This window comes from Sturnira hondurensis, unplaced genomic scaffold (assembly GCF_014824575.4).
Source record: "Sturnira hondurensis isolate 20B ecotype Veracruz unplaced genomic scaffold, ASM1482457v3 Scaffold0014384, whole genome shotgun sequence".
Lineage (NCBI taxonomy): Eukaryota > Metazoa > Chordata > Mammalia > Chiroptera > Phyllostomidae > Sturnira > Sturnira hondurensis.
In genome coordinates, this window is record NW_028087015.1 from 3,746,637 (window position 1) to 3,868,532 (window position 121,896).

The 121,896-nt window shown below is 41.9% G+C and overlaps 1 protein-coding gene across 2 annotated transcripts; it reads right to left on the minus strand.

Annotated features, from left to right (window-relative positions):
* Positions 1–28,006: 28,006 nt before the first annotated feature.
* RGS7BP (regulator of G protein signaling 7 binding protein) lies at positions 28,007–111,204 on the minus strand. 2 transcript variants are annotated; one of them, XM_037062873.1, is made up of 6 exons: positions 110,425–111,204; positions 109,342–109,508; positions 57,048–57,178; positions 42,863–43,010; positions 39,837–39,907; positions 28,007–29,736 (listed from the first exon to the last, which is right to left on the minus strand). In XM_037062873.1, exons 1-6 carry the CDS (start codon positions 110,587–110,589, stop codon positions 29,645–29,647), a joined length of 774 nt encoding a protein of 257 aa, XP_036918768.1. In that variant the 5' UTR covers positions 110,590–111,204; the 3' UTR covers positions 28,007–29,644. The 2 variants fall into 2 exon arrangements, with proteins under 2 accessions (XP_036918768.1, XP_036918767.1); XM_037062872.1 differs by lacking the exon at positions 110,425–111,204 and adding an exon at positions 109,964–110,249.
* Positions 111,205–121,896: the final 10,692 nt, after the last annotated feature.

Genomic DNA, 121,896 nt, shown 5'->3' on the forward strand with positions numbered 1-121,896 from the left:
TCTTCACATCAAGGAAGTCAATCCGCTGTGACATGCCCAGCCTAATTCAGAGGTCGGATTTTAGAATGACTTTATAAGCTCCAAAAATATACAAATAGGAGTATATATATTATACTCTTATATATGTATATATATATATATATAATNTCCTCCTCCTCTATGTCCTACTGATTTTCTGTGTTCCGTCTCAAATGCCCACCTTTGTCCAGTGTCTCCTGACCTGCTCTTAGTCAGCAACCACTTCTTCCTGCCCTGAGCCCGCTGAAACACGTACAGTTTGAGGAGTTCTTACAAAATGTTTACTCCACAGAATTTCAAGAGTGTTAGTGGCCACATGGAATTCTTCACATCAAGGAAGTCAATCCACTGTGACATGCCCAGCCTAATTCAGAGGTCGGATTTTAGAATGACTTTATAAGCTCCAAAAATATACAAATAGGAGTATATATATTATACTCTTATATATGTATATATATATATATATAATACTTATATAGCATGTACTGTGTGCAAATTCTTCGCTCATATTAACCCCTCTAATCTTCCTTGTGGCCCTAGGAGATCAGCACTGCTCTTGTTCTCACTTTACAGGTGAGATGACTGGGAAACAGAGATGCCAGACGGCCTCTCAAAGGAAACAGCAAAGCCGAGATTGAACCCGAGCCACCGGCCCTGAACTGGCAAGCCACACTGCCTGTTGTATACATTTTAAAACCCTGGTTTGCAAATTCTATTTTTCTCCCAACAAAACACCTTAAGAACTGACATGGAAAGCTCAGAAGAGCAGACAAAATGAGATCAGGAAAACATATTTCTTCCCTCTGTCCTGGGTGGCCTCTGATTCTGTAAATCCTCGAGCTCTTGGTCTTCTTCCAACAGGCTGACAGGGTCCAGAGGGGAGAGGGGAGAGAATCATAGGGGAAAAGGGGAGGGACTCCCATGAACAAGTATAAAGGACACATGGACAATAACTAAGGGTGGGGGGTGGAAATGGGAGGGGAGCCTGGGGCGGGGGGCGGGCAGGGTTGGGACTATAAGACAGAAAGCTGTACTTGAACAAGAATTAAATTTAAAAAATTATTTTTAAAAAAGGGTCTGGGCCTTCGCTCTACGCATTGCTGCCCCACATCGCCATTCAAAGGTCATAAACATTTGTCGGGTACTGGAGAGAATCCCAGGTCCTCAAGGTAATCATTCTAGCCTATTTATGATGTACAGTAAGGCAGATATATGCCCACTCAGTCACTGTCTCTTGAAGAACCTTCTTTATCAGTAAATAGGGAACTGAGCAAATTTGAAAGTTGCCTGCCCTCTCTGAGTTTACCAATTAGTCTATTTTAATATTTGTCTGTGATGGATAAAACTGATCTGTATCCTGACTGTAATCGTTTGTATGTCTTCTCATTTTCCTTACTGGATTGAAAAACTAAAAGGCAAGACCGAATCTTTGTCTCCCCTATATTACCTTGCATAGTGCCTTGTCCCCTAAAGACTCATTGAATTGGACTAAGTATATTACATGCGTGTTGCATCTGATAAGGTTTGAACAGGAAATAGGAGAGAAAGCAAGAAGGCAAAGAATCAAGAGAGGAATGGAAGAAATTTAAAGAAGGGACTATTTGCAAAGTGTGGGCTAAGGAAAGGTGGTGAAGCGTGTAGGGGCTAGAAAGAGCAGGAGGCTGTCACCTCCTTGGGGTCTGAAGGGACAAGGAGGGGGAGTGCCTGCTGGAATCTGGCAAGAGCTAAAGCTGTAGGAGAAAGGCTGCCCAGCAAGGGCTGTGAACTTGGGTGTTGGGGCGGGGCAGGGGTGCACAACCATTGTCACACTCTAACTTAGCAGAGAGATAGGGAGAGAGAAAGAGTCGATGGAGCAAATACCCAGACTTCTTCCTCTTCCTATAATCAGATCTCCTGGAAGGGCCTTCCAATAGCTGAGCCACCTGAAAGCCCACAGACATGGAGAATACACAGCAGACTACGGAGCGAGGTTCACTGATTCACTCAACACCTGTTGATTGCTTAGTAGGTATAAATCACGGGACTCAGTGATGTGAAAAAACAAATATAGAAACAGTACAATTCCTATGAAAAGTGGTTACTCACATTTTGAAAATGATTTGCAATGGGTTGCATTAAAAAAGCTTTTACTTGTTGAAAAGTGGACAGGTGCAGTGGGGGTAGGAGTCAGTCACACCAGAGAAGCCAAGGGGGCACAGGGACCCAGGGCGGGGACTCCCACCCTCCCACTCCCTTCCTCTCTTTCTTAGTGGTGCACACCAAGCTTTGAATGTTTTAAGTGTTCCCAGTAAGCTTGAAATGAAAAGTGGCAATTGGATCTTTCCCCCTCCTCACCATCATTCCTACTTCTTAGAAGAAGTTTGTTTAATTCTGGTTATAATCTCCATATCTCTAAAAATACACTTATATTGAAATTTGGTTGATCAACCGTAGACACCATGAACTTACTTCAGGAAAATAGCCCCAGAGAAAAGACCTCCATTAAATTATGGCCACAAGCGCCTAGCCTACATGGTCTGCCCAGTCACCCAGGGTGAAGGTCACCAGCTATGAAACTCCACCCGGCTCTGCAGAGCCACCAACCAGCTCCTCTGCCTCTCACGCTTTTTAAAAATTTAAGTTTAGTTTGTTTCAAAGTAATATATGAATGATGATATATGAACAGATTAAAAACTTATTAGTATTACAACACTTACAATAAAAAAAATAGACCTTGTTCCCTATCCTATTCTATCTTCATTTTTCTCTCCACAAAAGTACTATTTTCAAATCTTTTAGCTGTTTCTTCTGATATTTATCTCTATATTTCTAAATATATAATGATCACATTTTAACTTATGTATACATAAAAATATTCATAGTAGTTGTATAGATAGCATCATGCTTTAAAAATCTTTAACCTTTGCTTTTTGAAAAAGCCTTTATTTCATTTGCTTTTTAATTCCAATTTCTCCATACCTCTGGATGACATTCCCAGGTGAAAATTCAATACTATAGAGATTAACCAATTGCAATAAGACATAAAAAAGGTATATTTATGCTCACAAGTATTTACTAGATATAGTCTTGAGATATGCATAAACTATATTAACAAATTGATTTCAAGTTTATTTCAGAAAATCTAAGAAACTTACTATTTAAAGATATATTTGTATGTGAGCCATTTTCCAAAAATTATTTTGTTTCTTGTTTCCTGTTCATTAGTATTATATGCCTTATTCATTCTACATGATGTCCTATTTACTCTAAAAATATCCTTGTATTCAATTTATGACCTAGTTTGACATGAAGATCATTTCTTTCTGTATTTTCTTGTCTTTCATTCTGTAAGGTTTTACTCTATTAAGAGTAATACTCAGTTTCTGTCTCTATTATCTCATTTGGACCCTAGATTTATTTCCCCCCAGAAATATCTGTATGTGGTAGATGTGTATGCTTTGTTCAGCAAAATTGTAGGAAGACTATTATGTTCCCAAGTTGTTTTTCAAAGAACCAATTCAGTCCCATTTTTGAATACCATCATTTCCCATCATTATAAAAATCTTTCTGAAAGCATTCTTCCTGCTAAACGATTTGATATGGTGTCTATTTTGAGCCTATGAACAAGCAGAATTATTTCTAAATCATAGCAAAGCGTTTAAGGTACAGCTGAAAGTTCGTCCAACTCTGTAAGCATTTATTAGAGTGGATGTAGATGTCCTCTTCACGGGACCACTGCTGAAGTATGAGATACAGCATCTGAATTCAAGTTTATGGTGTTTGGAGCAACGCGTACATAAAAGAAGTATAATTTTAGTTGTTTTAGTTTTTTACATACATAGGACATGTATGGAGTTTGAGAGCCAGATGAATAGGCAAGCAGTGGAAAGATCAGTATGGGCTGGGGTAGTTGATGGAAGGTTTTGTGTGGTTACTGGGATCAGAGAGCCTTAAAAATGGAGCAGGTCGTATGCAGGGGAGGGCAGTGGAGAACAAGAGACAGTACTTTGGCAGAAGTGAGCTGTGATATCTGGGAGATGTCGGAAGCACTGACTTGTTTGCACTGAGTTGGAGCAGAGGGAGCTAGAATGGAACCTATTAGGTAGGAAGGGCTGTCTTTCAACATTGTGGAGTATGATGTTGGGATGATTTTTATTGTAAGGAGGTCTTGCTAGAGATGTGATGGGGACAATCAAGTCTCAACTTAGGCAATGTAGTTAGAAAAAATGTTGCATACCATGCACCAACAGAGGTGTGCCATGAGAAAGAATTCTCTGTGGTTTGGAACCACGAAGTGGTTTGAAGTGGGGAAGATTACCTCAAAGTGAGTGCAAGATATATGTTTTCACATCATTAGTGCCAGCTGTTTCAGGGTTGCTTGTATCATTCCATCCTCCCTTCCTCCTCCCTCCTCCCGTTTTCTCCCTTTTTCCTCTGATCATGCCTGGAGAGGTTCTGGAAAGGCTAGAGCTGTATTTGGGGAGCCACCCCCACCAGATTTGTCACTAGTCATGCATGGTTCATTAGATTTCATGTTTATGCCAAAATGGTGAAGCTTCAGGTGCCAATATAGAAGCAATAGAAATGTATCTTAAAGTGCAATATTTTCAACTAGTGCAAAATTTATGTTACTAAGACAATATACAATCAAAATAAACATCATGGAAGTGGGTTTGTGTGTGTGTGTGTATTTTCTTACCAGGAGTCTGAAACAGATCCATTCACTGAACAGCAGTTTATCAAAAGATCAGTTTGCTGAAAAACCATTTTGCTGAGTGCCAGTTTACCGAATCATGATTTATGGACTAGCAATTAGCTGATTGATTACTTCATCAAAAGACCTATTTGCTGAATTATCAATACACTAAAAACTTTATTCCAGTAACTACTATAGCAGAGTGGAATATTTACTCATTCTGTCCATAAAAGTGCAATGAAACTGTGGCTATTTTATCTTCCAACAGTTCGTTCCACCTTCCTCAGGAACACTCCCCCCTGCCCCCAAACTGCTAATCTCTTTGTTAGTGTGGGCCAAGGGCACTTAAACTAAGGATTCATCATTATATTCTGATTTCAAATGTTTCCTTTCAGTCTATGCCTTTTCACTAAACATTTATTCTTGCTCAGTTCTTCACTCTCCACCTCGTCCCCAGCAAAGATGGCTTCTGGGACTGTGGCCTTATGTGTTCTTGTGGAGGGGCAGGGGAGGAGAGTGCTCTGATCTGTGAGTGGATCCTTGTGCTTCTGCAGAAATAATGTCACCTATCCATCTTGTCCCTAACCTCTCTGCTGGCTCACATTGCTGAACTTGTGGTTTAATCTCTTTCGGAGGACTCTAGTTTCTTAGCTCAGACCCACCTGGGCTGTTGTTGCTGCTGCGTATCCCCACTAAGATCTGGCTGTGAATCCTATTTGGGTTTTCCCCTGGGTTATGGTCCTGGAGGCAAGGCTCTCACTGTAGGATGACCCCCAAAAGCTTATCACCTAGCAATATCAACTCATGTGTGTCTACCAGAGGCCACATGGGAGCTACTAGTAACTTTCCACATCACCAGAAACTGAGGAAGACGAGGCTGCCCTCCCCCAAGACCATGCAATTTCGAAACCCTTCCAATTCTACTCTAAAGCAGCTGCCTTGAGTTTTTAAGGGGCTGTGCATGTAGTTGTGCCCTCTGGCACTGAGCGAAGCAAGTGTCCTTAGGCACCTCTATGAAATCTGCATCTTTCTTTTCAGCCTATCTTCTCTGGGATATCAGCCTAGATCAGAAACTAGACAGCAAACATCTCAAGTCTTCCTTGCTCACTACTTCTGTCCTTTTCTCTTCTCCATAATCTCCTAGAGCCTGAAAGGGTCCCAACTGCCATCCCTTCCCTTCTATCATGTCCTTCTTCCTGGGAAGGGGGTTTCTCAATCTCCTCCTCCTTTCTTCGGGCTATAAAGACACTATAGCTTCCTGCCTGAGAATTTAATTTACTGGGGAGAAGAAAGAAAACTTTAACCTCTGAGAGACTCAACATTGTCTTTATTTTCCCAGGGGCACGTTAATTTTCCCATGTCCATAATTTAAAGGATAACGAAAGACAGACCATTTGTGTATCACACATTCAACACTGATGAAGTGTGTAAGTGTGTGAAATATGAGAGAGCTAGGTTTTGCTTTATGTCATGTTAGAGTAGAGGCAAGTAGAGAAATGTTCCTTTCCTTTCAGACCATCTTTCAGCTCCTGTACTTTGCTGCCCTCTCTCAAATAGCTGCCTCTGCATAGCATATTAAAACTTCAAGAAATTCAATCCAAACTGAGATTACGTGGCATCACAGTGGATAGTGATGCCAAATGGGTTGAAATGGTGAATCTGGAATCAAAAGGAGTAACTCCAAAGATTATGTCCTATCTAGGAAACAGCAGAAAATACTTTGCCCCCAAATAAAACACAACACTGAATTAAATTGTATAAATGTTTATCAAATAGTATTAAGCGTGGGGCAGTGTGCAGGACAGCACTAGGCCGGGCTTCCACGGAACCGTTGGAGTGCAGTCAGGTAACTGGAAGGCAAGGTGATCCAGAGTGCTCATCACCCACTGTCCTGGTTTGCTTGGGATTCGGGGGTGTTCCAGGATGTGGAGCTCTCAGTGCTAAAACCGCTAAACTCCCAAGTAAACCAGGATGATTTGATCTCCCTCCGTAGGGAAACTCAGCTCCAAATTCTACGATTTTAATCCCAAACTTCAGATGGATTATAATAGTCCCTGAAAGTTCTAGTCAAGATGGTGGCATAGATAAAGGCAGTTCACAGAACCTCCCACAACCACGTCAAAATTACAACTGAATTACAGAGCAACTGTCATTCATAACCACCCGAAATTTAGCTGAGCAGAAGCCCTACAGATAAGGATATAAAGATGAAGCCCCTCTGAGACTGATAGGAGAGGCGGAGGCCGGAATGGGCATGTCCCGCAGCCATGTGTGGTGGCTAAAAATCAGGAGGGATATCTTCGCTGCACAGGTGCCCCTTGTCCCAGCCCTACATCAGAGACTCCAGCCCAAGTTTCTGGTGCCAGGAAGAGAAGTCCCCGTAACGTATGCCTGTAAAAACCAGTGGGGATTGTGGCTGAGCAATATGGAGAGCTTCTGAAGTACGAGGTGTTTCTCTTAAAGGACCCCCACACACTTACTTGAATTTACTCACTCTGAGCTCCAGCACTGGGGCACCTGAATTGTCTGGCTTCAGGAACAATGCTGGAGGGACAGGCGTATTGGTGAAGGTCATTGCTCCTTTTCTGAGCATTTTCCCAGCTGAGCCTCCACCAGGTTCTGAGTCTCCATTACTCTCACTAATACTGTTAGCCCCACCCTGAGGATTCCCTGAGACCCCACCCATACCAGCTTGTGAGCCCACCCAAGCCATTTCTAGTGTTTTTTTTTTTTTTCCATACAAATGGGCTTTCTTGCCTCAGGCTTTGGACTTGACTAAAATTTCTCAAACAAATAAGAACTGATATCTGCATGCCCCATGCCTCTCACTAAAGGGCTCCAGGCCGGGCTCTAATGGCAGCTGGCCTTGGTTGGCAGCTTGGCCTCTCCTGAACACCTCCAAGCCCAGAACAAGCAGCAGTCATCTGCACTTCTCTGTAGCTCACACTGGGTGGCCCCAGACAGGGCACAGGCAGTAGCTGACCTTCTACTGCCTCAGAGGCCCCAGAGCCAGGCACCCAGTGGACAGCTGTAGACCACACTGGGTTACAACCCTACCACCTCCATGAGTGACACACTCCAGGGGCAGACTCGGCGAGCACCAAAGCCCCACTGGAGCAAGTTCTTCTTCCTACGTGGGCTCCCACACAGTAGTTCCTCCTGTGTAGTTGCAGCCAGTCCGCGAAGTCGATAGGCCTGGGGGTCAACCACTCCCAGTGCCATGCCAACAGCAATCAAGGCTCAGCTACAATGAGACAGTGCCCACAGCCCACACAGCGGGTACACCTGGGGCATCCAGCTCTAGTGACTGGGGAGGCTCACCCCTGGCCCTATGGAACACCTACTACATAAGGCCACTCTACCACGTGTGGGAGATAGACGGGCTCTACTTAAAAAATAGAAATAAACACAGGGAAGCAGCTGAAACGAGGCAAAGAAACAGGTCCCAAATGAAAGAACAGGAGAAATCTCCAGAAAAAGAACTAAATGAAATGGAAGCAAATGAACTATTAGATAGAATTCAAAACAATGGTTATAAGGATGCTCAAGGAACTTAGTGAGAACTTCAACAGCATGAAAGATGGCAAGGAAATCATAAAAAAGAACCAATCCGAAATGAAGGATACACTAATTGAAATGAAGAAAAAACGAACTGAAATGAAGAATAAATTATAGGGAATCTACAGTAGAGTAGATGAAATAGAGAATCAAATCAGCAATTTGCAATTTTAAGGAAGCAGAAAATACCTAATCATAACAGTAAAAACAAAAAAACTGCCCCTCAATGAGAATAGTGTAAAGAGCCTCTGGGATGATTTCAAGCATACCACCATTCATGTCATGGGGGTGCTGGAAGGAAATAGATTGAACAAGAATTGAAAACCTATTTGAAAAAGTAATGATGGAAAAGTTTCCTTAACCTGGTGAAGGAAATAAACAAGGAAGCACAGAGAGTCCTGCCTGAGATGAACCCAAAGAGGCCCACACCAAGACACATCATCATTAAAATGCCAATGGTTAAACGCAAAGAGAGAGAAAAAGCAGCAAGAGAAAAGCAGTTACTACAAGCAAGCTCCCGTTAGACTGTCAGCTGATTTAACAATAGCAACGTTGTAGGCCAGGAGGGATTGGCATGGAATACTCAGAGTGATGAAAAGCAGGGACCTACAACCAAGGTTACTCTACCCAGCAAAGCTAGCATTTACACACATGAAGAACTTCCCAGACAAGAATAAGCTAAAGGAGTTCATCACTACCAAACCAGTATTACACGAAATGTTAAAGGAGCTTCTTTAAGAAGAAAAATATGTAAATAATAAATAGCCATTAAAAATGAATTTTTCGGTGACAACTGGGATGGACCTAAGGTATATCATGTTAAATAAAATAAGTCATCAAAGAAAGAGAAATAACATAGGATTTCACTTATATGTGGGATTTAATGAAAATATAAAGGGACAAAGAAAACATAAACAGATTTGTAGATATAGAGAACGGACTGATGGTTGGCAGAGAGGAGGTGGTTTGGAGGACTGAGTGAAAAAGGTGAATGGATTGAGAAGTACAGATTGGTAGTTAACAAAATATTCATGGGGATGTAAAGTACAACATAAGAAATATAGTCAATAAATTGTAATCACTATATATGATGCCAGGTGGGTACTAGAATGTCAGGTGAAACACTTTGTGAAGTATAGAATTGTCTGACTACATTGCTGTACAACTGAAAATATTATTTAAAATTTTTTTAAAGTTAAAAAATAATAATAACTGCTGATATTTTAAATAATTTATGAACCTATATTTATAAGCAGAAGTGTGCTGGAGTTCTGGTTTGGAAAACTGGTTCTGCTGCTTTACTAGCTGAGTGATCTTCATCATAATTAATCTCTGAACTTCATGATATAAACGAAAATAACCATCATAAAGTTTTGCAGTGAAGATTAAGTGAAATCATGCATGTGATTGTTTTGCATATTTTAAAGCAGATGTGTAATATTGCTTATTTGTAGTCATGTTACTGTGGCAATAGTAGAACAATGAAAAACAAAAATTCTATGTTTTTTCCAATCTCTCATGATGTTTTCCCCTCAGCATGTTTTGTAATTTACCAGTTAAAAATGTTTGAAGCTATAGCGGTGCACAAAGTATCATTGTACTGCCATCTTTGGGACACATCTTGAACTACATGCTTGTGTAGTTCAAATAAATTGTTTTTTAAAAGCAATGTAGTTGTTTGAAATGTAGCAGCAACAGTGATTATGGTCACCGGTGTACAGCCCGAAGGCTTTTTAGCTACTAAATCAATCATAAGGAATTGAGTCAACAATGACTAAGACCTGTCACAGAGGTATGAATATGGATGAGGCTGGTCTCCTGGAATGATTAGCTGTTAAAGCTGGAAGCAACATTAGAAGTCAGTCCTTGCAGATGGCTTCCTGTCTGCTGCCCCTGAACTCGACTGGGATTTAGCAACAGGAAGAGTGTTAGACTTCAGCTCTGGGAGGCGCCCAGGAAGAGTCAATCTCTGGCACAAGGGAGAGATAGCAGACATCCAAGCCGTTCATGTATGTATCATTTATGTATCTATATGCAAATGAATGGATGAATGAATGAATGAATGAATGAATGAAGTTGCCGTGGCAGGGCCTATTCATTACCGACCCTGGCTCTGGGTTGACGGTGGAAATCAGAGAATCAGGCTTAGAGCCTCTCATCCTAGGAAAACGAGTGCTAGCAGAAGGGGAACTTTGTGGCAGTGATGGGAATTTTTAAAAAAATCTTGAACTAGTGGTGATCCCACATTGGTGCATATAAACAGGCAAAGTTGTCAAGCAGTACACATAAGGCTTGTACATTTTTACTTCATGGGACTTGAGGCTGAATAAGATGCTGTTAAAAATCTCCTTTCCTCTCCTTCAACCTTTCCACCAGTTAGAATTCCATTTGGGTTTCCTAGCTCCTCTTTTACACGATTCTGGTGGGGTAATGGTAGGGCTTAGGTCATCCTGTGCTATTTTACAGTTTTAGGAAGCAGGAAGGAGGTAGGAAGTATCCCAAGATGACCTGCCTCCACTCTGTAACTTTACTCAGGAGTCAAGTAGTGGCAACTGTTTCAAATGTCACAAAGAACGTCCCCACCTACTCCTTGCCTACGGATGAATGGAGCTGGAGAAAAAACACAGCTGTGCTAATTTAGTCTCAAATTACATTTAACACCACAAATCTCCAGTCACTTCTCTGCAGATCCTTGCAATCCTATTATGTTGCGTGCATAGATTTGCTTTCCTACTTCCTAAGATTCTTTCATACCTAACTCTTTCTCTCTTCAAACCATCCAGAGAGCCTCTTGGCTCAGACCTTGTTTCGTACTGGGGGGTGGAGGGCTGGGATGGGAGTAAATGATAGAAAACTGTACTTGAACAACAATTAAAATAATTTTTTTTCAAAAAAAAGAAAGAAAGAAAACAGAGACAATCGGAGGAACACTGCCTGGTCTTGGGGCCATCCCGTCCATCAGACGACCCGCACTTGTACTCCAGCCCTGTGTTCCTGTCTTAATGCATCAGTGGTAATTGATGGATGCTACATGCAGAATTTTAAAAATCCTGGTGCCCAAATACCACTCCTAGAGATTCTGAATTGTTTCATCTGGTAGGGGACACTTTTTCTAAATTCCCAAGGGATTCTAATATGTGAGTATAATTTAGAACCAAGAATTTAGGGTGTCTGAGCTCCTGGAAGTAGGCAGCTCTTCTGCTTATAGAGTGGACCTTACTCCCTTCCCAGTCCTCAAAACCTTGTTCCTTCACTTACCTGCACATTTCCCTGCATGGTCATTTTTTCTCTCTCTGCTAGATAATGTCCATCAGTATACAAACACACTCTAGTAACTTCTGTCTTAGGCATGGTCTCTCCTTGACTCCACCCTCCTCTCTTGCTGCCTCCCTTACAGCAAACTCAGTAGGCTGTCTCTCCATCCTATAACTTCCAACTTTTTCATTAGCCTCTTTTGTCTTTATCATTCAACATTGAAATAATCTGTGTCATACATATTGTCAAGCCAAATGACTGAATTGTAGCTTTGTCTTTGGCTACTTTTCAGCCACATTTAGCAAGATTGGTTTTTCTTGGACACCCTTTCATCAGGTGATAGAGCCCCCAGTCTTACATGGGCCATCTTCCATTTAAGATGAGCTTGAAAACCAGAATCTTTGACCTACAGTCAAGTGCTCTCCACTATCACATGCTGCCTCCCTATGAGGTCTTTTCTGTGGGCCACATCTTCAAGATTCTAGTTCAGAAATAATTTAGTTAATGATTGCACGTTAATCCACTTCCACTTTGTAGATGGTACAAGGAAATGAAAACAAAAACTCCCCTAAGGACTTGAAATTGAAGTTGCCCTCTAAGAGTTATTGTATTAGCTCATAATAAATTGCAGCACAGAATGTAGTGTCAGCTTAATGAGGCAGAATTGTCTCCAGGTCTGCCAGACCCAATTATGATTTAATTGAAGGTATTACTATTTATAAAGGAGGATGTATCAATCAGAGATGAGGTCGGTCATCCTATGCTTAAGAAAATGAATTGCAGAAGCCAAGTGTTAGCAGAGCCTAGCCACACCTGTCCTGGAGGAAGATGGCCTGAACCTGCTCCGGGGGGCCGAAATACTCCTTTTTCTGGATGTGGGTCGATCAGGTTGTTTCAGGCTGATGGTCTTGGATATTCAAATTACAGTCAGCGTCCTGAACTTGGACTCTATTATCACAGCATAACTATCTGCCTGTAATTTTATTTTCCACAAAGCATTATTGCAGGAAGAAAACAACTTGATCAGAAAACATAAATATCTATTAACATTGGCAATTGCATTTCTCATTACAAATTAATCAGTTGGCATTCTGGTGTACGCATCAGTTTTTGTGGACTCCATGTGATCCTCAGTCTGTTAGTGTGATTCTCCAGAGACTCTGCTGGCCAATCGGGCTTTGAAGTTATAACACGGACACCTGGAACCCCAGGTGGAGGTCAGTTTAGCAAGGGAAGGAGGGAGACTTTCTGAAGTTGTCTGTGTCAGGTCTAATATACCTACAGTATAATACACTCTTGTTTTGGGTGAATATTCCTGAATTTTGACAGATCATACATAATCTTATAACAACCACAATCAGGAAACAGAACACTTCCTTCACCCCCAAAGTCCCCTCATGCCCTTTCATAAGCCCGTTGCCTCCCTTTCCCCCGAAACACTGAAATCTTTTCGTCTCTGTACTTTTGCTTTTTCCAGAATGCCATATAAAGAGGATCATTTAGCACATAGCCATTTAAGTCTGGCTTCTTTCACTTAGATGTATTTGAGATTCATCTGTATTGCTGCATGTATCATTGTCCCTTTTTATTCTGAGAAATATTCACTGTACAGATGTATAATGATCTGTTTACTCGGCAGTTGAGGGACACTCATTTCCAGCTTTTGGCCCTTAGAGAATAGAGACAATATTATAAGCACTCACATACAAACTCTTGAATTAACATGCTTTCACTTCTCCTGGGTAAATACTTTGGAATGCGATTGATGGGATGGTAAGTGTGTCATTTAACTTGATAAGAAACTGCCACACTGTTCTCCAGAGTGGCATGGAGTTCCAGGTGTTCCAGTCCTTGGAAGCACTATGTGTTGCCATGGTTGTGCTCCCCCCCACCGACTTCTAACAGGTGTGTAAAGTTATCCCACTGTGGTTTTATTTTGCATTTTCCCAATGACTAATTATGTTGAGCATTTTGTACACGTTTAGTAGCTGTCTCTATATCTTTTTGAAGGAAATGGTTGTTCAATCTTTTGTCTGTTTTTCTTGGTGTTTTGTTTTCTTTTTAAACTTCAAGAGTTCTTCATATATTTTGGGTTTCAACCTTTCATCAGATATGTATTTTACAAACACTTTCTCTCAGTCTGTTACTTGACTTTTTTTCAAAGAGCAGAAGGAGTTATTAAAGTTGATGGATTTCAATGCATCAGTGTTTTTTCCAGGGTTTGTACTTTTCATGTCATAGCTAAAAATCCTTGCCTAACCCAAGTCATAAATATTTTCATCTATCTTTTTCTAGAAGTTTTAGAGTTTTAGATCTATAGTTTTAGATTTAATAGTTTTATAGTATAGATTTACACTTGAGTTTTTAATTTCTTTGAGTATATTTAGAACTATGTTTTCTCCAGTGTGGGTTTCTGAATCACTTGTTTGATGATAGTTTTTCTCTTTCTGTTGTAAGCAATCCTCAGCATCTGCTGAGCCTTGTTCATCTGTTTATGGTTAAGAATGAGCAGTTAGGCTGACTGTGTGTGGGAGTTGTTGACTAATGGCTTCATTCTACAATGGTAAATACATGAGGCACGCAGCACAGGCCCTGTCTTTAGAATTTTGTGGCATAATTGCCTTTGAACTATTTAACTGGTTGCCCTTCATCACTGTGCCGATTTTTGGTAGAACTCTTCATTTTCATGACCATGCTGTTACATTTTCTTGAAGCAAAGCTACTTTAGGTTCAGTAAGCATCTAGTCTGTCACTGAATCCAGTTTGATATTTTCTATGCCCCTTAGCTCTTACTTAAAGATGGTTCCCTGCTATTTAACAAGTCATACAACCTTCTTAGCTTGATGACAGTCTCACCATCGCAATATGCAGCAAAATTAAAGTTTCACCTTGGTCAAAATTTGGAGAGGTATGCAGATGCACCATTGATCTAGAAACTCAAGGGTATGTATAAATCTCTTTCAACTTTGTGAGAAAATAATATACAGGGGAAGTAATTTATGAATTGAGTGAGAAGTAGGGAAACTATTGGGTTGGCCATGAAATCTGTCGGGTTTTATTTTTCTGTAAGATGGCTCTAGTAGTGCTGAGTTGTTTTCAACTTCATTTGAAACAATTTTGTTAGATGGTATCATGGCAGCTGTCATATCAGGGTCCATTTAAAAAAAACTTACCAGGATTTTTTGTGGCGAATTTTTGTGTAGCCATTTTAATATTGAAAATGGAGATAATATACAGCATTTTCAGCATATTATGCTTTATTATTTCAAGAAAGGTAAAAATGCACCTGAGATGTGTAAAAAGATTTGTGCAGTGTGTGGAGAAGGTGCTGTGACTGATCAAACAGGTCAGAAGTGGTTTGAGAAGTTTCGTGCTGGAGACGCCTCCCTGGGTGATGCTCCACAGTCGGGCAGACCAGGTGAAGTTGATAGCGATCAAATCCAGACGTTAACTGAGAACAATCAACGTTATACTATGTGGGAGATAGATTTTGCATACTCCAAGTATCCAAATCACTCAAGTTATTGATGAAAATGGAAACTGTGTATTTTATTGTATGGAAAAAAACTACGTGAACTTTTTGGCCAACCCTAATCTAACTATAGTGGGCTGTGGAGGAGGCCAAAGGGGCAAGCCTGGGCAGTCAGGTATCACAAGCAGGGTTCTGAACACTTGGGGCAATATGAACGCCGACTCCACCTGCTCCCTACCTTGGAGTGGGTACTTCTCTTCTCATCCATATGGAGGATCAGTTCTGATACGGATAAGGAACAAAATGGAACACTCGGAGATATACAGTGCACTCTGTTAGGAGAGTCGGGGATTTTTAAAAAATGGAATTAGATTTGAATAAATTCTCCATTGAAAGCTATCCTGCATGCTGTAGCTAATTCTTTATTTCCTCTCTTCCCCCTCAGATACCTACTGCAGCAACTGGCTTTGTGATGGCTTTTCCTTAGGCACATTATTCCGCCTTCCTGGTGAGGTGACTGGAAGCACAGTGACCCGGAGTTGCACAGAATGAGAAGTAAGCGGACGTCGGCAGACATCGGTAGTCATGCAGGAGCTAAAAATAAAGCTCATATCTCATGAAGCCAGACTCAGAGCACGCTCCGCTTTGTTAGTGACCTACATTGTGTGATATAATGGGAACGCTCACCCTGTGAACTTGTGTGGCAATCTACTCAGGTAGAAGTTCCTTTTGCAGAGTGGGTATCTAACAGGGGAGGCCCAGGCACCATAAAACAGTAGCTCTATAATGATATTTTTTGACATCTGTATTAATTCATTGCTTTTGGGTTATTTTCACCTAATGCATATTGATGAAGACAGAGCTTAAAGAACTTAGAATATAGTTAAACCTCTAAGGCAGTCTCAGCCTCACTGTTGCTGGGAGGACAATAATTGTCGATTAAGCAGTTAAACGCTATGCGGAAAGGCAAGGGTAGAGATGTCATTGTTTTGTTGATTGAAAAGATACCCATGTGTTTGACACACCAGATGGCCAGAAAGTAATATTAATGGGGTATTCATTCAAAATAGGTATTCAGGGATGACTAAGCACTTTTCTGGGCTCTGGGGAAATATCAGTGATCAAAAACAGGCAGTAAACCCTGCCCACATGGAGCTTATAGTCTATTGTAGGGGGAGATAAGTAAAAAATATGTAAATGTGGCCATATGTTAGAATCTGATAAGCTCTCCAGAAGAAAATAAATCAAGGAAGGGAGCTGGGGAAGGCTAAGCCTCCTGTTTTAATTAGAATGATCATGTGAGCCCTCCGTGGAGGGTGACTATCAGGGATGCTATAGGTATCACCTTTTTGGGGCCAGTGCACCTCCCTCCAGTTGCCACTGATGGTCCAGAGTGAACACCATTGGCTGTGAGCGACCTGTGTGATACTATGTAACCCTGGGTCACTATGTTTTGGTCATGCGTCTTTAAGAGGCTACTCTGCACAGTACCCTTCCCTGGTGGCTGATGAATACTAGGGTAAGCAGCTGGTCTCCTTGCTTCAAGGGGGCACAATTAGGCAGTTTGGTTCATACTCCAGACCCTCTCTCTCTTATACCTGATGGCCTAGATTTTACCTGAGATAACATCTTTGTCCCATGCCTTCCATTTTTTCCTATCCTGCTTCCTTCTCTCTCTTGCACGTTTTCCCCAAAGAGCAATCCTTAAAAATATATATTACATGCACACAAACCCTTTTCCTAGGATCTGTTCTATGAAAACTACCCTAAGACATTGGACACTAAAAGTAGTCCCAGGAAGCTGATTCTAAGGATGGGATTACTCCGCAGACAGATGGCAGAGAGGTTTCTAGCCCTGTTGGTAGGTGGAGCCCCGGGCCCTGGGATGTTGTAGCAGTGCAGTTGCTGAGACAGTGCCCTCCGGTGAATTCAGATGCTATGTCGTGTGAACAGGATGCACTGGCTCGTGGGATATGTCTGGCATGGGAGAACTAGCAATTAGGAGGGCTGTGGAACTACATGGTCTCTGATGAAAGAAAATGACAGGCCCAGGGCACTCAGTGAGCAATTTAAAGCAATATGTGAGCCCCAGTGGGCCTTTTGGGAAGAACTCAAAGAGACACTCATCTCCCGTAGCTGGAGGCAGACATATCTGAAAACCAGGCATTAGACTTACTTGTAAGAGTGGCAGAGTTTCAGAACAGGCTGAATTCTCAGTGCCAGAGATCTGGAAAGGGAACATCTGGGTGTTTTCATGTGAGTATATTGATTCCCCAGATTGTCCTGAACCCTTTGGTCCTGAAGACAGACACCTACTCTGTGGAGGATAAAGTCTCTATCATCCCTCTTTAAAGATGATGCAGATACCTCAAATGAGATGATGCCAGTCTTCCTCAAGGTCTGCCTCCATTTTCTTGTCTAGCTTCAAATCAATGACTAGGGTCAGATGTTCAGTGAGCAAGTGCTAGGCTTAGGAAGGGAGGTGATGGATTATATGCAAAGGAGCTGACTCCTGTGTACCAGCAGAAACTAGGAGAGCATGCCTAGGAGTGGGTCAGAAGGCTGCGGGATCCAGGGGTGACAGAATGTGCAAGATGCAAGTAAAGACACTTTTCCATGACACGGTGTTTAACACACTGGTAAGGGCTCTGTAGGATGGTTCTAATATATACTTGGAAACTTGGAAAAAATGATGGTAACATTAAATAAAATTGACATACTTTATTGGAAAAATTAGCAGAGTGTAGAAGGAAGGATTTGGTGGAATGGATTCACTATGAGACTGGTAAACCAACCAGCTAATTCTTTTCCTTGGGAAGATTCAGGGAACACTTTATTTTACAAGGCAATGAGGAATGCACTAATGAGGAGAACAGCAGCATCAATACAGAGCTGGGTGGTGTCCAACCTTTATAGGCCAGGGCTGATTGTGTTGAATAGATGCTGTTATTGAACTGGGCTCCTAGTAGCAATGGGGCTGATGGGATCCTGGATTTGTGAAGGCCGGCTGAGAGTCCCTAACCATTACAAGCATGGCGGGCATAGTTCCTGTAATGGGCAGAAAGATCAGAATCAGAGCAGGCAGACCTGCAGGTATCTTTGGAGATGGCTAATAATGGTGATCAAGGTATTTCTAGGGATAAGGCAAGTAGGTAGGATATTACTTAACATATAGAATTTGACGAGATCAAAAATGGATGAGCAGGAGGCTGACATGTGCTTCCCCAAAGGAAAGTGACAATCTCTTATCCAGTTTCCAGATCTGAGACAATTATCCAGACTGAGCTTGTCTACTGAAGGGAAGGTCGCGTGGGCATTAAGATGGTGGCAAGATTGCAAAGTTTATACAGCAGTGATTCTTTTAGTCCTTTCCCAAAGGGTCCTATAGCCATTTGTCTAGGTAACAAACAATGCACAGAGGAGAATAGCTAGATCTTTCAAGGGATTCATATAAAGGGTGTGAGCTGACATTGATACCCAGGGACCCAACATCTATTAGGGGAGAACAAATGGAGGTAAGGTCACAGATGGAGTCCTAACCCAGATCTTGCTCACAGTGGGTCAGCTGTGTCCATTAACCTGCCAGGTAAGCATCTCTATAGTTCCCAAACATATAGGTTTACAGGCCTGCTTAGCAGTTGGCAATACTAGCACATTGATTTCTTGATATTTAGGGGAAGAGCTACTGTAGGAAAGGTTGAGTGAAAGTTCCCATGACTTTCTGCCATCTTCACCAAGACAGTTGATGGAGAACATTATGACAAATCAAGGCTAATGAGAGATATTCATTGGTGGTGGCTCTCATCATATCCCTTATTTAATTCACCAGTTTGGCTCCTTCAAAAACTGGATGGATCATGGCGGGTGAAGTGCTCTGTCACATGCTTTCCCAAGAATGTGGTGTCTTTACTAGAACTGACTAATACAGCCTCAGGTATGTGTCATAAGACTTTCATGCAGCTCCAAAGGTCTCTACTAATTGTGCTTTACTAGACAGGAAACCACACAAGAAGTCTGAAAAGGATCAGGATTTAGAGATGCTGTGGGTCCGTGACAAGAGTTGCTAGTTATAGCTTCCCCGCAACAAATTCACTATCCTTAAGGGCCCCCAGCAGAGGTTTTACTGGGGGCAGGTGGAGAGGAATCCCTCCAAATCCAGAATGAGTTTTTATCAACCAGCAAGTGCATAGGCACTATTACAGATTATGCCAGATTGTTATGGGCTTTTATCTAGCAATGAGAACACAGAGAACAGAACTTTACGTATTCACTGTACAATATTATTATTAGCAGCTATGTACCTGGGTTCCTGCCCAACTCCATGTCCTCAGATGACCTTTTGGACCCAATATTCTCTACCACCAGGAGACCTCACATGTCTATAGCACTTTATGTTCTCACTGTATAATGTTTATTTTAATCATTGAGTGTCTGGGTACCTGGCATTTAGCATAACTCCATGTCCTTAGGAGACCTTTTGAAACTAGGCTTCTCTCTCCCTAGAAGAACTCACCATACCTCACAGCAGACTAGCCAGATCCTTTTGATTTGAGCATTCAGAGGACCTCACATTTTGTCCACTACGTTAATGATATTGTGTTCCCTGGACCTTGCTAACATGAAGTGGTGCGCATTCCACATGCCTTGGTAAGACACACAGACTGAAGAGGATGGGAAGTAAGCCTTACAGAGATTCAAAGATCTGCAACAGCTCTGGCTGGTGTGGCTCAGTGGGAGGGACATTGGTTCACTTTCCAGTTGGGGCACATGCCTGGGAGGCATGCCAGGTCCCCAGTTGGGGGTCTGCAGGAGGCAACCGATCCTTGGTTCTCTCACACACTGGTGTTTCCCTCTTTCTCCCTCCCTTCCATTCTCTCTCAAAAATAAATAAAATTTCTTTTTCTTTTCAAATAAGTCCTGATACATCAGTGAAGTATTCAGTAGTCCAATGGTCTGGGGGATGCTGGGTCATCCCTTCCAGAGGAAAAGCCAGGTACTGCCCCTGGCATCCCCTATCGCTTGGATAGCCTCTCCAGGTTTTGGAGGCAGCACATGTCACAGGTGGGGTAGAGCTCTGCTTTATTGTTGAGTCAGTGCTAGTTTTAAGTGGGTCCCAGAGCAATAAACAGGCTCTGCAGCAGCTCTAGGTCTCAGCCTAAACAGCCCTGCTACTTGCGCCTTACCTTCTGGCAGAGCCCATGTTACTAGCAGTGTCTGGGCATAAAAGGATGCAGTGGAGACTCTGGCAAAGCCCAATGAGGGAGTCATGGAGCGGACCCTTAGCATTCTGAAGCAAGGCCATGCCATCCGAAGCAGAGGGTAATATTCCATTTGAAAAGCTGCTCCTGGCAGAGATGGGGGCTCTGAATGAGTCCAACAGCATTGGCTTCTGGAATAATGCCCCCTAAAGATGTTCACACCCACATTCCTGGATTCTGTAAATATGCTATTGTACTTGGCAAAAGGAAATTCACAGATCTGATTATATCAAGAATCTAGAGGTGGGAAAATTATCCTGGAGAGAGGCAGAAAGGCCAGGGTCCAGGAAGGGTATGTGATGAGGGAAGTAGAAGTCAGAGACACAGGAAGTGAGTGAGAGAGGGACAGGGTGGTGGGGGAGAGGGAGAGACAGCCAGAGAGCTAAAGACACTGTGTTGCTGGCTGGAAGACAGAAGGTGTCATGAGTGGAGGAATGCAGGAAGCCTCTGAGGCTAGAAAAATAAAGGAAATAGATTCTCCCCCAGAGCATCCAGAAACAACACGAGCCTGCTGACGCCTTGATTTTAGGCCAGCTTCTGAAACTGATTTTTAACCTCTAGAAATGGAAGGGATCAATTTGTGTTGTTTTAAGTCACTAACAGCAGCAGCAATAAGAAACTAATGCAGACTTTTCTCACCAGGATGAATTTATTTACACCCACTGCTAAATGCCCATTTCATTGGCAACAGAGATTGATGCTGCACCCTTGATTCAACACCGTTGCTTGGGGAGAACAAGCTGCTTCTTGGAGACAAGTCGACTGTTTCCAGCCTGGCTAGGATTCACCTGCTTCCTGGATATGGGTTTGCCATTACCAGCCACCTGCAGGGCTTCAGGCAGCACCAGTATCCACAGACTCACAGAGTGTCTGATCTACAGACATGGAATCCACATTACACTAAGACCAAGGGCCCCACTTTATAGCAAGGGAGGTGCATTAGTGAAAACACAATTCTGGGATCTGCTCTTCCTACACATACTCCACCAAGCAGAGGTGCCATCCCAAGAGAATGGTGCCGTGGCCTCTTAAAGGAGCAGACACTTTGCCACATTGGGTGCTAACCTTCAGAATTCGCTATACTCCTTAAATCAGTGAATGGTTCCAGTCAATGGTTCTGAGTCACCAACACACAGACATGTGGGTTCAAAAATCAAGAAGTAAGTAGGAATGATCCCAGTGATCTACTCAGGAATTTGTGCTTAAAAAAAAAGATTTTTTTTAAAGATTTTATTTATTTATTTATCTTTAGAAGGGAAAGGAGAGAGGGAGAGAAACATCAATGTATGGTTGCCTTTGGTGTGTCCCCTGCTGGGAGTTGGCCTGCAGGGAACTGGCCTGCAACCCAGGCATGTGCCCTGACTGGAAACCGAACCTCGATCCTCTGGTTTGCAGGCCTGTGCTCAATCCACTGAGCTACACCAGCCAGGGCTAAAAAAAAGATTTTATATATTTATTTTGAGAGAGAAGGGAATGGAGGGAGAATGAGAGGGAGAGAAACATCAATGCGTGGTTGCCTCTTATGTGCCCCCAACCAGGGACCTGGCCTACAACCCAGGCATGTGTCCTGACTGGGAATCAAACCAGTAACTCTTTGGTGCACAGGCCAGCACTCAGTCCCCTGGGCCACACCAGCCAGGGCAGGGATCTGTGCTTCTTATCTGGGGGCCTAGAATCCATGTGTCCTATGTCCAACAGCAAAGGAACTAAGAGTCCCACTAAACTTGAAGCTGCCACTGCTACCTGGTCACTTTAGGTTCCTTGTGCCAAAAAAACAAAAACCAAAAAACTAGTAGACACATGAAAGTTACCAAGTGACAGAGGCTATGAGTCCTGACCATCATGAGGAGGGAGTTACACAACATAATGAAGGCACAGAAGAATACACTTGGCACTCAGATGGCCCATCGTGCTACCTCTTGGTCTGCTCATGCTCAAGTTTAACTGTAAATGGGCAAGTACAGCAGCCACAATCTACTAGAGGCATGGTAACCAGGGTCTCTGGCCACTCAGACATCGAAACTCACAAGTGCCAGTGTAGGATGAAGGGGATTGAGAATGGGCTATTAGAAAGGGATGTGATGAGTGTCAGCTACATAGTCGTGGGACCAACTGCAAAGTGGGGGCTGTGGTTTGTCCCGTATCCCTCTTTCTGTGTATGTGAATTGTGACCCCAGAATCCAGAAGCTATACATGGACGGAATAAGTTCATGTGAGAAGCTAGTGGACCAGGGCAGAGCTAGGAGTGACCTGGGGTAGGTGCTCAGGCTTGTTCGGCTGCCCTCTCAGCTGCTGTGAAGGTTGGCTGCTAATGGCCGTGTGTATTCTTTTACATCTTGCTTTCTTGCATTCAACACGACTATGGTGTAATTGTTTTATCTGGCTATATACAGCTGTAATGGAGTTCATTTCTCTTTACTGTTCTATAGTGTTCAAGTTTATCAATATAACACACTTTTCTTTTCCATTCTTCTGTTGGCAGATCTTCGAGTTGTTCACGGCGTTTGTCTATTACAAATAATGCCAGTATGGGTGTTCTTTTCACTTGTCCTTGAGTTCACACACGCATATCATTCTGTTGGGCCGCTACCTGAGAGTGAGAGTATTGGGTCACATGGTGCACATACATTCTCCAGCAGTAGTGGTAAACAGTTTCCCAAAGGGGTTTGTGTTCTGTTAGGAACTATTTCACAGCTCTGTGGGGTACAGAGACATTCTCCTGTATTACCCTCAGGAAGCTTCATTGCTTTGTTATCATTTACCTTAATCAAGGTCAATAATCAACTTGGAACGAGGCAAGAGAGAAGTTTAATTTGTTCCATATGCAAACCAATTGACCATTTGATTTTAAACCACTACTTATTTAAAAGATTTCCCTTTGTCTACTGTTCTGTGCACAGTATCATGTCATGTTTCATTTGTTGTATTTTTCTCATAAAAGAGCTTTGGTGCTAAACAAGAGATTAGACCATTATTAGGATTTTGTGATATTGATATTACCTTGATTTTACTCTGAGGAAACTGGAGCTCACAGATATTAGTTCATTTAGTGAACAGTTTCTTCTGCACAGAGGTTCACATTATTAATGCCTTCAATAAGACAGAAGTTAATTAATTTATTTGGCAGACAACAGGCTGAAGACAGGTGACCCAGGTCTGCGAAGGCACTTCTGCCATCTTCATGCAGTGTCTATTTCTGGCCCCAGGACAACTGTCTCAGCTCCACCCTTACGCTGTCATTGCAGGCTAGTTGGAGGGGAGGAAGAGCATGAAAATGCGTGCCCCTTCGTTTAGGAACGTAACCTGGAAATTGCACAATTTCACTCATATCCTATTGGCCAAAATTCAGACATATGACTACACCCACAACCCAGGGAGCCTGGGAAATGGAGTCTTTGCTTCAGGTGGCCAGTGTCTCACTGAAATTTGGGGTCTCCATTACTAAAGGAAAAAAGGTGATGGTGGGTACTGGAACTGCTGGCCATAGCCACGTACTTAGCTGCAGAATATCCACGATTCAGACAAAAGTCTGGGTAAGTCCCAGCTGTACCGCACACACCTCGACAACTAACTGGATCTCAGAGTGGGACTTCTGGAAAACTCCCTGGGATGCACTTTTGTCTGAGTTTAATTCCTAGGCGTCTCTCCACATGTGTCTATAATTTTCTTTTATTGGAACATAAAATTATTTAACTCAATGCATTTTGTTGTAGCTATCAGGAAAACCGAACTAAATTTAGAGAACAGTGTTACTGTGAGTGAAAAAGTTTCCAAAACTTGTTTTAACCCTGCCTCCACTGGCTTTACTTTTACTTCTTTCTTTCTCTCTTACCTTTTCCCCTCCTTTCCTCTCACTTCCTCCTTCCCCCTCTCTTTCCTTACGTCTTTGTCCTTCTCCCCTCCCCTCCCCATGCTCTCCTCTTCTCTCTCCTGGTCCTGGACTGGGGAGGATGAGGGGATGAGGGCAAGTGGTACAGAAAAATGTCTCTTTCACTTTTTCATTATTTTTAAAACTTTTATTAGTAGTTTTTATTACACAAGTAATACATATTCATTGTAGAAAAATTAGAAAACACAGAAAAGCAAAAAGAAAAAATAATCACCCATAATCCCACTATCCATAAATAACTACTATTAACATTTAATGTATGTCCTTCTAGCTTTCTTATGCATATATATACATACATAGATATATTTATATATAATTTTCTTTTTACAAATATTGCATCATACTATACATACTGTTTTATGACATGTGTTTTTTATTTAATATATATTGTGAACATTGCTGTTTATTCCCTGAAAAATTACACAGATACTACATGCTCATTGTGGAAAATTCAAAAATTACAGATATGCCAAAAGAAAATGTAAGTGCTCCAAATCTCACCTCCCAGAGAGAAATGATGTTAACATTTTAGCAAATGTCCTTTTAGACTCTTTAATGCACACCTGAATATGTATATTTTAAAAATGGAATAACACTATAGATTTCTTCTATAACTTTCTTTTTTCACTTAACAATATAGCTTATTCATTTCCATACATATACATATAGTGCTTATTCTTACTTGGTACATGGTATCTACTGAAAGGATATACCACATTTAACCACCCCTATACTGTAGGCTTATTTATATTTACCTTTCCTCCAAATGTTGCTGCACTAAACATCCTTTTTGCATATATTTCTTGAAAAATGAATGAATGTACCTTAGTTCCTATTTTCTGACCTTTTCGAGAAGAATCTCCCTAAAGTGGAATTACTTGGCATACATATGAAATATATTGCCAAAATGTTTTCTGGAGAGGTTGACTCGGTTTAGTCTTGTTGACTCTGTAGGAGAATATTCATCTCTACACTTCCTTTAGTCCTTGGGCACTTTAATTCTTTCTACAATTTGCCTTTCAGATACACAAAAAGGAATATATTATAATTTGCATTTTTGATTACTAGTATATTCAAATGGTTTCATATTTATTATTAGTGCATTATTTAAATTTATGGTACATTGCCAATTTGTGACCTTGTCTCAATTTTTCTGCTGGAAAGTTTGATTTTTTTTTGAGTCATAAGTGTCTTTTTTTTCTAGAAATTTATTCATTCAATAAACATATTTTTAGGGTTTGCTTTGCGTCTAGCACTGTTAGGTGTTGAAGAGATAACAGTAAACAAAGTAGAAATGGTTGCTGCCTCCTTGAGCTTCCAGTTTAATGGATAAAGGCAATTAAATAAGCAGTGATAAAAAAAGTGGGGTAAGAAGAGGATGAAATGGGAACATGTGTCTGGGTAGGGGGTTGTGGATTGTGGAAACTTCCCAAAGTCGTGGGGTTTAAACTCTTGTCATGTCCTAGAGGTCTAAACTTTTCTTTACATACAGTTCAAATTTTGTTTTTTTTTTAAAATCTGGTTTATTTTTTATCATATAGCAGTTTTGCATTTTAATTTGTCAGATCCATCCATCTCTTCCCTTGTGGTTTCTTTCTTTAGTGTCACGCTTAGAAAGGCTTTTTCGTCCACACAAAAATTGCATAAATCCTCATTAGTACTGTCTGCTCATCCTTTCATATCTTTATTGATGTGTTTTAACATTCAAATATTTACTGCACCTACAACCTATTTTGATGAAAGTTGTGAGGCACACATATAATATTTCTCCCCCAAAATGGCTCACCAGATGTCACAATATAATTTACTTAACAATCCCACATTTTCTCGCAGATTTGAAATGTCATGTTTATAGGGTACTCAATTCTTCTATGTCCTTCGGTTTATTTCTGGACTTTATATTTAATTCTAATGATTTATTTTGAACCAATAGCATTACTGCTCTATTTCATCCTGTCTATAGTCACCTGAAAGTTGAGCATTTGCTGACTTCCTAGTATGCAAAGAAATGATAGACATTGCTTAGGTATCTGTGTGGGGTGGCAAATGAGTGTGGATGGTATCCCTCATCCTTTCAACTCTGAGATTTCCAGAGCCTGAAATGCCTATGGGATCATTGTTAATCTGGTCCATTTTTTTGCTTCCTAAAATTAATTAGATCCTTTTTCTACTTGGTATTTGTTTTCCCCTCACTGTAAAGCTCAACTTCCAGTAGGTGGCAGTATTGCCAAACAGTTGAGCATCCCCACGTCGCAGGAAGCACAGGAACAAAACGACCTGGCTGGATTTCAGAGTCTCCCCAGAGCTTTCATTAGAGGAGGCGTCTGGGCTGTGCTCCTTCTGACTTCTTCTCTGTACTCTAGGACAAGGGCACAGCCAGAAGTGTGCAGTGAATCTGTTCCTAGATGTGTGCAAAGTGACACCTTGGCCTTATGGGCATTTCTGTCCAAACCTCATCCAAAAGTGCCTTTGGACCCCGCCACTGACTGATACAAAGCCTAAAAATGTAGTTTTACATAATGTGATTGTGGTGGCATTTTGGTGATTTTTCTTTTCTTTATACTTAGTGGTATTTTCCAGATCTCCTACAAAGAACATGAATTGCCTCTGTAATCTTAAAAAAAAAAGTCAACATGGGGTATTGAAAACATGGCGGTAAAGTGGATGATTGTGTGCCAGAAAAGGTTCACATCCTTTTGTTTTTCAAGTATGTGCGTACATGCAACAAACTGGGTTCAGTGCTCTCTCCTTACCCCTAGAGATCAGCTTAGTGTTATTGCTAATCTTATAGCACGTTACCGGCAGGAAGCTGAGACAGTAGAACTCTATCTCATGGAGCTACACCTGAGAAAGTCCTTTGGTTGGGAGAGGAGAGTGCGGTCAATTCCTAAGAGATGCACTGGCATATCTAGCAGCTGAATTACCTGTTGCAACCACTCGCCAGTGTAGGTTATCAGGTCTTTGAGCACTAAATTTAATTTTAGGACCTGCTACTGAAAAAAGATCTATAAATCTTGGAGTGTGTCTAAGGGAACTACAAAACTGATCAAAGGCTGGGAAACAGGCACTATGCATAAAAGATAAAGTGGCTGAATTTGTTTACCTTGCATACAGAAAGCCTAGCTAGGGAATTAGACAAATTCCCATCTCCATGAAATGCTACTGTGATCCTCCCAAGCACGGAGGTGAGACCTGAATTGATTAACAGTCTTCAGTTGTACAAAGGACAGTTGCACAGAAGCTAAGTGTTACTTTTACGCTGAGACTAAGGCTAGAGTGAACACAAATTAACTGAGCAGAAGTGATTTAGGCCAAGCATTTAGAAGACCGTGCTGAACACCAAGGTTGGACTTACCAGCTAATAACTTTGAATTAGTAGGAACCATAATGAAGCTAAGGGTTTTGTATGGTAGAAAGATGGGGGTGGGGAGAGACGGGAGTGGGAATGTACCAAACTGGGCTACTTCGGAATCTCTAAAACAGTGGACCTGAAGTTCATTTATCTCAGAAGATAAAAATAAACCACATTCAGGAAAAGATATTAAGCCTTAACCAAACTTGATTTATGAAAATCAGGATTTACGGACCAGATAAATCTGGGAATAGTTGCCTGCTCTGCAAGGGACTTTCACCTGAAGACTCTTTTAAATAGCATATTACCACAACTGTTTTTGCAAGTATTTGATTTAGAACATGATGATTTTCTCATGCAATTTTCAAGGGTACTTCTTCACATTAAGTCAGGCATAGCTATAATCATGCATCAATTACCCTTCATTGGAACACAACTCGGGGCTCTAAGAATGAGGATGAAAATACACTGGTATGATCTCAATAGAGACCTACATAGCCTTTTGAGATTTCTTCCAACTCTTTAATCCTTTCACATCACTTTCAATCAAAAGCAGCTAGCAGACAATTCCAAGGATAATTGCCACAACATTAGATATTAGGTTGAACTATATGAAATTGCTACTTCTTAGGTCAAAACAGTCAAATACCAGCACTTTCAGATAATTCAACCTAATACAATAATTATTCCAGTAACTCGTCTGCACCTGTCTTTATCTTCATTAAAGTTAAAAGCTTTAATATACTTCATTTTCAGGTCAAAATATTGATGGACATGTAATAGCCCATGCACATAAGTAGGAAGAAATTATAGGGTTGGGATTAAAGATGATTTTTGAATAAATAACTTGTAGGCATCTAGCTCACCCTTTTATTACACTAGACACTGATGCCTCTTGTCTGACTTCAGGATTTTTCAGACTACGAAAAAAGAAAAGAAGTCCAAAGGCCTGATCTGTCACCCCATGGGAAATTCTGTCTGGGAAATGGGCCAAAGGAAGAGCCTGGAGAGATCTACCAAAATTTGTACCTTGTGACTAGTTTAGAGGAGGAAGGTCACAACAAAGCTGTGAGCAGAGAAACGTGGTGCCTGGCTTCCTCCATTCCAAAATAACAGTATTGCTTCACGTGGCCTGCTTTCAAGAATCTAACTCATAAGGTAAGACACGAAGTACACGTTGGAAAAGTCACATCTGTATAGTCACCTAAAATGAGACAAGCTCAGCTGAACTAAAAAGATTTTATTAACAATGTAAAATGTTAAGTATTTGTATGATCTGAGCTAATTCCAGCATGCCCTAAAAGAGTTAACACTATGCTGATGTGCAGACTTCATGCTTCAGATTTCAGTTAGAACAAAATGTGATAATATTCAAATTTTACATTTGAGGGCAGTTGTATATGTTACTACACCATTTCCTAACTGGAGTACTTCATTCTCCAAGAAGCTGAAAAAGACACAATTGGATCAAAAGGAAATGAGTTGCCCATATGCATTGAATGAAGGTATTAGGATTATTGTGTATTTACAAAATTTAAATACTTTTCATATATGGTTTTTCTTGCATTATAAATTAAGATATTTTTTCAGTTGAAGCTCTTAGATTCTGACAGAATGGAAGACTAAATGTAAATGAAAGCAAAGAAAGCAATAGGTGAGGTGGTATGTTTGCTTATAATATTATTTCTAATGATATTGATAGACTGGATTTTTAACACAGTTTTGTAGTTTGAAACAGATTTCTATGTCAAAAGACTTCTTCCATATATGATAAATTGTTAACATAAGATCAGTGAGAGCTATAGATATACTATTATACATGAAATAAGTTTTCTCTGTATGATACATTTTTAAAAACCTTTAAATAATTTAAAAATCATAATTCTTGCATCTGTCATGGTATGGTTTGGAGCAGACATGCACAATGTTGGCTTTAAAAATCCTTTGAAAAACAGCCTACATTTTGAATCTGTTTTTTTTTTCCCTTGACAGCAGCTCCTTTCAAATGTAAAATCATTTCCAAGGACAGAGAGTGGCAGATAAAAGTAATAATGAAGCATAGAAAACATAGTCAAAACCCAATAACTGTGGTTCAGCTGTCTGGAGGTCCTTGGCTTCTGTGATTTTTTTCCAGTCTCCCCTGGGGTGGGTTTCCAGGAGGAATTGTCTAGCTGGAGACGAGACAACATAGCCCAAAGAACCTTCTCTTCCGTCTTCTCACCAGCGGGTAGGAAGTTAGATTTAGAAGGCTGCTATCATCTGTGACAGGACAAAGCACATATGAGTGAGGTACAGACATAACCTTCTTTTATAAATTAGCTTTAACCCCCTCCCCCACCCTCTGAATCAAGGTTTCTTAACCTTAATCACTCCTGACATTTTGGACCAGATAGTTCTGTGTTGTTGGGGGCTGTCCGGGCATTTGTAGGATGTTTAGCAGCAGCAGCAGCAGCCTCTGCTCACTAGATGCCAAAAGCAGCTCCCCCACCAGCTGTGGTGACCAAAAATATCCCCAGATATGGCCAAGTACTCTTCGGGGAAGGGGCAAACAGCCCACAGTTGAGAATCACTGCTTAGAATGAAATTTCAACTGTTTAGATCTCATCGTTCAGTTGGGAGAAGCATAGATTCTTAGACAGAGCCCTGGAGGAAGTTTGGCTTCTTTTATAAACTTGCCTCAGCTATTTACTAGCTCTGTGACTTTGAACATGCAAGTTAAACTCACCAAGCTCTAGTCTGTCCATCTGTAAAATAGGGTTTAATATTCCTTAGGTGAGGATTAAATGAAAAACATTTAGCTTGGGTAGATACCTTGATGCCTAGTGGAGAGGAAGCACTTAGTAAATAGAGCTATTACTAATTGTTTCCCTTTATACAGGACAATTTCCTTGCCTCCATTTACCTCCTTCATGCCTTAGGAAGAAGTTTCAATTATTCCTTGTTTAGTCTGTCCTTGGCACTATCTATAGATATTTGTAATAAGGGTAAGAGAAGATGGCCAGCTGTTGAATTCATAAAGTTTGGTTTGAAATTTTTAGCATGATGATAAGTAGAGGAATAAATAAGCCCTTAAGCCAAATCTAGTTTAATGGGCTGGGTTTCTAGGAACTAGTGCAGTCCATAGGCAGGGTGGATAGAAATATCCTGTTGAGCAGAACCAACCAGTGTGCATCCCAGAGGCTTGAGAAGGACCACAGAGACAAGTTTTGTCATTGCCAACTGGCACAGGGCTGGAGTGTGGACAGACTGGAGCTAGGGGCAACCCCTTGGCTGGTTCGTTTTGACAACTGCTGTGGACCTACGGTCTTCCAGGATGGGTAGCACCACCCTGCCAGAGCAGAGCTCAGGGGCTCTCTCCTTTCTCCACCCTAACCTGGACCAGAGGGGACGTTGGGAAAGAGCCCAGAATCAGGAGTTTGACGAAGCAATGAAAAAGGTGAAGAGTGTGCCCCACCTCAAGAACATGGTTTGTAGATGAGGATTAGTTTTTGTTGATTACTGAGCCTAGACATTCCGGAAACTGTCAAGAACAAAAACAAGTCCTGACTTTCTGGTCCTCTTACGTAAATGTGTCGTCCAAATGCCTAGGCCTTTCCTCCTCTTCTCCAAAGGTTCTCATGTGTCATACTTTGAAGTGAACTAGCATCACCCACCAAGTTAACAGTGTTCCTTGAAGCGGTATACACTACATCATACGTTTAGATGGAACTACAATAGCAAGTTGGAGCCAGGGAAGAAAAGAGGTGCCTTAGCGGAGCACATCAAATTAACCAAACACACTCCACACTTCCAGCCTCCACAGATGAAAATCCTCTCTTAAAACTCACATTCTGCCCTGGCTGGCATGGCTCGGTAGATTGAGTGCCAGCCTGTGAACCAAAGCATTGCTGGTTCGATTCCCAGTCAGGGCACATGCCTGGGTTGCAGGCCAGGTCCCCAGTAGGGGGCATGCAAAAGGCAACCATGCATTGATGTTTCTCTCCCTCTCTTTCTGCCCCCCTTCCTCTCTGTCTAAACATAAAGAAATAAAATCTTAAAAAAATACCCTCACATTCTGCTAACATGGAGGAGAAAAGAATTCTCTTCATCCTTTCCTTAGTGAAAAATAATTCACTATGCTCTGGGTGTCAACACTTTGAGAGCTAAAAATAGGGCATCTCTGTTTTATAATTAAAGTTGTCTTAGGAAGGTAGAAGAGGCTAAAGGGTGGGCAAATGGTGATGGAAGGAGACTTGACGTGGGGTGGTGAGCACACAGCACAGTATACAGATGATGTATTGTAGAATCGTATACCTGAAACCTATATAATTTTATCAACCCATGTAATCCCAATAAGTTCAATAAAAAAGTAAAAAACTCCTAAAAGTTAATAAATAAATTTGCCCCCCAAAAGTTAAGACATTAAAAACTATGTCAGATAGTATATATATGAGCCTGATTTCTCAGGCTACTATCTTAGCAATGAGTCACAGTATGCTTTGGAACAGAAAGATAACTCACTTTCTCACCATTCTATGGACTCTTACTTTTTTAACCACCAAGCGAGCAATGAACTTAACCTAACTGGATATGGCAAAGATAAAGCAGACTCTGAAGGGTAAAGAATTTTACCTTTCAGTATTTCTTTGGATACTGGCAACATTTCCTGAAACTCAAGTTCATCCAAAATTGAATGCTTCCTTGGAACAGAATTACCAAAACTATAAAGATATATATATGAAAATCTTTGTATTTTTATTTCTTTAAGGTGTGGAAAATCTATTTTTTCAAATCTATTTGGCAAGTCTATATACAAATTCAAAATCCCTGAATTTGTATATATCCTTCCTTTGCTCCAAACATTAAAGAGTTTGGGGAATGATCTAACTGGTATTTGTACATATTATAAAATGTAGTTCTGATGTGTATGGTTCACACTACAAGAGGAAATGTCTCCTACGATGCTGTATTTACAAAGAGAGTGTACATGCGGTTGCTGTGGTATGTGTTTGCTGTGGTGGTATATTTGTTCTTGTTCTCTCTTTTTATGTATTGAAAGCATGTAGGCATTGCACACAGATATCAATAGATTTGTATCAAGACTGACAGTTGTCAGAGGTGAGGGGGTTTGGGGACTGGGTGAGAAGGGTGGGGGATTAAGCAGTACAAACTGGTGGTCACAAAATGGTCACAGAGACGTAGAGTATAGCAGAGGAATATACACAATAATATTGTGATAAATATGTATTAGGCCAGGTGCTTATTTAAGGCAGTGAGGGGACCACTCCGTGAAGTACCTGATTTTCCAGCTGCTTTGCTGTACCTCTGACACCAATATAGAAATATACTGAATGTAAACTATAACTGAAAAATAAAAAAGACTGACCCTTGTGTCTGTGCACTCATTATGGTGATCAGAAACCCTTTGCTACTGAAATTCTCTTCACTCTGTCTTCTTTTCCTATATGTTCTTTACTGGTGAGTGCTGGGTGCACACCCGCGTGCATACGGAGCACCCACAAGTGAATAGGAAGTGTTAGGACTGATGAATAAGTGCTGGGGTGTCAGCAAAGGGAAGGCTCCTGTTCAGGATGACAGGTGAGGTGGGGCGTCTTTGCTGAGCACTTTGGTGGCTCCTTTGCCCAGAGCTTGTCCGATTATCACCTAGGGCAGAGGTGACAGAAAAGCTCTCAAGGTCTTGGCAGGCACTCAGGGCAGCTTTCTCCACCCCAGGAAGCCGGCACCTGCAGAAGGGCTGACATTCACGGAGCAGTAAGTATGCCTGGATGGTCTGAAGTGACTGAAGTCCAAGGAAAGATGTCTTTCCACATTGATTAAAATCCTGTCTGTCTGAAGTGATGGGTTGCCAAGAGAATGTGAGCAAAATGGACTGTTTCCCCACTCATTCTAAACTTTCTGGGCTACTTCACCTGACCTTGTTGAGACATGTTTGATTTTTATTGCAGATGTTTGAGACTTCAGCAGTAACACTGCCAGAGAGACACAAGCACAGTGCTAGGGGAATTCCGAGGGGAGTTCTCTCCCAAGTGGAGGAGAAGGAAGAAGATATTTGTGAATCCGAGGAGGTCTTGGTATTCATGGTGGGCTGCTGGGGTGAGGGGGACTTGGACATTTGGTGAAACAGGGGGTTAGGTGTTCTAGATGGAGAGAACAAGGCAGGCAAAGGCAGCCTGAATGTGGGTCCAGATCAACAGTACAGCCTGGCTGGAATGAAGGGTATATGAAAGAAGAGGTAGTACAAAACAGAACTACTAAGAATTCCCTGAATATGGCCGCACCTGCCCCTGCCTCCCCGCCTTTACAGATACCAGTTCTTTTTCCAAGGAAATGCCCCCCCCCCCCTTCCTTAAGATCAGCTTAAGCATTTTCCCCTGCATAGTCTTTTCGGATTGCTTCATGCTTCTGCATTCCTTCATGCTTCCAAATGTCCCAGCCCTTGCCACAATCTCTGCTTCTAATCCTGTCTCCGCCCCCCACCCTATAAGCAACTTTTCATACAATTCTTCATCAGTTTACCCTTTCTGCCCCAGCTCCTCATTTCCCACTCACCTCTTAACCCCCCTTAACTAGGCTTCCAGGCCCAGAATTCCAAGTCAGCTGCTTCTGCCAACATCACCAGTGATCATCTTGTTGCCAAATCCTGCAGACACTTTCAGTTCTTACTTAGCTGAGCTACCCTGCAACTTCCTTTATGTATTTCATAAGGCACTCCAGGTTTCCTTCTCAGTCCCTTTCGTAAACTGCTCCTTTCTCCTAAGACCTTCAGTTTTGGTCTTCCAGGACTCTTTGCTATGCACATTCTCCTCGGGGGGCCTTAACCATTCTTAGGGCTTCAGTTACCATTGTGCTGATGATGTTTAAATCTGTATTCCCAGTGCCCCCAGTGTACTGGTCTCAACTCACAGAAGACCTGTACATCCACTCTTAACCACGGGGCTCCGGAATTGTTCTTGGAGCCCCCATGTCCAAAACTTCAATTGTCTTCTGTCTCTGCTGCTCCTCTTCTGTTCCCTCTAATTTTGTGAATGACTCTATCACTCACTGTGCTTTCCAAGTCTGAACTTGGGTTTCACCCTTGGTTCTGCCCATCTAATTGGTTGCATCCCTCTTCTCCTTGATAAATCCCTCCAATGGCTTTGGGATAAAGTCCAAACCTTTTAGCATGGCTCACAAGGACCTTAATGATATAGGCCCACCCACCTCCCAAGGCTCTTTTCTAACCATGTTCCCAGCACAGGAAGTGATCCTAGTTCATCAGAATGCCCCACCCTTTCATCTCCCCAAATGCCTTCACATATCCAGGATCTCCTGCCTAGATTGTATTTTTTCCATCTTTTTCTTTGGCTAACTCTGACTCATCCTAAGAGATCTCAGCTCAGATACTTTCCAAAAAGAAATTCTCAATATCTCCACTTCCCCCAAATCTGGCTACGTGAGAATACAATATGCACTCACAGCAATCGGTGTCTATGTCATAGTTGTATTATAAGCACTAGTGTCCTTGTCTTTCCAATTGTGTGTGTGTCGGTTATTTCCAGAATTCACATGCTCTACCCTGAAGACTCCATCACGATTTCTGTGACAGGAGGCATACATCATTAGAAAAAAACTTCTCAGGTGTTTCCTCATTCAATCTGTTCTGTGTTCTGGATAGCATCTAAGGGGAGAGACATCCCCATCACCCAACACAGCACTGGACACCTCACAGGTGCTCATCACACGTTGGATGATGTGGGGATATTGGATACTAGGGTGAGAAGCTTGTTCCCCCCTCAGTAGACAATGAGCAGGCATTTAACGTTGAGTTGGAGCTCAGCGTAATCAGGGTAATGCATTAAGAGCCTCACGTGTGATCAGTGCTGTGTGACCAGACCTGCATCAGACCACAGGAGAGAAGGATTACATATGTCAAGATGAATCCTGGACAAAAGGTTGCAGAGATTACTAAGGATATGGGTCTAACAGTAAAACTGCCCTGAGCAATATTCAGGCACTGACTTGAAGCACAAAGTTTTTATATGAGGCCCCAGGGAAAAGACCTACAAGGTCATCTCCAGGCTTGTAGGTAGCGTAGTATCCTAGTATTCTCAGCCAGATATCAAACTCTTCTGCCTGATAGAGTTAGGCTGGTTCTGGATATGGAGGTTCAGATGGGAGTGGATCGGGGCTGTGAGTCTGGGAAACTGCTCCTAGACCCAGTTTAGACTGGAGTAGGGCTGTCCACAGAAGGGGACCCATTCTGGAACACATCAAATTCCCGACTGATCCATTTCTGACTTACTGTAATGCTTGGTAGCAACAACAAAATTCTAGGCAAGAGTGAATGTACCAACACACGCAGAGCATTCATTAAGTCAGAATTTGAGAAAAGGTGAAACTGTCTTTCAGGCTTAATTTATTTCTACCAACTTGTTTTGTCTGATTACAACATGCACTCAGAAGACACTCGTCCTTCACTTTCCAATCTCCTTTCAGCCTTTGTCAGTAACCTTGTGGGCTCCCCACAGGTGTTTCCATTTGTAATCCGTGTGACACAGCCAGACTATCATAATTAATGAAGCTCCCGACAGCACTGTCACTGACCCTGAATGTAGAACAGAGGAGTCGCTGAAGCAGTGAGAGAACAGTGGGCTGGGAGCCAGGAGGTCTGGACACTGTCTGGAGGAACGAGGGTGGCTCACTGTTTTTTTAATGCACCTCCTTGCCTCCGCTTTTTAACTAGAACGGTGGGAAAGGAAGGCCCTGTCTAAAATGAAGGCCTCGGCCACTAATCATCAGAATTCCTGCTCTTGCCCACTTTCCTTTATTTGCCACTGAAATCAATTTAAAGTCACCTGTTAAGTCAAGTTTTGGTTGTGGTAGGAAGGGGAGGAGATCTGATTAAATCTCCAAAGGCGGAGACCGCCGCTGGGCAGTTCCTGACCAGAGGGCGGGGTGGAGCCCTGAGAACCGAGGGCCGAGGTTTGGGGAGAGGCCCCCCAGCGCCTGCCCCGCAGAATTTTCACGTGGCCAATGTCTGAATAAGGAAAAATGGGACAAGAAGCAGCATCTTTTCCCTTCTTTCTCTCTGCTTCACACACACACACATAAATGAAATAAGGAGAGAAAGAAAATAAAAAGACAGAAAGAAAACATGTCTTTCTGTAATGGTTTCATCCAGTTAGCATTGTTTTCACCACGAGGCCCTACGGAGAAGAACTGGAATACGCTTTTCTGCATGGCACCCCAGACCATCTCCAGCACGTGTTAACTTAGACCTGTGTCGTACACGAACCACCCGGACAGAATTCCAGGAAGGTCCGGGGGAAGTCCCTGCGGTTGAGCTCAGCACAAGCGGCCAGGGAGGGGAATCTCGCCCATTTGTTCATTGACGTGGCACCATGTGCATTTGCTAAAAAATGTCCCCAGCTCCAGAGACCTGCTCTCCTACCCTCTGGCCTTCTTAGACCCTTGTCCAGACACACCCCTCTTCTTCACCGGTCAGCTCACGGTGACACGATGGCGTGCGTGCCCACCGCACACGTAGAGAACCGAGATGCATCTTCACATGATAAGGGTTCCTATTTCTCCCACAAATGAAGAAACCTGACTTATCCACAAGACTTCGCCTCAATTTCTCTTTATTATTATTTTAAAATCCTACTGCGTCGCTGCCTCCTAAAGAAGTCCTTGCCTCTTGTAGCTTTTGCCTTTTACTTCCCCAAACAGATTCAGGGTTCATGTCCTGGGTATCATTTAATTACTATTATTATATTTAAAATCAGCCCTGGCTGGCGTGGCTCAGCAGACTGAGTGCCCAACTGCAAAGGAAAGGGTCACGGGTTCAATTCCTAGTGAGGGCACATGTCTGGGTTGCGGGCCAGGTCCCCAGTGGGGGGCGCACAAGAGGCAACTATGCATTGATGTTTCCCTCCCTCTCTGTCTCCCTCCTTCCCCTCTCTAAAAATAAATAAAATCTTAAAAAATAAAATAAAATTATTTTTGTTTATAAAAACAATATAAAGTTACAAAATATATTTTACTTTTTATGATTATAAACAATGTCCTAAGTAAAATGAAATTTTTCCCCCATTAATGCACGGTTTAAAAACTGTGGAGGAATTTTCCCTGAAAGTAGAGGGGCTCGTGGGATGGGCTGGTTTAGAAGAGGGGCTCCGTGGCACACAGGGAAGTCCGACTGGGGCACCCTGGGCGGTCACCCTCCTGGGCAGCCGAACATGACGTACAGGCAGAGGCCCAGGTGCTGTTGATGGCGGTAGGCTTGCCAAACACATTAGGAAGCAGAGGACAGCTGCAGACACGAACCCCAGATCCAGAGTCTTGGGGTCCATGCTCTAAATGGCAGGACACCACATATACAGGCAGTGGCAGCAGGAATTGTTCTTTCCCATGATGGTTTGGCGTCTTCCTGAGTTGAGCTGGGTGGGCCAGCCAGTAGATAATAGCAACAATCATAATTGCAGCAACAATAAAGCATTTGTTGAATGTTTGCTCTCTGTAAGGTTGCTGATATATGACATGCATTCCATCATTCAAGCCTCATAAGCACTCTCTTTGAGTTACCTGATACACCGCCTCGCCTGCCTCTTATTTTCTGACACCACATCCATCCCAACTGGCTCAAGCCACACTACTCCTCGGCCTCTTTGCCTGGTGTTCTCATTTCCACCTCTCCACCTTCTGCCACGCTGCTCCCTGAGCCAACAGGCACTGCATCTTCGATGCCAAATCCTCTCCCTCCCAGCTCAGAGGCAGGCCGTACCCGGTGCGCCCTCCCACCCAGGCTTTGCTCAGTGAAAACACAGGAGTTTTTTTCTTACCTTTAAAAATCCTTTCCCTGCCCTCTAGTTACCACTCCCTGAAGCAGATGCTACACTCAAGGCTGTTCTGGCCACGAATGCTTAGTGAGAGTGGTTATTACTGTCCTTTGTACACGGCTCCCCCCACTGGGGACCAGACCCTGGGGCTGCCGAGTTGGGTGCAGATTTAACACTGTTTACGGCCGGTCTTGCTCTACTATCCCCCAGGCATTGCTCTGGGTACTGGAGAGACGATAATTAATAGAAGGATAATTAATAAAAGCTTACGGCCATCTCTCGCAGCCTTTCTCTTTCCGTGTTAGAGTGCATTCTCCTGCACTCTCCTGTGATTTATAATAAATATATATTTGCTCTTTCTCCTAAAACCCTCAGAACTGCCTAATTGCTGAGAGCTATAAAGGCATCTCGTATGTTATGAGGTGACTTTTGGAAAGCACCTAAGAATGGGGGCTGGTTGGAACCTTGCCTCCCAACCCATGACCTCCTGGGAGAGAAGAAAGGATGGAGATTGATTTCAATAAACTGATGACCAATGACTTAATTAATCGTGCCTGTAATAAAGCCTCCATAAAAACCCAAAAGGACAGAGTTCCCAGAACTTTCAGGTTGGTGAACATGGGGCGATTTGGGGAGAACGGCACATTTGGAGATGGAAGCTCCGTGCCTGTTCCCCGCCCCTTGTCTTATGTATCTTGCCTATCTGGCTATTCCTGAGTTATATCCTTTTATAATAAACCAGGGATCTTGCTAGTGAGTGTTTTCTCTGAGTTCCTTGAGTCATTCTAGCAATCTAATCAAACCCACGAAGGGAGTCCTTGGAACCTCCAATCTATAGCCTGCTGGTCCGAAGCACAGGTGACAACCCTGAAATTACCACTGTCCTCCAAAGCATGTGTGGGGGAGGGGCAGTCTTTGGGACAGGGCCCTTAACTTGTGGGATCTGACTTTATATCAGGAGGTATCAGAGTTCAGTTGAATTGTAGGACGCTCAGCCGGCACCCGAGAGTTGTTTGGTGGTACGGAAACCGCATCCCAGGTGGGTGCGGAATCACTGCGGCACACTATAAGTTCTCAATACATGTTAATTATTACTATTACCTCTTTAGCTAATTAAATGTCTAGAAGGCAGAGATCTTCCTTTGGAAGTATTCTTGAGTCTCCTCCACTAGGATGTCAACTTCTTAAAGGCAAGGGGCAAACCTTCAAACCTTTCGTGTTTGCCATACTTGGCACAGCTCAGGCCGTGAGTAAATGCTCTTGACTGACAGGGCCAGAGGAGAAAGTGTCTGTTTTAAGGTCAGGGTATATGTGGGCTATCCTCAGGCAAAACTGTGTTCACCTGAGAGATTCCATTCTCATTATCATATATAATATCATGTATAATATATATATTTTTTAGGAAAGGCAAATGTATACTTGGTGCTTTCTGTTGTTTGTGCAAAAAACCAAAACTTGCTTTAATTTCTCTAGAAACAAGTCCCAAGGTTTTCATGTTAAGAAAAAACATCATTTATCTCAAAAAGAAATGACATGACTTACCTTGATTTTTCAGTGGTAAAGGCATAGTTTCCCTGAGTTTGCTTAAAAGGTTTTTCATTTCTCGCATGTCTCTGTAAAATTGATCAAAAGGAAAAAACCGTCAGCTGTAAATTTTTGAAATGCCATCTCAAACAATCTGTTCCATGAGACAACTGAAGGACAAGAGTCTGTGCTTAATAATACTAGCCCTGATTTGCAACAGGCAAAAATCGAATCTGTTTTACTGTAATAACGAAAAGAAATCTGAGCTGGGCTGGCCCTGGGGGGAAGAGCACCACCCTGGCGGACGTGGACGGCCCGCTGGAGGCGCCGCCCTCGTCTCTGCCGACAGTTGGCCCTGGCGGAGATCAGAGAGAGCCTCCAGTCCTGAGGGCAGGACTTCAGATTTCCATGAGGAGGTGAAGGACACACAACTAGAGTGGTGGGGTTACCCTGGGCAAAGCTGAGGCCCGGTGACGGTCAGACGGTTGTTGTGGGTGTGTAGGTCCACTCGCTCTTGTCTCTCTTTACCACGATGGGAATTCTGTGTGACACAGATGTTAAGAATCCCCGAGGGCCAACACTTATTAAACTGATTCGGAATGATGGGAGAGTATGACAAATTCCACAACTGTCAGGGAAGAGCTCTTCACAGTGGGTGGAACGGAGAAAGAGAGACTGGGCGCAGGGTGCGGATGGGTCTTCCTCTAGACACGGGTATGCACGTCCGACACTGCATCCGTGTCCACCCTCATCCCAGAGCACAGCTGGGCACGAAGCCCCTGGGCTGTAGAGTGGGAAGCCGTCATCTCAGTGGCAGGAGGCAACGGGACTTCTCAAATCTTTGGGACAGGGCGTTCTCCACCCGTTCCACAATGGTTGTCCAGGGGGGTCAGCACTCCTGGGATCCCAAGATATGCTGGCAGATTTCATTTAAAAAAGCAAAAATCAGATATATCTTTTAGTTAACTCTAGAATAGTCAAGAAATATCAGGCACCCAGGGTTTAAGAAAATTTGGGGGCAGGGTGGATAATCATAAAACTGAGAATATTCTATCTATGTTCCTTCTGCTATTTGAGGAAACAGAGATATCATATAATTTTAGGTTTGAAATCACTCACTCCGTTTCATAAAGCACAACTGTTTTGTTGAGGATAGTATGAGGACCACTTGTCTTAGGAGGCAGAAACCCTGTGGGGTCCCTCCTTAAGTATTGACTAGTACGTGACAGGGAGGGGACAGCAGCCTTGTGGATCTGTATAAACACACCTGTAAAAAGTGCAAAACACTTTCCACCTCAGGTGTCCGTGGGGTACTGCGTGTTGATTGGCCCCAAAGGGTATTTCTAGAGAGAGAAGTGGGGGAGAGGGAGACGGAGGACAGGGCCCTCCACCCAGGCACCTTCTGTTTTCCCGTAAAATCCCCAACAGTAGACGGAGTGGGTGGGTGGGGGGCAGGCACGAGGCGGGACAGGGCTAGTCACCCAGTATGCGACAGTGAGGCCTGGTCTCCTCCGAGGGCAGCAGTTCTCAGCCTTGGCGGCTGCACGAGAGAACCACCTGATGCCGAGCCCTACTCCACAAAAGCCTGATTCGGCTGGTTTATGGTGGCGCTCAGTCACCAAAGTTTTTAAGAAGTCCTCCTGGTGGTTTTGATGTAACGCCCAGTTTGAGAGACACTGGTCTCTTAGGGCAGAGAGACAGGGGAACTGAGGAAGCCACCCTCCCAGACAGGTCTGTGTGCCTGCTTCTCTCAGTCATTCCCGCCTCCAACAGCCCGAATCCAGGCTTTCGGGCAGAACCAAAACACTGCCAGTGCCATGGGCTACACTCTCCCGTTCTTATTGCCAGCCATAGCTTGCTTTCTGCAAGCTCACAGGGCTTGGATATAGCATTTCTGCCAGGCTTCTGAAAAGGAAAAAAGGCTTTGCTGTTGGATTATGCCCTGACCGCGGTACTCGGGCAGATGTTTCTTCCTGGGAATAGAGCAAAGCATTTTCCATTTTATAAATTAAGATAAATCACTCCCTCATCATTTGTCTATAGTTCTATCAGACTGTGCCAAACAGCTTTATTGTTTGAATGTTGGATTTCCAAGCTTATACAAAATCCAAGTTTTATTAATAGCACATAATTACCACATGCTTCAATTTTCTATAAACACAGAAATTCGGTAATTAGCTTTAGAATTATATTACAATCTGAAAGTAGAACCACAATGGCTATAAATGCCCTCGTGTGTTACTTTTCTAAAAATAAAAAAAATAAAATGTTCATTATCTTGTCAGTGACTCAAACCCCACTCACAGAGCACTCAGTGGAATTGCGCAGCATTCATTCATCCGCTTTGTGCCGGCGCTGGGGGCATGAGTAGCAAAGGACAAGACATCATCAGTGCGAAGACCAATAAACAAGGACCTGTCTTTCTGCCTTAGAGAGTGGAAATTTTAGCATCCAGATGAAACACAGCACTGACTATTATGTTATCATTGCACCCTTTCCTCAAGTGAACCAGAATCACTGTAGAATCTCTTCTCCCCGGGAAGAAACGCAGCAGCAGCAGAGCAACTGCTTGCTAAGGCAAATGCATTAACTTGATTTGACCACTAGAGGGAAGCCAGCTACATTCTGAGAGAATAAGAAAAGGGAGTCTTGCAAAAAGCTGTTTGTGAACTAGACTGAATGCTCAGCCCCTGACTGGCAACTAAACAGGCCATTCCATACATCTAAAATCGGAGAATCTATGGGAGACATCTTGGCGCGATTCGGGGACGCGGCCCACTGAGTGGGCTGTGACGTGTGTAGAGCATTTCGCTTCCATGGCAATGCAATACGGTGGAGTGGGATGAGCCCTGGCCCGGGAGCCTGCCTCCACCGGAGTTTCTGCCACCTTTCCATTGCAGGATTTGGACCCCTTCCCTTCCCTTGAGTCAGTATTCTAAGAGCTCTGTTTCTGGCTCTGAAAGAGAACATCTTGACTTTCTGTGGTCCCGAGGAGTTTGAAGCAGAGGAGGAGTGGTAGTTATTTAGGGCGACTTCCCACTTACCTTTCAGTATTCTCAATGTCTGTGGAAACCTGCCAGGAATGTTGCTGAGTATCTACGGGGGAAGAAGAGGAGTCCTCTAGAGCAGGCGTTTCAGCGCTCTCCTCAATCTTGCAATCCAGACTGTTGGTTCCCCCACCAGGCTCCTTTCCTAAGGGGCAGGGAGGTGGAGATGGGGGTGGGGATATTGGGAAAGAGAAGATAAGAAATGACAAATGCAGTTATATACCTAAGACGTCATTACAAAGCTTGGCTATGCTTTGAATCAAGTGCTCTATTAACACAAATTTCTGAACACTAAACTAATTAATATATATATAATAATAAGTGTGTGTGTGGTATGCTTTCACAACATTCTGGGAAAGACAGTTTGTGGTGGATGCAATTTGAAGATTAAGATAAAAGCAAAGGTCCTGTCTTTGATGGAGTATTGGTGCTTTGTTAGTTAGATCGGGTTAGCTTCGGAGGGGGGACTCAGCCTGTGAAATCAGGCTGCTTTTTGTTCCTCAGATTCAGGGGCAGGTGAGAGGCCTGAGCACAGGCGACAACCAGCAGGAAGCATGGGAGCTCCCGTGGGTCTCACTGATTCTGACACTGGCTCTTTCGGCCGGAGGGAAGCAGCAGAGATTGTGGACCTGCCTTCCATTTCCTTGGCTCTCCAACCTCCTGAGGTGTCTCCTTCTCTGAGGAATGAGCCCAGCCTCAAGAGCCAGGCTTACTCTGCTAAGACCATAAAGTGCCATCAACTAAGGGGCCCTGTACTGGGGAGCCGTTCACAGTAACACGCTGCCGATCCACTAAGATTTACTGTGCCTGATCTCAAGTGAATAAATCAACTCTGTGGAATCTAATCTCCAAGTTGGTTCAGCCATAATTTATATGAAAGTAAGTGGAAATTATATTCTGGGGACCAAGTATCCTCTGTTAATGTCTATTTCTGCCTTGAACATTTACATACTCAAAGGTGGATATTTTGACCATTGGGATGGCCTGCATGGCTGGAGAACTGGGTTTTGAACCTGCCTTTGTCATTCATTCATTCATTCACTCACTCACTCATTCAGCCATTCACTTGCAAATCTTTTTGAGTGTCAGCTAAATATCAGGTGTTGGTCTTGAAGTTAGAGATACAAAAGTGAAAGAAAGACATACCCTTTTTTCCCCTTTTAATCCTCACCTGAGGATCTGTTTATTGATTTGAGAGAGAGAGAGGAAGGGTGGGGGACAGTGATGTGAGAGAGAAACATTAGTTGCCTCCAGTCCATGCCCTGGGGACCAAATCCACAACCTAGGTGTGGATTCCCAACCATGTGCCCTGGCTAGGAATGGAACCTGCAAGCCTTTGGTGTATAGGATGAGACTAACAAACTGAGCCACCCAGCCAGGGCGAAAGACAGTCTTTATCTTATGGAGTGTAAAGTGCTGGAGATAGACAGTATGGAAAATTATAAAAATAATTACAAAGCTGTTGTATAATATTGTGTAGTCTGAAAAAGAGGAGTAAGTATATTGCTTTTTTTTTACTTTTGCATCCAATTTTGTTTGTATTATGTAGATACAGCTCTAGACTATTTAGAAAATTGTTACAGCCCATATCCTTAAATATTTATGAGATGGCAGCTAGACCAGGTTAGTTTCCCTAATCCTGGTGGGATTGTTTTTGCATGTTTTTAAAAAAACAAAACAAATAAACAGAAAATTAAAAAAAAAACTTATGCAGAGGATGGCTGTTCACTGTAAAATCTAACCGGAAGCTTTTCCTTTAGGCTCTTGATCTGAAGGTAACTAGCAAAAACCTCACCTCCATAATTTGAAAACCATGTGGTAGCTACACAAGCAGAAAGAGACAAGCAATTAAGTGGTAATTAACTGCACACCATTCATCAGCGTATAGTAGAAATGAACCTCTGAATATTCAGCCAAAGCACACACACAAATTCACTGATGAGAAGTTTTGATCATATTATGTATACTTTATGCACATTGATCCCAGGTAATGGAATTGCTTTTCCAATTTTATGGCATGCTGTTGGGTGGAAATTAATTAAGCACATGCTTTAGCACATTACCACTTCACAGTTGGAGGGCATTGACCTCTTAAAAGCATTGGCATTGTGCTTCCTGAGAGTGCAGCCAATGCAGTCTGCTTGCCTGCCACCCACCTCTGGGCAGCATGGGCCTCAGGGGGATGTGAACCTGAGCAAGGGCTCCTGAGGTCTGAGACAGGGACAAGAGCGGGGGTCCCCCAAAGCACTCTCTGCTTTTCAAAACTGTGAAGGATTGGGCTGTTTGAAAGCACACACAGCTCCTGTTATACTCCTGTGGGGTCGAAATGCCTTGGAGAATGGAGTAGGGTTTGGACAGCAAAGAAGATACACACAGATGGAATTCTCTGCTCTGTGGGCTTTACCTGGCTTTGGGGTCACAACGGCCCCTGTCCTGTGGCCAGGACAGCAGAGCTCAAAGATTTTATTCCGAAGGGGGGCGGGGTGGACACAGTGTACCGTTCTTTCTTGGAGTCCTCTCTCTATCTTCCTCAAGTACACACCTTTTACAACAAAGGCATCAATAGAACACTATCCATAAGCACTTTGTTTACAGTTACTGCCTATAATACTTCTACTTATAGAAGTCATTTATATAAGCTATTTGTATAGCTTTTTCAAAGTAAAATGACGATTCACGTATTCTTGAAACAAGCCCGTGAGCTTGTAACAGCAAGGAATAGCCTCCCTTTCCCCTTTTCTCGGCCCAGGTCTACGGATGCGGATGAACAAGAATGAAAACCTCAGATGTCAGACTTGCAGTTTAGTGCCTATGTCAGCTCCCAAACTCTCTGAAATTTTTAGAATATGATCTTTACATTTCTGAGTTATGAAATGACTCCTAAATATGTCTAGGGATAGGTTCTTTTTATAGTAATCATTTTTTGGCATTTGATTGGCATTTGAAATTTATTTTTTCTCAATTTTTTTATTTTGAAAATTAGTAAACCTACAGCAAACTTGCAAGAATAATACAGTAGACACTCAGGTGTTCTAGTTTCACCAAATGTTAATGTTTAGCCATATTTTCTTCTATCATTCAGTCTCATATACGTGTGTGTATTGTATACAGGTTTCATATGTATTATATTGTTCATATATATTTTTATCAATATATTATATTGATCACATGTAATTTTAGTGTAAAATTATATATAGTATATAATATATAATATATTATATAAAATTATATGTTATATATAATTTTATTATATATGATATAATATAATTATATATTATAAAATTATATATTATATATAATTTTTTGATGAACGCTTTCAGAATAAGTTGCAGACATTAATGACACTTTATCCTTATTACTTCAATATTATTTCCTAAGGAAACAAAGATTTTTCTTACATCATCTATAAATAATTATTGCATCAAAAAATCTTTAATTAAATATGATTCGATGCAATATGAATATTTAATAGCCAATATTAAAATTTTCACGTGTTCCAATAATATCCTTGATTTATTTTTTATTTTTTAAAAGATTTTATTTATTTATTTTTAGAGAGAGGAGAAGGGAGGAAGAAAGAAAGGGAGAGAATCATTGTTCCATTCACCCCCAACCAAGGACCAGCCTGCAACCCTGTCACATGCCCTTAACTGGAATCTAGCCAGCAACCTGTCAGTTCACAGGCCAGTGCTCAATCCACTGAGCCACACCAGCCGGAGTTACAGTGTTTTTTCAATCAAGGGATCCAGATACAGATAATGGACTATGTTTAATTGTTTTCTTCCTTTATTTTCCCTTTATTTAGAACAGCCTTGTCTTTTTTTTGTCGTTCACATCATCAGTATTTTTGAAGGAAGAATCCAGGCCAGCTGTTTTATAGAATGTCTTTCAAATTAGATTTGTCTGGTTTTCACATGTCTAGATTAAGAGTAAGTCTTTTAGCAAGAATATTATAGAGGTGATAGTTTATCCTTCTTAGTGCGTTATGTCAGACAGCACATGCATCAGTTTGTCCCATTATTAATGATGTCAGTTAAGTATTATGAATTGCTTGGGAAAGGTGGTTTCTACCAGCTTTTACCATTGTAGGTATACCCTCTTCTCTCTTTCTTTTTAAAGATTTTATTTATTTATTTTTAGAGAGAGGAGAATGGAAGGAGAAAGGGAGGGAGAGAAACATCAATGTGTGGTTGCCTCTCACATGGCCCCATCTGGGGACCTGGCCCACAATCTAGGCATGTGCCCTGACTGGGAATCGAACTGACAACCCTTCGGTTTGCAGGCCAGTGCTTAATCCACTGAGCCACATCAACCAGGACCCCTTTTCTTGTTTTAATTAAGCAATCTATGGAGAAATTCATTGATGTGCTATAGTCTTTTCAAGGTAAACCTTTCTTTAGGCTTGAGCATTTGTTTCTACTTTTCTTGGTTATTTACTCTCCATTCTCTCTGTTCCTTCAGATCCCTGCTTCATATTGGAGTCTCTGGGTAGTTTCTTAACTATGCCCCATAGTCCATAGTTATTTGGGGGCCAAATTCTGGGAGGATAACTTGACTTGGTCTTTCAGTTAACTATTTTAGGTTCTCAGTGTTTCTATTATAAAAATTAAGAACTTCAAAGGGCCTGAGATTTTCCTCTGTTCATAGTTTTGATGGATATTGGACAAGGACATGAGACTCCTAGGTCAGAAACAAAGAGACTTTATTACTCACACAATGATAGTAGCCAGAGTATCAACATTTATGTTGGTTCTTGAATCCTAATTCCTACAGAGGCATAAACATAGATCTTATCTGTACACAGGGGGCTGTGTGACAGAAGAGGAACCCTGAGCTTTGCAGTTCTGAGGTTTAGAGACATGCCTGCCCTTTGTTCTAGAGGGAAACATTTTCATTACACCGAGTAGTAAGCATGCCTCTCTCTGGAGGGAGACACTGTCTCTATTTCCACTTCAAAATTTCGTCTTCGAGTATCAGCTGCTTATTCATTGCACTTGGCATTTCCTTTTCAGGGTGTTGTTTTTTCTTACAAGTCAAGTCAGTGTTGGATATCTATTCAGATCTCTGTTCACCTATCATTCTGATTAAATATTCTTGTTCCGGTTGTTATGGGGAAGGAGAAGGATGTGTGACTGGACAAGATGTGTATAAAGTTTACCTTTTGGGTGCTTTAAAAGAAAAGAACTTTAAATTTTACATTTCCACTACAGTGTGCCTTCAATATTATTCTCTATTAGGTTCAGGTGTCTAACCACACCATAGTGGTTAGACAATCATACATTTTACAAAGTGCCACCTGACATTCCCGGTGCCCACATGACTCCACACATAGTTATTACAGCCCAATGACTATTTTGGAACTCCCAGTTTGTACTTTTTAATGCCTTCACTCAGCCTCCCAACACCCCTCCCCTCCAGCAACCATCAGTCTGTTCTCTGTGTCTATAGGTCTGTTTCAATTTTGTTTATTAATTTTGTTCTTTAGATTCCATATATAAGTGAAATCATACGATACTGCCTTTCTCTGGGTTCTTCTCATCAGCCTGTTTTGGGGGCCCCATGCCTGCCGAGTTTTCTCTTTAAAACTCCTACCCCAGTGAGATAATACTGAGTAACTTCTCCTGGGAAAAACGCTCGAGTCATGCCCTTCCTTTCCTTTTCTTCCACAGCTGTCCTTAGGCTCCTGCTCTGCTAGGCCGCCCCGTCCTCACACTCCCACCAGGAGTCTTCCTGGGGCGCGCAATGCCGCTCTTTTTTTGCTCAGCTTGGGGCAGCCTAGCTTCCTTCCCCCCAAAAAACAACTTCAGACTTTAATTTCCCTGACAGCAGTTCCCATTGCCTGTGATTTGCATTTGTGGATTCCAAGTTTGAAGTATAGCTGAAATGGATTTCATTTTCGCAGTAATTTTCCCCCGGCATGAATTTCATTTGTTTCTTCCTGAGTTACTTGTGAAGCTATGGTTCCCTCTGTTTATTTTTATCTTCCAATCCGATCCCAATTCCTTTCTAGCTTTGAGAAATTCCTCAAAAGTTCACTCAGTTAAAGTCATCCTTTACTTGGCTTGTTCTCCAGGGGCATGGGAGGTGGCTGGTTCTGTGTTTGCCAACCTCTAGTTTCTGTGCCTCTTACAAATAGGAGGGCTCATGTGGCAGAGTCACGGCCAGTGAATTCCAAGCAGCAGTGATGTATGTCGTTCCCAGACTGGCTCCTAAAAATCCTCCCATAGGATACCCTGTGCTTTCTTTGCTTCCTCGGACCGCTGAACAGATGTGGAGAGCAGAAAGAGCAAGACTGGCCCCCACTTCAGCTCTGGCCCTGGGCTCTGCCATGGACAAATAACGGACCCTTCTGGCTCTAGTCCATCGATATTTTGGCGTTGTTTCATGCAGCAGTTGCCCTACCCTGACAAGTATGAGAACTAATAGGGATTTATTCTTTTCATTATATCTTTTTCTGTTACTTCAACAGATTCTCAGTAAGAAGGAAAATACTGTATGCATGATATTAGTCCAACATCTCTGGGCAAATTTTGCTCCAATTATACTCCTCTTCTGACAACAGATACAGAATGAAAGCAACTCACTCACTTGTTCAATAATTATTATTTAAGAATTTACTCTGCTCCAGGCACTGCGCTAAATACTGGGAATGCGATGGCGAATACACGCAAGGTGATCAAATCCAGAGGATGACAGACAGGAAACCAGGCAATTATCCCTCGGTGTAACACATGCTACAATCTGCGCCATGGAAATGCTTGGGGAACACATTGGGTGGGCCCGCCTTGAGTGTGGTTGGGCAGAGTATGGTGTGAGGGGCAGGGGAGGGGCTGTGCCCGTGAGGGATGAGGCTGGAGAGCATAATGGGTCATAGCTCATAGATGTTCTTCTGAGCTACATTAAGGAATCAGCAGAGAAGGCCCCCCAAACCTGGACATTGGCCAGTTTGAGTCCTTCCATAACTTCTCCTTTTTGACCTGGTGTTCTTAGGATGGAACTCCTGTTCTCTAATATCAGATGGGCTCTCAGGAAAGGGGGTCAACCTGCCTCCAGATGGTATCTTCAAGCTAATGTTTTACTTCACCCAAGAAAGTGAATGTGCATTTAAAATTAGTTCGCTTATTATGAAATGAAAAACTGTGTCCCCTGAAAAATCAATTTCAGGCCTCAGCGAACAAATATTTTGCTCAGATAGGGAACGTAGGTAACGGAGAAGGGGAGCCTTCAGAGCACCTTGAAATCACACTGAGCCTCCTTCGACACTGTTTAGAACTAGGACATCAAACAGCTGGCCACTTTTCTCGGGGCCTTGCAAAGCTTTCTGCCCTCAGCTCCTTTGGGATTTCCATGTATTTTTAGCCTGTTTTTGGATAATATAATAGGCATGTTTGAGGAAATGTTAAGGGAAACCACCCATGAAGCACATACCAGTTTAGAAGGCTGGCTATTCTTACATTCCTGAGAAATGTTCAGTTGTTTCAGGGGAACAAAAACACATCTGACCTCGGGGCAGACTTCCGAGCACCACAGAGCACCCTCAGCCTCGGAGGTCCTAGGTGCTGGCCCTGGGGGGTGGGCTGGGATCAGTTATTTAGAGGGGAGGTCTTCTTTAATACTCCACTCCAGAGGCCTCTTCCCTTCTCCTGATCTCTCGTTCGTCCCGTCCTCTTTCTTCTCTGGTACCTCGGTTCCTTGTTGCTTTCCTGCCTGTCTTCAGCCTACCAGTGACAATGGGAAGTGCTGTCATAGGCAGTGTCGCTTTTGGAGGCACTGAGTGTGCCTCTAGTGCCCAGCAAGGTCAGTTTTATTCACTTATGTAAATTTGTGCAGGAATCAAAACAAAATGAATCAGTCTTCTCTGAGCTGATAATGTGTCTGTGCACTACCATTTCTTTGATGGCAGGGGCACATTTCCTGTGTCCTTTGCACTCCTGATACATTATCTGCTATGATACTATGCGCAGGGAAGGCCTTCAGTAGAGTTTCATACTGACTGTGAACAACAAAATGAATATGGCTTACATGAGACGCCCGGAAGCTTATCCAGACAGTTATTTTCACTGTCATGCATTCTCCTAACTGGTAGGTGCTTTTTAATTCCATGCACTGTGAAAAAAGCTGGGGAAATGTAGGCTGTTTGTTAAGTAATCCACTTTTACTCTCCCATTTCTAAAAATCATGTCACTGAAATAGAAATAAGTTACAGTAATTCAGTTGTTTCTCTGTATGAAGAAATAGTTTCAAATGCTTTTCTATACTGTGGCAAGAAGTTATTCTCAGCATCGTGAAATACGCAGTGGAAAGTAGTCATTACACCATACACAGAGCCCCATTCTTGCCCCAAACTGGGAAATAAACCCATGCCAGTTTAGGAGAGATACAGAGTCATCCTCTCTCTTCCAGTGCCTTAGTCCTACTCTGTGATCCTTATGCTAGAACAGTGGACAAGATGGATTTACTCTATGATTCATGAATTTCAGCTTTCCCATAGTGGGTGTCTAAGGCCATGATCCTCTTGGATTACATGAATGGTGCATTTCATTTTACTTTAATAAATATAATCATTTCTTAAAATTAAACTTCTTTACCCAAAGTAAAATATTTTATACATCATTAAATGATCTATGAAATTAACTTTCCCTCCTGTCTTAAAAGTTACTCCCTGAACTTTGTGTTATTCTGGTAAGGAATTAAGTACAGTGGATTTTATCCATGAAACATGGTATTTTTGAAGTGTGCACACTAATCATCAAGGCAAATCTGTGGATACAATTCAATCATCACACTTCTATCGGTATTCATTTCTTCATTTGACGTGATCTCTTGCCCTTCCCTAAGGTAGCTTAGTGGGAAACGGACTGATGTAAAGGCACAACCACAAACTTTGCAATGGGAGCGATGTGCTGTGTGACCTTGGGACGGTCACCTCTTTCAGCATCAGGCTCTTCATCTGTAAAATGGGGGAAATGATACTTAGGGATAAAATGAGATAATACATGTAAAGTACCTGACAAGTAGAAGTGTGTAATCAGTGGAAACTATTATCATTCCTTTGCTTCTGCTGCTCAGTTGACATCTACTTTGACAAAAGGTGGTGACCATGGTGTTGGACTAACTGTTTGGCATATGAAGACATGGAGATAAAACAGTGATAGATAGTTTTAGATCATGCTTAGATTCTAGAAGCTGGTTGTGCTTATTATCTTTAAGCAGTGTGAGTGTGTTCTGGTCTTGGGTCCTTTGCATTAGATACCAATGCTTATGTAGTCATTTCCTCTTGTCACTCAAATCTCAGATTAACTGCTAGGTCCTCAGAGAGTCTGACCATCTCCTCTAGAGCACCCAGTCACTCTCACATCTCCCACTCTATTTTCATTATTGACATAGCACTTATTACTATTTGGGAGTTTTTGAACATTAAAAACCCATTTCTTTGCACTAGACCATGCAGTCCACAACAACGTGGATCTCTTTAGCTGATCACCGCCCCGACAGTAGTGCCTTACATATGCCAGGTCCTCAGTAAATATTTGTTCAAAGAATGAAGAATGCATGTTTCCACTCAGAACTTGAACCACAGTCTATTTTAAGATCTAGTCTGCTCCATTTCTTCTAACCTACTGTTTTAGTGTCAACTGCCTCATTGCATTGGAAAATAATAAGGTCTTTACTTGTGTGTATATTCCATTCCTGTCTTCACATTACTTGTTTCTTTTATTGGTGTGGGTCATTTCCTTTTCTTAACATGGGGCTGAATGCACTGCAGTCTTTACTGCTCACAGTCTGCTCCTTGTCTCGAGTCCATCCTGTTTGTTGCTGGAGAGCGGTTCATTAATTTCTCCTCAGAGCCTCTTGAGCTCTCAGCTCCCACGGGGTTTTGATTTAAGGTTTTTCAACTTTCAACACTTTTCTATTCTTTCCCTTTTGTAAGTACATTTCCCCTTGCATATTTTTATCTCTGTATTTATCCTGGTGACACATGTCAAGGAGATAGCCTCTTATTTGAGGGGGGGGGAGATGGGAAAATGATACACCCTCCAAGGACCTAAAGACAATTTTGCTGGGAGCTACAGCTGAGGGGCCGAGCAGAGTGAGAGACAGCCACCAACCAGTGAGGTGAGATGAAAACAAAGATGGAAAGAGAAAGGTCATAGGGAAGGGAGCTGCACTGGAGTGGCCTGTCACTTGTGCTTCTTTCAGAATGGGAATGATGCTAAAACTGACTGAATGGAGAGAGAATGTGGAAGAGGAAAGCCAGGACCACAAGAGCAGGATCATTTAGTTCCCTTAGAAACCTGGTTCCGCTGCCTGCCAACGGCGTGAATGAAACCTGCAATCTCATTTCATCTGGTGGCAGGAAACAGGCATTAATGGTCAATGTGAAACATGGACTAAGTTATGGGAAAAGACTTCCTCCCAACCTAACTGCGAAAAAGTGAGAGCAACTGTTTTTCACTATAAATGTAGGAAATAGACTTTGTCAAGTAATGGTCCAATCTGCAACTTGAAGTGTTAGAATATGAAACTACAAAACATCTAAAATTATTCCCTTCTGTCGTCTCCTTGAAACAAACACAGTTTTTCAGAACCACACTGTGTATGGGGGTAACTCAATAGCCTTTATTAAATGTGGATTTTTCCTCACATTTCAGTAATTTAATTTAATTTTGTTGCCCATAAAAAAAGAAAATCACTTTAGTACCGCTCTTCTTCATTTTTTTGGCAATAGCATGATGTTGTTAAGTATAAAAGATTTCCAAGTAATAGATTGTACCCATCAAACTTATGAGACAGCAAAAATTCAGGAGCATTGTATATGCAAAAAGGTATGCAGCTCCACTAAAGATATTGTTAAGGACTAAGGAAAATTGTAATTTGCTTAATTGGGAGAGAAGGACAATCTTCATTACTAAATTCATGCTCACTGCAGAAACCTGAAAATAATTCGAAGCTTGCATTTTCCAGAAAGAAACCATACTCTTTGCATCTGCAGTGACCTTGTGCGCCCTCCAAAAAGTAAACTCATCACTACTCAGTGCAAAAGCAAAACTAAATGTGATATACAATGCTTGTGGGACCTCTGGTGACAGCCAGGGAGGCGATTGGAAATAAAAATAACTGTGAAACAATTTGGTTTCAGTATTTAATCTCAAAGAAAAATTGACCAGAGACTCTTATTGAGCCCTGCTTAATGACTCAATTACAATTCTTTTTCTTTCCTTGATGGGAAAGAAATACTAAAGGAGAGGGGAATGGCTAACCTGTAAGAGAAGTTAACCTAAAAGTTATCAAAACATCAGTTTTTATAATAGCATTAAAAGAAGCATACCAGAAAAGGATTCTAAGCAGAAAGAAATTTCAAGGGTTACAGGCTGGAACTAGTTACTATTCTCCTGAGACTCTAAGAACTATTTGGTTTCCATCTCCCTCTCTCCCTCTCTCCCTCTCTGTCTCTCCCCCATCCCCCTCCTCTCTGAACATAGAAGGCAAAGGGATAAGTCTGTAACAATATAGGTTAGAACTGGTGGTGGCCTAAGAGAACACATGGACAAAAGATTGAGAGTTGTTTAGAAAAGCTAACAAGCAACATGAATTGTAAATTACTAAATTTGGGGTTTGAGGCAGTAGAATTTAAGGATGACTAATAATACATTGCAGTTGGATATATATATATTTATATATATGTTTATATATATATGTTTATATATATATATATAAATATATATATATATGTTTAATCAATGAGTGAGAAAAGAAAGGTTTATGATTTGGGCACTGGGTGATTGGTGGTACATTGATTTCTTGTAGGACTTAATGAGGCCATCTAGATAGGCCCCTTCCCTAGCCTAAGGGATGATACTGTATCAGATGTATTCTTTTTAGAGTTGTATATAAACTGGGCACTGGAGGAGGGGACAGGGAGTAGGGATTACTATTTTTAAAAGAAGAGGAAGGGAAAGAAGCAGGTCCGATCCTGACAATGAAGACAGAGGGCACTGAAGACCAAATGTGCTGATCAGAGAAGAGATGACACGTTTATTTGTGTGCTGGAGATCAAATACATTAAGGAAGAAATCTGTAGGAGGGAACCCTTTTACTTTTAAACAGAGCTAGTAGGCAAGTGTTTTCTTTTCAAAAGTCAATGGTGTCCTGACTGGTGTGGCTCAGTGGGTTGGGTGTCGTCCCTCAAACTGAAGTCGCCAGTTTGATTCCTGGTCAGGGCACATGCCTGGGTTGTGGGCTAGGTCCGCAGATAGGGGTGCGCAAGAGGCAGCCAATTGATGTTTCTCTCACACATCCATGTTTCTTTCCCTCTCTTTTCCCCTCTCTCTAAAAATAAATAAATAAAAATATTTTTAAAAAGCCAATGGTGAAAAGACAACAAGCGGGAGTGATGGCAGAAGGAGACCAACTTCCAACTTCTCAGGTGGCAAACTGAGAAGGGAGAGTGGGCGTGAGAGGGAGCCAACCAGGCCTGGAGGCCATGTCGTCAGCAAGGGGGATTCTAGGGGCAGCACGGGGCACTGCAGGCACCGCCAAGCAGACCCAGAGGGGAAAACTACCACACCCAGGTTTAAAAAAGATGAGAATTCTGTACTCTGTCAGTGTGTCTGTGTGAACACGTGTGTGTGTGTCAGAGAGAGAGAGAGACAGAGACAGGAACAAAAGGGGGAGAACAACTGAAGACACTGGGCCATGACCACTGTTCGGAGGTCATCAGTGTGCCTGATACTCCATTTTCTGATCAGGCTTCAGGGCTGCCAAGAGCTAATCTCTCCACAGGTTCACTTGTCTTAGTAACAGAAGTAAAGATAGAAACACTTAGGAGGTCAGCCTTTAGGATGCAGAGGACAATAAATAATATTCATATATGGAGAAAGTGTTCTCTCCTTGGAGCAAGTGTAATCCTGGTGTCAGTCCTGCTGTGTGCACGCGTAGGCATGTGCACAAGACTTGAATTATATTAAGCACATCATCGTGTCATTTAGTTCCCCCCAAATTGCATGCTTATTTGACTTCAAATCTCTACTTTGTTTCTTCACCTGAAATGCCTTTTTCCTTCCCGACCTGAACCCTCTCTTCACAACCCAGCTCAAGTCCCACCCTTTCTACAAGATTTTCCCTGAGTGTTAGTTTATTGACCTTTTCTGTCTCTAAAGTTCACTCATAGGCAAGTATTTCATTCAGCATACCGTTTATTCTCCTGAGCTCAAGCACAAAATGTTTGCATTCAGGAGATTCCCAGTAAATTATAGTTGGATGAATTAGTGAAGAAAATATAGGTTCAGCCCTTCAGTATCGGAACTTCTGGTTTCCTCCCTGCATTCACTCCATTCCGCCCTCTCACATTACGTAATAGCCACTGGTTGGATGGGGCTGACCCTCTGCTAGCCTAAACTAGTCCGTATAATTCCATCTTTCTGGCTACAGTGATTGGTTCAAGTGTAGACCCAAGATCTGACCTGGTCCAATCAGAATGAAGCCTAGGGTGTTTGCTAGTGGGGTGAAGTTTTGTCTTATTATGGATCCTATGATGTGCAGGAGTTATTGTGGGAACTATTGAAATCAGTTCGCTAATGTAGGGAAAGGCAGCTTAAGAGTTAAGCCAGGGGAGGGCAGAGTGTCACTGAGAATGGGGTCAGTAGTCTGATCAAAGCATTCGGAAGCCACTGCCACTGCTGGAGGCTTCAGTCATTTCAGCCAATATACTCCCTTAATAGTTTAAGCCTGGTAATGAGATTTGCCTAGTACTAATATGCCTCCCTACTGTTTGTTGAGTTTTCCCTATTTTTAAATTATTGGAATACAATATGTAATTCATCTTCTTGCAACCTAATTCATTTACAATAGTAGCAGGAACCTTGGATAGCATTTACTAGCCTAGTAAGATCATTATATATTTTTGATGCTCACGCTGATTCTAACCAAAGTCATGTTCAAAAGTGGTAAAATAATAAATTGAGAACTATTTCTACCACAATCTCTGTTCAAGATCAGTGTTCTTATGCACTTAGAATTGATCTTGACTTTTTAAAATTAATTTATATGAAACATTTCTGGAACATTTATATCCATTCTAATTGTGTGTAGATAAACATATGGTGCATATAGGTGCTTTGCAAAAGATAAGCTTTTGTTGAACATTTCTCAGGCTTTAGGGGGATATATTAAGTGTAGATACCTTTCCGGTGAAACTGAAGAGACCCCAGCAGGCATATGGATTTCAGCATCTCTGTTGTGTACATTTCTAAGCAGCACTGCAGCTGGATATAAAGCCGACAGATTTCTGGATGGATCTCACCATCTTCCGGCCTGCAAGAGAATAAGAGAAAAGCTGTGAACGTTCTCAGGATTTCTCTCATCAGCCATTTGCCTTCGCTCTCAGAGGCAAAAATGCTCAACAAAGCCTCCTTAAAGCTTTGCATCTAAAATTCAGCACTTCCTGCTTTCAAACCAGTGACCAATGTCATAGTTCTTACATAAGTGTCTTTCTGAATAACAGCTCTTATTTTTTTCCTCTTTCAGCTACAGAATTCTACTGGGAGCTTAAAATCATAAATGTTTTAAGTAATTGAAAATATGAGATATTTTCAATTTCACTGTTGGAACAAATTCCAAAATATGTTTGAACCATAAAAATATCCTAAACTGCAAGGAGAGATTAAAAGCTCTTATTTCCAGAGAAACAAATGAAGAGCTATCCAATGGTCAGTGATGAGATTGTTCTTTAATATTAAGACCCTTGCATAATACGATGAGAGAGCTAAGATATAAGTTATTTTTATTAAGGGCTTTTGTGCCAGTCTAAAGGATATTCCCTTATTGTTTGCTATGATTAATTTATGAGAGGCCAAATGTTTTTAATGAAAACATAAAAATTTTATAAAAAGGAGAAAAGTAATAAAACAACTTATAATTATGCTTAACAATCTATGCTAAATAAACCCTCAAGTTATATTTTAAAATCCTTGAGCCTTTATTAACTATGATAAAACATATAAATGTGAATATGATAAAATAGGGAGTGATCACCTTTATATTTTGATTAAGAAGAGAGGAGTGAGTTGTCAATAAAACTCTGTTATGTGCAAGTAAATTAGCATGTGTTGAATAAAGCAAACTAAACAAAAGGGATAAAGTTTGGAGACAGATTTGAAATGGAAGAAACCAAAGTGGACTCTGTCAACCGACCTAATGTGTTCTCTCTAGTTCTGTCCCCATTCATTTAAAGCGCAGTGAAGTCTGATTAAATCATGCAAAGTTTACATTGGATTCCTCTGTAAAGTGGGTCAGGGGCAAAACGTCTGAGGTGATTATTGGGGAAAAATGGAGGCTTCAGTGATTAAGTTCTGGAATCACAGTCAAAAGAATTTGTATTTATGCAGCACTTTACAAGGACAGTTTGCATTTTCGATACTTATTTAGTAGTTGAGCCAGAGTGTGCAAACCACATGGCTTATATAACACAAAGAAATGCACAGTGATGTGCAGTCACCCTATGTCTTTCCTGTGTCGGAAAGAACAAAGCGTTTCAAAAGGACTTATTGCAGAATGTGACTTTACCTGAAATATATAAAAAAAAACTACCTTATTTCTCATCTGTGTCTCATGGGTGCAGCCCTAGGCCAACACTGGAAGCAAGTATATCTTGGGTGAAAGTTCCCAAATTTTCTCTCACAGCTTCCTCCCATAGGTGCCTTCCAGCCTCAAGCTGTTCCCCCACATTCCTCCACCACACACGAACTGCGTCTCATTATTTCATATCATCTCAGCCTTTCAAAATGCCTCTGATTCTGTGTCATTCCCTCACGGCCCTGCTGGGCCCTGAAGGGATAATGGGCATTAATGGTTTGTGTAATGAAAAGTCATTCCTGCACCTTACCTGCTAATACATTGATTTTCAAAGAAAAAATTGAAGATCGTGCCTCCTCTCAAAGACGGGTTAGAGGAAAAATATTTTAAGGCAGGGAGGTCTTTTCTGTGGTGCTTTATCATCCCAATCCTAGCTGCCTATTGTCACCTATGTATAACATTGGCCCTGGAGGCTCATATGCAAAATTTTTAAAACCCTATAATAAATTTGTTGTCTGAATTGTACATTTGATCCATGGGACAAGTATCCAGTACAGTATCATTTGAAGGCATGGATTATTCTTATTTTCAGAAGTATAAAGTATGTGCCTAGTGGCTTAGTTCCAAAAATATGCAAACCTCATATATAGATGACATTTTACCTAATTTAAAGAAATGGCTACCGTATTAACGCATCTTCAGAGCCAGTATGTTTTGTTTATTATTTTATAGCTGGACATAGAGAGACAAAGCGATGTATTAAGTTCTTCTGTTAAAAGGCAAATCAAAATAGAGATTACAATGCCCCATTCATAACATTTCCCCGGGGGCTGTCTCCCTAATGCCTCTGTGACCAACGGTGATTCCAAAAACCGTGGAACCATTTCACCCTAACTATTATGGGAAGGAACTAAACAGGTGCCACCGGAAATAGAATCTGCCAGACAAAAATTAATTGATGCTAAAGTTGCATTATAAATTTCCTGCTTAAAAAACTTCATACACACACTCATAGATTAGCTTTTGCTATCTTGGAAAGCCGAGGTATGGAGAAAGAGGGGAGCTAGTTAAAGAGCAGAGGAAAATTTATCTTCCATGTCAGCATTTCATGAGGCCTTGAGCAGGTTACATTAGCCTCAAGACTTGCATATTTTGTTTCTCCCGTTTAGAGCACTAAGCTGCATTACTAATTACTAAAGATTCACTAAAAGACAAATTGTCAGATGGGTTAGAATATGTCTAATGTTACAAGCAGTGAACTGAAATACATTTTTTGAGAAGCATTAAGAGCGTTTAGGTTATTTTCATCACAAATGAGCAAGGGTCAGAGCAGGGACAATGGAGGAGAAGCCAGAAAACAGTAGCATTTACGTTAAAATAAAATTAGGCCTAAGGACTTCCTCCAGGAACTGGCAGTAACTTAACTTGGAGGTAACTGTGCCGCATATTCCTCAGGCTCACTCTGCCATGATTCACTCTGCTTGAGGTTTAGGTCTGTGAGACTCACTCTGAGGTGAGTGATGCTCGCTCAATCCATTCAAGGACATTTTATGACTTAGTGACTAGGTTGTGATTATTTTTTTAAAAATTCTTATTTATTCATTTTTGGAGAGAGGGGAAGAGAAGGAGAAAGAGAGGGAGAGAAACATCAATGTGTGGTTGCCTCTCACGTGCCCATACTGGGGACTGGGCCCACAACCCAGGCATGTGCCCCGACTGGGAATTGAACAGGTGAACCCCTTTGGTTCGCAGCCTCTGCTCAATCCACTGAGCTACACCAGCCAGGGCTGATTATTTTTTCATGAGCTTAAGTGAAGAGCTAAACTGATCATTTTGATTATTTTGAAAGCCTTAGTAATTATAGGAAAACATCCTAAAAATGAACTTCAACAATAGTTTAGTGATTTAGAGCTCAAGTTGAATGCAAAAACATTGAAAATAACTGCTAAATTCTGAAATTTTCAATCAACTCCTTAAGGATGAGAATTAGGACTTAACATCTTAATCATCTGGCATCTGAACTGAGACAGTAATGGGTATGCGTGTGAACACCCCGTAAACCATCCCTTGAGAATGGCAATATACAAATAGACTGGATATTCTCATTTTGCAAATCCAAATATTGAGGATGATGTAGAGCAACAGAGACTCTCATGTGGTGCTGGCAAGGCTTAAATTGGTACAATTCCTGTAACAATAGTTCTGGAAGTTTCCTATAAAAACTAAACATACTCCTGCCCTATGACCTGGCAATTCCTTTTCTAGGTAATTACCCAAGAGAAATAAAAACCTTTACCAAAAGATCTCTATAGGAGTATTCACAGTAGTTTTATTTAGAATAACCCAAAACTGGAAATAGGCCAGGTATCTGTCAAGAGGAAAGTGGAAAAAAAATTAGCGTCTTCCTACAATAGAGTAATACTGAACAGTTCAAAAGAATGAACTCCTGATACACGAAATAACATGGATGAATCTCAAAAACAGGATCTGGGGCAAGAAAATCCTTAACACAAAAGTGTAAATTCTGTAGGACACCATTTATATGAAGTTTTAGGATAGATAGAACTAATTGATAGTAATCAATAGTGGGAGGGGATTGACTGGGAAGAGGCCTGAGGGGAGGGAACTTCCTGGGCCGAGGGCAATACTCTATAGAGAGAGCTTTGAGTTACATGAGTGTGCATATTTAGCAAAACTTATTGAGTGGTGCACCGAAGATTTGTGCATGTGATTATACATAAATTTTACTTAAGGAAGAGAACCATACACAAATATGGAACCCTAGCTAATGATATGCACACTGACCTGTTTAGGAGTTAAGTTTACTGATGTCTGCAACTTCAGAAAACTAAAGTGGATCAGCAGGTTGGAACAGGGAGGAAAAGACAAACGGATATGTGGTAAAGCAAATGTAATAAAATGTTAATTGTAGAATCTAGGTGATGGGTATCTTTTCGATGTCCAAGGATTTACATTTCTCAAAATAAGTTCATGGCATAAATTGAACAAAACAACCGAGAAGCTTTATGACTAGCGAGGTCAAGTTCAAGAGTGAACACCCTGGGGATTTCAGTTATGAAATGCATTGGCCCTGCATCTGCTCTTTTGCCCAATTTGCCAGACTTTGGTGTTCTGTGCAGCTGCCAACAGCATTTTAAAAACCAGCAAAGTGTGTGTTGTTTTGAAAGTCTGTCCTACAATAATGGTTTATATATTTAGTTGAAGGCAGCCAGACATATTAAAAGGAATATGGGTTCTGGAGTCAGAAAACTTAGCTCTAAATATAGACTTTACTGCTTAGAATTGTGATTTTGGGAAAACCACTTTAACTTCTCTGGAACTCAGCTTCCTGAGCTGTGAAATAGGGATAACGACTATTCGAGACTGAAGTTCCTCAAGGTTGCTGCAAGGATCCAATGGGACCGTGTGAGGGGAAACAAGGAAAAACTGTGGAGGTCAGTTAGAGGTTGGCTGCAATCCATTTTCATGCATCAAGGCCGTGTTTACTTAGCTTTACGATTGCATAGCGTCTTTAGTTTAAAAATTATCTGCTATTCTGTAATATTTTTTATTTGCTTACTGCTCCCAAATATGGACGTTGGTTGAATAAACATGCGATTAGGCTGAGAAAAATAGGTGTGACCCCACTGACAGCCACTCAGCCTTTCACAGATGTTGGTGATGACACAAACACTGGGGTTTGTCAGCTAGCAGAGACGCAGAGACGGAAGCCAGAGCTCTTTTTTTTTAAAAATCCTCACCCGAGGACATACTGATTTGAGAGAGAGGGAGAGAAACCTCAATGTGAGAGAGAGACATTGATCAGTTGCCTCTTGCAAGCGGCACCCTAACAGGGGACTGAGTCCACAATCCAAGTATGCGCCCTGACTAGGAATCAAACCCGTGACCCTTTTGTCTACAGTTCAATGCTCCAACCAACTGAGCCACATCAGTCAGGGTGGAAACCAGAACTCCTGTTGCAGCAAATGTTGCTAAGTTTTTCTTTTCCCTATCAGTTCTGTTGTTGGCTATTAAGCAAAATGGCAAGGAAAAATTCAGGAAGCCAAATGCGATGAGTGAAGGGGATGATATCCTTTGCTTTATTTTTTTCAGAGCAAATAGCTAAAAGGAAAGGGATTCAATAATTTACCCAGGGATTTTGATCTCCAGGATACCTCTTCTAATACCATCTGTGGTTTCCTCTCAAATGGGTTCCACTTATAAGTACATACCCTAATTCTGTGCTGGATTCAGGGCCAGCACTAGAGCCTAGCCTTAACATGCCTTCCTCGAGGTAGACTTTGCAAGGTGGCCCCGTGACTGTACGTAACCAACAGATAATCAGAGGACAGGGAGGGCACAGATGTGTGTACGTGTGTGTATGTGACCCCACTATTATTTTAGGTTTTACATTTTTAAAAGTAATTATAGGGTCTATCCAAGTTCGTAACCACAGCACAGAAGCTAGATACCTACTAAATGACTATACTATTTTATACCAAAATAAGCAGTGCATTAAAAATAGAAATCTAGTTAGTCAGAAGAATTGGAAACAGGACATTTTTCAAGGCACCTATAGATATAACAGTTGAGACTCCCTATGTTTCTATTTTTCTCATAATCTTCTTCTAGTGAGTTTGTATGAAAGTTGTGTTTCAGGTCACAGCAAGTTTGGTTCCCCCAGGGGCCTCCGAAGAAGTCACTGCAGTAAATCCCCTGCCTTTACGCCCTTTGTGGGAACATTCGACCATGTGACTTCCTCCCCACGGAACACCAGACAGGACCAAACTCTGCCCTGGACCAGTTCGGGTTCAGTCAGAAACAAAAGGACTTTTAACAGCAAAGTGAAACCAGAAGTAACTTGGGGCCCTTTATGCCAAGCAAGCGGGTTCAGAGGGGCCAGCACCTTTTATGATGGAGGCCCACGGTATTTATGGCCTTCATCTTCCCATTCCTGTTGTTTTGCTCTCTAGCAGGACCTTTGACACGACCCCCTCACCCAGTTGGGAGAGTTGATAAATAATGTGTAGCACTATCAAACAGCTAGTTTATTTTTTCCATTTAAAGAGTAAAAACTATATTTAAACACTTAAAAGAATCAATAGCCATCAGTTTTCTAACACTGTGATACTTACAATGAATTAAGACTAAAATATGACTGTTGAATTGTAAATCATCTTTTATTTATCTTAAAGGTTACTGATTAAGGCATTCCTGTGGAGAATCGGGAATAGGTGGTCACTTCTCTAGCAATTCTGAGATTTCTGGAAATTTCTCAGGGCATCAGAGGTTGACAGTTCACGAGCTGCTCGTCAGAATTTCTTTTTCTTGGTGCTTGCGACTCATGTTTACTGGTCAGGAGAAAAGGAACATTTTCATGTAAGATACTATTTCTTCAATCTCCAAAATATCTTTCTTCCTGTGTGTTGGCCTTTTCCCTCATCTTTATATCCATGTTTTTCTCTTTCCGATGGAGTGATATGGAGTCTGCAAACAGCTCATCAGGTCCTGCTCTACCGGGGGTTGTGATTTTCACAGCGAGCAGAGGCCTGTGGCTGACGGAGCCTGAGTCTTGGATTCTTTAATCTCGGCCGGAATGACAATCAGCACCATGGGCTGCATGGGTGGAGCAGAGCCCTTTCCCGCTGACTATAGCCAGGATCAGCCTGTGTTTAAATACGTGTGTGTGTATGTATTTCTATTAAAGAAGCATGTATCTGTTTCCATGTTTTAATCTGGAAAATATTTTTTGCATCTAACGTCAAGATTGTCAACCTCTGATGTTTATTATTTGTGCCTGATTCCACTGATCTTTAAAGGTCAATTATCATTCAATTATCATGGGATACACTGGAAAGAATTCAACTCATTTATTTTCATTATATTCGAAGTCTGAGTCATTACTTGCAGCATGTAGTTCATTCCTGCTTTTATCCACTGGGATTTTAGGGCTCAATATATTGAACTGTTGGTTTAGCTAAATGGTATTTAGCCCTTCATTCTTAATTATGTCATTAAGTTAGGCAATGCCGTATTTCTCTTTAGTGAGAGCTATAGGCTTCATCAATATTGCCGAAACAATGACAGTTTTAAAATAACCTGAGATAACTGGGCTGACCAAATTGAACTCGCTCAATTAACCCAAAAGAGAGTTTTTGACAAAAAAAAATTTCCTCCTCTCCTCCAACTGTAAAGGCACAAACTGTTCATCAACACTTAAAAAATTAATTATGACGTATCCATTGGGTAGTTACAGAATAACTGATTGTCAAAGCCATCACAGCTGAATTGCCAATGGCTCCCTCTTACATGTGCGAGACTGTTCATCGACAGCAGGGACAAAAGACCAGGAGGATACAAAAGAATGGCCAACACAGGCCTGAAATTCTATTTTCTAGATTCACGGAGGTAGTTAAGCAGAAGGGCTCTTTGGGCAGGGTTTAGGGTTAGGGTAGAAAATTGGCCTCTGTTTATCATGCTAATAACAATAGGGAACACAGAGAGCTTTGCTGCTTCTGGTTTAGCTCTGTGGTTCATTCTTTAGTTTCTATGAAGCACTTACAGAAGATTTTAGAACTTTGTCAGTGTTTTTCAGTTTACTTTTTCATCTTCAGACTCATACCCAGCATTAGAGGTTCTCTAAATTTTATATCTAATAGATCATGTGGTGTTATTCTGTCTTTCTACTGGTATGCAATGAAAATCTGTGTTTTTTGCATAACTATAAAGATGACACTTCATGCCAATGTGGGAGTGTGCATTTTTAGACAGATGTAAGAGTTATGTTCTACAAAAAGAGAAAAGCTTTTATGCAAACAGAACAAGCCAGTATTCATATACGTGGAAAATATCATATTTCACCATGAGTTTTTTTCACTGACTATAGAATCCTTAAGGCCAGCAGGTTTACCTTGTTTATCTTTATGACCAGCAACACTTAACAGATTGTCTGGTATATAGCAGGTTCTCAATTAACTGGTTCCTAGTATGGCTTTAAAAAGTAGTACCTATGTGATATGAGGAGTTGGAAGGCTGGGATTACACTTTACCATTAGAGATGGGTTTCTTAAAAGAGTTTCTTTTCTTGTAACCCTCTTTTTTCCCCTTAAGTAATGCATATTGACAGTATACTTTATGTGGGAAAAGATGACATACTAATACTAGAGGTATCCATTATTAAGCTTTTGGTATATTTCCTTCCAGATTAATATCCCCAAGTGCGGAACATTTGATGCATTATTTCTGTTTCCCAAGCACTTAGCAGAGCGTCTGGCTCATTGCAGGCTCTCAATCCATATTTGTTGAAATGAATCAAACAATGTTCAAGGCTGACCACATGATAGATGCACTGTTCTCAAAGGGGCAAGGCTGCTGATCTCAGTGTATTCAAGTCAGTGAAAAAGCAACAGCAATCTGATTACAGGAGGAGGAGAGCCCACTGTCCTGCAGTACTTGATATTTTCTCAAAGAAAGAATAAATATTAACATAAGGGCTACCTTCCAGTCCCTACAATGAAGCATAAATGGCCTAGTGTTAAACAGCTCCAGGTTAATTACATTCTGATTTCATGACTTATGACATGTGACCTTAGGCAACTTTCTTAACCATTTAGTGCCTCAAATACTGCACTAAAATAATATTAGCTACTTCATAGCATTATGAAAAGATTTAAGTGAAATAATATATGGGAGCTATATGGGCGTAACAAACACTAATGAACGGCAAAGTATTCCAGGAAGGCAATTCCGCATATTACATCTAGACATGCTTCTACCTTTGTTACAGGCTTTATTCCTATTTAACTATTAATCCACCAAGTATTTATCGATTTTCTGCTGTTCACAAAGGGTGAATTTGGAAAAGAAAAGAAAGAAGTGTTACTTGTTCTGGAATTCTTTTGTAAGAATTCACGCAAACTCCCATTATTATCCCATGGTGTTTTTACTTGATGATAACATGTTGTAAAGTCTCCTTTAAGACACATTCATTTTTCTTAATAGGGATAGAAAACATAGAGTCTTTTATTCCTTCTTTGATATGGTATCCTTTCACTGCCTTTGAGTTTTCAACTAAATGGCTCCACCGTGGAGAGCTACATGTAATTTTTTCTTTCTTCCTTAATCATGAAGTATAATGTACCACTAAGTGAAACAGAGTGAGAGGACTTGGCACCTCTGCCCATTGTTAAGATCAAGAACAGAAATAGCTCTTCCAGGCAGACGGACATACGGGCAGGAGGAGACAATGATTAACAAATGTTTAGGTCAGTCTCTCCAACAGAAGCATTACTTTTGATGTTCAAAGTAGCATGAATTATGTAAGATCATTAGTCCTTTGCTATGGGGAAAAAGGTTAATGAACTTACTGACAAAGGGCTTGAGGGTAGACACCGGCTTTACCATTTCTGGGCCTCTGATTCAGCAGTGGCAAAATCCCGCAGAACTGACATTTACTGGCAGTTTACTGGGTGCCAGAGACCGTGCTAAGTAAGCACTTACACATCATTTAATTCTCATGAAGTAGTTACTGTCTTTATCTTTAATTTGCAGATTGAATAATAATTACTGAATAATTATTTTTCCTACTTTTTCTTTGTGAAGCCCATAAATTATTTTGGCTTAAAAGTTGGCCCTACTTTTAGTTCCTTCACTTTTCTGTAATAAATGTATGATGATAATTTCTGTCTAGCTCACGCAAAGGGAGTGTAGGTGTGCATATAACACAGGAGGCACACCTGGCTGGCATAGGCTGGTATATTTGGGGGGCTGGGGGAAATTGCCAGGCAGAGCAATGGGAACGGGAAAAGGCATGGCAAGGACTGGGCATAGAGTCCCCTTCCAGTTCCCTGCCTCCTTCGCTCTATGCACAAAAATGAGTGCACTGAGGGGAAGGGGGAAGGTGTCATTGATGCCACTCATGGGACATAATTATTGTGTCCTTGTCCAAGAGGCAAAAGCATCCAGGGTGCAATGGAGAGGACTCTTTTTGACCATTTTACCAAGAATGTGAGAGCTCCCTGCACCAATGGAAAAACAAGCACTGCAAATTATTTCAAAGCATTTTAGAAGTGAGCAGTGAGATAAATATACAGGGGTGGGCAAAAGTAGGTTATAGTTATTTGTGGGGAAGATAATACAATAATTAAATAATAATGCAAGAAGAAAGTCTGTGTTTCGAGTACTCCCCATGGCAAGCCTCCTCTTGCCCATCCCTGTATTAATGCAAAGATGGCGTTGTTGGTGCCCGACGGCTCGGCTGGATGTAGAGCATAAGACTTCTTCAATGTTAGACACGTGGTCTGAAGCATTGTATATCATGTGTCCCTATCAACAAAAAAATTAAACACGCCCTCTTAAAATACAACATGCATTTGTTGATAAATTTTTCTTATACAATAATACTAACATGTTGAGTATGTTAAAAATGTACAAAGAGAGAAATTAGAAAAGAAGACTATAAAACACAAAGTTATAGTATTTTCTTTCAGATCTTCTCGCACACACATCACTTTGAAGCCCACAGGCTTAGTCTGGAGGTTCTCAAACTTGAACGTGCTTTAGAATCACTTAAAAGGCCACGGTGCTGGGCTCCATCCCTAGAGTTTCTAATTCAGTGGGTCTGGGCTGGAGCCTGATCGTCTGATTCCTAATAAGTTCCCACCTGATTCAGGAACCATCCTTTGAGAGGCAGTGGGTTCGCCCACTACAGCCATACCCCTTAGGGAGGGCATCTAGCGTCTGCAGGAAAGAAGCAGAGTGTAGCCACGCCAGTGGTAAGGCTGGCAGTTCCAGCAGATGACCCTATAGAGTGCCTTCAAATCACAACCCACAGCCATAGAGCTAAATCCATTAAACAAAAGAGTAGCTTCAGTAAACATTCAAGTACATTCCAGGCACATAGAGGAAAAAATATTTTCAGATGACATTCAGGATACGCATGAGGGAAATCTCAGTAAACAGATCGAAGCCCACACCTTAGCTCAAACTTCAGCAGATGGAAGAGACCATGGGAGGCCCCAGGACATCAGTGATAATGCACCCGCGTGGCAGGCACCCCGCCTCCCACTACACAGAAGCCAAGCTTCGCTTGGCAGATTCTTCTGAGAGGCCTCCTGGAGGGTGTGCATTCAAGTTGCAAATCCTATTTGGTTTGCACTCCAGGTTTGGCTGGGCAAGGTTTCATCCCTATTTTTTAAACATCTTGTTTTAAAAGTTTTGCTTCGTTCTGTCCTCCTTTCATTTTCTGTCCTTGACCCCATGCTGCAACACTCCATATGATCCGACATCCCATTGCAAATCAAAGGCAACGCAGCAACTTTACAAATTAGTACATGAGTTCACAAACAGCCCCACGTAGGGAGATGACTGGAAAGCAGTGCTGTGCTGGGCAAGGGCAAGAACAATAAACGCAGAGGCTCTCTGCCTTTGCTGTGAACAAATCATCTACAGGGGCACTCAGTGGGAAGCACGTGGGAAAGGCAGAGAATGCACACAGCACGTTCCAGCTCACAGTGCTGAAATTCCTGAGATACCCAACAGACACCCAGTTAAACCGCCTGAACGATGTAAGGCTGCGGCATCCCTGGGGCCTGCAGTCTCAGTGAAAAACTGTAAAGGCAGCTGCTGTCTGTCCTTGTTAAGGGTAAAGATGCTGGCTGTACTCTCTGGACCTGCCGCAGAAAGTGCTTGTACCAGGGGTAGGGGTCATCGTGTAGCAGAGTGTAATAGGGAAATTGGAAAAGTAGATCCAGGCAGGAAATGGAAACAAGAGAAAGAAGCCTGGCTGACAATATGACAGAGGAAAGGGGCTAATGGGGCAAGGGGTGGGGGGTGGTGCAAATCGGCTTGGGTGCACGTGGGAACTTTACTGCATTTCACCCATCGAAGGTCACACGTGTGGGCTGCTAGTGCTACAGAGAAACAGCAGACAGCTTTTTCCTTCCCAAGGACTTAGGTGGACAGGAATTAATTTCTATTTAATTTTTACGCAACAATTTCTGTCTTGGTTTTGTTTTTGTTTTAAACCAGTCGGTCCCATATTTTAAACAATCTCGTTCATTTCCTAAGTGGACTACTTAGACTAGAGTGTACTTAAGGTACATTTCCAAACACGAATGTGTGGCGTCTCCAAGAGTTACGCACAGAAATTCATTTCCATCTCCTGTTAATTATGAAATGCAGTTTCTACTGCAATTTAAACATGTCATGTAATTAAAGATACAAATCTTGAAATGTTTTTCTTCTCTCACCACTCTGTCCTTGCATACACACACAGAGAGATATTTTTTTTAGGTCAAGCACACAGTGTTCTACCAGAAAGGAATAATGTCAAATAACAATAATAGCAGGGATAAAGAAAAATAATCACTCAGTCTACTTGGAGCCAAGAGGAAGACTTAGAAAACAAAGAGTAAGAAGTTGTAGGGCAATTTTCCCAAACATAGAGCAATATTATATTTGTTCTTTGAAAATGATACAATAGCATTATGTCAATATTAAAATCATTTTAGATGAAAAGCAAATTACTCCTAAATCCCACATTTTAATGTATCTAAGATAGCTTTCATGACAGATTTTCCAAGCTTTGATCACTTCAATGTTTACTTTCAATTAAAATTATTGTAGGCCAATTTTGTGTTCTCCTTTAAAAAAAACTGATGCCTTTATCACAGACATTTTTCCATTTTAAATAATTTCAATATGATAATGTGGGAAAAGATCTAACAGGAAACTCACAAAAAAGGAAACATGAAAGGATAATAAACACATGACAAGATACTCAACCTCATTAATAGTGAGGAAAATGCACATTTAGATCAGTGAGGCAGATCGTTTCACACGCATTGGATTAGACAAATAAAAGTCTGAAAACACCACGTGTTTAAGAGGAGCTGGAGCAATGTGCCCGCGGGAAGGTCAACGGATTCAACCACTGAAGACCAGTCGGAAGCACCGAGGGCCAGGGGAGTTGTGCATATCCATCCTCCCCTCGACTGTGCTCCACGTCTGTCCTCTGGAGCAGCGCTGTTCACTGGAGCTTCCTGTGAGATGGAGACAGCCCCTGCGCTGAGCAGTGTGGGGGCCGATAGCTGCATGGAGCTATTGAGCAGTTGAAATAGGCTAACGTAACCAAGGAGCTAAATTTTTTATTTTAACTCTGTGAATGTAAATGTCAATGCCTGTGGCAATATATAAGTATACCAATTTTACCATCGAATTACCTGGAATGATGTAATCATTTTTGGCATTTTGCTAATTTACAATGTATAAAGTACTGTATATTGTTTTACCAATGTGGCTTTTCAACTATTAACAGAATTGAATATTTTCCCTCAAGTTTATTGATTCCAGTTGTGTATCTATAGACTTTGTTCATTTTCAGCTAAATTTTTTTTTGCTATACATCACAGGCAATATGAGGGGGGTGCCGAAAACCACCCCCAGAATTATCTTCTGGAGGGTAGATCCCACGTAGTGCAGGCTTCCCCCGCTAGGTTCTAGGAACCCATCTGTATCAGTGTACCAGCTGGTGGTATTATGAGAGGCTGTGTTTGGCTTCAGTGCATTTTTTTTTAAGACTCTTCCAACACATTTGCCCATTTCATGCTGGGTGATTTACTAGCACACCTGCGCACACCATGCTCAGTGGTCAGAAGTTTTTGACCAAAAACACAATGACCCCAGTGCCCCACTGCCCTATTCACCCAATCTTGCCCCAAGTGACATTTTTTATTTCCTCAGATGAAAATAGGCCTCAAAAGGAAACATTTTGCTGATTTGGAAGAGGTGAAACCAAAAAAACAGCAAAAGCACTAAAAGGCAGTCACAATCGATGAGTTCTAAAAATGTTTTAAGCAGTAGAAAAAAAGATACATAGGTGTATTGCATCAAATGGATGGTGTTTTGAAGATGACTGAAGTTTAAACATGCAAGAATAAATGCACATATTTTTATAAATAAATTCTATTTTGGGGGTACCTTCTCATATTTTTCTTTTTTCTGGCAATAAATACTACCAATTCTATATACTGTTCAATTTCTTCCTAATTTGTATCTCCTAGAACGTCGGTACAATTTTTTCCATTTTATTTTTCAATAAGCGTTAAAATATTTCTTCATTTTTACTTCAAGTTTCTCATCTGAAGGTGAAAACAACTTTACTTAAGGTTAACAGTTACAAATGTGGAAAAAATAAACTACTATTAAAACAAGAGAAAGATGCAAATGCTGAATTACACTGAGTAAAGCAGACAAACACATCAACTATGAAGACTTCATTCAGTTCAGAAGGAAACAGCCCATTAAGAGGTGGAGGAAAGTTTATTACTCATTCACTGAATGCCTGTTGTCTGTTTATTCCGTTGTCATCTGGCCTGGACCTTCATTACGGAGAAACCTGCTTTCAGTTCAACCGTAGTCCCTCTGGAGGTAATGTCTTGTCTTTCCGGTCACTTTTAAGCTCTTCCTGTTGCCGGGGTGTCCTGTGGTATCATTCTGTTCTCCGTATTTCTCCTCTCTGAAGCTCTTACTAGAAATATGTTGGACTTTCTCATTCTAGTCTTTATGTCTTCTTACCCTTTTTAAAAATATTTTCTGCCCTGGCTGGTGTAGCTCAGTGGATTGAGCGCGGGCCTGCGACTCAGACGATCGCGGTTCGATTCCCAGTCAGGGCACATGCCTGGGTTGCAGGCCAGTTCCCTGCAGGCCAATTCCCAGCAGGGGATGCACGAAGGGCAACCATACATTGTTGTTTCTCTCCCTCTCTCCTTCCCTTCCCCTCTAAAGATAAATAAATAAAATCTTTAAAAAAAATATTTTCTATACTTTTGTCTGTTCCATTTTTGGCATTTTCCTTAGACCTAGCTTCCAGTTTACTTTTTTTTTAGCTGCATATAATACATTCATTGTTTTTTTATAGGGATTATATATATTTTTTATTTCTAGAATTTCTTTGAGTTCTCCTCCAAGTATACTTGGTCTTTCTACGTTGTCTCTGTTGTCTCCTGTTTTTAATTCTTCTTTTGTGTCTTTAATAATTTACGATACACGCTAGGTCATTATGAGGTAAAGCTATTAACTGGAGCTCTTGGAGACTTCAATCCTGTTGTTTATTTGGAATGTTCATGCTCACCTTTGCTAGGCTTTTTTCTAAGTGTTTTACAATTTAAGCTCGAGGTCTCATTCATCAGGACTTTCTCTGTAAATTCCTGAAAAATATTGCTTTTGGCATTACACAACAATGGCAGTGTAAGGTATAGTTAAAATTTCTTGCCCTGGCTGGTGTAGCTCAGTGGATTGAGCACAGGCCTGTGAAGCAAGGGGTCACTGGTTCAATTCCCAGTCAGGGCACATGCCTGGGTTGCAGGCCAGTTCCCAGCAGGGGACACATGAGAGGCAAACACACATTGATGTTTCTCCCCCACTCTTTCTCCTTCCCTTCCCCTCTCTCTAAAAAAATAATTAATTAATTAATTAATTAATTAAAAAACTTCTTAGTAGGTTGAGTCACGTAAACATTCTAGTTATCTCCTTGTGCTGGAGCTGCGTTTTCTGCAGACCACTTCTTACTAAATGTGTAGTCCTTTTAGTGTCTTGGTTTGTATCAGAATTCCAACAGCAGACAAATGAAACAGTCAAAGAGCATTTACTTTAACAGGGATTGATTGCAAAGTTATATGTGATCTCAAGACACTAAAGGATGAGTGGAGAGGGAGGCTGTTGGGACCTGAAAAGAGAAAGCATTGTACAGTGCAGGCCTCCTTGGGTACAACAGTGACTGCTGGTTATGGGACATCGCCACTTCAAAGGGACCTCATAGGGAGGGAGGCAGAAGAATAAATACCCTGACCTCACTTTTCTCAATCCCTCCAAACTACGGCCAAAGTTCCTAGTTGACCTAGCTCAGCTGGAAGCTACAGGACAAGGGGGCCTAGTGGTATAGGGTGGAGAAGGGCAAAGACTGGATCTGCAGGGTAAGAACAGGCTTGACTTTTTGCGACCACCTCATTTATACATCAGTATACATTTAAAAAAGTGTTTGTCATATCTTGTACAACGTATCTGTCTTGTATGTTTAGAGCTCTCTAACTCAATGTACTGCCAGAAATAGAAGACACGAGACTCTCTGATGAAGATATTATTCACATTTTAAAGGTGAAGAAATGGAGTCTGGGTTACTTTCTCAGGGGTCACAGAGGCTGAGATGGGAACATTGACTCTGAAGTCCAGGCTTTTTCTATTGCACTAAACATTTAATGCAGGCATGCTGTGGTAGCTACTTTTTCAAAAGGAAGAAAGGGGGGATGGAAGAGAGGGAGGGAGGAAGGAAAAAGGAAGGGAGGGAGGGAGGAAGAAAAGTAGGAAGGGTGGAGGGGGTAGCAGTGGGGTTAACTGTACAATTCCAAAAAAATAAAGACATATAGGTGAAAAATAACAATACTAGAGATTTAGTAATATAGAGCTACATGAAGCAGCGCAGGTTGCAAGTGTGGATTGATATGGACATTGATTCTTCCATGGAAGCCATGGTTAAGGGAGGAAAAAGGAAAATCGTAATCATTTGCTTTCCTCTTCACAATATAAATAAAAATATCCTGATTTCAGATTATCTGAGCATTCACAGCTGTACCATGATCATGTGACTTTAAAACAGAATCAAGAACCTCCAACTAGATAAATTGGCCAACAGACACCATTGATGGGGGGAAAGCAACATTTAAAAGTCTAGAAAACCCTCAATTTAAATTCACACCCATTAGGAGATGATGTAGAATACAGAGAAGAAATTCTCATTGCACATCCCCTGCCCCCTGCCTTGCAATCACCATACTATTATCCATGTCCATGAGCTTTTTTCATTTTGTTTTTTTTTTTTTTTTGCTTTAAAGCAAAGGAAAATTCTGCTTTTTTGAGAGATTAGGGCAAAAGCAAAAACAAAGAAAAAGAAACTCCGAGGATGCAATAACATATATCCTATTTGAAAGGGCAAATAATCAAGAAAGGTAGGTAATATAGTCCAAAAACTAGATGAATTTTGCGAAGCTATTTAGAAAATATCATTGACTTTGGAAGCAATAATTGGTAGAAGATAAAGGAGTAAAAAGTTAAGAAAAATAAGACTTTTCCTAATGTGCACATTTTGAACTATGGTTTTGCAAACTGTTATTTAGGGGCAATCTTCTCTAGACTGTTCACCGTAGAACGCACTGTCAACCTTGTGGGATCATCAAAGGACATACCCTATTGAGTATTAGAGGCGTTTGCTATAGTGCATGCTTCGAAAGGAAACAGAATGAGTTCTGGAGATAAGAGATGAAGAGATGGTTTAATTTTTCAAAAATATATGACAAAAGTACATATGCAGATTCTAATAAATGAGTAAAGGTCAAGCTTGTAAGGAGTTGGTACACTGAACTGGTACTGTTTTGGGTACTTTGGTAAACTTAATGTGAGCATATCAGTGAACAAACATATTTTAAAAAAAGAAACTGTGAGCCAGGTGATACCTAATTGGAACAATACAATTTTTTTTCTTGCCCTGGCTGGTGTGGCTCAGTGCTGGCCTGGGATCCAAAGCATCACAGGTTTCATCCCACCAGGGCACGTGCCTGGGTTGCAGGCCAGGTCCCCAGTAGAGGGTGGGTGAGAGGCAACCACACATTGATATTTCTGTCTCTCTCTTTAAATTTTTTTTTCTTAAAATTTAAAAGGTAAAAGATTTTAGATGAACTCTAAAGAGTAGTATACTAATATGTAATGACTAATTAATTCAGTATTAACAACCACTTAACACATAGAAAGTTGCAATACTTCACCAAAGTGCAGCAAAAACACACTATATTATGCTCACTTTAAAAAGACCAGAAGCTGCCAGAAAAAGTCCCTTTGGTCTTATCAGCCAAGTGCTAATCTGAAATACATTTTCTGAATACTTGATGTCTCAAAATGAATTGCAGCACACACTATGGTTCTGATGTAAGCTGACTCCCACAAAACTCCTTAAGACAGTGTGTTCTATAGAGTGACCTTTTTTATTCTAAGACTGTGTTGGCAGAAGGGGCACATTCTGGAACTGGGGTGACACATACATGGAAAGCCCAATATGGAGCTTATGTGGTAATGACTAGGGTTTCAACAAAATAAAATATCAGTTCAGTGAGCATTGAATTTGGGGAATTGTTGCTATAATTGTATTCTGATTTAATGATGTCAGGAAATACTATTTCACAGTTTTAGACCACTTCATTTTTAATATACTTAAAAGTGCATTTGTTTCACAAAAGGAGGAATGCTCTGTTACAAACTGAATGTCTGTGTCCACCCCCGCAAATCCATATGTTGAACTCCTAACCCCCAAGGTCACGGCCCTGGAAGATGAGGCCTTTGGGAGCTTATTAGGGTTAGTTGAAGTCATGAGGGCAGGATCCTCTGATGGGATTAGTGCCCTTATTGGAAGAGTCACCAGAGAACTTGTTCTGTCTGTCTCTCTGCATGTAAGGATACAGTGAGAATGGAACCGTATGCAAGGCAGCACAAGGGTCCTCACCGGAAACCAACCAGGCAGGCCTTAATCTTGGCCTTCCAGCCTCCAGAACTTCGAGAACACAGACTTCGGTCGTTTCAGCACCCATTCTATGGCATGCTGTTATGGCAGCCAGAGCAAACTAAGACATTCTACTAAAAAGGGAGGCTATATTCTTTAAAAATATATATCGTAAAAGATAAAGAAATATCCCAGATTAACTGAATTTAAAGAGACATGAAAACTAATTGCAATACCTGACCTAGAGTGGAACCTATACTCAAAAGCAGGAAAATGCTACGAATGACAATATTAGGTCAACTGCCAAGTGTGAAATATGGACAGCAGACTAGATGATTGTTTCAGTATGCATTTGTGATTTGGAAAGCTGTCCTATGTACGCATAAGTCAAGATGCCTATACTTAGGAAATAGACACTGAAATATTTAGGCACAAAGGGCCATGATGGATGCAACATACCCTTGAATGATTTAGAAAATTACAGTTAATGATATTTATTAAATGGTAAAGCAAATAGGGGGAAACACTTGCAGTACGTGAACAAAATATTTACAATAAATATACAGGTATTCCTTAAATCATATATTTTTGTAAGGATAAAATCATTTTTTAAAAATTAATAAAATTATTTTGTTTTGAAATGCACTTAAGCAATATTTAGGTTTTATTCAGGTACTGTTCAGTAAATGGAATAACCCTAAGAATAACAAGATATGTCACAATGGGCTTTGTTAGCATGGTGAACTTTACAGAAAATTTCTTAAAAACAACTCCTGAGGGTCCACGGAAAAAGTCAGGGGCCCTGGTTCCCGTACTCACCACCATTCCCCTCTGACAGAAGGCAAGGAGCCAGTTCATGTCTGACCTTCTCTTTGCTCAATTAAAAAACTAAGATATCAGACTTATTTTGAGTGCCTTCAGAGGGTCTTGTGGAAGCTCATATTTGGGAAAGTACTTTATGTCCCCCAGTATAGACTTAAACTAGAAATACAGCAAGAGGTACAGTCAAGTTGCTTGAGTGCTATATACTTATTTTTTGCCAGGTTTCAGATATTGCATCAAGTGGGAACTGCATCAGAGACAAAGGGAAAGCTTGGAAGTCAAATTACAGAATAGTCAGTATGCCATTTTATGTCAATAGTTCATTCTATTTTATTATTTTCTCCCAAAAGACTCAGTAGCATTCTTCAAAACAGTGGAGTCTATAAATCTGATTGTAGTTAATGATGATTTTAAATAGATTTCACTAAAATGAAAATGAGAAGAGGAAACAGCCATTACCTCCAAACTCACCAGTTACATGGAATATAAATTGGAATAGATGTAACAAGGGAGAATTTTCATCATAATATAAGCCACCCGACTCTTACTAGGACATTCATGTTAATATTTCTTGCATCTTCATAATTAGGAGTGAGATTCTTTCTGACAGGATTTTCCTGATCATTATGTTATAATTTAGCTAACTTTAAAGGAGAATTGAATTACCTCTTATGAAACATCTGAATTCTGTTTACATGTTTTTAATATTAGATTTGGCTTACTGAAGGGCAGTAGCCAATAATGAAAATGCTTAAGGTAGAAAGCTTTGAAACGTTTATAAATACTAACTGCGAAGCTGTGGCCTGCGTAATCTCAGAAAGCATGGCTTCCAAAATGTCTACTCACCCAAAAGCTGAAATTAAAAAGACAGACAACATCGTGCTTTGGTGAGAAGGATTTCTCTACCTTGATATTGGGAGTGTAATTGGTACCACCCCTTAAAAGAAAACTCTGGTTATACAGGGGTGGGCAAAGTTAGGTTTACAGTTCTTTGTATAGAAAATAATATAGTAATTAAGAAATAATAATACAAGAACATTAACACTCTGTTTTGCATACTCAAAACTTAAACTTACTTTTGCCCTGCCCTGTAGTTTTCATTTACTCAGAATGAATGTTCACCTCTCCTATGATCCAGCATTTTACTCCAAGAGAAATGAGCATCTATATCCACCAAAAGATCATGTACAAGAATATCCATAACAGCTTTATTGATAATAGGTTTAAATTGAAAACAACTCAAATTCATTCAATAGGAAAACAGATAAATGGCACTATAGTGAAAAAATTGCTGCATGCATCACATAGATGAATCTCCCAGGTAGATATACTGTGTAAATTCATTTATGTGAGTTTTAAGAACTGCTAAAACTAATCTATGGTGATAGAAATTAGAATAGCAGTTATTTATCTCTTGGGGTGAGGTTGAGTGGGAAGAGGCATGAGGGAACATTTTGGGGTCCAAGAAATGTCCTGCATCTTGATCTAGGTGGTTTTTACACAGGTGTGCTCCCATGTAGGGATTAAAAAAATTGTACACTTAAGATTAGTGCATGAACTCACTGTGCTCTGTGTGTGTGTTCTGCTGCACACGGGAAAAACATTCTATCGCTGAAGTTTCTAACTATATGGCAGCCTGAATACATTCAAGTTTCTCCCATCTTAAAAAATATCTTAACTCTCTGTCCCCTCCCATACCTGCCTGCTTCTGTCCTTTCATTTTATCGACAAAGTTCTTTCTTTTTTTATTGTATTTTCCCATTATCGTTTATCCCCCAAAGTTCTTTCAAAGATGCATGCATTTGCTCTCTTCATTTCCAATCTCCCAATCTTGCTCCAACCACTCTCCTCTTCCCTCCCTGAACGGTTCTTCCCAAGGTCCCTGACATTCTCGCTATCAAACTGAATGGACAATTTTGTTATTTCATGAACTTTCTGGAGAATTCCACACTCTTGACCTCTCTTTCCTTATCAAAAGTCTCTCTTCCTCCCAGATTTCCGTGTTGCCACCTTTCTGTTTTACTCCTGTGTCCCAGGGAGCTGCCTCTCGGTCTCCTGTGGGGCCCCTCTATCTCTGTTCTTCCCGAGGGTGTCCGTCAGGGCTCTGCCCGGCACTGCTCATCTCACATTACTCACTTGCCCATCCATCTTATCCATTCCCGTTACTTCCATTAATACTTGTAACAGTTACTTCCAGCCCAGACCACTTTACTGAAGTCCAGATCCACTTACACAACAGCCTATTATTCATTTCCATCCTGATTTCCCACAGGTACCCCAAATCAATATTATCATCCTGCCCCCACATCTTCTCCTCTTGTATTCCCCATCTCAGTGAATGGCATCCCGTTCGCTCAGATGACCAAGCCAGAATTTAATGGGTTAGCCTTAATGTATTCCCCTCTGTCTGTCGTCAGCTGCACTTAACCCCTTTGATTCTTGCTCCTGAATTATGCTTAATTCCTTCTGCTTCTTTCAACTCTTACTACACTAACCAATAAATAAAACAATTTTTGTAAAAAACAGTCTGCCCGAAACTCCCTCCCTCCCTACTCAGGGAAAATGAGTGACCTTAACCGGAGCTCTTTAAAAACATGCTAATGGTATTTATTAGTGGAAAGATACCAGAGAGTCCTTATCTAAAATAACACTTTTTGGCAGCATAGACCTGGTCTGTCTAGACTGTGCATTGTAAATAAACCTGCAGTTTATGGATTTATGGGGTATGTCTGGCTAGAGAGTGGGAAGTAGTCATGTAAGCACTTTCTGTCTAACTAAAGGCATATGAAACGGAAAATCCCCAAAACAAAATGACTTATAAAAACAACAATAGGCTCACATAGATTGTTAAGAATTCAGCTGTTAATCGGAAATGAAAACATATCCTAACTCAGGAAGGAGGGACAGTTTGGGAGGCTGCAAGTGGCGGCCTCGGGCTCCTTTCTGTAAGGAGAGCCCCATCTGGGCGGGGTTCTTGCCAGTGTCCTTGTTTTTACTACAGTGTGATTGGATCAGACGGCTGCTATTCAACTCTTTGGTTGACACACAGTGGATTTGAATGTAATAAGAAGCTCATAAAAGTGTAATTTCAGAATAGGATACGTTATTTATAAAAACAGTTCTGTAAAAATTGGTAAATAGGAATAAATGTATCCCTTACTTAGATTATATATTACAAAAAATGAAAAGGGGAAGTCTAAAAAACTAGAATAAAATTGAAAAACATATTAAAATATTTCTGATTTTGATGTAGGTAAACTCTAAGCAAAAAAATAAATGAATAAAAAGATGAACTAGTAGGGGATAACTGGTAATGGAATAAATACAATAAAAATGTACTATTAAAAACAGATGAACTAGGAGGGAAGGGATTGATAAACAAAGAAAACTTAAAGAAATGTATTTGCACCCCATTATAAAAAGTGGATTTAGTATGTTGGGAGTTAAAAAATGACTGAAAAATTAATATCACCAGAGGAAAAGGGCGAAGGTGGTGATAATTGTCAAATGCAGAAATATCAACTTTTGTCAATGAATATAAGAACTACATTACTAATCAAGAAAATTTACAAGAAAAAATGAGTTTTGATTTCTTTTTTTGTCTATTATTTTTAAGAAGAAAGTTAATGCCCTACGGTGTTGACCAGGGTTCCAGAATGCAGTTGCTCTCATAGACGCTGCTAGGGGCAGATAGATGCAGCTGCCACAGAGAAGGGAACAGGCTAGGAGCTGTGCCGTGAGCTCACTGCCTCTAGCTGCTTTCCCTTTGGGATCCACCCAAGTGTTCATTGCAAGGCCATGCTCGCCAGGGCTCCCAGCCAATACTGAGCCTGGTGGAGTCACTAGAACTGGGCCACCTCTGCCCAATGTAGGACTCCTCTCAGAGTCAGTAGTGTTCACAGGCTCCTCCTTGGCTGGCTGAGGCTTTTTCAGGGTTGCATAGCAATTCGGGGCGCTGCTTATCCATTCTTCCTTTCCTCCTTTCCTTCTGCTCCCTCCCCCCTTAATCCTGCATTTCTATTTTCATGTTAATGTCTGTTTATCCAAACTGCAAAAAAGCAATTAGTATACTCTCTCTGAAGACACTCTACTGGACTAGGCAAAACTAAGCTTACAGTTGTTCGTTCAGAGAAAGACATGCGGGTCATGATGACAATAACACAGGAAAGAATAAACTGGGTGTTTCACGTACTCACAACTCTGAACTACTTTTGCCCACCCCTGTGATAATACTCTTTGACCCACCTTTCACTTCTAGAAATTGATACTGATAAAATAAAGAGATATATTTAAAAATTGTATGTAGGATTATTTGACAGTGTTGTTTATAATAAATATAAATATATATTAAACTATAAAAATAAATATAAAAAGTGAAAATAAAGTAATGATAAAGGATTGGATCCATTACTATATTCAACAAAATAAAATAATATAGATGGTCTCAATGATAAAGATATGGGAAACTAATTATACTTTTAAATGAAAAGAGATTATAAGTGGTACATATAATCATACATATACACAAAAGAAAAAGTATGTAGTCAAAGATATCATTTTAATTTTCTTCTCTGTGCTTTTCCTGTAATTTCTAAATTTTCTGTAATAAACACATTATTTTATGGCAAAAATACATGCTACTTAACTTATGCCTACATACACACTTACAAAACAAGTAGGGTGATATAAAAATATAATTAGTGGTTATTTGGGGGGTGATAGTATTATGGATAATATTATTCTTTACTCTCCTGAATTTTAAAAATTTTCCAAAATTAAAAGTAACCTTCAATTAAATTAGATTTTACTAATTTTTGAAAATGCAAATCAATTAAAAATGGAGCTTGAACAAATAGGTATTTACATCAAAAAATATAAACTCATCCTATTCATCATACTTTATACAAAAATTAGCTCAGAATGAACCATAGATCCGAATGTAAGCCATTAAAGTATAAAACTTTTAAAATAAAACAGGAAAAATTTTTAAAAATCCTCATTGTTTTGGATTAGGCAAAGAGGTCTTAAGTAAGACACCAAAAACATGATTTATAAAAGATAATTGAAAATTGGAGCCCATCAAAAATTTTTTAAATTGTTCTGTGAAAGACACTGCTAAAAAATTGAAAATGCAAACTTTACATGGAGAGAAATATTTGCAAATCACCTGTCTGACAAAGACTTGTATTCCATTTTAAAAGCATTTACTAAGAACTTGCAAAATTCAACAGTAAGAAAACAAACAACTCGATAAAAATTAAGCAAAAGACTTAAATAGACACTTCACAAAAACTGTATATGGATGGCGAATGAGCACTTTAAAATGTGGCTCATCATCATTGGTCAGTAGGCAAATTCAAATTAAAAACAGAATAAGATACCTCTATCTTCTTTTAGAATAGTTAAAACTACCAAACCAGAGCTAACAATACTAAATGCTGGCAAGGACGCAGAGAAATTTCAATTCTATTCATTGCTCATTGGAATGCAAAATGGCACATCAGTTTGGAAATTTCCTTTGAAGTTAAATAGAATGCCATATGACCCAGAAATTTCACACCTAGCAGTTGACCCCCAAATAAATAAAAATTCATATTTTCATAAAAACCCATATGTGAATACTTGCAGCAGTTTTACTCATAATCATCAGAACTGTAAACAACACAAATGTCTCTCATTTGGTGGGTGGATAAACAAACTGTACAATGGATTATCCTTACAATGGAATGCTACTGGATAATAAAAAGAAATGAACATTTAACAACATGGGAGAATCTCAGATGAGTGAAAGAAGCCACCAGAGTTGAAGGGCTACACGCTGTAGGGCATTTTGACAAAAACAAAATTAGAGGGATGAAGAACAGATCTGCATGTTCCAAGAGCTGGTGATGGGGGTAAAGGATTGACTACAAAGGGGCAGCCAGACAGAACGTTTTGGGGTGATAGAATTCATCTGTGTCTTGATGTTGGGGGTGCCTTGGGGCTTATATACTCTACATTTGTCAAAACTTGGATACAGCAAAATTGGATAAAATAAAAAACTCTACTAAATGTAAGTAAAATAAATTTTTAAAAGGTAAAAAATAAAGTAGGAGGCTAAGAGCGAAAATTTGGGAAATGTTAATGGTTGAATCAGAAAAAGATTAAGCTTTATAGGTGCACTCAAAATTTTTGTATAATGTTAATTGAAATTTGCTATATATATGGTTTTAGTTTGTGTGGTTAAAATAATGCATGTTTTTTTAGCTCTATCAACTTTTAAAACTCATACATCCCAAAGAAAACCTGTTAAAACAAAGGGGAAAAGGAACTTTATCTTTAATTAGCTGAGACAATTATGTCTAAGGCTGTGATTTCTCTCCTCCTCCTTTCCTCCCTTTCCCCGTTTCCATGTGGCTGCCTTAGGGCAGTTAACACGGAGTGAAGTTTACCATGTGGTTCTTTCAAGTACCAGGCTTTCAATGCTATATCAGAAAGCTCATATAGCAGCTTGACAGAGATATTCTTCATACCATAGTCTCTTTCACGGGCCCTCAATAAAAGCAAAGAATCTAACCCTAAAATCACATTTCTGTGAAGGAATTTCCACCATCATCATCAGGAGCAAAATGGTTTGTGATGTCACTTTCTGTGGATCTGACTGATAGAACTTGGAGAAACTCGTGGCTAACATATTCCTAGGATAGCTCTCTTGAAATACAAATGGTATTAGCCAAGTTTCTGTTAAGAAGTAAAGCTCAGAGACTCCAAAATGGACATCACTAGCAGGTACAGTAGAGACTCTTACCCATTGTCACTGAGACTGGTAATTGGGTGGTTCATGTCAGCTATAACTCTACCTTATACTACTATTTTAAGCTGATAATTTCATACTCATCCACCAGTTTTATGGGGAGAATCTGCTCTTTGAGTTATGGGTCCGTTGATTGGGGTTCTCCGTTTGTCAAAATCCATGCCCATCATACATCGCCTCCAGTTTCTGGTTTCAACTTCCCTGAGGTGCAGCAAGAACTGAAAGACACTAGTGATGCACACCAAGCACAGAATCCTCCAGAATTGTATTATTATTGCTCACAGCCTTTTCCAGTTAGGTTGTCTACACCTAATTGGATGGCAATTATTTTCTTACAAGCTCACATTTATGGTCACTTTCAAAGTATTCAACTACTTAGTTTTTATGCTAACAGTTCTCTTTTCGGCCCTCCTGTCTTACCAGATCACCTACTCCGAATTACAGCATAAACATAAACCAACATAACTGACTTAGTAAGCATGCAGCCCAACTGGTGGGGCAGAAGGCCATGGCAGGTATTAGAAGATGCTTGCTAACATGGGCGTTAGTAGGTTTGCCAGACAGAATGCAGAGCTTCCCTTCATTCACTGACTCGAGGAAGTGACGTCAGTTAAACAACAGCTACAGCACTTGAAATGCAGGTTGATTGACAGACTGTGTGCGCTTTCATTCTGTTTTGAAAAGTGACATGTGTGATGTGTGTTCCTTGTCTTGATGAGAAATTAATCCTCCTCTGCGCAAAGATGAGTTGCAGAAATAAGTGCAAATAGGATCAAGGTTTTCATCCTAAAGCAACTACTACCACTACTACTGTTGCTACTACTAAACATATTTGGATATTTTGTTGTGAATGTACATGGCAAACGCCAGGAGGAACATAATCACCCTGGTTAATATAATTTCTTTTTCTCCAGGCTCCCCCTACCATGGATATCTGAGGCCCACGGAGTTCCTCACATGGCCCCTCTAAGAATTTCCCTCACCACTCTACTTCCTCACTGTAATCACCACCTCCTGCTGCCAACTGAGGTTTGCCCACAGAACTCAGAACTATCTGCTTTTTACTGCTATGGCCATAGAAAGAATCTTGTCCTAAAAATTGGCCCTGCTTCAAGATGATGAGCCACTTTTTGGCTGTTGTTTAATGTCTAATGAAGATGTTACCTACCTGAAGAGAGCTTTGGACTCTGGTTCCAAAAGAACTGCTATACAGGGCAAGACTATTTGACTTTGAGAGTTATACATTATCCTCCTCTGTACAAGAGAGACTTCAATTGGTACCTCTCCAGTACCTTATATTGGCAGTGGCTGTACCCCAAGGGGCTGGTCTATGTGGATACCCCAGACATCTAAGTCTCTGAATCTTTTTTGTGTTATCCATTTTGATTCCAAAGACTCTTTCCCAAAAGACTAGCTTTTTGCTTTTTAAAACAGACATTAGGCTGTTCCACCGACAGTAACTGGCAAAACGCATTCAGTTGCTTCTTGAGGCCACAGCTTCAAAGGTACTAGCAGGACTATTTAATCTCCTAACTGCTATGTTAGGAAGGGGAAAATCTAGGTCACCCAAAAAGCCATATAAATTTATTCAAGCTTTAAGTGGAAATGGACAGGAATGTATAGAAGCCTTACTCAATGCTATTTAGAATCAAATCTCTCTCTGTTGAGTAGCTTTTCCCATCATTTAATAATCAACTTTTAATTACAGCTTTTGAAGCTGACAATATATTTTGCTCTTTTGTTATGCTGAATAACTGGAGAGGTGGGCCTGGGAGGAAGCATCTTTCCAGAATTTAGTGCACAGGTTGAGAACAGAACCAGTTCCACCCCAAACACGGATTCAAGTTTCTCGAGGCCATTATTCCAAGCAAGGAATTCTCTGAATAGAAGATGTTCGAACCACCGTCAGGCTTCTAACCCACGTACTTGTGCCCTGACAAGAGGAATATGCACATTGTAATGAGTCTGTCTGTTCGAAGGTCTCACTGAGGATGCAGAGGAAGTCCATGGCTCCTGGTGCAGCGACACTTCTTGGTACTCAAGTCGGTCACCGTTTCCAGTTCCTCACCTCTCACTGCCTCTTTAAGTTGCTAGTCTGACCTGTTGTCCCCACTACTCATGTCAAAGTCACCACATGCCCCTCTCACAAAATCCACCGGTCCCCCATCCTCCTCTTATGTGACATTTCAGCAGCACTTGGCACAACTATTGCACCCTGTATTTTGAGACGCTTTTTCTCTTGACTTCCAGGGCTCTGTAGCCCTAAGTCCCTGGTCTCCCCTCAGTCTACTTACCGATCTGTTTTCCCCCTAAACTTTAAGAGTACTACCCTAGTGCTCAGGCCTTCGCTCTCCTCTGTTTCCTGCCTATATTAGCTCCCCAAGTAAACCCACCCTGTCCTAAAGTTTTAAATACTACCTCTCTGCCTATGATTTCCAAATTTAAATTTACTGCCCTGGCCTTTCCTCTCAGCTCCAGACTTGTGCTAATGGACATTAGCTTTTAATGAAAATTAATAGACACCTAAGAGAATCTCACACTTATGATGTCCAAACAGAGCTTTGGATTTTTGCTTTCTCATCCCCAGAGTGTGCCTCCCCCAGACCTCCCTGTTCCGTGGCACTACCATCCAGTCGGTTGCTCAGGCCAAAAATGAAGAACTCATTTTTGATTCTTCCCTCTCCCTCATCCCTCCACCCCACCCCCTCCAACCCTCAATCCATCTGGAAGTCCTTCTGGCCTTACCTCTCAAACAATGCCTCTAAAATAAGCTGCTATCACCCGAGCAACTGATGTCTCTCGTTCCCTCGCACATTTAAAATCACAAATCTCATTCTCCGATGGCTTTTCATTGGATTTTGAATCAAATCCCCTCTTCCCTCCGACCTAACAAGTCCCTGCAGAGCTGGTTGCTAGCTCGGTCCTTGACCTTGTCTTGTCCTGCTCTCCCACCCTCTCACCACACTCCAGTCTGGCAGGTCCTGGAACTTGCCAACTCTGTTCCTGCCTCAGGGTCTTGGCGCTTGCTCCCCCTTCTGCCTGGAATGCTCTGTCCCAGATTGTCACATGTCATTCCATTCAGGTCTCATCTCCATTGTCAGCCCCTCAGAGAAGACTTTCCTCGACACCCATATGTACAGACCGCCCCAGACCGCTGCCTTTCCCTGCCCCTGGGTGGGACACACTTGCTGTCACATGATCCTTTCGTATTATTGTCTTGAACACACACAGTTTTGTAATTGTCTCGTTTATTTTTCTTATGTATCATATGTGTTTTCCAGCAGATATAAATTCCATGAGGGCATGTCACATCTGCTTTGTTTTCTGGGATATCCTCAGGCCTGGTGTATAGTAAGTGCTCAACAAATCTTTGTGGAAAGAATAACTGTAGCTCAGAAATAAACCTGAGGAAGAATGACTGGGATAACTTCCAACCTTGACTGGTAATATATTTTACTTTAATGTGTTCAAGTACAAAAAGGCATCAGACTTCGAATGTGTGTGAAATTGCTCTTAAAGTTCAGGTCTCTGGTGGGTGGTTAAATTCATTCAGGGAAAAAAACATATCAGGTGATGATCTTTATGTTTACTTCCTAATCCTGCTGCTTTCAAGGGCAGTGCTTCTCGCCTTTGGAATCGCCTAGGTAGCCTGGGTGCCCTCCCAGGGAGCTGATGCAATTGATGTGGCCTATGACCTGAGCATCGCAAGCTGTCAAAGCTTTCCAGGTATTTCTAACATCCAGCCATAGTCAAGAACCCCTGTTCTAGGGGATAGTTTTGGACCTCATGAAATACGTTTCCAAAGTCCATGAAATCTGGAAAATAGAGCCATTGCTTTAGAACCTGGTATTAGAGGTTTCCATAGCTTCTTATTCATTGATACACCCGGGACTGAAAAGGCCTGGTTGAATTTCAGTATCACCAGGTACTTTAGGCTCTTTAGAGCTGGGAAAGCAATGAGAAGGCCAATGATGTTTCAGAAGTAATGAGAAGAGAAATGCATGTAGGTGGTGGTGGTGGGGGGGTGATGTTTTACTCAAGAGAATAGAAACGAAGGGGCTACATGTGGGTTCAATGCATAAGCTGGTATGGTTATCACCTGGACCACATCACTGGGTGGAAGAGTTCTCAGGGAGGGAGTCCAGGGGATGATTGGTCAGCAGGGGAGATTAATTGGTAACAGCCAGTTTAAGTTAGCAGGGCTCTGGGAAATGAAGGCGCAAGGGTGGTGGGCCAGGTTTCAATCAGTCTGTGCATGGGATGAAGCTGCGAGGAAAGATCCAGAGACACAAGAGGCAAGAGCAGTCCTGGAGAGAAAGGAGTCTGGTGACATCAGTGATTCAGGCTGCAGCGCGGACTGACTCAACGGTGGACGCAGTCCCCTGCCACCCAGAGCAGATTAGGGGCAAGGAGGGCACCGCACTCCCCAGAGAACTATCAGATGGGGACTGAAGGTAAGAGGGATTCCCCAGGAACTGAGAACCTCAGAGAAACTTTCATTATTCAGAGACATATTTGAGCAGCTGATGCTTTCACATACTTTCTCCATGACATGGCAGATGAAGATCCTCATTAGATGTATTGTTTTTAAAGGGCCTTCTACAACGAACACTTAAAAAGAAACATCGATACTCTAACATTTAACTTCCAGAAACAAAAGGTTATTATTTTGACTCTTGAAATGGTATTTACAATTTCTCCTAAGAGTAAATGTTCTTTATAACGCCCATCCCACCCCTCTAGCTTTGCAGATTAAGCCTCACTGTTCTGGGTTTCCTTCTGTTTCGCTTTATGAAAACACACACCAACCTGATACAGCCCCGGTACAGCTTCAGGAAAGAGGATATTACAACAAACTGTGGTGGCGTTTGCGTTGTCCAGAAAAAAGATTTAAATCATGATAACATTAAGTCATTGTTTAGCTCTTCCCACGTGTGGCTCCACCTCAGTCCTTATCACTGAAATTAGCCTGGCTTTAAGTCTAAATGTGTCTTTATTTTTCTGAAATAAGTAAGCATGTCAAAAAGATTTGTGAAACAGTTGTTCAAGACCTGAGACACTCTCTAAAAATAGTACTTACCTACTGAGAAGGAATTTTTATTTTTTAGTTGTGTGTGTATGTATGTAGCAAAATGGGTATAAAAAAACGAGCAGGAAGTAAATCTTGAAGGTGATAAAAATTTTAAGACGATCTAAATGCATTTGCCTCTCTGGTGCACCAGTGTTATTGATAAAGAGGTTCTGTGAATTACCTACATCTCCCATGTGGTTTGAAAAATTAGATTATTTCTAATACTTGCATTACAACATATACACACTCAAAATCATACATGCAGGGACAGGCCCACTATATACATGCACAAAGAAGGGTTTTTTTAGGATCTATGAATTTTTTAATCTTTGTATTCACAGAACCAGATACTAAAAACTTCAGTTTTAAAAAAGTGCATAATATTAGGTTAGTAAAAAAAATTATTCAGTTTTCTTCTGTATGGTGGCTCTAGTATACTTAGTTGTCTTCATTCAAAACAATATTGTTATAGTGTATAGTGACAGCTGTCATATCAGTGTGCATTTAAAAAAACTTGTTAAGATTGGTGAATTGTGTGTTCATTTTAATATTGAAATTGAAGAAAATATGGAACATTTTCAGCACATTATGCTTTATTATTTCAAGAAAGGTAAACACACAAAAAAGACTTGTGCAGTATATGGAGAAGGTGCTGTGATGATCAAATGTGTCAAAAGTGGTTTGCAAAATTTCTTGGTACTATTGACATTTTGGCCAAATAATTCTTTGCTGTGGGGCTGTCTTATGCAGTGGAAGATGTTTAGCAGCACCCCTGGCCTCTACCCTCCAGAAGCCAATAGCAGGAGACAGCTGACATCCTCAAAATATCCAAATCAGTAAAGTAGTTGGTGAAATGAAAATGTGTCTTTTGTTTTATGGAAAAACTCACAGACTTTTGGGCCAACTGAGTAAATGTCAGTCAAGTGAACGGACGATCAAGAACTGTGTTTGCAGATTCTGGCTCACAGCCACGCTGGCTCTGGCCCTCCTACATGGGGGGCTTCTCCATGCCTGGGCTTCCATCAGAAAGCAAAGGAGAGAGAGTATGTGCCCACAGACGCCTAGCAAACTCCCAGCTGCAGAGTGTTTTCTTCTCAATGTGCAAATTGACTGATGTCTACAATGACTTTGAGTGATTAAACACAGATTTTTTTAAGTTAAAAGAATGAAGGAAAATATTCTTGTTTTCCCAGTAGCTTGTAATTTTCCTAAGAAACCTCTTTTATGAGCGTTTCTAAAACTGCAAGAAAAAGATGTATATTTTTGACTACTGTTGTTCTCTAGGGGACATTTGGCATTTCTTCGGCCATCCGATATTCAACCCTCTTGTTGTGGGGAGAGTCCTCATTATCGGTGGCACTAAGGGGTCACAATGTCCTGCTTTCCACTCTAGAAGGTGAAAGGAAGAAGGCCTCAGCCCCACTGCCTGCAGCCAGGATGCTTACTGACCAACACGGCCTTCCTGCTGGGGCTCGGCGCTGCAGGGGTGGACCTAGGAGGAAGAGGCACTTGGGCCTCGCTTGGCCATCAGTGGCCGTCGGCACTGGCTGTGGCAACATCTCGGCCAGCCCATTTCTGTCCTGCAGTCTCTGGTTTTCTCGGTTCATGTCAATCTTCTAAGCCTTCCCCCAAGCTTTCCCATGTGATTGTACAATCCTCCCCCTGCCCCATAATCTTTCAAGAAAATCTATTTGTTTAAGATAGCTAGAGCAGGCTACTCTTGCTAACCAAAACAAAAAAGCAACCAAACAAAGAAAACGTAACTGGTACATCTCAATTACTGATCAATAGCACAGCTAAGCTTACTCCTGGCAGTTATGAATAAAAGGAAGATAAATTTAGTTATCTAATAAATTTAAGCTATATTAAGACATTATTTGTGTTCTTCCAGTCAGGACACAGTGCAAATCTAGTGGCCTTTGAATCAAGGACTGACCCTACTACCATTTATTGACTGTGTGACCATGGGCAAGACAGTTAAACTCTATGAGCATCCATTTCCTCACCTATAGCAGTAGAATAAAAATATCACACAGCTATGCTCTATGGACAATATGAGATTAGCCTGATCATGATAGCATTTTTAAGTTGTAAACCTATTCTTATTATTCTAGGCCACAAAATCTCTTTGGTATAATCTCATTTTTACACACAATCTCTGTCTACCATAGTATATTTCCTACTTTCATTTGTATTTATTTATTTTTTTAGATTTGATTTCTTTATTTTTAGAGGGGAAGGGAAGGAGAGAAGTACCAATGTATGGTTGCCTCTCATGAGTCCCCTCCTGGGAGCTGTCCTGCAACCCAGGTATGTGTCCTGACTGGGAATCGAACCAGTGACCCTTTGGTTCACAGCCTCTGCTCAATCCACTGAGCTACATCAGCCAGGGCCTCATTTTTAGATATAGCCTGGGAGGAAGCTTCAAATTCTAGTTAAAAAAAACAAAACAACAAAAAAAACCTTATTCTAATGTAAGCAGGAAAGCTTAGGCTATGTTGGAAAAAATGGGTAGATAACTTTTTTGTTCTTCCAAAACCTAAGTTTCTCTGACCAGCTCCCCTCCCCGACACAGACACACACACAACGAGCAGCACTCCAACCATAGCTTGTTTGCTCATTGGTCACCACATCCTTTGAGGCCACTATCTGAACTTTAGCTTCCAACTAAGTTAGTGGTTCAAACTGTTTTCCTGGTTTAGCGATGTCATTTAGTATAAATTAAAGTCCTGCCTGAGGAGGCTCTTAAGTGGACACAAATGGAAGTTTTCTGGTGTTGTGACGCAGGCACAGCTAAAGGAGAGTTGTGGAAAATGAGGTGGGGAGGCAACAAGAGGAGGTGGTGTCAGGCTGGCATAGCCAGGGCTACAGCGTGACATCGGGATGCTGGTCTTGGATGATGAAACATAAATTACTGCTGGGCGGCTGGTGTAACTCTTCCAGCAGAGGGCAGGAGAAAGGGGGAATAAGGGTTCCATGTGGGGGCTACTCTTCATTGCCACACCCTGGGAACCCCTTCTTGGGCAAACAGAGAGGGAGACATGGGGTGCAGGGGGGCGGGGTGGGGTGAGTGTTTGCTCAGGTGGATTCTTCATCTGCACCAGAGGTTCTCAACTTTGTCTGCATCTGAATCCCCTGAGGATATTTAATTCCTTCTGGAGCCCAGGCCACAGCCATGCCAGGTCAATCAGCGTCTCTGAGGGTGGGACCAGGCACTAGTACTTGCTGAAGCTCCCCAGGGGATTCCAATGGGCATCACAAATTTGGGGCCCGCTGTTCTCGTACTCTATTTCCATAAAGCTTGTAAACGGAAAAAGTTTCTTTTCCTTCCATTTCTCTACCTAGTCCTGGTTCTTTTGAACTCTGAGCCTGAGAACAAAAGTCAGGATCCGCTCATTGTGTTATATCCATATGCTGTGTTGCTTTGAAAATATTTCTAAAGCTCTAATCAGTTTTACAACAGAAAAATACTTGCTTTAAACTCAGTCATTTTCTAGTATAACTGCTTTTATTGGTGGCTCATTGTTTCTCCAAGGTATTCTTTCTGAAATGAAACATTCTATTTTTGGTGTCAAAATCACAGAGGATTCAACGCTTGAAATAATACTTTTTTTTAGGACTGACATGGTGAAAAAAATACATTTCTAATCAAAATATAATCTTCCGATCTATTTTTGTCATTCCTATCCCAAACTGTTAAAGCCATAAGCTGGTACAATTCCTTTTTTCTGGATTACAATAAGAATCTTATCAATATTGTGAGGGTTTTTTTGGTTAAGGAATACTTGACTAAAGGTGTAACAATCATAACGGCATGTAATAAGCACTTATGTGTTTGAGTTTTCCTAGCGTTTTACCTACATCACATGATTGAATTCTCCCAGCGACCCAGTGAAGTTAACACTAATATTATTATCCCAACCCTTTTCAGGGGTGGAAACTGAAGCTTGCTAGGGACGGGAGTCCTCTAAGGTAGCGAAGTCATTTCTTCCAGAGGCAGAAAAAAATGCATGAACGAACTGAAGTTGAGCGAGCAATTGCGTGCCTAAATGTGTGCGAAGCCTTTGCCCTGTGTCTCATTTTACCTTCATAAGCACCACACACACACACACACACACACACACAGAGAAGACAGGATGCTCCACGGAAGAAAAGCAGATCAAGAGCCTTCTCTCCTGGCTCTCTGTCCTCCTGACTTTCTCACTTCTGTTTCCTCTCTAATTATTCTCACCAGTGAAATGGGGGCAGCCCCGCCAGGACCCAGGACAAACAAATACTGCAGGAGAAATGCTTCCATATATATATAGATCTGAGATCAGTGAGTCCAAATCGGGAAGATGAACAAGTCTGAGGGGAGGGCATTTTGAAGGTAACCTAGAGGGCAAGCAAAATGTCAGGTTTTTGCAGACAGTGAGTTATAAGAGCTAGAACTCTGCTTATATAAGCGTGATTATATTTGAAATTTCCTAAACCTGTATTCAAGATTGATATTCAAGGTTTCACATGTGTGAGCAGATTTTTTCCCCTTAGTATTTAGTACAGACTGCTTAGTGGTACTGAGAATACAGAAAACAGAAATGTAAAAAGAAAATGAAGGTCACTTACCCAGAAAGGGAAAACGGTGAAGATTTCAGTGTATACCTTTGCAATTGTATCTAGCTATATAGGGTTTTATTTTGTTTCAAAAATGGGGTCATACTGTAAAATTGTTTTTATAATCTGCTTTTTTCTCTTAGTCATTTTGAATGTGAGCATAGTATTGTAAGCATTTGGGTATATTGTTATTTGTTTAATTGCCATTTGGATATTTAGAGCATTCCTCAGCTTCAACTGTTGCAAGTGATGCTGTCATGTTCTTATAGTTGTGCAGCTTAAAGAAAACTTAGAGATTATATGGAAACCACAGCCCAGAGGAGTCAAGGGAACTGATCAACATGACCCATCTGAATGTCTGGCTAAGAGTTTAGACTATCGCCAGTCTGGGCCTCTTCCTTCTACACCATTGGCTTTCAATCTCTGCGGAAGATTCTTAAATCGCCCACAGAGATTTTTAAAAATATCATGTCTAGGCCTCACCACAGACATTCTGGTGGAACTGATCTGGGGTGAGGCTGGGCATCGTGTTTCCAAAAGCCCCTCCGGGTGTGCAGCAGGGTTAGGGTCCCTGCTCTACACCAGGGGCCTTCAGGGATCACAACTGCAAGGAGAGGCGTCCTGGGATCCTATCGGCATTCGCCTCTGCAGGTTAAAGGGGGAACTCGAAACATCCCACGATGATTTTTTCTTGCACAAACAGCACCCACGTGTGATACTCTGGTGACTTCTTAGTCAATTTTCATGAGGTATTTTATCATGAAAGTTGAAAGAGAAGTGTAACTTCTCAACTGTAACTGCTCAGGTTTGAGTGCTGTGAGTGTTTGCTTTAGAGCTGGGACAAGGAAAGGCCTGGAGGGCAAATGAAGAACTACAGCTTGAGGGAAATCTGTGTTTGGGGCTTTTCAGCCCCCTGTTCTTACAACTAGACGGCTCTTTGGCATGAGCCCTCAGCTCCCGCCCTGAGCCCTCACCTGCTTGGTGGCAGGCAGCCTCTCTCCCCAGGCTTCTCCAAGAACCCTGGGGGTGTGTTTCTAAAAATACTGGTAGGTGTCTAAACAGCTCACTGCCACAATAAACTGGCCTGAGCCTCAGGCCCCACCTGTCCCACAGAGATGCCAATCAGACTAGAACTTGGCCATCCCTGTCATTTCCCCTTTCTGGCTCCAGTGGAGCTGGAAATTGTACCCTGAGGCTGGGAACGAGGAGTTTACCCACCACTCCTTCAGGTCAGAGACTGAGAATTAGAAAAAACCTGCTTGCTGAGCCTTCCATTTATTTGCAGAAGTTTCTGGAAGCAAAGTTAATTGGGTTGCAAAGCTTTAGCATTTAGTTTGATTCAGTTTCCAGTTCATACCCACAGGTTCCATCCAAGGGCCTGGGTTGGGAAGAGTTTAGGGGTCATGCCAAACCCAGACCACCACTCTCTTAGAAATTGCAGCAAAGTGTCGATTCCTTCTTTCTTACGGTAGCTTTGCTCCTGGGAAGTCCTTGCTGTCCTGCCCTATGATCTGGAGTCCTCGGATCTGCATGAGAACACGCACTGAGGGTAAATGAGGGAGTACAAATGGGAGAGATGCCTGTTCATTTACAAGAGATAGAAGAACCTGCATGGGTGTCAGCTCCGGTTGTATAGAAATTCCTTACAGACGCATCACAGGGGATGAGGGAGAGTGGTGTCTTTGGGGCAGTGGTCAGGGCTGTGGACCAGAAAGCACCAGACCTGGCTACTCATTCCAACTCTGTCCCTCCCGGGCTATGTGGCCAAAGGCAAGACACTTCACCTCTCAGAGCTTCAGTGCCCCCATGTATAAAATAGGCGAAATAATTCCCAGCTCACAGAGGTGTAGAAAGGACTCAATGACTTTGCCTCCTGTAAAGTAGTTATGCATAGGGATAGTTTCTACTTACTCAGGAAAGGGTTCGTGTATCTCTCAGGAGCCCCTAAGGTTTGAGAAGTCAAGGAATTATATACAGCATCCGTGTTAACTCTAAATTTATGAGCTCAGTGAACCCCCGCATTGGTAGGGAGCCCAAGGGCCTTCATGTGACCGCCTAGGAAGGAATATGGGCCCCAGCAGCTGCCGTTCCAATTGTCCGAGGAGGGAAGGTAGGCAGGGCAAGGGCAAGGGCAAGAGGAGAACACGTGATCCACTGGCCCATGTTAGTCTGGAGTCAGGAAGAGAGACACAGGGAGTCCTGGAAAGGGATTTCTTTCCTTAGTTTTAATTCCAGGAATGTTTAACCTATTCGTAAGGCTCCTTAAATATGTTTGGCCTTAATTCACTAACAATTCAGGGCCAGAATACATTTCCCCTTTTTTGCTATAGTGGTCGGTGTTTGTTTTATTTTAAAACGAGGTGACAGGTATCGACAAAATTCAACACTCTACTGTGTGCCATTCTGAAAGCAACAAAGAAATCAAGAAGGCAATAGAAGCCACAGTTACTAACACACACACACAAATGGTAGGACATCCTGGTGTTTTTCTCCTTGTTCACATCGAAGAGGCTACACACATTCACAGCAAGCAAGCAGGTGATTCTTTACAGAGGGAGATACGAAGGGCTGAGGCCCATTTTCGGTTGGCAAATATTTTCTGCCAGCCAACATTTTGAAACCATGATATTTCACACAGAGACAGGAATTCATGGATTCCTTTAAGAAAAAAAAAAGCAAAAGATGGCACATTTGGCCCACATTTCCATGGGGGAGTCAGCAAGCAGTGAAGTCTGGGTTGTCGCCGCCTGCTTCCCATCAGCAGGCATGTGCCCCCCTTGCTGCCTCCCCACCTGGGCCTCTGCCATTTCTCACAGCGCCCACCTGGGCCCCGATGGACCTGAGTTGGGAGACCTTGACTCGAACACTGCCTCCACCCCCTGACCCTACGACCGGGTATTCCCTTTTACCTCCCTTTCAACTTCATTCCTTTATCTGTTCGCAGCACCGACTCCTCAAGCAGCATCCTTCCCAGAGAACAAATTAGTTCCCCCTATCCCAATTTCTTTCTTCCTTTCCAGCTGAATCATTCTCCTTTCCTGACTCTTCCCCCATCACATCCCACAGAACTGCCTTCGCAGAAGTTGGAGAATGCCTTCATAATTGTTGAGGCATAAGGCGAGACTTTCCCAGAATGAGTTGTGATGACATTTCTTTTGCAAAGATTACGTCTAAATAGATACTCAGCTCATTTTCATATCAAATCTACAATGGGTGCCTGAACAATAACCTAACACTAAAAATTAGAGAACAAAGTAAAGCCACACTCATTCTGAACACACTCAGTAGCTTAAAACTTATTTCACCCTCAGAAATATTTTGGTGCCAAATGTGGGAGAATGGTTTATTCTATAATTCTAACACAATAAGAGTTTCCAGAGTGATAGATTGGTATTGAAAGGTCAACAATCAGAAATTATCTGTTTCCTGATACTGAGAGAGAAAAAATTAAGCACCTTTACATAATTCCTCAGCCCAGTGAGTAGATAATTAGAGTGGAATTAAGAATTCTAAGCCAACTGGACCACTTCAAAATTAGCTGCACTAAGGGGAATAAGAGTAAAACTCAGAGACCGAAGCCATAACAAGGTGTCATGGTGGCCAAAAACTGGAAATCCCACCAAGGGGGCAACTTAGATGGTCCCTATTATGATCACAAACTCCATTTGCCGGGAGAACAGGAGCCCTTATGGATTTATTGCCAAGGGCTTGAGGTGCTGGAAGAAATGGTGCTTGGAGATCAGTCTGGGAATCTCTTCCGATTCTCCTTCCCTTGTGAGTCCTTCCCACCTTCTCACCCAGCCCCTGCATGACTTTCCTGAGTGTTCCCATCCCCCCAGGGGGAACTCTCTCTCCTTTGAGTGCCTCCCCCACTTAGTGCCCCTCCTCACCCTTCCCTCCATTTTTCTTTGCACCCTGTACCCACTCGTGTCTGGAATGGCACTGGGTGGCCAGGGTCACTGTGGCGATGATGTGTTCCTCCTCCTCAAATGTCCTCTGCTGGGAAGCTGCAGGTCAGCTGCTGAAACCAGGAATTCTGTCTACCCAGACCTGCGTCCAAGTCTGATCCAACATGGCCATTTTAGTTGTTGCTTGGGCAAAAATACAAGGAGCAGGTGCCCGAGGATGGAGCAATCCGAGTAGACTGAGCATGGAAGAAGAAAGCCTGAGAGCGTCGGGGCCCAGAGAAAAGCGCTGAGGCCTCCAGAGTGCAGGGCCAAGATCGGCCCACATGTGCTGGCAGCTTCAGTGAGGCGAGGATTTTGTGTTTTTTTCCTCCTTTCCTGTTTTCCCCTTCTTACTAGCTGAGTAAACTTTAAAAACCCTCAAATCAGCTGTGTGCCAGCTAAAGAGGTCCTTGTCCTGAAGTGTGTCCAGAGTCAGAGAGACACTCGGGGTGGAAATAATAGTTTGTGGCACTGTAAGGGAAGCAAATCGCACAGACCAATCCCGGGGCTACTTCACCAAAGAGAGCGGCTCTTTGGGAAAACACCTCTGTGTGGTGTCAAGGATAGGAACTCTGGCACGAGACAGACCAGTGTTCAAACCCCAGCCCACCAACTATCTTGACCAACCATTTTACCTTTCTGAACCTAAGTCCACTACACAATGGAGATATAAAAAAAATGTCTAGCATACCAAGTGCTCTAGAAAGCTTCCAGGCGTCTCATCTGGAATCAAGAGACAGCCCTGGACCCTCAGTGGCTTTAGAAAGAATCACCGAGGTGGAGCCATAGGGGAAAAGCCAAGAGAATCACAAGAGCAACAGTGCTGTCACGCTCAAACTGGTGAAATAATCCCAGCTCCCACCTACCTACAGAGTGGGCTCTGCGATTAGCCCACCTTGGGGGGCTCATCTCTTTCTTACAGGTAAATGCATTTCCTAGCAAGCCTATCCAACTTTAAAGGCATTATCCCACTGGATGTCCAAGTCAATATTATTTCAGATGAACTCATTTAATGGTGCAGTAATATATGTTCAAATGGTATGGCGCATAAGTTGCTTTCCCACACATTTGAACTCCTATTTCTGTTTCCCTTGGTTCAAGACAGACAAATAGTGTCCCCTAAGGTTTACTCATTGTAGAGGCCAAGGGCCCCACAAGCGAAAGAGAAAGGACACTGCTCCTTGCTCTTCAAAGCCAGGTCTGAGTGACAGCATGTCCTTTATGAAGTCATCCTTCCTGGCCACACCCTTTCAAGAAGAGCTGATTGCTGCCTTCGCTGTGCCGCTACAATATCACCCACATATTTCTGTGACAGCACTGATCACACTGTCTCGCAGTGATTTATTTACATGTCTGTCCCTACACAGATTCTAGGTGATATGATCCTCAAGGTCAGGGGCTGGCTTTTATTTATCTTTATACTTAAAGCCTAGCACAGTGACTGGCCCACGGTAAGTGCGCAGTGTCGAATGCACAGATGAACAGGCAAACAAAGTAACAAGGGAATGGGCAGAGAGGAGAGGGAGGTGCTAAGGGACCACCTTGTACTCTTTCTCTTTATTCCAGTACCCTTATCCTCACTTCTCCCATCCACACACCCTTCACTGCCTGTCTTGCTAAGGATATCTCAAGAAGCATCATTTTGGCATACAGATTGAAGTATTTTTGTTCTCACGAGACAGCTAGTATGGAGAGAGAGATACGTAAATCAGGTCATAAAACCCATAGCCTGGAAAGCCACTCGACATGGTCCTGATCAACTAGATGTTCATGGAAATTTCTGTGCGAGGCTCCTGAAAGAATCCTTCAAAAAGGGACGCACTTAATTGTCTTTTGCTCTGTCTTTCCTACTTGTCTGGAACATGGATACAATTTCTGGAGCTGAAGAAGCAATCTTGGGACCTTGAGGAAAAAGCCTAGAGCACACAGAAACCTCAGCTCTGATGTTCTTGGATTATGAACTGATGCTTGCTATCTCCTACTGCTGGGTTTTTAATTATGTGAGACAAATAAATCCGTATGTGTTTAATTAAGTCACTGAAATCTGGTGTGTGTTACTTGAAGATGTGATGATACCAAATTGATAAGCCAGTCTTTTTTTTCCCCCTCAGACATGCCAGGGCTGGTTCACTTTAGGACATTTCACACTTGCTGTTCCCTCTGCCTGAAACGCTTTCCTCTTGGACATCACTCGACTGATCCCTTCTCAAAGTCAGATTTGAAGTTAGAGTGTCAGTTTCTCAGAGGGGGCCTTCTGAATGCCCTCTCTGAAAATGACTTCCTGCACGGCATCCATCATTCTTTAATAGCATCCTATCCAGTTTTCTTCGCTGCATTTATCCCCATTTGAAACATTCTCTCCTTGGCTTGTTTGTTTTTGTCCTAGTCCATTTGAGTGCTATAACAAAATACCACCAACTGGTTAGCTTATAAGTAACAGAAATGTATCACTTGAAGTCTGGAGTGGCAGAAATCTAAGATCAAGCCCCAGCGGGGTTGTGTTTGGTGAGGACCCTCTTCCTATAGTTCATAGCTGGTGCCTTCTCACTGCATCCTTACCTGGGGGAAGGAGTGGGGGGTCTCTTTTATCAGGGCACTAATACCATTCATGAGGGCATCACCCTTGGGGGTTTAGACACCTCCCAAAGGCCCCACCTCCCAATACTGCATCATAGTGGGCATTAGGATTTTTACATGTGAATTTGGCGGGGACACAAATATTCAGACTATATAGCAAACTGTATAGCAATTTTCAGTCATCCCCATCATCAATCCAGGGACCTTGTCTACTTTGTTCAGAACTGTAGTATCTCCAGCACCTAAAAGCACGTGGCCTATGGTGAGTGCTCTATGAATAGGTTCCCAGGGAAGGAGACGACTTCCAGAGCTGGACACGAACATATTTACCCACAGGAAATACTGTCAGAAGTCGAATAGGTTTACAGTTTATGGAATTTGGGGCCACAGAATGCCATTCAAATCTCAGGTAGATTTTTTTAATTGATTTCTTGAGTGTTACTCCTTACGTCCTTGCAAGCCCTATCCCATTTCACTTCCTGTCTCGTGAAAATGATATCTGAGCCTTTCAAAGGCACCTTGCCTAACTCCCTGCCCTCCCATGTGGTTTCCCGAACCACTTATCCTCTCTGTGAGTCCATTTCAAAGCAGTACAATCTTATTTCATCTGAGACCCTGCCTTCTGTTCTGGTTTCCGTGTGAGGAGCATGGCAGACCGTGATGACATGCTGAGTGAGACCTTGAGGCTGAGGAGAGTCGATTACTTCTTTTAATGGCTAAAGAGTGTGCCTTCGACAGAGAAACCATCTGTGTGCGCTAACTGGACGGGGACGTCTTGCCACACACACTGAAGGAATAACGAGCAGACTGTGTGAGTAGGTAAAGGATTCTTACAAGTTCAGTGGTAAAAGATAAGTCCAGGAACACAGGCAGGGGGCTGTGACAGGCTGTGTTAGCTGTTTCTCGGTGTCCATCCTCTCCCTTCCCCTTAGTAATGAGATTCTCCTTCAATTCAAGGGGGCAGTGACAAAGGCTGCATTTCCCAGTCCCCCTGTGGCTAGGTGTGGCCTGCCATGCAGCTTGGAAGCAGCTTTGTTTGGGGCCACACCTGGAGGGCTGACCCAGCTTGGAAGTGGGGCCTTCTGCTCTTCGTTTCTCTTCTGGTCTGGAACTTGGGCTAAGGGTGGGGATCCTGTAGTATTTTGCATCCTAAAGTGAGGTTGAGGGAAAGTCAAAAACTAGGACCCGGCGACAGAACAAAGACTTCATGGAGCCACAAGACAACTTCTGAATTGCTCATTCCAGGGCTGCTTTTCTGTGGGAGAATAAACCCTGGTGTCTTTAAGCAACTGCTCCTTTGAATTATTTGTTCAATGGAACCAAATATAGTTCATTTTGATAAAGATGCTCACTAGGAGAGCTTTCAAAAATACCCCAATACCCAGGCTGCCTCCCAGAGAATTTAAATCCGAAACCCTAGGGATGGAACTCCAGCACCAGCCGTTTTTCAAAGCTTCCCAAGTGGTTCCAATGCGCAGCCCAGGTTGAGAATCACGGCTGCAGGCGGACAGGCCTTGTCTTTAGTGTGTTCAAGAGTCTCCTGGGGGACGGGGTGGCGCTTGTTAAAAATTTGGATTTCCAGGCCTTACTCCTCAGAGCTGTTGTTCCTCTAGGCCTGAGGCTGCCCCAGGGGATTCTGAGACAGGCAATCCAGGAATCACAGTTGAAGAAACACCTCTTTCGACAATGGGGAATCTTTGGAAGTTTTAAAGTAAAGAAGTGGTGACATCAGAAAAGAATTTTAGTATTACTCTGGATCTAGAGAATACATGGAAAAGAAGAGGTGGCAGATTGATCGTAAAGAGACCCACTGGGAGACACTACAACAGCTGATGGCTGGAGGGGACAGGATTCTGAACTAAGAGAGTGGTCAGAGAAATGGAGAAAAAAGAGAAACAATAGACCCCGGGAAATAGGAAACAATACAGGACTTAGTAGTGGACAGAGTCTGGGTGACATGGACTTCAAAATACTCATTCTTAGTGGCTGAAGGCTCCAGTTTGGGTTTGGCTGCTTCTGGTGAGTATGTACTTCCCTCCTTTGCCCTGGCTCAGTTCGATGCCTGTTGACGGATGGTTCCCGGTGCCTCCACGGCTGCAGGCTAAGCTGATTTCAATAACCTGATGGTATCTAGAGCTTCCCATTGGATGGAAAGCTTTTCTTTGCCAAATCAGCTCTTCTATCTAAGGGCTCAGACACTTCATCCTAACAAGGGTCTATTTCACAAATTTTAGTATTTGTTTCCATATATGTATTTAGACAAGCAATGAAGTTTTTCATGAGGTTTTTAAAAGTCATGTCTTGTGGAGCAGAGGAAATAAATGAACGGACTGGCAGTATAGCTACCACCCTGGAGCTAGGATTTACGCACGCATCTTTCTGGATCAGGCACAGCTAAACTTTTAAGGGTTGAAAGTTTAAAATGATTTAAAAGGTAATCTCAATGGAAAGTGGTTATGTAACTACTCAGTAGAAAGCCACCAAGCAGACAGATGTTGGCATGATATCCTATCAGATAACCTCCATTAGACACAACTCATGTTTGAGTAATTCTAAAAGACACACTCCCCCCTCCCCAATTTGTTATAATAAACTCTGTACCCCAGCATCTGCCTTAGATGTGCTCCTCAAGCCCTCCTTCGTTTAACAAACGAACATAATGGCATTTCAGTTACAATCCAGAAAAAATAGTCAAATATAATAGAAATGTCACAAAATGCAAGCTAATCTAATTTTTCAAGTCTCGCTAAAGTCTATGTCAAGTCGCAGTTTGTTTTAAGACCAGATTTTAAAATACGAAGTCACCTCGGTGGACAAACTAGACATCCGTACCCTCGCCGAGCGTGCCGCTCAGGTGCGAACATGAATGAACACAGCCTTGCTCTCCTGTCCTTCACAGTATGAAGAGTGAAGCGCCAAATTTTCCTAAAGTTTGGTTTAGCATCTAGTTTTCCCTCTAATTGGAAAATCTATGAAGAGGGCTCTACAAGGTGAAAGCCATTAGATTGTTCACACACGAAAGGGTGAAACTTCTACAAGCAACCAGAGAGCACTTGTCTATATCCCATATCACATTAAGTTTCATTGCCAATAATGGCCCTCTTCTGTAATCTGACATGAGTCAGTGTTTTGTCACTTGTTCTAGAGTGTGCTTATGGTCCTTAAGCAGCAGTAGTAACACCGCTGGGTGACAAGAACCTGCTCAGTTCTTTCATGCACACCTGAGAATGTGAGTGCCCCCTGTGGGGACTGTCATGTCAGGGGCCTCTCCTTACCCTCCCCAGGATTCTCTTCTGTGGTAGGATTTTGGTTCTATCTTCAGCTGTTAATCATTAAATTGGTGAGAGCGAGATGCTAACCATATTGAGGATTGAGTACCTTTTTGCACACAGCCATTTCATACAGAAAGCATTCTACTCCACAGTCACAACCCTCGCCCCTGCTATGAGCTGCAGTCTTGCAAATAATAAAACACTGGGCACTGGGAAGTTTTTGAGCAAAACTGGCGAGAGAGTATATAGATAGTTCTGGGCAAAACTCCATCCCCATTGAGCAAAATAAGCCAAAGTGTGCATTCCACTGCACATGGTTCAAGAGAGTTTGCTGTGGGTTGAATTATGTCTGCCCTCCTTTCCCCGAACTCATATGTCGAAGTCCTAACCCCTGGCACCTCAGACTGTGACCTTATTTGGAAATAGGTTGTTACATGTATAATAAGCTAAGTTAGCAAGAGGTCCTACTTCAGTGGGGTGGGCCTCTAATGCAATATATAACTGGTGCCCTAATAAAAAGAGAAAATTTGGACATAGACATATACACACAGGGAGAGAGACCTGTAAAGATGAAGGCAGAGACGTTTCGACAAGCCAAGGAGTGCCAGCAAACCACCAAAAGCTGAAGGAGAGGAGCAGATTCTTCCTCTCAGCCCTCAGAAGGAGCCCTCAGAAGGAGCCGACCCTGCTTACACCTTGATTTTGGACCTGAGGGACAAGGCATTTCTGCTGTTTAAGCCACCCAGTTTGTGATACTCTGTTACTGTTGCCCTAGCAAACCAAGACCGAATTGTCCTCCCAGCATTATGGCCGATGGAACGCATACTCTGTTGGTGCAGCTCTAACTCGCCTTTCACTGTTTGACCAGCGAGAGTTGAACATTTGAAAGCAAAAACACCTGTACCAGGAATGAAAATTAAGGACAGAGTGGGTGGCTTGGCACCCCTGCCCACCAGGCCCCTGTTACCTACCCTTAAGGCCTCCTCCAGCATGTGGAGCAAAGGAAGGTGAGAGAGTGGCCTCCAGGTCACCAAGCACTCTGTCCTCTACCAGCCCACACAACTGCTGCTGCCGCCTCAGCCCCCTTGTTGGAAGGGGGCATGACTGACTGGGCCTCAAGGCTCTCCTCCCCTTCCCCCCCCCTCAGCTGGGAAACAGAGAAGAACCAGCTAGAAGTGGGTCTGAAAAAACAGAGCAGCAAGGTCAACGAGGAGTCAAATAAACTAAAACAGACTCCTCCATTAAATACATAAATAGCAGAAAGAATGCGAAGAGATGTTAGGAGAAAAGTAGAGGAAATAGGCATGGTTGGTCAGAAAAATAATTGCTGGAGGGAAATCCCTGACATTTGTGGATCTGGTTCTCTAAGCTATTCAGGATATTGTTCCAGACAGCCATTAGGAAGTTAAGATTCTTTTTGTGATCATGCTATGTTCACAGCTTGGCAAATGATTTCTGGAATTCGATCTTCTAACTTCCTCCGTTGTGCTGGTTTTCATAGCTCTGCTCTGTACACCAAGTCTGTGCGCTTCTGCGTGAATTAACTGAGCACATTGGGATGACGGCGTCCCGAGACACCCCAGTCAGATTCAGTCCTCTCACTGAGATGTTCGGAGTTGAACAGGCTCGTCCGATGCCACACAGATTATACTAGAGCTGCAAGGGTCGGTTTCATAAATATTATATGATTCACGAAGCATCCAGGTCAGTTTATACAAAGAAAACATTTCTAAACTACTTTTGAACCCTCACATTTCCATAATTTTTTAAGGTATTAAAGAAGAGGCCTTTTGATAACTATCTGGGAAATGTCGACCTGGAAAATTCATTGGAACATAGTGTAAGAAACTAAGGTAAAGCAAATTTATTCCAGCTAAAACATTTATTTGAAAAACATTTGATGGATATATTTTTATATAAATGTCTCTTGGCCAATTGAATTTTAAATTTTATTGATAGCTACACTAACAATAAATAACATTTACATGTCTTTTAAATGTCTGTCGAGTGGTAATTTACTCAATCCACACAATACCGTATGCCTTGGTCCCATTGCTTACTAATCCCATTTTAATGATTAGGAAACTGAGGCAAGGAGAGGCAATACCTTTGTCCACAATCACACTGTTTGTGAATGGTGCAGCTGAAGCTTGAACACTGGCAGTTTAGCTCCGAAGTCTATGTTCTTAACCACTGTACCGGGTGACCAATTCCCACCCCATGAAGCAACTTGCCTATCAATATACATGCATCCCTAATACGTGGTAAAGCCAGGATTTTATCCAGGTCTAATCTGATTTAGGCTCAATGCTCTTTCCCATCCTGCACTACACTGTCTCTCACTTTATCACACTTAAACTTCCACTTTCACTTTCATCAGCAGACACTAGCAGAAGGCAGTGAGGGGATTCTGGTGCAGTGGACACCGCAGAGGCAGTACAGGAAAAGGAATCTGAACCACCGGCCCCCGCACAAACCCTCAGGGTTCACCGGAGGGTGTTGGCTCTTCCAGGTCACCCCTAGTTTGTGTGCTGCGCTCTGCTCCTCTCTCTTCATTCTCGGGAGGTGGTGTGGTTGCCAGAACAGGCGCTAGACTGGGGAGCGAGAGACCCGGGTTCCAGTCTCGGAGCAGCCTCGGCTCGGCAGCGTGCCAGGACTCCCTTAATCCTCTCAACCGCGCGAGTGAGCAGGACCCTTAGTTTACGGTTGAGCGGACTGGGATTCAGAGAGTTAAGTCTAATTCCATCGAGGTCACCAAAGATGTTATTCTGCCCAGGCCTGCATGAATGCAAAATCTTCCTGTGTACTTGACCATGTGCCTCTAAAGTCACTTAAATCCTCTAAATCTTAGACTCTTCAAATATAAAACAAGGTAATTGTGCTAACTTAGTTCTCTCTCTACAGTGGAGCCCTAGGGATTCTTCAAAGGTGTCTTAGAAGTCATTTTGGGAAGGAAGTCCAAGAAGACAGGGCCAAGACAGCCACACACACACACATATATACACTCTCACTCACCTGCCCCCCCGCCCCCCACCGGCCCAACCCCATCATACACACACAGGAGTGCAATACCACTTTGGCCTTATAATTCTGGCTGTCCATGTTTAGATTAAAGGGGGGATTCTGCTGCTAAAAGAAGTTTGGGAAACACTCTACCAAGTGATCTTTAAGGCCCCTCCTAGCTTTAACACCTAGGAGAGCATCGGCATTGTAAAGGGACAATAACCGTGGTTAATGAAGCCAGTTAAAGGAGATATTGATTCATCTGGCTGGCTCAGTCCAGAAATCATCAGATGCCCTTAAAGAACAGGCTGGCCCCTGGCTGGTGTGGCTCAGTGGATTAAGTGCTGGCCTGTGAACCAAAGTGTCTCTGGTTCGATTCCCAGTCAGGATGCATGCCTGGGTGGCAGGCCAGGTCTCCAGTAGGGTACGCGTGAGAGGTAACCACACACTGATGTTTCCCTATTCTCTCATTCTCCTCTCTTTCTCCCTCCCTTTCCCTCTCTCTAAAAATAAATACATAAAACCTCAAAAGAAAATGCTGTAACCAAACTTCCACCAATCTAAGCACCACTTGAGAGAGTGTTGCAACTGTGTGTGTGTGAAGACAGCCTTCAACCCACGGCCAGTCAGTGAGAAACACATTTCTTCTTGTGTGGTCACCAGTCCTTGAGGGTTTCAGCTGGTCAGGAATAAAAGGGATGGAGCATTTGTGATTTGCCTAATTCGAGGTCATTGTTTTTTTCTCTCTCTCTTTTATCTCCCCTCCTCCTCTTTTCCATCCTGTCCTCCCTTCAACCCCATCTCTCTCCTCTGGCCCCAAACCAGGCGATAGACAGGGAAGGAGTGAGCTTTGTTGGTGAGAAGTGAGTGACTTCATTTACTCCTTTTCCTCACTTATAACCCTACACAGAGCAAAGACAAGGGCTCCGATGAGAGCAGTCGGGCAGGCAACGCAGGGAGAGCCAAGTTTTCTCTTTCCAGCCCTCACAGCTCATTCCCTTTCACTAACAGTTGCACATGTAGGAAAGAATAGAGCCAGGGGAAGGCGAATGTTAATTATGGTGATGGTGATCACACCTTTAAAAAAAAAAAAACAACTGATGGATACTTTACATTCCCTAAATTTCACACATTTAAGTATACAGTTCAGTGGTTTTCAGTAAATATAGTGTTGCATAACCATCACCATAATTCAACTTTAGAACATTTTCATACCCAAAAAGATCGCTCAGGCTCATTTGCAGTCACTTCCTGTTCCCACCCCCAGCCCTAGGCAACCCCTCACCTACTTCTGTTTCTTACAGATTTGTTTCCTCTGAGCATCTCCCATAAATCCTGCAATATGTGGTATTTTGTGACTGGCTTCTTTTGTTTAGCATGCTTTTTTTGTGTGAATTTCATCCCATATGTTGTTAGTATGTCTCAGTACTTTGTTCCTTTTTCCATAACACTTTTTTTTGAATGGGTGCATTATACAGAGGAAAGATCGTGAATTTCAGGAGCATGCAAAGGTAGGGCTGAAGCAAAGTTGTGCCGATTGTTAAGTATGTAGTTTGGGGGGCTTCCTTGCCCTCTCTGAGACCCATTTGTAGGATAAAGATAATATTCCACCTCCAGAGGATTGTTCCAGGAATTAGCTGGATTGTGCCACAAACGATGGGCTCTCGAAAAATCCAGACTTCCTATACATTCCCCCCAAACGTTTGCTTTACTTACCTAACATGCTTCCAATTTTAAAATGAATCTTACAGCCTCTCCAGCAGCCTTCATTTCAAGTCTGAAATGAGAGCCCACATAACTAGTAGCATCAGGGACGGAATTCCGCTAAGGGAATTACATCCTTCATTAATGGAGCCCAGATGGTGAGGGCTAAAGGGATTTCCTCCAGTTCTATTGCTGTCATTTTTTAGAAAGGTTAAACTGCATTTAATTATTATTTTAAGGTGGAAACCATTTCAAATTCTATTCTAGAATGTTTTATCAAGTTGGCCTTAGCTTTGCAAGGCTCTAAGTACAATATATTGTACAAGCACTTTATAAAAGTACATTAATTCTTATAAACCTGCCCCCGATAACACCAACCTTCACGTAACAAGTGTGCTAGCAGGGAGCAAAGGGCTGCAAACCCCTGAGTAAAAAAAATCCACCTCAAATCCTCAAAACTCAACTTTTAGCCATTCGTTTCAGGATCCTTATTTCCTAAGCCTTTGGAGGAAGCTGAGTCACATACATAGTAAAATGGAATAAACTGAACACCTTATTCGTTTTGGCAGTCCGCCTTTCCTGATTAGCATGTGTCCTCAATTTGAATGACAATTTAAAGGGACCATGGATATAACCCCATTGGACACTCTTGACACAAAAGTTACTCCTTAGCCCTGAGTGTAAAACAATCTGTTTTAAACCTGTTTTTCCTTCTAAAGCATTGTTTCTGTAATCATTTTTTAATCCATCACTATTCCTCTTTCTTTTTCTGACTTTTTTCTCCATTCTTTTCTGAATGCATTATAGCTGCCTTCCTTCCCTCAGTTCCTAAAACAATTTTCCTCCACCTAGACTCACTTCCTGATAAGTACAGTATAACAATTAAAACAGAAAAGGATAAGGCTTCTCAATATTCCTACTGAATAAAATAGGTTCATAACATTTTATTTCTCGCTCACTTCAAGATTAGTAAAGTGTATCTATTTTTATCATAGAAAATGCCTGTTTTCAAATGCAAACTAGGTATTAAGAGAGGTAACATAGGGCTTCCTAATCTTTATATCCCAATAATGGTCACTATGTATAATACTGGCATTAAATATTATGCTATGTGTCAATTACTTGTATCATGTGTCAGTTACTCTCCCTCCCCCAAAGGCACATACACACAAAAATACAAAACAAGAATAAACTTCCCTTTTGCATACTATAGCAAATTGGAGAGTAAAATAGATCCAAGGCTTCATTTTAGGGATTTTATTTTATGTGGTATCACAGGAATTTATCTCATGGTATAAATACTTTAGTAAATCTGAGATTTACCAAAGATTTTCCCTCCACTGAACAGGGCTTTTGTGCAGATGTTTAGCAGCAGATGACAAAATAATCTTAAGGCATGATGATTATACTACCCTTGGTATCGCTTTGGCCCATAGTTTGTTTAGAGAATCCTGATCTCAGGATGATTGGTTAAAATCCCAAATTAGCAGCATTCACCTAGGAGGCCTCGGCCACCAAAATCGCTGTCAGTATGCACGCATGCCGTTAGAATAACCACCTACGGCCGAGAGTCTCCTACCCTGAGATGGCTGCAAGTTTTTGGTGCGCTTGCCGGGCCATTTCACAGCCTCTGGTTCTTGTCTTGTGCATTTCCGTCCGGAGTGAGGGGCAGCTGACCGAGACGTCCCCAATAGAAATGACCAACTCTCGGAACAGGGCCACTTGCGTGTTGAACTCTTGGACAAGCTGGAAAAGAAGGGAGCTCCTTTCAAGAAACACTCACCAGAAAATTCCCTCTTTAGGGGCACATAAACAAGGGCTTCCCTGGCACTGGAGCACCCCCCCTCCCCGCCCCCGCGCCCAATCTCTAGCTTGAAAAATCTACAGATTATTTAAAGATTAAGGCACAAAGATGGTCAATTCTCTTTTTCGTAGGCAAGTGGGTTTTTTCTCCCTCCCATCGGTGAGTCCGGTCATGGAAGCTCTATTTCGAGACCTACTCGCCCCCACCCCTTCAGACCCGGTTTCTGAAGACCAGGAAAGCATATTTGGAGCGTTACCATTGCCACTCCCAGGTCATTGGAGAGCGATGCTGGGAACTCTCCCATAGAACTCTCCCGTCTCTCACAGCTAGGATAAGAATTTGAAGTTGCGTGGGGGGATAAAGGCCAAAGGCAGGTCGTAACAGGCAAACTATTCACCTTCTGCGGGGCCACGGAACTACTCAGACTCCAGAGCCTGATGGGAAGACCTGCCACAGCTTCTGAGATGGAACCTTCGTTCCCTCCGCACCGCCTCGCACGCTCTATTTGGGTTTGTTTTCTGCTGTCTCCCCACAGAGCGGCACCCCCACCTCCGTGTCCTTTCCCTCCCCGGAGAGCAAGCCAGTTCCCGGTGTCTTCCGTATCCACCATTCTCAGAGGGGTTAGAGGCACGACCCCAAGGTTCTTGCCCGTGGCACTTCTTTGAGGGGCCATTACCACCACCTGGGTGTCACCCCAAATCTGGAGGACTGCAGATTTAAAAATAGTGCTTGTGCACGTGATCGGCATAGGAGCGCTTAGGGTGGGGGAGTGGCTGGCACTCAAACAAATGATTAACATACACAATTCCCCCACTTCCTCTCCCTCCAAAAAAAAAAAAAAGCGCAGTTTTCACCTACCATCTTGCAGTCGTCCAGGGTTCGCTGTGTTTTGTGGGGGCAATCGGAGCCACTGCCCCTGCGTTCCCACTCCCCGCTCTGCAGCTGGGGCTTGCTGAGCTGAAAGATCGAGGAGCGGGTGGACCGGCTGGGGCGCTTTTTGCGCCCATTCGGTGCAGAACTCATGCATACACATCCACGAAGCCGAAGCCACTGGTGCAGTGCGCCCCAGCTCGGGCGGCCGAGTCGTTGCCTGCTCGCTGCCGCCAAGCAGCCGGAGCGAGAACCAGAGGCGCTGCACTCACAGGGTTGGGGCTGGCTGCACGGGTGGGTAACCTTCAGCTTGAAGGAGAGCCGGGGAAGCGCTGGCTGTGCCGTGCAGCATCGCTTCAACTAGCAGCGAGGAAGAGGCCCGGTCAAGTTCTGTTCAGCAGCATTGCCGGCCCTGTCCCGGGAGCTGGGCACTGGCGTTGGCTCGCACCACCTTCCCCTCGGCATAGATTGCAAGGCTGGACGAGAAGCAACGCGCCTCCCCGCGGTTCCAAGTTTCCATTCAGATGGGGGAGCAGCTTTCAAAGCTTGTGCAGCAAGGTGGGGGGCAAGGGGAGGGGGTGAGTGTAGCTCTTGCTTCAGTGTCTTCCCGCAGAGGAGCTGGTCTCGTCTTTCCCCTCCCTCCCCTGTTGCCAGGCCTGGAAGGGCTGGCAGTCCCCGAAGCAGGCAATTGGCTCTAATCTGCCTTGATCCCTTGTCTCTACGGGCTCCTCTGTTTGAGGATCCCAAATGAATCTGTGGCGGGACTGGCGGACGCAGGGAATCGGTCCGCTGACGTTCTTCGCAGCCCAGCACATCGATAGGACCGGAATACTAATGTGATCCATCCATACAACCCTCTTCCCCCTACACAGTTTAGGTACTTATCCAATCAAATCCCCGGGAACATCAATGGCAATATTACTTCATCTGCTCTATTATTAGAAATGAAAAGTGTCACCAGAGTGGAGCACATTGTCACATGCTGGGATCTAAACAGGGATTTCAAACCAACTTATGTGGGTTTGAGGCCTCACTGTCTGAGGGGCCTTGGGCCACAGGCTATCAAAGCCCAAACCTAGGAGGGGGTGGGGTTTTTACTGAAAAGGAAGATGTCTTGATAACGTCATAGGAAAGCTTTGTTTCCCTGGGTTTTATTCTTGGGGTGGTGTTTTGCTTTTTGCTTTTGAGAACAGGGACAGGAAGCCAGCGGGGCAGAATGCACTGAGGCCATCAATGGTCTTAATCTCATCCCGTTTTAATTAGTAAAGTTTTGGTTTTGCATTCCAGGGTCTCAAGACCCCCTGCTCTGAGAGTTTCCCAACAGAGACATGCACAAGTGACGGCCAACGGGCCTTCCTGGTCACTCACTCACAATGACCCCCTTCTCCTTTATGAGACATCAGTAACACAGAAGTCTATGGAGTTAGCCCCGGAAATCGGAAAGGATGCCTGCACGAAAGAGGGTGGGAGTGAGTCCCTGGACCATTTAAGTCCATCCTTACCACGAGCAGCCTGAGTTTCTTCAGGGAGGAAGAGAAATGAAGTGAGCATTCAATCCCAATGCTCTGAGATTGCTGGTTGCTGGGGCAGCTTTGGAGGGGACAGACAAAGAGGTCTGCCACAGGGGAACTAATGCTGTGTTGAGAAGCCTAGTGAAGAACCAACAGAGCTTCCTGGTCAAGATCATAGGGGGATCTGTAGAGTGTACCTGGGGGTAGGGAGAGCCAAATACAGCCAGGAAGGCTAAGACCTTAAGGAGATGTTAGATTTTTTTACAGGTCAGGTAAAAATAATGGGATGGTATGATATAATAAGGAACATACTTGGTCTTTGTCCCAGTTCCTGACACAGGGCTCCTAAAATCCTTGGGCTTTCATATGTCATAAGGGTGGTAAGTAAGTCTCTTGTCACCAGAAAGACCAAGTCCAACCCCTCTCCCCCTCAACTTCTGGGGAGAGAGAGAGGCTGGAGATGATTTAATCATGAAAATCCGCAATGAGGTCTTCATAAAAACCCCTAATTGATGGGGTTTGGGAAGCTTCTGGTTGAAGATGTGGAGTCCCTGGGAAGAGGTTTGCCCAGACAGGGCAAATGGTCCTGGACAGAAACTTGTGCCCCCCTTCCCATACCTTGTCCTATGCCTCTCTCCCACTTGGCTATTCCTGAGTTGTATTCTTTAAAATAACAGGTAAACAGAGTGCTTTCCCGGGTTTGTTTTGTTAGTCATTCTAGCAAATGATCAAATCTGAAGGGTGGAGTATGTTGGAACCCCTGAATTTGTAGCCAGGTCGAATGGAAGTGTGGGTAACCTGGGGACTGGATACTTGTGATCCATCTGTGAAGACTGTGGGCAGTCTTGGGGAACTGAGCCCTTAAACTTGTGGAGCCTGGAGACAGAGTTAGTGTCCAAATTGAATTGAATTGAATTGAGTTGAGTTGAGTTGTAGGACTTGCATTTGTTTTTGGAGAGTTGAAGTAGTGTCGAAAAAGATACCTTATGTTTGTTGGAGAGGAAAATAAACTAATAGGTAGACATATGATGGGTACTCAGATGTCTTTGCACATTACTTCACAAAAGATTGTCAGTTTTCCTAACAAAGAATGGGGAGGGGGGGGAGAGAGGTATCAGCACCCACCAGAGGCCTTGGCTGCTGCTGTGCTCCAGGTGTTTAGACAGCCCAGAGGCCAGGATGAGGGGCTCTGCCGCTGGCCAGATCTCCCCAAATATAGGGAGATAACAGAAGCTAACTCTTCATCAACTCTCTTCCTCTTTCCCTTGGTCTCAATTTTCTTTCTGCTTCCTGTGATTAGAGGAGAGCTTGAGGAACATATTAGGTGATTTGGGGGGATTTGCTGGGATTTAGTGGGTGATTAGGATGCAGAGGAAGAAGGTATAGGGGGTGATAAGGGGCTTTAAAGAAGGAGGGATAATAATCATTTGTAAATAGTTTAAGTGCTTTTACATAAGCCTTGTTTGTTATCACTATCGACCCACCACCCCAGTCTTGAAAGTCTGCTCAGCCCAAGGTTGGAGTTGCTTTGGAGACTTAAAGGAAAAGGGGCTGCATTTCACATGTGTGAGGGCAGAGGATAGAGAACACAGAACATTGGGGATCAGGCTTCTGGACATCATTTCATCCCCTTTCCCTGCAGGGAAATAGTGACTGCCACCAGATTTGAGCATCTCAAAGGACCTCAGTAGTAGGTTTCTACTCCAGCTACAACCATCTGGTTTCTACTCCCCCCATGCCACTCCCCACTTCTGCCTAGAGACAATTTCAACAAATGAAAAGAAAAAAACCCTGCAACATAATTGCACCGCCATGTTGCTATGTCATATTTCATGCAGTAGGTGGAGGGAGGGGGAAAATGGGACAAACTCCGTGCCACATCTGAAGGATTACAGATTTGGAAATCTACAGGGGGATTAAGCAGAAACTGTCATTTGTAGGTGCAGCCCAAGCCATTTTCTTGAGAATGGAGAAATATAGCATTCATCCCAGAGCTGTCTCTCCCAGGGACAAATGCTGTAATCAGAAAAGCAGCAGGCAGGCTTAGTTCCCTCACCTTCCCCCACATTCAAAACAGCATGCATGTACATTCCTGGGGCTGTCTGACTGCCAGATAGAAGGATAGATGCAACTGGAAATTCCAATAAGGGCATGTTTTCTGGTTACCCAGACCCAATTTTTGCACAGCTCCATTAATGGGTCCCCCATACATTTATGGCTTTGACCCAAGTCACGTCCTTCCAATATAAGATCCACTGTATGGTTCATGTTTTCTTTATGGCAACTTTAGGGAATTTATTTTGATTTGGAACTTTAAGCAAATGAACACTAGTTTTGAGTGAATGTCAGCAACTTGGTAAGCTTCCTCAAATCGGTGTTGTAAGAAGCCACAGTGGGACCCAGAGATGCCCATGTCAACCTGGACTGGCCTCTCATGACAGGAGAAGCTGGGAGGCAGGTTTCTTCTTGGAGTAAAGTTCAAGGAGGAGTAAAAATGAAAAAGTACCTTAACCTGTGTGAGTCTGGGATAGAGGCAAGGAAAAATACATTAAGATGGTGGGTGCTGAGACATGGGGGGGATCTGAAGGGAATAATCAAGTTATTTTCTGTTAGTGTCAAGAGAGATGAAGTTATTATGAAGAATTTAGTGAATAAACTATCTAATAAATGATTTATTTCCGCCAAAAAGAAGCAGAAGTACAACACATCAGGAACACTTGTTTGTTAACTTTACAAATCGTTTTGAGTGTTTTTGTTAGTGCAGTTCTGGGGTTTTTTGGTCTTAGAGCTTATGTAATTTGGGGCCCCTTCTTCAAAAAAAGTATCCCCAAAATTAAAAACAAAATTAGGTAAATGGTCTCAGACGGAGCCTGTGCAAGGGAACTTCCCTGAAGTTTAGGCTTCCTTACCTGTATTTGGTGTCTATTATATGCACTGTGGACATCTGGTGTTTTACCTCCTTGGTTTTTACTCTTCCTTTTCTGATGATAGCGCTTTACATTTCCTTTGAGAAATCAGTCTTCTCTCACCTGTTGTCATGTGACTCATGGGTGGACATATGACTCAGACCTGGCCAATAAAATTATTAGATTCTAGTTGCCACAGTGATTGGTTTAATACTGGCCATAAAAATCCAAGCTGTACCAATAAACTTTAGGCCTTGGGTCTTTTCTTTTTTGGAACTATTAGGTTGAAACATATGAAACTGCCATTATTCAACAATTTTTGACCAATGCAGTTTTATATATTCCAGGCTAATATTAAGAGTTTCCAGTTTTCTGCAGTGGTAAAATCAAAGCCTGGAGTTTTGGGGCACTGCCTTTGCTACTCATTGTCAATAGACTGCCTGAGAGCCAACCCAGAGGACATTAGAATGGAGGGATTGAGAAAGACTGGTTATTTTTTAAATGTTCTTTTTGTTGACATTCAGCATTATATTAGTTTCAGGTGCACAACATACTGATTTGATATTTGTATATATTGCAAAATGATCACTACACTAAGTCTAGCTAACATGTGTCACCATGCATAGTGACAGATTTTTTTCTTGTGATGAGAACTTCGAAGATTTATTCTCTTAGCAACTCGCAAACATGCCATGCTGTATTATTGACTGTCGTTGTCATGCTGTACATCGCATCCCCGTGACTTCCTTATTTTATAACTCAAATTTGGTATCTTTTGGCTTTCTTCACCTGTTTCACACTACCCTCATCCCCACCCCCCACCTACAGCAATCACTAATCTGTTTTCTGTATCTATGAACTTAGTTTTTTCTTTTATATTCCGCATATGAGATCACACAGTGTTTGTCTTTCTCTGACTTATTTCACTTTGCATAATGCCCTGAAGTTCCCAAATGGTAAGATTTCATTCTTATGAAAATATCTATTCAGATCCTCTGTCTATTTTTAATTGGATTGTTTGTTGTTGTTGTATTTTTTGCTATTGAGTCATATGAGTTCTTCATATATTTTGGATTTTAACCTTTTATTAGATATACAGCTTGTAAGTATTTTCTCCTGTTCTGTAGGTTGCCTTTTTATTTTGTGATGGTTCCCTTTGCTATACAGAAGCTTTTTAGTTTATCATCCACTTGTTTGTTTTTTGTTCTGTTGCTTTTTGCTTTTGGTGTCAGATTCAACAAAATCATCATCAAGATCCGTGTCAAAGAGCGTAGCATCTATGCTTTTTTCTAGGAGTTCATGGTTCCAGGTCTTATATTCAGGTCTTTAATTCATTTTTTAAAAACATCCTTACCCAGGGATATGATTACTGATTTGAGAGAGAGAGGGGGGAAGAGAGAGAGAGAGACAGAGAGAGAGAGAGAGATTGGCTGCCTCCTTTACGTGTCCTGACTGGGGACAAAACCACAATGTAGGTACGTACCCTGGTTGGAAATCAAACACACAGCCTCTTGGTGTACAGGTTGACACTCCAACCAACCGAGCCATCCAGCCAGGGCTTTAATCCATTTTGAGTTAATGTTTTGTGTATGGTTTAAGATAGTGGTCCAGTCTCATTTTTTTGCATATAGCCATTCAGTTTTCCCAGCACCATATATTGAAGAGACTGCCCTTTCTCCATTGTGTGTTCTTGACTGCTTTTTCAGAAATTAATTGACCATATATGTGTGGGTTTACTTTTGAGCTCTCTAGTCTGTTCCATTAATCTATGTGTCTATTTTTAAGATAATGTCTTAGTGTTTTGATTAATATAGCATTGTAGCATAGTTTTAAATTAGAGAGTGTGATGCCTCTGGCTTCGTTCTTCTTAAGATTGTTTTGAGTGCTCATGATGGAACCACATGAACTATAGGGTTGTTTGTTCCATTTTTGTAGAAAGCGCCATTGGAGTTTGACAGGGGTTTCACTGAATCTGGGTGCAGCTTCCGGTGGTGTGGACATTTTAACAATATTCTTCCAACACGTGAATGTGAAATAGCTTTCATTTATTTGTGCCTTTTAAATTTCCTTCATCCATGTCTTATAGTTTTCAGTGTATAGGTCTTTCACCTCCTTTATTAAATTTATTCTTAGTTTTTTTATTGTTTTGATGCAATTGCAGAGAGATTGATTCTTAATGATATTATTGGAATATGTACACCCAGCTTTGCCTTAAGTCAAATTACACCTACAAGTTCAGTTGAGTGAGTCAAATCCCTTTTATTTTATTTCTTTTTCTTTTTTCATTTTCATTTATAGCTGACATTCAATATTATTTTATTTTAGTTTCAGGTGTATAGCATAGGGATTAGCCATTTCTGTAATTTACAAAGGGACCCTCCAGTAAGTCTGGCACCATACATAGTTATTAAAACATTATTGACATATTCCCTTTGCTGTACTTCACATCCTTGTAGCTACATTTATAACTGCCAAATTGTACTTCTTAATCCCTTCATCTTTTTCACCTAGTCCCCAAACTTCTTCCTATCTGGCAACCACCAATTTGTTCCCCATATCTATGAGTCTTTCTGTTTTGCTTGTTCATTTAGTTTGTTCTTTAGATTCTACATATAAGTGAAATCATATGGTATTTGTATTTCTATGACTGACTTATTTTACTTAGCATAATACTCTCTAAGTTCATCCATGTTGTTGATAATGGTAAGATTTCATTCTTTCTTATGTCCAAGTAATATTCCATTGTATATATGTACCACAACTTTATCCAATCATCCATCAAATCCCTTTTCAATGAAGTCAGTTTGATTTGTGTTACCTCCATTTACCACCAATGAAGTCCTGGTTTATATAGTCTATAAGTAATAATTGTACACAAGTATAGGATACATCAAATCAGTTCATCATCTAGTACTCAGTGTTCACTATAACAAGGCACTGTGTAAAAATCTTTTTTTAAAAAGATTTTATTTATTTATCTTTAGAGGAGAAAGGAAGGAGAGAGGGAGAGAAATATTAATGTACAGTTGCCCCTGATGCGTCCCCTGCTGGGAACTGGCCTGCAACCCAGGCATGTGCCCTGACTGGGAATTGAACTGTGATCGTGTGGTTCACAGGCCCGAGCTCAATCCACTGAGCTACACCAGCCAGGGCACTATGTAAAAATCTTAAGAAAACATTACAAAATTAAAGATATGATATTTTCCTTCTAAGGTGCTTATACTAGGAAGATGAATACATGTGCACATGAAATCATGAAGAACAATAAAATATACACTAGTGTTATTTTTTGACTTATGTACATACTGGAAGAATTTAGCGACCGAATCAGCTTTCATAGGCTGAAGTAATTAGAAAAGGCTACACGACAGGTACGCAACCTGAAGTAGGTATATGTAGAATCTGCATAGATGGAGGAGTCGGGGGAGCTTCTGTAGAGTTGGCTGCTAGTAGGAGCAAAGGCCCAAGAATGGCGTGCGTAAGGAGCCTGTCCTGAATTGAAGGGTGAAACAGTGGTTTGGGTGAGGTGGCGGAAGAAGGATAAATGGCCTGATTCCTTTGGTTTCAGACAGGAAGTGGACATTTGGTGAGAAACAGAGAAAACCTAACAATTTTCTCTGGATGACAGTAATGTACATGATATGAGGGTACCCGTGGAATCTCATTCATGGGAGGACCAATCTGATGTCTACTGCGGGCATTCTGTACTTTTGAAGGAATAGACTTGAGGCTGAACTCCATTGTTCGAGGAATCAGCGATGCAAGTTATGGATAGACTGGGGGTTAGCATTAGCTGAAAAAGGCATGACTCATATTACCTAGCACTCTTAGAGCAAAACAGAGGAGTTTGAACCTGATGCAGGTTGTGGTAGGCTGCAAACGAAAGAGGACCACTGCCATTTCTTAAGTGAATTAATAAGAGGCAAGTGATGTTTTAAGAAAATTAATTTGGCAGTGATATATAGCATGCATTGCAACGAAGAGATAGTGAAGCCATTTCTTAGGCTATTGTAATAAGCCAAGTGGAGGAAGAACCTGACTGCCAGTAAGAATCAGGGAGAAATGTAAGAAGGTATTACGGTCAAAGCATTACCTCATATCAGGACTGACTAGCAAACAACCTAATGTGTCCAAGATAAAAAGCAAGGTAAAAAGCAACAGGTATTTCAAACTCCCACAGAGATAACAAAAGGCATTAACTATTATCCCTGAAATTTGCATCTAATGCTGGCTCTGTAGAATAGTTCCTGCCTTCTGTACAAGGGAACATGCACCCACTGGCCATACTCCAGCCTTTCTGGTCTGTGGGTTGTACTGAGTCTCCTGCCCATTGACTAGACCTCTTTCTAGTTAACCATGGCTGTGACCTGAAGGTCATCTGCACCGCACCAGAGCCAGACACTAGTCGGCCACTGGTTTTCTGGCCCTATTTCCTTCTGCCAGTCCTACCAACCCTGTCTGCAGGGGCCACTCTTTCCAATACAACCTGGTTCCTTTAAGGACACTTCTGGGTCTGCCAAATATTCTGCAAAATATGTTGCAGGAACACTGCAGTGGACAGCCTGTGTCTGCAGAACCAATGCTTTAACTGGAATGCCTTTCTGGCCATTCCCTTTTCTACCTTTGCTTTATTCTCTGGTTCCTCTTGTGTCTGGCTGGCGGGTGCATGTTTTCACGTGCTCTCTCTCTCTCTCTCTCTCTCCTTTTTTCCTTCTCTCTCTTTTTCTCACCCCCTCCTCTCTCTTCTCTGTCTTTCTAATAATAACACAATTAATACAAACATAGAGTTTTCTTATTCTAAAAAAATTATGGACAATAAGGATAAAGTCCGCTTCAACCACCTTCCTTGCTTTGGTCAGTCCTCTCCCACTTCCCCAGAAATAATCCTTCTTATTGGTTTGCTATTTAGATCTTCTATTTGTTACATGATTGTGTATTTACTTAGTCCTGTAAAGACATTTAGTGTTTCAGTGTTGTTTATGTATGTGAATTAATTTACAGAAAGGGCGCACGTGTCATCCTGCAGCAAGCCTTTTTTCTTTACAGCCACCACTGTGTCTTTGGAGAGATTAGCGCACAGCTACCTCAATCTTGTACTTCTGCACAGTATTCTAGAATAATTGGTATATGATAGTTTATAAAGGCATTCCCTCATTGGGATAGCTATATGCTTTCCAATATTTTAATATTATTAACCATGCTGTGATGAAATTCTTAATGATGCTGGGTCCTAGAGTACATGCATTTACTTTTGTAAGAGAATCTCTAACATTTCTTTCCAAAGTGGTCGTGTAAAATTATGTGCATGCTGGCAACTTACCAAAGTAAGCACCTGTTTCTCCACCTACTGGCCAGTTCAATACCATGAAACTTTTAAATTTGTGCCAACTTGAATTTTTTATTTTCTATTTTAATATATTTTATTGATTATGCTATTACAGTTGTCCCATTTTCCCTCCTTCACTTTCCTCCACCCTGCACACCCCATCCCACCCACATTCCCCCCTTTTAGTTCATGCCCATGGGTCATACATATAAGTTCTTTGGCTTCCACATTTTCTATACTGTTCTTACCTCCCCCATGTCTATTTTCTACCTACCATCTATGCCAACTTGACTTTCTGTCTCGATGCTATATTCTTACCTCTGAGACTTCCGATGACTCAGTCTGAGCAATGAATCTCTATAGGCTGATACTCTACAGACTGGTAATTCTCCCTTCCCCACACTCACATCCTATGATCCCAGAACACCTGCTTCTGTGAGTAGCCCTCAGTTGGTGTGGCTCATCTCTGAAAGAGTGGGCTTTTCAATTACTTAATATTAGGAAAAAGAGGCAGTGTAGAGATTAGGGGAAAAAAGAGTAAAAGATACATTTGAATTTCCTACTCTGAGAAATTATAAAACGGAGCTTTCCCTGACAGAATTGGGCAACCAAAAATATTAAACTAGGTAACAGGTTAGGGCTGGAGATGAAATTTGGAAGGCAGAAGCAGAAATGGGTCAATTAAGCCTTGAGAATGGGTGTGTTTCTAGGAAGAATTAAGTCTGTGAAGGAAAAATGGCAGAGGGGTGAAGATGAGTCCTGAGACATGTCAATAGCTAAGAAGTGAGAGGAGGCCAAGGAGCAGCACAGAGATGGAGAGGAGACAGACAGAGAGATGGAGGACCCACTGAATGCCACATCGCAGAGAAAAAGGCAGAGTTACTGTCAAGGAGTGAGATGTACCTTGTACTCGAGGTCTAAAGGGGGAAAAGGACTTAGAAAAATACCTTTCTAAGTAGCAGTCATTGTGGAAAGTTGGTACATCTAATGAATGGAAGTAGTAAACCCTACATGGTAACTGAACAGTGAATGAGGATAAGGAATGGAAGACACAGGTAGGCAGGGCAAGCATGAGAGCAGGTTCAGAGATAAGACAGTTGTTGCAGGACGGCAGGTCCTAGTAAGTGCGTGTTTGCCTTTTAAAGGACATGTTGGAAGCAGTGAATAAGCAAAGAGAAATGTTGTTCTAACAAGAAGACATAATTGCAGAAAGAAAGCATCAGAGGAGAAAGAATGTGGTCCAAAATGGAAATGAATGGAAATTTACTGTGTTTTTTTTTTTTTTACAAATGAGAAGACTCTAGAAAATCTTTCCAAGAGTTCTCAGTAGGAATTCAGGATTGTTGACCCTAACGAAGTACTGAAAATGAAATCCAAGTTTAAAGTATCTCGTTCCTTGGAATATGTTAATAAAATAATCTGTTGAATAAGTAAAAGGCTACAAAATAGCACCATTAGCTGACTTTGGGGACTGAGGCATTTACACTCTTGAGTTTTTAACCTAATTTCTGAAATTTTGATGCATTGGAGGGTGGGAAGGGACCTTCCGTCTCCCACTAGGGAGGCCAGCTCAGGTCCTGGCCTGTATTTTTTCCTCAAGCCTGGTTCTAGAAAAAGATTGTATAATTCCTCTCAGTGACCTCTCCAGCATCCAACAAACTTTGCAGTCAATACATTGTTCTTTATGTATATTCTAAATATCTCCCTGGAGCAATTT

Excerpts from the sequence above, each read along its gene's own strand:
- RGS7BP (XM_037062872.1), bottom strand. The coding sequence starts at position 110,239 with ATGGCCCCTCAAAGAAGTGCCACGGGCAAGAACCTTGGGGTCGTGCCT. Across the intron at positions 43,011-57,047 it reads TCTTCAGTTTCACCGGAAAG|GAAAGGAGCCTGGTGGGGGA; the intron begins GTATCTACACTT and ends CCTGCCCCTTAG. Across the intron at positions 29,737-39,836 it reads TTTACCACTGAAAAATCAAG|ATGATAGCAGCCTTCTAAAT; the intron begins GTAAGTCATGTC and ends GTCCTGTCACAG.